We start from the raw sequence: 144,179 nt of genomic DNA on the forward strand, positions 1-144,179 counted from the left end.
AGCAATGGTGGGAAGTATGGTCAAAGGCGGTCCACATTGAACACTGGGTGCAGGACAAGTAATGGGGGAATGTTGAGCTCAAATGTATTATCTCCCATAGCCTTGGTAATGGTGTAAGGACCATATCAGAGTGGTCTGAGTTTCGAATAGACTCTGATAAGGCATTCCTTCTGCAAATGCAACCAGACTTTGTCGCCCACCTGAAACTTGTGTGGCACCCAATGTTGATCATGTTGTTGCTTGTACTTTGCATTTGATTTCTCCATAATGTCGTGGACCTGCTGGCAGATATGTTGGATGTGCTCAATGAAATTGTTTGCCTTATCGACTTCAGACTGGACACGAGCCGAATCTGCCTGAGTAGCTGCAAATGGTATGGCCACATCAATGGGACATGTTAGTGTCAGTCATTTCTGCTTATCACCAGTGATCAAATATTATTTTACCAAGTTTTGTTAGGGGTCTTAAGGTCAAATTTTATCATGTCACTAGGTTTTCTGAATAAAATTTGGTCATTGGTTAGTTTGTCTAGGATTATCTCTATTCTCTCAAAAATATCACATGTCAGTCGCTTACATCACTCACATGATTGTATCATCATAAAGAGAATATCATCATCATGTCAGTCATCACCATCGTGATTCCACTTAGTCTTGTAGAAAATTTGAATAATATGACACTTATTCACAGAGATTATCCCGATTATACACCATTGCGGAATGCATGCATAATACATAACCTCCTCTACGTTGATCATCAATTTTGCGGAATTAAAAACAATGAAACATCAATCGCATGCACACATTAACACAGTATGTAACCCGGGGAAAGCATACAGCTGAAAACCCCGCACTATCTGTATATTATAATGATTGAGAACATGTAACAATACATAGTACAATACTCCTCACAAGTACTCAGTACTATTTCCACCTGTTACACACAAACTAGCTCAGATCTGAATCAATCACAGGTTCAAATCTCCTCCACTGCTTGCCTGCCTCTACTGCGCAATCCTGCATGAGAATAGATGAGTATGGCTGATCCAGAACTCGTATTTCCTTGGCTCAACCACGCAATCCTCATTGGCAATACTCAATCCATTGATTGTGCAAATCTCATGCACAACTATAGTCACAACTGATAGCAATCTCAACCTCTAACACCTTGTTGGGAAGGTAAATCCCCCCTACGGATAGAGGCGATCCCTACTAGCCCAATAGGGGTCTAGCAACAATCACACAATGCTGCCACGCATGTTCCTAGTTACAATTAAACAAGAAGTAAAGAGCACCTACTTGGATTCCTGCGCTGTCGTTGGACGAAGAGATGTCTCCTTCGCCTCTTCGCTTCGGCTGGTCACAGTCCTCCGCGATCCCCGCGAACGGACACCTGCACACACGAAGAGAAGGCAAACGCAAGCGTGAAATCTAGTAAAAGTAACTATATGCCAGTCAGAAAAGACATAATTCACATTTATCCATTGCATAAACAAACGGGAATGGAACAATAATAGCAGTCATCTATTATTAATCAGAATAGAGAAGAGTACAACCAAATGTTCTGACGTCGGTAAACTCCTCAGGAGGGATCAGTCAGCATGTATCTCAAGCATTCACTTTTGAGGATGGTTCTCCCAAGACAAACAACTCTCTCTCTCTCTCACAAATGTCACAAACAAACTTCCCAAAGCAATCAATCACTTCCACTCCTAACACACCACACTTATAGCAGCAATCTGAGCACTACAAGCTCTGTACAATCCGAGCTAAGTCTAGCTAGTTTCTAACCAGCTGCTCATGGTAATGGTGGAAGTTTATATAGGAGAAGGAGTCTCCTAAAAAGGTGGAAGGATGAGCTTATCTTCAAGGGGAGTAGTTTCAAAGGGTCGAACAGACATGCCATAGAAGGGAGTCGACATTCACAAAGCTAACAACCAAGCCTGGAGAGATCTGGATCAGCGCGGATTATATGGAGACTGCCGCGCTGTCAGCACATGACAATAACTGAACAAGCCATGTCAGCGCGGAAGGACACGTGAAAGCCGCGCTGTGTGTCATCGCGGAAAAGTGATGTTCTTCCGCGATGGCAGCGCACGAAATAGACTGTGGGGCGCTGGTCATCGCGGTTATTTTAGGAACAGACGCGCTGATGCACAAAACTTTGGAAAAATGGGTTTTTAGCCAGTTCAGGGATCAAACACTTAGTGATTGTGACTTCTTGGACACAGCAGGGTGACTGACAGGAAGGCAGTGATAAATTACTGTGTAACACACCTGTCTCCACTGAACTGTCCATGCACTGAGTTAACTGATGTATTCTTTAGTTGATTTATGAGTTAATAATTAGTGAATTAGTTAACAATTAATTCACATCACTCATCACTAGTGTATTTGCAGTTAAACTAAATACAACTAGTTCAACCAAGTCAAACTGAACACAACTCCATCAACTCCTCAATCAACTCCACCAAACTCAATCACTTGAGTTATAACTGAAGTCCCTCATGCAATAGCTCAACCGACTCATAAGAAAAGCGTATTTCCTTCTGACAACTGCATGTGCCACATCTGTAGCTCAAACTGAAGTGCTCCAAGAGGATAAGATAATGTTTATAGTCCAAATATTATTATGAGCTAATAATATTCGACTATTCTATTTTTAGCCTGGCAGTCTAAAAACAGAAACCGCCCATATGTCTAAAAATAGAAGTCCATCTATTTTTACCAACATGACCAATCATCCACAAATAGCATCCTGCAACTCATAGACCATGATCCATATGTTTAAAAATAGACATAGTCTAAAAATAGACTTTGCGCCAAAAATAGCCTGCGGGCCCACTTAGTGAAGGCGACTTCTTTCCACTAAGCTCCATCATCTTGTTGCATTCTCAACAAGTCTAATGTCTTCATTAGGTCATTAGGGTTTCAAGGTCACCTACATTTTCATTTCATGCATAAAAATTCGGCATAGGATGAGTTGTGATAAGAAACTCTTTTCAATAAATTTTGATGTAATTTCACAAGTACTTCATGACTACAGTCTTAAGGTTCCAAAAGAAAGAAGGTTCAATGTTCAAAAAAGGTAAAACGAAGTTCAGGTTACAAATCTCCAAGGTGGTCAAGTTCAAAAAAGAGTGAAAGTCGTGTTTGAAAAAGACATGTGGGGCCCATTTTCACTCAAAAGAGAATCATATTATGCCTATAAAAGCCCAAAAGTCTCAAACACAGTTCATTTTCATCCTTACCTCCTTTGGTTATCAAGATTTTTCCTCCTTAGGTGAAAAAACACGGGTTTTTTAGCTCAAATTGGCAAAAATTCCTTGGCGTTGCGCTTCTGTGAACTACGCTGTGCTTCTATGAACTATGTTGCGCACAGGGCATAGTTTCCCAAAACTCACCAAAAATCGCCCAAATTCAAAATTTAAGGTTGCATTCCAGTTTTTTATTCCTCTAAGCCATCTATAAAGTAAGTACACTCATTTCACTCCCTCTTGTACTTTGGCAAAACAAATGAATGATGGTTAGTTTAGTCATCTAGGGTTTGTATGAATTTCATGTTTTAAATCTTGCTAATGGTGAGTTTAGTCAGTTGGAACATTCAAACCCTATAAATTGCCATCCCATACCTCTGTTTACCTACAAACTACCATTCCATTCACCAAACAAATTATTTCCCTTCAGTTTACTTCATCTTCTTACAATCGCTAGCTCTTACCTATCAAATTGAGCAGTTTCCCTAGCTAGGATTGTTTTTAAATTCTCTTACTCATTTCCCTCCATTCAACTTCCTAAAGACTTCTAAAACCCCTGCCCATCTCCCAAAATTTACCTATCACCATTTCCCTTCCCTAACTCTCTCATTTCACTCATTCCTCACTGTTTTTTCCATTTTCATATCATCTAGGGTTTTCAAAATGGAGGGAGATTCTTCACCGTCAAAAAAGAGAAAACATCATAAAGGAGGGAGGATTTTGAGGTATGAGCCCACAAACTGCAATGAAATCAACTCTTCATCATTAATCAGACAGTGCTTTGAAGATGTCAGCTGCCTAGGGTTTTGTCAAAGAGTGGGTGAATTAGGTTTTCATGAGCAGCTCACTAATTGGATTGCCACCAATCTGAAAGGGGAAAAAGCCACTATAGTAGGGATTGAATTTACATTCTCAGTAGCTGCCATCTCTCTTGCCATAGGGATACCTAATCATGGGGAGTATTGGTTCAAAGGCATGAGCCTAGACCTTGAGCAATATAAACCTTTCTTAAAATCACCCTATAGAGAGGCTCATTCACACATCATTCCATTCAGATACCTGTTGGAAAAGTATGCACCACTGATGAAGGTTGTAATGAATTTTTTCACCTGTGAGGGGAGATTTTCCAGATTGTATCAATATCACATTAGGCTACTAATGCATTTCACAGCTGTTAAGCCTCTCAACCTGTGTAACTACTTGTGTATAAGTCTTATCAAAATGTCTGAGAAGGTGCAAATGAAAAGTAAAGAGCATTACCCTATCCTTTTCCATCACAGTTTGATAAAGGTTGTAGTCCTCCATCAGTTGGCAGAAAAGAACATGGCATGGGATACCTTCATTGAAACAGCTCTGCAGTGGCATGAAACTAATTCATCAAGCCATCACCAAGACACATCAGTGTAGCCTATGGAGGTAGGGTCATAAAGTAAATTAGAGGAGGTTCCCAAGGAATCTAGACCTGAGGTGACCAAAATATATCAGAGAGGAAAAAATCTTGTGTTTACTTCTCAAGTTGAGAAAAGGGCCAAGCCTTCTACATCAGCACAACAGGAATCACATTTACAGGATGAGGAGATAATTGAGCATGATTTTGAACTAGTTGACTTGGAGGTAGCAGATGAGAATTCAAACTTGCAACAAATTATCAAGGAGAAGGATTCCCAAATCAGAGAGCTCATGGACAATTTGGCAAGGCCCATATTTATCATTTCTTTCCTTGAGCAAGAAAACAGTCAACTCAAGGCCAAACAACTAATCATGGAGAAAGAGAAATCCAAGATGTTGAAGCAAGAAGACAAAGGTAAAGCAGTGTTAGAGCACGATGAGCATTATGAACATGAAAGTAGGTTGGAAAGAAGAAGCCAAGGACAAAGGGTCTCAAAAGAGCATTGCAGAAAGAAAAAGACCAAAACCTACTGGATGAAGACTTGGACATTGAAGATAGAATTGCTTTGGAAATTAATGAAGAAAAAGAGTATTAGCTAGGTAAGGTCAATGGCCATATAGAGTAGCTTCTTGACAAGGCTAACAAGGACAACTAGCTATTGAGGCACATGGCCCATCATTACCAAACCAGAAACATGATTTGCAACATCAAGCTCAAGCAAATCCAAAACAAGTTAAAGGAAACCCCAAAAGACAAAAATGAGAGGGATAAGTTGGATATGATTGTTGAAGCATCCATGAGAGCATAGAATACCTCATTTGGCACTTCTGGACCAATTTTGGAGGTTTTTTGAGAATTTTTGGTTTTTGGTGAATTTTGGCGCAAAACTTGACAAGTATCATGCATTTTTGGAAAGTTGGTGACCTCCTCTCAAAACCCATTTCATAAGATTTCTTGGACACGGCTCATATTTTGAGAAAAATGATAAAAAGGGGTCAAAATCAACATTCTGCCCCTCTTTTTGACAAGCACTGCGCTTTTGGAGACAACTTGGGAGCATCAATTTTTAAAGGCCTTCCCATGGGTAATTTTAAAAAATTCAAGATGTTCTGGAAAATATACAAGAAAGGCTAGTTTACTGTTCTCTCATATTTCAAATTTGACTTCAGAAAGGTACCTAAAAGTGGCCTCAAAGTTGGCACTGTGCTTTTGCAATTTTCTGAGTTTTCAATTAAAAATTCCACTGTGTAATTTCTCATATTTTTAGTTTGACTTGGTCAAAAGTAACTTAATGATGTAACTTAAGTAGTTAGAAGTCTAGATGATGTAATCATGAATAAATTAGCATGATATGCTGTTTTTATGGTTAATTAGACCTCATAAATGAAGCAAAACTCAAATCAAAGTCTAAGAAAAGAGTTTGTTTTTGACCTTTGCACTCTCACTTGTTGGTTGAGATATTCTTGGAAACAGTTCCACCACTTAGGGATTCGACCCCTTAAGGTGGGGAAGCTGTTTGTTTGAGTCTATATGTATCATTTCTCCTTCAGAGAGAAGGGTTGGGCTTCAGAGGAGAGAACTTGTATCTTATGCTTTCACTCAGTTAATCACATGAGCATTTGCAATTATTTTTCAGGAATACATGTGTAGTGAGTTTGTGATGTTTTCTTTCTACGTCGGTTTCATATGAATGAATCCATATTTATTAACATGTTTGCTTTCCTCAATGATTTTCCTTACATTTATATAGGCAGAATTCTTTATATTCAAAGCTTTATTTATGTGGAAAATCATTTCTACGTATTTCTTCTTCTAGATTAATGAATTCATGGTAATACATACTCATTATGACCTTCTAAGCTTTTCAGACCTTGCACTACATTGACTAAATTCTCAGATTCATCACAAGACACTACTATCTTTCTCCTCTTCATGCCTGCTACTACAACCCTTTGAGACCTTGACCTAATTTCTTTTTCTCATCCCTGATCGAGCAACCCAAAAACCCTAAATTTCAAAAATTCAACTAAAACTACCATATCTAGCCTAAAATCCATTTCTTTTCTAGTCATTGACTGTGAAATCCTTAGAGAAACCCCTCTCTATTTTAATAGGTCTAGCTGCTGAACTGCAAGTGGTTTGAAGTTACCTCTTTCGATCTCCTCCTCGGCCTAGGACATTGTAGGGGATAACATGACATAGTGGCTGGAATCCCAAGCCCACCTGAAAAGGGTTGTGGCCAATCGAGCAGTGGAGAGCCCGGTTATAACTGTGTTGGACATAGGGGCGGCTCTCATTCCATGTGTGTGGATGTTTTGAGTTGTACATGCGCATAATGTGTACGATCATCTTGTTGACGACCTCTGTCTGGCCATCAGTTTGGGGATGAAAAGCTGTGGACTTAGTGAGCTTGGTGTCCAGCATCGACCAAAGAGTGGACCAAAATGTACTGAGGAACCTATTGTCCCAATCTAAGATGATATACTGTGGGATCCCAAAGTGTACCCACACTCATTCAAAGAAGAGTTTAGCAATGACTTCAATTGTGATATTCTTCTTATAGGGCACCATAATGGCCATCTTCGAGAATCCGTCGACAACCACAAAAATGCAGTTGTTTCCATGCTTAGTAGAAGGAAGGCCCGACACGTAATCCATGGATATGGATTCCCAAAGTCGACTAGGGGTAGGTAGCGGAGTATAGAGGCTTTGTTTCTTGATGGTCGGTTTGGCAATGGTGCAGGCAGTACAGGATCTAATGTACTTCTCGACATCTTGTCGCAGATTCGGCCAATAGAAATACTTCTGCAGTACTGCCATCATTTTATCGACCCCAAAATGCCCAGCAGCCCAATTATAGTGCGCTTCCCAAATCATCTTGGCACACTCGCTTCATTTGGGAAGCGCACTATAGTTGGGCTGCTGGGCATTTTGGGGTCGAGAAAGTGATGGCAGTACTGCAAAAGTATTTCTATTGGTTGAATCTTCGATAGGATGTCAGGAAGTACATCAGATCTTGTACTGCCTGCACCATTGCCAAACCGACCATCAAGAAACAAGGCCTCTATACTCCGCTACCTACCCCTAGTCGACTTTGGGAATCCATATCCATGGATTACATGTCAAGCCTTCCTTCTACTAAGCATGGAAACAACTGCGTTTTTGTGGTTGTCAACGGATTCTCGAAAATGGCCATTATGGTGCCTTGCAAGAAGAATATCACAGCTGAAGCCATTGCTAAACTCTTCTTTGAATGAGTGTGGGTATACTTTGGGATTCCACAATATATCATCTTAGATTGGGACAATAGGTTCCTCAGTACATTTTGGTCCACTCTTTGGTCGATGCTGGACACCAAGCTCACTAAGTCCACAGCTTTCCATCCCCAAACTGATGGCCAGACAGAGGTCGTCAACAGGATGATTGTACACATTCTACACATGTACAACTCAAAACATCCACGCACATGGAATGAGAGCCGCCCCTATGTCCAACACAGTTATAACCGGGCTCTCCACTGCTCAATTGGCCACAACCCTTTTCAGCCAAATGATTAGGTGAGAGAAACATTGCTGTAATTTTTAGCAGTCAAATCTGAAGTCAACGTTGGTCAACCTATCCCAAACTCCTCGATTTATGTGCCAACAAATGAGGCCTAGAAAAATCAGAATTCTGGCCCAAAAATCAAGGTCGACACTAGTGAAATCACCCCTAGTCAATGCCCTAAAACTTCGACCTATTTTACCCCAGAAAAAACTAGGCCTCCTACCACACGTGCGAAGAAGAAAAGCTGCCTGCAATAGTTGTACAAACCAAATAAAGAAGAGAGAAATGATGTGATGTATGATGAGTGAGTGTCCAAGTGATGTAAAGGTCACCTCTATTTATACACTTCGTTGAGGGTGAAGAGACACATCCATTGGGCTTCATGAGCCTACATTTGATTGAGGCTGACCTTGACAATTTGTCGATAATAAGAATAAATTCATAATTCCATTTATGCTTGTTAGAATGAGATGATATTTATAACAAAATTGTACCTCTCCGAAAGAGGAATCCGATGCAATAATCATCTTCATCATATGAGTTGTCCTAAGATGGAATTTTGCCATAGTTGCCAATTTTAACACTCCCTCTCAACTAGGGAGAATTCCACTTGCCAATCCATCATCATGCCAACCTGTGATCTTGAACTATCATGCCATCACTACTCTGCCCTGCTAAACCATGAAGAAATAATGAAGAAGAAGTGATCAAGAGTGTATCATGCCACTCTCCACTGACTAAAGTCAGTCCTTGATACCATATCAAGTTGTTGAACACCATGCATCCTAGTCATAGGGAGTATGACACTACGCGATGCGTCCATCAGTAGTGATATGGTCCCTAACCATCTTTTCCAAACTCATTGGCTAGATGAAAGGTACTTCCCATGAGTCGTAGACTCTATGGGGCATCAACAAGAGAAGGTGAACCACTCATCCTCCTCATATGCCATAAGAGAAGTTGTACCACTCATCCTATGCATATGTCAATCGTAGGGGAAGGTGAACCACTCACCCTACATACATGTGTCTGGGTAGGGGAAGGTGAACCACTCACCCTACACACATGTCAACCATAATGGGGTATCACAGGGGAAGGTGAACCGCTCACCCTGTATCTAGCGCACCACTAGGGGAAGGTGAACCGCTCACCCTATGGTCTCTCATAGCTAGCTCCAAGAAGTACCCCACGCCCCGAAGAGCTCCCAAAGCTTTGTGTCCAACTCATATGGGACCCTCATAAGAGGGTCGTTCCATGACTCAAAGTCTCTCTCGGAAGGTTAAGAATTTGACCTTCCCTAGAGGCTTCCTGAGAATGTCTGCAACTTGCTCATCTATCCTAATGTGTTGGAGCCTAACTACTCACCATTGTACCATATCCTGGATAAAGTGGTACCTGATATCAATGTGCTTGGAGCAGTCATGGAACACGGGATTCTCTGAAAGAAGAATTCCACTCTAGTTGTCGCAGAAGATCATAGTGGTATCTAGCACATGCTCAAATCTCTCACTGAAGAGCTTCCTCAACCAAATTGCTTCACAACAGGCCATACTCGTAGCAATGTATTTGGCCTCGATGGTGCTTAGTGCAACTAATTTATGCTTCCTTCTCATCCAAGATATAGAAGCATACCACAGAGAGAAGCAACCCCCATACATGCTCTTAAGATCCACCACACTACCAGCCTAATCAACATTTATATATCCATGAAGCGTCAAATCCCTGATAATGTATCTCTGTCCATATTGGATTGTGCCCCAAAGAGATTTCAAAAGATTATTGGCAACAATCTAATGAATGTGATGAGGCTCGACCATATATTGACTCAATGTGTTCACGACGAAGCATGTCAGGATGAGAGTTGACCAAGAACATCAGTGCTCCCACAAGTTGACGATACTCGGTAAGGTTCGCCAATTCGGGCCCAACAACACTTCCACATAACTTCTTGAAGTTGAGTTCCATTGGAGTAGTCACGGACTCGCAGTCCACCATCCCACATATCTCAAGTAGCTTCACAATATATCTTTCTTGATAAAGGAAAATCTCACCTGCCTTTTTCCAAACCTCCAACCCTAGGAAATAATGTATGAGTCCTAGTTCTTTCATCTCGAACTCGGAAGCCAACTCCCTCTCTCATTGATGAATGAGAGGGTCATCACTTGTTAGCGAGAGATCATCCACATAAAGGACTAGAATGAGAGGTATGTCCTTTTCAACCTTGAAGTATAGGTTTAGGTCAACATCGCTTCTTGTAAATCCCAGCTTCATAAGATACATATCAATTCTCTCATACCAAGCCCTAAGAGTTTGTTTCAACCCATAGAGGGCATTCTTCAACTTGCATACATGTGTCTCACGATCTTGAAGCTCGAACCCCTCGGGTTGTTCCACATATTCTTCCTCCTTGAGTGAACCATGCAAGAAGGCAGTTTTGACATCCCTCTAATGAAGGTTCCATCCTTGCGAGACAACAAGGGCTATGATCGAATAGATGGTGGTATATCGGGAAACTAGTGCAAATATATCATCGTAGTCTACTCCTTTTTTAGAGAAGCCTCTAGCTACAAATCTGGCCTTGAAATTCTCAACACTCCCATTAGCTCCATGTTTGATCTTGTAGAGCCATTTCAAAGTGACCGCGGACTTATCCTTGGGTCTAGAAACCACATCCCAGACATCATTCTTCATGATTGAGTCATACTCTTCGTTCATCACATCCTTCCAAACCTTTTGCTTCGCAGCTTCTTCAAATGCACAAGGCTCAAATTACACAACGATACTCATGGAAAATAAGTACCCTTGGTACCTATTCAGCTTTTTGGTTTCACGAAATGTCCCCCTCGGAACAATATGTTTCTCAACATCTTCAAGAGTATCTTTGAGCCACAAAGGCCTCTTCTTTGTAGTAGAGGGATCACTAGGAGGTGGATCGATAAGATCCATCAGACCTTCAACATCAACCATTGGTTCATCGGATGGAGGTTCATCCTGCTTTCCTACATCACCATCATCATTATAGGAAGATCTCAGATCTTTCTAAGTGCAGAATCTTCATCAAAAGTGACATCGTGACTTAATTCAACTTCCTTTTTACTAGGCACATAGATTCTATATGGCTTCAAATTTCACTCTAGCACACAAACGTTCCTTTCTTCCTAGAAGCATCTAGTTTGTTTGTTTTCTTTTTCGTCACATGAAATTATATGGGGACAACCAAAAATTCTAAAATGAGAAACATCATGTTTCTTACCGGTGAATACTACTTCGGGTGTCTTGAAGTCCAAAGCTTGATGTGGGCATCGGTTTTGGACATACACAACGGTGTTGGCAACTTCTCCCCATAAGAACTTCGGAAAGACCTTGATCATGAAGCATAGCCCATGTGGCTTCAATGATAGTACGATTCTTCCTTTCGGCAACACCATTTTGTTCAGGAGTATATGCAGTGGTGTTCTCCCTCTTAATGCCAACTTCTCTACAATAATCTTTGAATTCATTAGACTCATATTCGGTCCCATTATCAATGCTCAATATTTTGATCTTCTTCTCTATTTGATTCTCGACAAAGGCTTTGAAGGAGAGAAACCATTTGAATACTTCGTTCTTCTTCTTCTTTAAGAAATAGATCCATGTCTTGCGAGAGAAGTCATCCAAAAAAATAACATAATACAAATATCCACCCAAAGATGTCATGGGGAACATACCTGATAGGTTAGAATGGACCAATTGAAGAATATCAGTGGTTTGAGTCTCACTTGAGGGGAACGGTCCCCTTGTATGTTTTCTTGCTTCACATCCCTGACAAACACCTTCATGATTCAAGTTGAACTTGGGCATCCATGTGATCATCTTCCTTACATCGGGTAAGGCTTTAAAACGATGACAAGCAAATCTTTGGTGCCATAATTCATATTGAAGAGAGGTGTCACAAATCATTGCTCCCAACAGACTTCCTCCAACCTGATAGAGACCTTCAACCCTGAATCCTAGAGTGAATGCATCTCTTGGATTCCTTTGCCAAAGACAAACCTTCCCATCAATGAATGGCACCTTAAAACCTTTGCCTTCCATCGTAGAAATAGAAACCAAGCTCTTTTTCAAGTCAGGTACATATAACACTTCTTGTAGGTGAAGGGTTTGACCTGGATTTAAGTGAAGAGTAACAGTCCCGACTCCTTTCATGGGATAAGTGGCATTATCTCCAAGTATAATCTCCATACTAGTCTTCTTTTCAACCAAGTTAGAGAGGGCTTCCTTGTACCTAGTGAAGTGCCTTGAGGCACCACTATCAATCAACCAATGGTCCAATGTATCCAGAGGAGTGGCAGTGGAGAGGGCAGAAATAAGATAAAATTATTTTTGCTTTACACCAACATTAACTTCTTCATATCTGGAGTTTCTCGACTTCTTGGGAGGACGACCACCTCTATTTTGAGTAGCAGGAGCATTCCTCTTTCCTTTGTTATTGAACCTATTGTTCCTTTGATTGCCATTTCCCTTGAAGTTGTTGTTATATCGTCATCATCTCTTGGAGTATCCTTCTTGTGAGGACACCCTCTAGCGAAGTGGCCAAACCTGTTACAATTGAAGCACCTTCCTTTCCTTCCTTCTTTCAATCCCGACTTGAACCCTTGTCCTTGATTCCTTGGACCAACTTTGTTCCTTCTCTTAGAATGAGCGAAGAAGGTAATAAGATTGTTTCCATTAGAGGGCTTGTCTCTTTGCATCATCCTTATTTCTTCTTGATTGCATCTGACCAATAGTTCATCAATTCCCAAAATCCTGTCATTGTTGAGAATGGTAGTGTTGAACACATCCCAATTTTTTGTAAGGCCCCCAAGGGCAATAAGAGAGAGTTCCCGGTCACCAGTGATTTCACCAATAGATAGGAGATCATTCTTGATCTCGGTGATCCTCATGAAGTAGGATTGGATGGATTCTCTTCTATCCATCTTGATATCTTTCAACTTGTTCTTGAGAAAGAGAATTTGATTTGCATTGTTCACTTTGAACATCCCAACCAACTTTTCATACATCTCCTTAGATGTTTCCAAATCAGAAATATATGCAACCAAAGGCTTATGAATGGAATCAACAATAATCTTCTCAGCTTTTACCTCACCCTTCTTGTACTTTGTTTGAACAACAACAAATGCATTTGAAGGAGGCTCGGTTATTCTTCCTTTGACATAGTCCATGGCATCATTCTCTTCCAAACTCAAATCCAAAGTCATCTTCCATGCATGATAGTCAAATTTGTCCTTAAGATTGTCCTCGGTTTTGAAGAAAGATGTAGTCGTCATTGGGACTAGTTCCAAGTCCCTGTCCAACAACTTCCCTTAGTGATTCCTTTGTTTCACTCTTGCTTGGGCCTTTTTTTCACCTCAACGCTGATACCATGTTAATTTTAGATAACAATGGTATGTTCTATGCTTAAGACAATTTACTTCAATGTTCCTTTAGCAACCCAATGACATGTTCCAATTATATTCAGTAGCAATCACATTATCTTATAAACATTGACAGTAAATGCAGATAGAACATAAAATCATATGCAGAAGATAAGCCAAGACAAGAGGACACAAGATATGGCGGATACTAGGGACAAACCCCAATGTGGGGAAACCCTTTGATCAAATCTTCTTATTATTCTTCAATAGTTCAGCACAGAGAGAGTACAAATATCATAAATATAAGCCCAAAACAAGTTTGCCAAATCAACATTTAAATCAGCGCTAATAAAAAAGTCAATGGTGGTCAAAGTTGCCCAAAACATCCTTCAAACAACAGTCCAATTCGGCTTTCCAAGAGAGTCAAAATCAACCCAAAACAAGTCGGTCAAACCTAGTCGAAGGAGAGAGAAACACCACTGTAATTTTCAGCAGTCAAATTTGAAGTCAATGTTGGTAAACCTCATCCAAACTCCTTGATTTTTGTGCCAATAAATGCAGCCTAGAAAAATCAGAGTTTTGACCCAAAAATCGAAGTCAACATTGATCAAATCGCCCGTGATCAATGCCCTGAAACTTCAACTTGTTTTACCTCAGCAAAACTCAGCCTCTTGCCACACTTGCATAGAAGAGAAGCTGCCTTCAATAGCTGTATTAACCAAATAAGAGAAAAGAGGTGATATGATGTGTGATGAGTGAGTGTCCAAATGAGGAAAAGGTCACCTCTATTTATACGCTTCTTTAATGGTGAAAAAGATACATCCATTGGGCTTCATTGGGCTTCATGAGCCTACAATTGACCGAGGCAACATCCGCTCAACATGGAGGAAGACTTGGTCTTCGGTTTTCGGTGACTGGAAACGCGCGAGCAGAGCCACGATGAACTACGCGCGAGCAGAGGAGTTTCTCCGGTGATTAAGGCCGAGTGCTCTCATTGCTACGCGCGAGCAGAGGAGTTTCTCCAGTGATTGAGGCCGAGTGCTCTCATTGCTAGATCTGGTACTTTGCTTCTATTGTTCACAATATTTTCAAGCCTGATGTGGTACTTCGCTTCAACTCTCCGCTATTCCATTTTAAGGTCCCTGCATTTGAAGGAGGTTATAAACCCTAAACCCTTCATAAGATCTAAAAATAAAAATTAGTTAATTTAGTTCATCAGAAGCGCAACATGGTAGATATGATATGATACAAGAGAAATCGAACCTTCTGGAACGCCTTTCTTGATAATATAAACCGCGTATTGTTCTCCTTTCCTATTAAATCAGCAAAGTGCAGAGAGAGGAAGGGGTTTCTTTTTGTTCTCTGTTTTCTTCTGACCTCACGCTGCTTCGAGTTCCGGCATTGCCTAGAGAAGGGATTATATACAGACGGAAACCGATCCTGCAAAAGTTCTCGCGTACAGGCGTCGGGTATATAGCCAGTTTTCACCTCGACTGCGGGCATCCACTGTTCTTCCCGCGTAATCCAGCAGCAGGAACGTATACTAGCCCAGGTCGCATTTTCCGGTGGTATCTAGAAGACTTGAAATGCGATTTTGCGACTAGTCGCAAATATAGTGGAAAGGAACTGCGACTTGTGAAGGTCCCATAGTCGCATATTTGGCATATTTGGCCAGGCTGCATTGTCCGGTGGCATCTCTAACACTCTAGAATGCGATTTTGCGACCAGTCGCAAATACGGTGAAGAGAGATAATTGTCCACGGAGGAAATCCATGGTGGGAGTCTTTGCGAGGTGAATTGCATTGTATTGGTCTCATATATTCTCGCCCCATCCGTCCAGTACTACCACCGCTACTAGCTTATCCTTCGGGAGCTTAGGGTGGTCGGCCAATTTCCATGCTGTTTTGCCACTTTCCATATCGATACCAGCAACTTCAAAAACACTACGAAAGTTCTTGGTTGAATGCAAATGAGCAGATGAAATGAAGTGAAAATGGTCGTCGGCGATAAATCAAGGTGGTTCCGACAGTCCGGTTTAATCTAGAGGCTTCTCGAGGGCTCGAATCGCTGCGTTTATCAACTTTATGAAAAGGATATTGACTGGACTTTGTCTTCCAGAGATTTTACTGGATGTTAATAATTATTTACATATTCTAGAGAAAGTCTTAATATTGTTTGTATCATTTCATTTCTTCATCCCTTTGCTAGTGTTGTTTCCATATTACATGGAATGAATACTAACCTTGTCATAATGCTTCTCCTAAGAACCTTTCACAATGATGGTTCCTCCAGAATCATGATGATCCATCTATGCAAGATGACTGCCTCTAACATAATGTTAGATAATGCTTGGATGAACAATATGCAAAATGGTCTATCTATTTATTCTCAAAGACTAGATGATTTCTACAAAGCAATTTAACCAAGTAGACTCTACATATGCTACTAACACATGCTTTTCTCTATGATGTTATGCAAAGTCAAAATTCTTCTAAAGTAAGCAACAATGCATACTATTCTAAAGGAAAGATCAATCTTCATAGAGAACTTCACAGATATGGTGCTTTCTTCAATAGTAAAAATTCTTTACTGCTTCTTGGACTTCTCGAACTTTCCCTTCTTCAGTTTCTTGACTCGAGTTGGAAAGGCTTGAGACTACTCATCTGATCCAATGCCATATTTTACCTTGATCCTTGATTCTTCCAAAATGCATTGTGCCCACAACTCATCAAAGGGAGTTGAATCTCTCTTAGAGTAAATGCTTGTTGCAAAGTTGCTCCATTATGGTCGCAATGCATTTAATACACAAATGGTCATTTCTGAATCACAAATTCTCTCTCCAAGTTCTTGCAAGTGATCTCTTAGTTGAGAGATCTTCATCAGAAAGGATGCCATATCTTCATCTTTTGATTTCTTCATCTTGTATTGTTTATTCCGCAAAGACATCTTTTGTCTTGATTTACTCACAAAGTACAAGTTCACTAGCTTGTCATACATAGCCTTGGAAGTTTTCAAATTTGCAACAAATAGAACAAGATGATCTTTAATGGATTTAACTATGATCCTTCGTGCCCTAACTTCCCCTTTCTTGTACTTTGCTAGATCTTGAGTTTTGTCTTTGTTAGGTTCAATGATTTCATCAGTAACATACTCCATTACCTCATGTTCTGTAAGTGCCAGGTCAATCCTTTTCTTCTAGGCTAGGTAATTTGATGCTCTAATGAACTTATTGCTCTCCTTGCAGAAATAATCTATATGACTTGCAGATTCAGACATAGAGTAATAATATGACACTTACTTGATAACCGAGATAATGTCTTCAACCTTTCTTGATGCTCTCAAGACCCTTGAAGAAACCTCAATAATGTCCTTGAAAGATGTTTCTTAGGATTCCTCCAACAAAAAACTTTCAAGAGTGATGAAGGATATCGAGATCCTTTTGATGCTTCCTTCTTTCAATGAGCCTTTAGATAGATCTCTTTCTCTTCAATAAACATTATTTCTTGCAGTCTTCCTCTCAAGCCTTCTTTTAATGAGAGCTTGATGTAGTCTTAATCTTCTTCAATGTAGAAACCCTCCTTCCAAAACAATAGGTTTTCTACTTCCTTTCTTTCAAAAATGATTCCCCTCGACGAGCAAACCCTTCTTTGTGTCCATAAGATAATCCTTTCAGCTGCTTTCTTGTTCACCTTAGCTCTGATACCATGTTGGAAAATTCAAAATGGCATCTCATTTAATTCCAATTTTCCTTAACCTTAATATTTGCTTGTGAACTTTAGTTATTCTTCTTCAGTTCTTTAGTTAGATCTTTTCATCAAACAAATATCAAGAACGAAACAGTAACAATAGAAGACACAAAAATTAGGCTCTTAGCTAGGGCAAAACCCCTCCAAAGGGAAAACCTATTAAACTCTTCTTTTCTTATAGAATCTGCTTAAAAAATGAGACACAAAGATCCAAACCCTAGGCCAAGTCCTTCCTTGTTTCTACACCAACCTGCTTCAAACGACAACTTCGACTTGCTAGCTTCAATATTGCAACTCGTCCTTCAACTTTGACCCTGTAATTTCGGTCTTGTAGCTGGTATAGAAACCCTAATCCAGTTGCCTCTTGAGACCTTCCTAGAGCAAGACAACTCCTCCCAAGGTCAACGAGGTCAAGATAGTGTATTCTTCCTTCCAACTACAAGACACTGCACTTTGTCCTCCTGCAAATTAGACTCGCAATTTCGGCCTACCTTTGCAGCACCAGAAACTGTATAACTTCGCACGTGTCAGAGAGATAGTGCCCAAAAACAAAGATTTTTCTTCCTTCTTGGATTCTTCTTCTCTCTTAGACCTTCGCTCTTCTTTTCTCTTGCTTCCCAGCTAAATATTGAACTTCTTCTTGTGTGATCGATCTTGTGGATGAGTGAGTCCCAAATGAGGTCGAACTGCTCCTTTATATAACCTTTCCAAGCGGTCGAATTCCCTCCTTTAGGCTAACTTGAAGTTGCCAGGGCCGACTTGTACTTTTGGAGTTTCAAGGACTTTCTAGACTAAAAAATAACCCTTTTTCCAATTACATTTTGCCTGAAACGATCTTATAAACATGATGTTGACTCTTTTGACTCGTGACAATATATCCTAAGACCCAACAAACCCTACAAGCATGAAGAACACGCTTTTACGTAGAAGACCATCAATAAAAAACCATGAAACCCATGCTTTAATAATAATAACTTTTTCTTTTCTTCTTTTGTTTGTTACATAGGATACATATTGAGATGAGTACAACAACAAACTAGTTACATTTTCAACACGAGGAAACCCAAACTTGGGAGAAAACCCAACAACTTTTCTTCTGGGAGAAATTGTCTTTCAACAAGGTTCACAATTACAAATTATCTTAGAAATCTGTGCTAAAATCCAAGTCCAAAACTAGTCAAACTTGGTCAAAATTCTAGCTAGTCAATGTTTGTGAAACTGCCCAAAAATAGAGAAGTCAATGCTAGTCAACAGTCAAGCTTGGTCAAACCTTAAAAAACTTGGTCAGTTCGTCCTCTAATCAACTCCTTTTTTTTGCTGCTTCAAAAAATATGTTGTTGTGTGTGGGTGGTCGAAATGAGGTTGTCTCTCTGTGTATTTATACTTGTCAAATGGGTGGGTTGTGACTATTGGTCACACCCATTCATGATGGGGCTGACTTGACAGTTTGGATCCTACATGAACCTATAAAATTAAACTTTTATATTTTAATTTTCATAATTTTCCTAGGTCAACTTAAGAGGCCTCTTTCCATGCAATAATACCTCTCGATGCTACACAAAAATCAACACTCCCTTTTAGTGAGGGAGGTATTCTCCTTGGTTGCAACAAATTTCCCCTTTAGCTGAAATTTCTTCTTCTTTGAGAAGAGTTCATGAGCTTGTCATGATGATGCATGTATATAGATAATTCCAACCTGGAGTGGGCAATGTAACTCCTCACATGCACATGAGTATCCAGGGCCATTTACCTCTGGCCAAAGTCCATTATGGCTCCTTAGGTAAATATATCTATCTCCTCTGGTTAAAGTCCTTTATGACCCAACCAAGTCCATTTGGCTTCTCAAGAGAGAATCTGGCCTTAGACCATTCACCCTCCTGTTCAAAGTCCTTTATGACCTAGCCAAGTTCTTTTGGCTTTTCAGGTGAATTACATCTATCTCCTTTGGTCAAAATCCTTTATGACCTAGCCAAGTCCTTCTAGCTTCTCAGGAGAAGATTTGTCCAATCCCATAATTTACCCCTGTAATTGCCTTGGGCTATTCACTTTTCAGTCAAATTCCTTTTTGACCTAGCTAAGTCTTTTGGGTTTTTCAGGTTATTGTATCCATATCCCTTGGTCAAAGTCCTTTATGACCCAGTGAAAATCGCTAATGGCTTTAGCAGATGGTTTGCCCAATCCTGCAAAGACCTCATCACTCCTTAATGAGGGAGACATTTAACATCATACCAAGCTCGTCTCTGAAGTATGTCCATAATCTGGTCATTTGTGGATATGTACTGGAGCTCTATTGCTTCTCTCTGCACCATGTCTCAGATGAAGTGACCCGTCCATGTCCTTCTGGCTTTTGAAGCCACAATACTTCATGTCTTGTGATACTGGGTGCAGTATGCTCTGTGTTTGATTTATTGCTAAACCTGAACTTGTATATTCCTGCAACCTCACTTCATCTCCTAAGACATATCTCAAGCCATATCCAATTGTAAAACACAGGTACCACATGTTTTGCTGCAACCCATTGTACATACCTCTGTTTAACCATAAACTGGTTGAGGGTGCTCACTGCAAAGCAAGTATTAGGCTTGTGTAAATTAGGCACAAAGATTCAATGAATTGCTTGTACATTGTGAGATCCACCAAATTTTAATCTCCAATCCAAGAAAGTGTATCCGACCATAATTCTACATTTCAATCTCAGAGGTCAACTCCCTCTGACACTGAAGCAGGTCTTCTTGTGATAGTTTTGGTTGCTCTCTCTATCATGGAAGCAAGTCCTTCTGCCATTGTTGCTCCCTTTGTCATGTAAGTAAGTTCATCTGCTGTTGTTGCTCTTTCTGTCATGTATGCAAGTCCTTCCTCAAAGAAGGCACTCTGCTCCTAGAGACCTTCTGTCTCTGAGCATTTTTGACAATCTTAACCCATGACATCCTCTTGGAAGGCTGCCCCTTCCACTTTGCCTAACTGTCTGCTCCCTCGGAACTAGAAGCTCTTTTGGTCATCTAGCACAGTCCTGGATGTCCTAACAATCTATACAATCTTTCCTTTCAAACAACAAACATTCTTATTGATTCTAAGCTTGAGTCCAAGAATTTGACCATTTGGTGATTGGAGCAAAAATCTTCTCGTAGTCCAATCCCTCTTACTCGAAGAATCCTCTTGTCACAACCTTGCCTTGTCCTTCTTGATGTTGCCATCTATTGCGAAAATCATTGTCTTGACAACTTTCATGATGTACCTGTAAACCTTATTCAAGAGGCCATGGAAGAAATAATTATAACCAAGCAAAAAATACAAAGACAAGAGGTTGACCAAAGAATAAAAATAATAATAATAATCAAGGGAGAAAAATATGAAGTACTTATCTCTTGATTAAGGAAGAAATTGCTGAGTGTAGGAAATTATCAACTCCCTCTTGATCCTTTCCTCCTTAATGAAGTCCATATGCAATGTCATCAAGCTTAGATTCCTTTGTTTCTTCATCCTGATAGAAATCCTGATATTTAGAGGCGGAGATGGGTTAGCCTTGCAAAAGTACCACTGTGAAATAGTACCACTAGTAATGTACAACTGAACTTTTATCATTATTGTCATAGACCATAACATTGTGATGATAGCCCATGCATAGTAGGCCGTGTTAATTTGGCAACACAATGACAAATTCCAACCATGGGACGAGATTCCTCTTTTCGAGAGGACCAATTTTGACTATTGAAGCACTCAATTTGGACAAGGGAAAGTGAATTTTTGAATTAAAGCTCACATGTGCATATTTGATTAGGTCGGCCCTAAAGCAAACTGGACACCCTTGGAAGCCTATCAATACAAGTGACCTCAACCTCATTTGGACATCATCATTATGATCATTTATTCTTCTTTCTTTTGTTTTGTCTCACACAGGTCTGAGATGGTTTGTGGAAGTTTGCTCACACAAGTCTGAAATTGCGAGGTCCGAAGCTTGCACATGTATCTAGGGTTTTGGGTCACAATTGCAGGCTTGTCACAGGCATATTTCCACTGTAACTGCAGGCATACAGGTCTATGTGTGCGGTTGAAGGGTTTTAGCCGCACAAACCACTCTCTCTCCTTGCAGTTGAGACCTAGGGTTTGAATTTTGTCAGTTGATCGCAGATTTCAGTTGACCACAAACAGTGATAGTTGATTACAGGCTTTTGAATTAGGGTTTTGATTATTGACATTGTTGGGTTCATCTCATGAATGTTGTTTAACTGTTTTTGCTGGATAGTTATATGGATGAAGATATGGATCATTGTACTCTCTTTTGCTGAATCATTCAATGGCAATCTAATAAGAAGAATTTGAAAGGGTTTTCCCCATAGTGGGTTTTGCCTTGGTCTCCGACCAGTCCTGGTGTCTCTATGTGTGAATGCTTTTTTTCTATTGTTCCTTTGTGTTCCGCTGCATTGATGATGATATCATTCTTTCTATATAGTTGCATATGTTGCTGAATAGTGTTGTAAATCTGAATAATGATATGATTTTGTGGGGTAAATTTAATATGGAAATAATGAAATGCAATTATCAAAGCAAAGAACAATATAACCCTAAATAAAATTTAATATGGAATCAGAGCTGTGCTGAAGAAAAGTCATTGGAAATCACCCCTATGAAGACACCATTGATGGAAGCAAGAGAAGATGGAGGAGACCTAAAAGAATACTTGGGTTTGTAGGAAACCCCAGGCAATCTGGTTATTAGGGTTTAATGGATATTATAAGGTTAGGGTTTGAAAGAAACCCTGGATTATGACAAAGATTTGAGATATGCAATCTAGAAACCCTAGCATGATCAATGTGAAGATGTTCTAGCACTTGTGATAGGTTTGATGCAACCCTAGATGGGATAGTCTCAATAAGGCCTTGGTTATTGATAAAGTTGATGAATAGATTGAAGGCATTAATGTTATATGGACAATGGTCAGTCATGAATCTTGAAGGCTGATTCAAGAGGGAGATGATCACCTCTCATTCAAGATAAGTACCCTTTTCAATTTATGTTACTCCTTTATGTCTTTACTCTCTTAGATTTATTGATTTGATTATTGATTATACTTCCTGCATGTATATTTGAGTATTTGGATACTTCTAACCTCCTAATAAGATGTGATAAGTGGATCCTTCTTAAGGATCATCTTAGGTGCAGGAAAAGATGGCTAGTGCAGAAAAAAAGAGCTAGTGCGGAAAAAGGAAAAGAGGAACTTGATGAAAATTGACAAAGTGCTCTAGGTGCCTATGTCAAATAAGAAGGTGTACAAGTATTTGAATACTACAAGGTATAGATGGCGTATTGTTTCAATGTTATGTTTCAACTGCAATATTGGATGGCAAGGTAAACCCTTAGGTATGATGGATATATCCTCATCATGAATGGCTCATGCATGCATAAGTAAGTTTGATTCGTGGTACTCATGATGAGATGGTGCTCTTGGTATTGGACAAATATATTACATTCTATTAAGTCATAACAAAGTTACCTAGAAACATTGATTTTTGACATATTGGTATACTTGATATTTGGCAAAGCATCTTTCATTTTAGACATGATGGATTTTCTGATGATATGATGAAGGCTAGCACATTGATTCTTATATATGGTAGTTTGATACTAATGCTAATGCTTATGATAAGCATGATAAACATGATAATAGAAGTATAACAATAAGATTGATCTTCTTGTTGACCTTGATTAGCTTAGTAATTATGACATATGTTAAAATTTAATGTCTTGACTTAATAAATATAAAACAAGTAATGTAGTGATTATAATCTTTGAAGTATGATGATACACCTCTTAGCTGCCCTAATCATATGACTCTAACCCTTGATGAAAGTTTGATGTCATGATGAAGTAGTTGATGCTAACATGTTATGACCATAATGAATATATGTTTTAGAATATGAGATAGTTTGATGATCTAACAGTTTTGCTGATGCATGACAATATTATGATAGGCAGGTTGGTGTGTTTAATGATGTTGACTGAATTGGCTTCCGATTAAGAGGGAGAAACTCTCCACAAGATCTCTACAATGATTATCATTTGCGTTAAATGTATAGAAGATTCTTTATTGTTGAAGTAATATTTTTGACATGAATAGACAAATATCTGATGTTGTTGGTTTGCAACAAGTTCTGGTTTGAAAAGAGAGGGTTTCACAAAGTATAAGCCCCAACCGCATGGAAGCAAGCTTATCAGTGCAGTTATAGCCTCCCAACTGCACAAAAGAAGGCTTATGGGTGTGGTTGTGCCTGTAGGTCACAAAAACTGAACCCTTTTGCATGAGATTAGGAGTGCACTTGGTGTATGACAATTCTATAGATATGGAGCAGACAATAGAATGTTCTATGAGCATGAAAGTTTTAATGTTTGACTTACTATAGAGAATGTGAATGTGTTGACTAAACTTGTGTTTGCAAGGAACTGGAATATGCATATCAGTATGTTATTTTGATTTGATCATTGAAGCTAGTATATGACAGTATTTGATAACAATTGCAAGGGTTTGACAAGATTTGGCTTATTGGCTTGGAATTGATGATGCTTTAAAACTTTGACATGATGCTTGATAGTTCATAGATATGTTTTGGGTTATGGGCTAATTGAACTCACTATGATAACAAATTAGGGTTTTGACTTAGTAATTGATGATTTGCCTTGATGATAGTGTTATGTGGGCATAGTGACTTTCAGTGACTTATATTAGTATTCAATAGATATTCTGTATCGATTTCATTGGCTTTGGCACATTGGTTGAAGTATAAAACAATTGTCACTTATCCTTGATATATGCATTTGCATCTAGTGACAAAAATAATTCATGTTATGATTATATGAATGGCTTGATGGAATTTGATATTGCTTAAATAACAATTTGTTGACATGACAATAGATGAAGTCATGACTTGGTATTTAGATGTGAGCCCTACTTGACATTTGGTTTGAAGAGTTTGTCACAAGGATATTGGCAGAAACTTTTATGATTTTGATATTTGTTTTGATTTGGAATCTAAGGCTCGATAAGCTGACTTAGTTGATTTGATTGCACAACATTGATTTGTGTAAGGCTGAGCATATTGGTTTGCAAAAATAATTGTATGAAGCAAGCTCCCCGAGCTTGGTATGTCCGCATTGATAGTTTCCTCGTGAAGCCAGGAAGATGTGCAAATCCAAACCTCTACTTCAAAAGAAGTCCAAGGTATGACTTTGATTTGGTTTTATATGATGCTAGTTTGTTCTTGATAGATAATGGGCCTCTGATGATCAAAGTAAGAGGGAGATGGCCTTTGAAGTTCGAAATGAATAAATATGACATGATGAATTATGTTCTGAAGTTTGGAAAATAAAATCTATATTGTGAAGCTATTAAAGAAAGTGGAAATGCAAAACCTTGGAAACTCCGATTAAATTTCAAGAAGTTACAAAGAGATATTGTTGAAACTAACGTAGCAATCGACAATGGATTGAAGCATGATGTTCCGTGTGAACACCTGTCTGTATATATGTGTGTGTGTGTGTTTTGCATAGAACCTAAGTGAATTCATGATCGATCCACTTCATACAGATTGAGTTTCCACCAAGCACCCTTCGAGATATTTGCATTTGATGATCAATTTTTGGTTTGAGATATTCTTCCCATGATATGTGACTGCATGGATGTACTGATGCTGTTTGGGATCGTTATTGATGAGTACATTTGGGTGCTGCCTTAGTATGAGATCTGCCATGATGTTCTTGCATGAGAAATCCGTAGCTTTAAGCACGATCGAGGTTGAGTACGATGTTGCTGGCATGGCTAGCTGTGAGGCAGGTTGAAGAAGCTCTTTGAAGCGCTGTTTGAGTAGGTTTTGAATATGATAGGGATACATTGTGATGATAATGAGTGGGATCCGATTGGCGGAGAATCCCGTATATAGCTGGGATTGAGATATCTTCATATATTGAGACAGTGCTGCTGTACGAGACAAGCTTAAGCTTGTGGTTGCTACCTCCGTGAAAGGGAGGATAAATAAGGTATCCCTTTTGTGATATAAGTTTGTTCTAACATAATATTTGATTTGATGACCTGTCTGAACAAGAGACTGTTGCTATTGAGACATGATGATTGAACTCTTCAATGAGTTGTTCAAGCCGATACTAGAGATGAGCACAATGATATGTTTCTGATCTCTAGAGAGCTGGACCGATCGAGAACACTGAGCCAACTCTCCCCCCTGTTTGAGCTCCCAGGGTGAGGAATTGAGATGGAGGGCTCTTGGGGTTGAGGGATCTCTAGACAATAGGGTCATAGATGTTGCTCCCCTATTTGTCACCCATAGGGTCAGAGATGTTAGCTCCCCTATCTTGGTCTATGCAGAGTATACCCCAATTGGCATCATACCCACAAGCTAGGCTTGTTGGGAATACTGCTCCCCGTTTGGCCAACGGGTTGAGAGAGTGCTTGGTGGTGTACAACCCAAGCTGATTATGATGCAAGTGTTCTACCACATCACTATTGCGGGTCATTGTTGGGAAGATCAGTGGGCAATAGGATGGCTTGAGATGTGCTTCCCTATGCGATAACTCCTTTTGCTCGATATGGGTGGAAGATGTTTGCTCCCCGATGAGATTCTCGGTTGAGATGTGCTCCCTTATGCAATTCCGGGTTGAGACTAAGCTTCCCTACGTGGATTTAGGTTGAGATGTGCTTCCTGATGTTATTCTGGATTAAGCTAGGCTCTTCGATGTTGATGCAGGTCGTAGATTTGGCTCCCCGCCGATGTTTCTCGGGTAGTAGCATTGGGCTCCCCACTGGCAGTGATTCCGGGTGGTAGTAGTGGCTCCCCGATGGATAGAGGGTGGTAGGTTGGGCTCCCCTCCGATGTCAAATTCTTCTTCTTTTAGATTCAAGAATGTTCAACTTATGAGCAGAGACAATCAAGAGATAAACAGGGATGAGCAGAGATGAGCACTAACGACATTTGATGACAAGATATTTGAGATTGGATATGATTTGATGACATGATACTTGTGATGATTACATGATGCAGTTGGAATTTCTCCCTAGCTGAGAGGGAGTGTTAATTTGGCAGCTCAGTGACAAATTCCAACCATGGGACGAGATTCCTCTTTTTGAGAGGACCAATTTTGACTATTGAAGCACTCAATTTGGACAAGGGAAAGTGTATTTTTGAATTAAAGCCCACATGTGCATATTTGATCAGGTCGGCCCTAAAGTAAACTGGATACCATTGGAAGCCTATAAATACAAGTGACCTCAACCTCATTTGGACATCATCATTATGATCACTTCTTCTTCTTTCTTTTGGTTTGGCTCGCATAGGTTTGAGATGGTTTGTGGAAGTTTACTCGCACATGTCCGAAATTGCAGGGTCTGAAGCTCCCACACGTATCTAGGGTTTTGGGTCACAATCACAGGCTTGTCACAGGTAAATTTTGGCTGTAACCGCAGGCGTGCAGGCTTATGCGTGCGGTTGAAGGGTTTCAGCCGCACGCACGACTCTCTCTCCATGCTGTTGAGACCTAGGGTTTGAATTTCGTCAGTTGACCGCAAATTTTGCTGAGAAATCTATAGGGTTGCAATTAGGATGATTTCTCTTAAACTTGATAACTGCTTGAGATGTCTTTTTACTTTTCTTAATTATTAGCTTCTTCTCTTATTATTATATTGTTCTTATCATCAAACAACTACCAAAACAAGAAGATCAACAATACACAGGATATAGGTTGCAAGCCAGAGCCAAAACCTCTCCACTTGAGAGAAAAACCCACAAATCTCTTCTCTCCTTATAGAGTCTTCAAATGACGAATTCCAAGACCTCTAGACGAAGACCAATACCCTTCCAAGGCCAAGCCAAACCTTCTTGATGATGTGTTGCTTCTATTCAAGTCAAACCCAGTCAAATCTCTTCCAGTTGCACAACTTTGACCCCCAACTACAAAATTTTGGCCTCTACTGTAGGCCTCAAATTTTCGGCGTAGGTCTGAAATTTTCAGCGCATGCAACAACTACTGCTTCCACACGTGAGCAAATCTTTGGCTTCCGAAGCTTCCTTTGACTTTCGCTCGAGTTGCTTCTCCTTTTAGTGCTTCTAGGTGTCCTAATAGTCCCTTCTTCGACCTTCTTTCTGCAATTTCCTAAACTTCGACCTTGCAACGTCAAAACCTAACCTTCCTTCTTCTCACGTGTAAGAGAGAGAGAGAAATTACCCAACCCTTGGTCCTTGGTCCTTCTTCCTTTTTCGCTTCCCTTCTTCTGCTTCTCCTTCGCTTGGATGATGAGAAGATGAGTGAGTGTCCATAGGAGGTCGAGTTCCCTACTATATATAGGCTTCCAAGGAGGACGACATGCCCTAATGAGGCCGACTTCTTAGCTGCCATGTCGACGTGGACTTGGAGGGTATTTTGACTCTTTTAAATACAAAAATAATTCTTTTTACATGTTGCAATGTGCCCAATGGGCTCTTCTTCATATGAGGATGACTCTATTGGCTTTTTGACCCTAGAACAAACCCCAAAAGCACTCAATGGGTGCTTGACCTCTAAATAAAATGACCTTGAGCATGAAACTAATGCTACAAAATAACAAAAAATTTTTTCATTTTATAATATACAAGAATTAATAGTACATTTCATATTTATGAAGACCGAACTTAGTTACACATTTCAACACTTCCTCTTAACTAGGGAAGTATTCATAAATGGTATTTGGACATTCTCAAACAGAAGAGATCTCATAAGAATAGTTGGATTGGTAATCCATCTCATAAGCTATCAGTTCAACTTATCTCTTTGCATCATATCAACCAACATTGTCACATAGCAAGGCCTTGACTAACAACTCTATCTCTCCACAAGATTAGAGCACAATGTTGGCGAGACTAATGACTGATAGACACCATCATTATTGTCTCTCTAGGCACATACCCCACTCCGGTGTTCATTGGGTATGTCCTAGGACAATTCCTATCTTGGAATAACACATCAAATTTCTTCTTTGACTACTCTTACATCTTGGATGCTCTACCTCATCCTCAAAGAGTATCAAAAGCCAGATGCTTACCCAATCCTCTATTCTTTCTTCACCGTATGAAGATAAGAATGATGTGTTTATCTCTCCCTCTCAACCAGGGAGGATATATCAACCAATCCAAGCTTGTATCTCAAATACACAAGCTTCTTATTAGGAAGAGATTTTGTCAAAATGTCAACTACCCGCTCTTCGGTGGAGATATACTGTAGTTGCAACACTCCATCTTGCACCAAATTTCGTATGTAGTGATACTTGTTATTTATGTGCTTTGTCTTTCCATGGAACACTGGGTCTTCAGACAACCTTATACAACTGGTGTTATCACAATGTATCACCGTAGGGTCCATCGGTCCTTCAAACAAGTCAGACAACAACTTCCTCAACCAGACAACTTCTCTGCTTACTTCATAGGTTTCAATGTATTCAGCCTCAACACTACTCAAAGCAACTGATTCTTGCTTTCTACTCATCTAGGATATCATGGAGGATCCCAAACTAAAACATCCTCCATTAGTGCTTCTCCCATCCATCTCACTGCTTCCCTAGTCAGAATTTGTATATCGAATCAGGTGGACATTATTCTTCTTATCATACTTCAGGCATTAGTGGATTGTTCCTCACGGATATCTCAGTATATGCTTGGCTGCTATCCAATGATCATACTTGGGCTCTAGCTGGAACTGACTGAGAATATTCACTGCGAAACAAATGTCTGGTCGAGTATTCACCAGGTACATCAGAGAGCCAACCAATTGTCAATATCTGGTCGGATCCACAGGGCTTGAATAAAAAATTCTTAGCCTCTTCAAATTTGTGACCATGAGGGTTGTCATAAGTTTGCAATCCATCATGTCAAACCTTATCAACATCTCAATTACATATTTCCCTTGACCTAGATATATCTCATCAGGTCCTTGCCAGAAATCCAACCCCAAATAGTAGTGCATCAACCCTAGATCCTTCATATCGAATTTTGTTGTAGATGCTTCTTGCACTCTTGAATATGACCTTCCACACTTGTCATGAGCAGATCATCCACATATAGAAGAATTATTACTGGCTCATCCTTCACAACCTTGATATAAAGATTTGGATCAACATAACTCTTCAAGAAGCCTAATCTTTGCAAATATGTGCCCATTTTAGCATACCAAGCCCTTGGTGCTTGCTTAAGGCCATAAAGTGCCTTCTTCAGCCTGCAGACATGAGTCTCTCTATTCACTTCAAATCCCAAGGGTTGTTCTATATAGACTTCTTCATTGATAGTGCCATTCAGGAATGTTGTCTTGAAATCCATTTGATGGATGTTCCATCCGATTGATGATGCCAAAGAGACCAACAATCGTGTCGTTGTACACCTTACTGTAGGTGTGAATCTCTTTTCATAATCGATGCCTTCTTGTTGGGAAACACCCCTAGCCAGAAATCTTGCCTTATATTTATCAATACTTCCATCCACTGCATGTTTAATCTTGTAAAGCCACTTGGAAGTTACCACAGATTTGTCTTCAGACCTAGGAATGATTTCCCAAACTCCATTCTTCATTATCTATTGATATTTTGTATTCATAGCATCTTTCCACTCTTGATGTTTGACAACATCTTCAAAGGTGGATGGTTTTGCTTCGATTAACTTCGTCATATAGACTGCATACCCTGAATATCTTTTGGGCTTCTTGCTTTCCCTAAACGTGCGCTTGACTGCTCCATGTCCCTCTGCATATAGAAGAGTAGACTTTAACCACTTATGTCTCTTTCTACTCTCGGGATGATGACTTGTTGCATAGGTTCACTGGGACCTTCTTCTTCATGATTTGAATTCTCTTCCTCCCTAGTGCATTCTTCTTCGAATATTGGAAGTTCTTCATCATTAGAGTCAATCAGGAGTTCCTTTGATTTCTTGAATGAAATACTTTCATCAAAGATTACATCTCAGCTTACTTCTATTTAGGGTCTTTCCTTTATGTAGGTTCTATATGCCTTTGAAGTGTTACTATACCCAACAAATATTCCCTTCATGCTTGTACGATCCAATTTCTTCCTTTTATCTTTCAGAATGTGAATATAGACAGGACATCCAAATATTCAGAGATGGTCTACGCTTGGTTTCTTCCCATGAATGCTTCTTCAGGAGTCATGTTGTTTAGAGATTTGTGAGGACTTCGATTTTGAATGTAGACAACAATTTTTGTTGCTTCTCCCAACAGAAACTTCGACAAGTCTTGATCATGTAACATGGCTCTTACACTTTCCTCAATTGATCGATATTTTCGTTCAACAACTCCATTTTGATTAGGATTATATGGGATTATCAACTCCCTCTTAATCCTAGCCTCGTTATAGAAAGCTATGAGTTCCTTAGATGTGTACTCTACTCCAATTTCATATCTTAGTGCCTTTATCCTTCTTTCTATAAGGTTCTCTACTTCAGCTTTGAATTCTTGAAATTTGGCGAATACTTCATCCTTGAACTTTAGCAAATATATCCAAGTTTTCCTTGAGTGGTCATCAATGAATGTTACATAGTATAGATGACCTCCAAGAGACTTCGCAGGCATAGGACCACAAACATCAGAATGAATGAGATCCAAGATTTCTTTTGACCTTGAAGCACTACTTCCAAATGGTCTCTTGACATTTTTCCCTAATGCACATCCCTTGCACACTCCTTCATGATCTTCTTTGAGTTCAGGCATGCCATTCACCATTGAGTTTAGAGTTGGTAGGATTTTGTAGTAAAGGTGTCCAAACCTTTGAAGCCAAAGTTCACATAGACTTACTTCAATGTGAACCAATGCTTGAGAGAGACGTGTCAACAACCTGTAAAGTCTTCCTTCACAAATTCCAATGACTTTTGCATTATTGATGCTAGAGTATTTGCCCCATACTACAACTTTTCCATCTATGAAAGCGACTCTATCTCCCTTATCTTCTAAACATGAAATAGAAAGTAGATTCTTTTGCAAACCTGGTATGAACAATATGTTGTTGAGATAAATATTTCCTCCATTGTCTAGCTCTAGCGAAGTTGATCTAATTCTTCTTACATGATAACTCTTCTTGTCACCAAGCTCAACTAAGTAGGAAGATTTTCCTCTTGATAAGGTCTTTAGTTGCTTGTGCTCACCTGTCATATTTGAGGATGCTCCACTGTCAATTACCCATATGTTTTCATCTTGAAACGTAACTGTAAGTGCTGAGAATAACCCTTTGTCTTTTGTAGTGGAAGTCTTTGTCACATGATTCTTAATAGATAATAAGAGATTCCAAAAAGCTTTGATGCCGTGCTTGAGGTGGCTTGCCATAATGGAGAACTGCTTAAATGACTTCTTCAATGATGTAGTGATTTTCATCATGCCCTTAGTCAACCTCAACTTTGATACCATGTTGAGAAATATACAGGGATGCAATTAGGATGATTTCTCTTAAACTTGATAACTGCTTGAGATGTCTTTTTACTTTTCTTAATTATTAGCTTCTTCTCTTATTATTATATTGTTCTTATCATCAAACAACTACCAAAACAAGAAGATCAACAATACACTGGATATAGGCTACAAGCCAGGGCCAAAACCTCTCCACTTGAGAGGAAAACACACATATCTCTTCTCTTCTTATAGATTCTTCAAATGGCGAATTCCAAGACCTCTAGGCGAAGACCAATACCCTTCCAAGACCAAGCCAAACCTTCCTGATGATATGCTTCTTCTATTCAAGCCAAACCAGTCAAATCTCTTCCAGCTGCACAACTTCGACCCCCAACTATAGAATTTCAGCCTCTACTGCAGGTCTGGAATTTTCGGCCCTTGTAACAACAACTGCTTCCACACGTGTGAGCAAATCTAGGGCTTCCAAAGCTTCCTTTGACCTTCACTTGAGTTTCTTCTCCTTCTAGGGCTTGTAGGTTATAGGTGTCCTAATAGTCCCTTCTTTGACCTTCATTCTGCAATTTCCTTAACTTCGATCTTGTAGCATCAAAACCCTAGCCTTCCTTCTTCGCACGTGAGAGAGAGAGAGAGAGAGAGAGAGAGAGAGAGAGAGATTACCCAAACCTTCGTCCTTCGTCAAGAGAGAGAGAGATTACCCAAACCTTCGTCCTTCGTCCTTCTTCCTTCATCGCTAGCCTTCTTATGCTTCTACTTCGCTTAGATGATGAGAAGATGAGTGAGTGTCCATAAGAGGTCGAGTTCCCTCGTATATATAGGCTTCGAAGAAGGATGCATGCCCTAATGAGGCTGACTTCTTAGCTGCCAAGCCAACTTGGTCTTGGAGGGTATTTTGACTCTTTTAAATACAAAATTAATTCTTTTTACATGTTATAATGTGCCCAATAGGGTCTTCTTCATTTGACAATGACTCTATTGGCTTCTTGACCCTAGGAAAAACCCTAGAAGCACTCAATCGCTGCTTGACCTATAAATAAAATGACCTTGAGCATGAAACTGATGGTACAAAATAACAATAATAATTTTTCTTTCATTTTATAATATACAAGAATCAATAGTACATTTTGTATTTATGAAGACCAAACCTAGTTACACATTTCAATAGTTTTCAGTTGACTGTAGGGTTCGACAATTGACCGCAAATAGTGAAAGTTGATTACAGAGTTCTGAATCGGGGTTTTGATTATTGGCATTGTTGGGTTCATCTCATGAATGTTGTTTAGTTGTTTTTGCGGGATAGTTGTATGGTTGAAGATATGGATCATTGTACTCTCTTTTGCTAAATCATTCAATGAAAATCTAATAAGTAGAAGAATTTGAAAGGGTTTCCCTCGTAATGGGTTTTTCCCTGTTCTCCGACAAATCCTGGTGTCTCTATGTGTGAATGTTTTTTCTTGTATTGTTCCTTTATGTTTCGTTGCATTGATGATGATATTGTTCTTTCTATATAGTTGCATATGTTGCTGAATAATGTTGTGAATCTGAATAATGATATGATGTTGTGGGGTGAATTTAATATGGAAATAATGAAATGCAAATATCAAAGCAAAAAACAATATAGCCCTAAAGAAAATCTAACAGGCCAAACCCATCCGTCCTCTTTCAATAAGCAACACTCCACACCAATGCTACCTCCACATGCATACCTAGATTTTTCAACTTTGGGATTAGGTATGATCCCGCCATTTAGGTGTGGAAACACCAAAAGGACTATAATGGGTATATAATAGACAAAGAGGCCAACTATTAGGCCAGGCAAAACCAACATCAGTCTCGTGTTTCTCACAATACCTTCTGAAGCTGTGCCTATGATTCTGATTGTGAGTTCTATGTGATGCCAGTTTTGAATAATGATCCAAACAATTATCCCACATAGTACAAAGATAAAAAGAAGAATGAAAATCCTTAGTGCTAGACTTATTTCCTACCTGCAATCTTTACTCACAGTCAGGCCATGGACCATAAGACATTGATGAAAACAAGAATCAAAATAGAAAAGCGAAGGCAGGAACACACTACCTGTTTTGTATAATGCCTAAGGAGCTAGAAAAGATCAAAAAGAAGGGGACACTCGGAATCCGAGTTATTACAAGTTTCCAAATCATGTACTTCAAAAGATGCTTGCTGTTCCCAAGCACTACAAGATTTGGGTAATAACCTAATTGTATTACACGATATGGGTGATAATCCAAATGTTCATATGGTCCACAAAAACCTAATTCTTGATCCTTGGTGTTAACACTGAGTAAAGATTTTGTACAAGTGTTGGAATTTGTATCGTAGACATGAGAGGCGACGTTTTTGTAATTTTTGTTGTAGTGGACAATTGAAAATATTCAGATTGCAAATGTCGTCAATACCAGAATTACAAATACGATTAGAGGGGTATGCCTCGGAAATACCTGCGACCATTGTTATATCTGGTTGGATGGTAGTCTTCCTGCTGAGAAGAAGATATTTCCGTCTCTTGTAGGCCAGATTTATTCAACAAAGGCTCTTTCTGGAACGTTCGACCTTACTAAATTAACCCTCGGTTAGGTCTGTTTTCTCTGCCCAACTCCAGTCCTGGTCTTTTCTTCATTGTGGCCCAGACATAGACCAAAGTGTAGATCACTGCGACCAACCCCGTTCTTAGGCCCGCGGCCAATACTAAGCCACATATTCACTTCGACCTAGTCTAAGATGCCTCTCCGTTGCCTCTCCACTACATAATAGGCCTTTCGCTGCTTGAACAAATCACTTGGTAGCCTTAACCAAACCCTTTACTAGCCTCGGTTAGCCCTTACAAACCCTCTTCCAGTCTTCTTTGATAGCTCTACAACCCTCGACCTTGCTAGAAGTCCATGTTCAACCCTAACTAGGCCTTCCTAGCCATCAACCAGGCTTGACTTTCGTCAACTCCTCAGACTTGGTGCACAGATAGACAGATCAACCTTTGGCTAGGGTTCATTCCTCTCTAGATCTTGACCAAAACACATTTCCTAGCCTCGACACCTAGACTAGGCTTTGACCTTCCTTACAAAACTCTACTCTTTTCTAGACAGATAGAGGCCTCCTTCAGCTCAACCTCTCTCGGACAATTGCTTGACATAAATCCCAACTCGCCCTCTTCTAACAAACTTCCAAACTCGGTCCTTGACTTGGCTTTGTCCAAGGCAAATTTCCTCCACAAAAGAATTCCAGCTCACTTGTTTCTTAGGTTGCTCCTTAACAAGCTCTGGTACCATGTAGAATTTTCTACAATGGTTCACAAAGAAACCAATTTTCTGATCTAATAATTACTACCTAATGCTCTTTAACAATTTAATCTTTATGCCATTGATATTATTGATAAATAATACATAGAAAGTCTCAAAAATGATACAACGAAAGCAGTAAGATCATAAAGAGACAACCATGCACAATAGAGACAACAAATTTTCCTTGGGAAACCCAAACTTGGGGGAAAACTCAACAACTTTTCTTCTAGGAGAAATTGTCCTTTAGCAAGGTTCACTATTACAAATTATCTTAGAAATATGTGCCAAAATCCAAGTCCAAATACCAGTCAAACCTGGTCAAAATTCCATCTAGTCAATGCTAGTCAAACTGCCCAAAAACAAAGAAGTCAATGCTAGTTAACAATCAAGCTTGGTCAAACTTAAGGAAACTTGATCAATTCGTCCTCTAATCAACTCCTTTCTACAGCGGCTTCATAAGATATGTTATTGTGTGTGTGGTCGAAATGAGGATGTCTCTTTGTGTATTTATAGTTGTCAAATTGGTGGGTTTTCACCAAGGGTCACACCCTTTCATGGTGGGGCTAACTTGACATTTTGGAGCCTACATGAACCCAAAAAATTAAACATTTTTCTTTTAATTTTCATAATTTTCCTAGGCCAACTTAGGATGCTTCTTGGCATGTGGGAATACCTCCTAATGCTACATAAAAATCAACAATAGCCACATGAGATGTATGGGTCTCTCTTTAGCTTTCAAGAGTTAGGGCTTATAATATTCATCTACATGAGTTCTTTTTACAGTGGGCGTGTTTGGCATTGAGTTACCATTCCTCGAGACCTTTTTTCTCACTATCCCTTTTTCCTTTTTCTTTATTTGCTTTAAATAGATAAGCAGGGTGAAGAAAACACAGATAAATCCAACTAGTGTTGCAGGGGTCAAGAAGAGAGGAAGGGGGGGGAGCCACCTAGAGTTAAGATGCTAAATGTAGGAATTTACAGGGTAAGTTCCTTAGATAGAACACCAAAGGACATCGCTCACAAATAGATCACAGATCAATACATCAATATTCTTGACGTGGGGAAACAGTCCATGGCCTGAGCCTACGCGGCCACTTCAGGCAATTTATTAATAAAAGAAAGAAAATTTACATAAGCTTCTCTCATGAACGGTCACCTTACAAATGACCCTTCATGTTCTTTAATTAGAGATCATGGACCAATTGGGTGTTAAGCCACAGATCAAGTGTCAGTAATACCGAGGAGAGAATGAACCGTCGGATCACTTCATGTCTAGAACATATTGTGACCGTCGGATTGTAAGTTACAAAAGTACATAGCAAAGAAACACACTTTACTTAACTCTACACTAGACCAAGTTATACTTAACTATTTCCTATGTGTCGGAATATCCTAACACTAAAAGAGGAGGGATATCGTTAATATGTTGAGAGAGGAGGGATAAAGCAATGGGAGCGACCTTCCCCACTAGGGTGGAGACACCTTAAAAGAGAGCTTTGTTGCGAGCTAGCCATAACTTCTAACAAAACGAATTTGGAGAGAGCCATCCATACTTGTTTGAATAGAGGCTTTCTTGTGGAGGAGGCAAAATAAGATTTATGCCAAGAACAAATGAGTTGAGGGTAGGATGATGACCAATGAACTATGTGACTGATCCCCTGAAGAACATGTTGCCAAATTGCCTTAGAAAAGTGGCATTCAAGGAAAAGGTAAGGAATGGATTCACATGAGCAGGGAAAATAGTGTAGCAAGAGTGGTCTAAAATGCCTCTTTTATGGAGGTCTTCAACAGTGTGAATTTTGCCACGGGAGACCATCCAACAAAAGATGTTTACTTTGGGGAGGGCATCGGTATGTTAGATATTTTTTTCCAAATTCTTGTTTTTAAGGGGGAGCCCATTTTGGGAAAGGAGCAATTCATAACCTTGCTTTAATGTGTAGTTATTTATGTGCTAGTTGATTGAGTCTTTGGAATACAGATGACAAGATGCACAACCTTGAAGAAGATGGAGAAGGACGGGAATAAGTACCTGGGGTTTGTTATTTTCTCACAACAGTTATTTATTTCCAACAATTTATTTTATTAACGAAATAAATTCTGAATTGTTGAAAAATAAAATCATTGGTACTGTAACATCCAAAAATTTATATGCAGTCGAAATAAAATTAGAGAGAGATCAATCACACATTACAATAGATAAACACCCACAACAATTCACCTTTACTTATTAATCTCAGGAAAATCAGGGTTTTGACCCACAAAGAAATTATAGGGAACTATGCATTGACTGGAACCTGTAACTTTGCCCTACTAGAAGAATTCAGCCCAAGGAACTTTGGCCCACTGGAAATCAACCTCTGAAGAAATTCGGCCCACCTCTCACCAACAACTGGGCCCTACACCTTCCCTTCGAACAACCTCTACACCTCAAGAATTTATGCCTTGGCAAATCAACCTCTCTAACAATTCGACCTTCGTCTCACTGCAACAATTTTGCCCTGCAATCTCTAGTAATTTGACCTCCTGGAATTGCTCCCAAATCCACTTGCACTCTTCCTCCTTTACGTTGTAGTCTAGTTGAGCCTCTTGTTCTAGAGAAAGTTCCTTTCTCTCCTTGTGTTGTGTCTTCACCTCTCCATTAGGCTTATTTTATAATCTTCATCAAACCTAAATCCCTAACCCTAATCTCCCTTCTAGATCTAGGAGATGAATGATTAAGATCAGTGTGGAAAAAGTCTGCAAAAAATCCCGATTTAATCCTAAAAACGCGATTTTTTGAACTAAACGATTTAATCCCCCGACTTTTTGGTGACTTTTTCACAAAGGAAAAATTGCAATTTTTTCCTTATACTCCCGATTTAATCGGGAGTCGACCCAAAAAGTCTTCTTCCCTTCCCAGGCCGCGGATAAAGAGGCCGCAAAGGTGAAAAAACTGTAAATTGAAGCTTTCATCCATGCATTTTCAAGTTATTGCATTGTATTGTGTGTCATACTTCTTGCGAGCATAGCAGTCTCATTTGTAATCTGTTAGTTTTGAGGTTAAGATATGTTTTTGTTTTCCAAGGAAAAACAAATCTTTATACTTCATATTTCTAGCTAGAAAGCAAAGTATACATTGGCTAAGCCTCCAAGCTTTCAGTGATTCAGACTCTAACAGCCACTGCCCCTTCAAAAGATTACAAAAGTACCAAAAGGACAAGCATACAACAGTCTATCAAAAACATTGTTACAGTTGTTGAATGCTTCCAGAAGAAACAACAAAGAGGAGGTAATGAAGATCAAGTAGCAACAACCTGTCCAAAAAAAACAAAACCAGTGCCTCAAAAAAGAACCCATTTTTTAGACCAGAACAAAGTACTTGTGAAATCTTGTGACAGCAAAGATCCTTCCTGCAATGAGAGCACGTTTTGAAAGGGAATCTTGTTTAGTGGTGAATTCCCTGTAAATGTGGGGAAAGGTTATGTATCAGAAGTGGATTTTACCTCCAAGAGTTTTTGAATAATAGATGCCAAGGCTAGGTTATTAATTTGACATCTACTGTTTTCTTAGAAAATAAGTAGCTTGGATTCACCAATCGTTAATTTTCACATCTACTGTGATACTCACTGTTAATTTTCATTGGACCTACTACCTGACACCTTATTACCCAAGCAGATTACAATCTACTGAATAAATGCATGACTTATTTCTTAATACAATTAGCAGAAACAAAAATTAAAAGGGAAGAGGATCTCAGTGACTGATTACTTGATGACTTTTAGATGACTCATGATATACATTTATTATATTTTTTGTTGATATTTTGACTCTTGAGAGTTGAGACTCGGACAGGACTCAAAATTCAGGAGTTGGATTCACTATTTTGATATGTGATGTAGCATTAGATTTCATATACATATTATATATTAGTTTTCTTTACATGTTTATGTGGAAATGCATTTATTTGATGTTGTGGATACTTTAGATGTTAAAAAAAATGAATAATTTTGTGTTTTTTTAATTTTGCCGACTTTTTAAAAAAACTCCCGACTTTGACGAGTTTTTCAACTTTTGGACCCTTGCCGAATTAATCCCGACTTCGAATTTTTCCACATTGATTAAGATCATTTCTAAGTCAGTTAAATAATTTATTATTTATCCTTAGAGATTGACTTAAAACCCACAATATTTAATTGACTTTAATTATTGTATTTTTCCTAAGTTAGACTTAGGAAATGAGACAAATTATTTACTCCATCAAGCAAGCATCTCAAGAGGCAATAATCCTCCCATGTATTCTAGGACACCAAGCCTATGCAAAAGACCTGTAAAAATTTCTGTTTTCCCACCCCGGTTTTCAGTTTCACCTTATTTCTCCCATGTAGTTAAATGCCCTTTCCCATAGCCATACATTTAACAAGCTGAAAAATAAATATTGCTGAAAACACAAATTCTGGAAATTTTACAGAATGCTGGAAATTGCAGAAATAAAAATCAGCAGTAATAAACAGCGATTAAAACACATTTAAACACTGAGATTTTTGGTCAATGTGACCCTGGAAAAACCCCCTACAACTCTTGGGGAAAACCAATTCGAGAGCTCTTCTTTATTTCTGAAAATGCCTTTTTCACAGTGAGAAATGTTCAGCAAAAAAATCAGCAAGCAAATTTACAACTTATCTCTTTTCCCATGCCTCACAGCAAACTGGAAATTGGAGCAAACAGGACAACAATAAATGCTGTACGACCTCCTCGATTTTCGTGCCCACTTTCAGCATTAAATGCTGTTGTACGGCCATCATTAAATGCGCTGTACAGACTACAATAAATGCACTGTACGACCTGCAATAAATGCGTTGTACGACCCTCGTTTTGCATGCAGAAAAATCAACAAATTGCTCCTCGATTTTTGTGCAAACCACTCCTCGAAAATCGTGCCAAAATCTGCCTTTCACTGTGTGCTGAACCAGCTGTACAAATCTGCTCAATTGCTGCCTTGGAATGTGTGCCAAGCTGCTGTCTCCTTCTCCTCCCTGCTCAGAAATCTCTCTTGCTCTCTTGCTCTCATTCTCCCAATCTGCTCATGAAAGAATGAATGACCTTTTCCTCCTTTAATCTAACCCCAAGTGATTTTTGGGTGATCCAAGTGACTTTTGGGTGATCCCTAAATCCAATGGCTGAAATAGATTGAGATCTAAGACTGAGATTAAATGCTCATTTAAATCTCACTTTTTATTTTTTAATTCACCCCATTTTAATAAAGACCCACTTAGTCATTTATTTCCAAAGTCACTTTTCCTTTCTAATTTTTCATTGACTTTATAAAAGTCACTTTAAAATTAGACTTAGTAACTTTATCACTTAAAGTCACTTTTAAATTAGATTTAACTTTATAAAAATTATAAAGTTACTTTAGGAGAAAAATTAAATTCTTTTGGACACTTTTCCCTAGGCCAAAGATCAAAGCCTAAGGGAACCACCTGTCCTCCGGTACCAAATTTCAACAAGACCTTCCGAAGCTACCACAAGCTTCAACACTCCCTCCTAGCAAGGAAGGGATTCTCTACTACCCCCAACTTCTCTATACTTCACAAACTTCCTTTTCACTAGAGGCTTAATGATAATATCTGCCACCTGCTCCTCTGTGGAAATGTACTGCAATCTCACAACACCTCTTTGGACTATGTCATTGATAAATAATATCTGATCTTGATATGCTTGGACCTATCATGAAACACAAGAATCGTAGAGAGCTTGATGCAACTTTGATTGTCATAGTGAATCATTATTAGCCCTATCTCAAGATCAAATAATCTTGCAATCATCTTGCAAAGCCATATTGCCTCACAATTTTCCATACTCACTGCCATCTACTCTGCCTTTGCTGAACTAAGTACCACTGACTGCTGCTTCCTGCTGTACCACGAGATCGTGGCTGACAGGGAAGGCGAGGATGACGATTGTGCCATAAGTGCTCATGCGCCTCTGGAGAAGAGGTCGGGCGACATGGAGTTGTAGTCGAGAGGACTACATGAGGGGGCAGGATCCTTGAGGTGTCCAAACTCTTGGATCACATACGGCTACGGGAGCCCTCAATGACAGTAGCAAAATGACGGGTGTCGATTGGTGCGAGGTGTGATGGAGCAACAACGACAAAGCTAGAGTGCCAAAGTTTGAAGTAACGTAGTGGACGTTGTAGCAGTGTGAGAGGCACAAAGCAGATTGCAGTAGCGCAGTAGCAACAGAGGGTCAGCACAGATTAGCAACAAAAGTAGCTTCAGTATCACGAGGCATCCATACTAACCAGCATGTCAGTTTTTGGGTGAAGTTTCAGTTAATTACTTCTTAGTAACTGACTTGCAATGCAACAATTAGCAGTGGCAGTGCTATGGGCAACATGATGCAACATTTTGAGAGGGAGTTGTAGTACAGATGTAGCAGTGACAGTGGCAGAGTCATGGGCAAGAATACAGGATGCAGTGGATGAAGGGCAACAAGCCAAGCATCAACAATATAGAGGATCGATGCAGTGGATCAATGTAATAGTTCTATTGAGAAGTGTTGCTAGAGCACATTTCTCGCTAAGAGGGAGTGTTGATTTTGGGTAGCATTGGATGTGCTCTAGCTCCGAAATTTTGTGGAGGAGCTAGAACACATGAGATCTCCAAGACCCAAAAATTGTTTGGAGAAATTCCACCCAGATGAGGAGTTATTAAAATAATTAATATTTTTAATGGGGTTCTTAAGTCTAAACTTAGGAAAATAAAAATATTAATGGGTCATAATAAGAATATGGGTGAGAAACTTCTAAGTGACGAGGATCAAGTCTGTTTTAATCTTAGCCGTTGATTAGGGACTTAATCTCAGCAGTTGATTCATCAACAAGAAAAGTATAAGAGGAGGCTTGAGGGTCAGTTGGAGATACACTTGAGAGATCAGTCAGTTTGATTTTTTTGGGGCGAGGTTTGTTGAGAAAATCGAACAAGTGATCTATTGCAGTGAGAGGGGCAATAGCAGAGAGTTGGATTGGAAGGGAGTTTCGAGCCAACGAGTACCAGGCAGAGAGGCAGCAGTAGCATCAAAGAGGCAACACAGAGGCCTACACAGCCCAGGAAGGGGCTCACGCAGAGCTGACACAGGCCAAGAGGGTTCTTGCAGTGGCAGTGCGAGATAATTGAGGGAAGTTCAAGATTTTGCTAGGAGTTCGATGTTCTGAGCCGGGAGGGTTGAAGTCGAAGCTTCCAAGGGAAAATCGATCCAGCAGAGAAGCAACGCAGTCTCCCAGAGGCAAGACGCTAGCCCACACAAAGCAGATTGAGCTGGGATTTTAGCAGTTCTTGTCGGAGTCAGCCATTTAGTGGATCAGTTGAGACTTGGAGAACGAGGTAAACCCTCGTATGTATTTCTTGCTGCCTTAATATCTCTGAAAGGTTAGCGAGTGTGAGAGGCAACCTGTTGTACTTAGATTTTGCTTGATTAATAATACAAACCCTCTATATGTTGCACCGGTTTCTCCGAATTGGGTTTTTCCGGGAACGATTGTCCAAAAATAACAGTGTCCCTTGTGTATTTGTCTCGTTCTATTTCAGTTCATGATCTGCATGTATGTGTAGTTTGCAATAGTGTTTCATCGCTATTTAAATAATTAAATAACTTGTTGAATGCAAAAACAAGTAGGAGATGATAAACTAGTGATTGCAGTAGGATTTTTGATGTGTAGATTCAGAAATTTTCACAATCTCCACAATACCCATCAATCTCCTTTTATCATCTCTCATTGAGCAATCAACAACCACGATATATTTACAATCGATGGATAAGATCATCTTGACTTCATTCAATCACTTTTCTAAAAGTCACTAGAGAAAAATCAATTTGTCTCAATTAATACTGATTAATTAGCCACTTTTTTCAAGTTAGACTCATAAAATAATTAAACTAGCAATTTAAATCTAATTAAGACAATTTTCCTTAATTTTTTTTTCTTTGTTGGGTATTGGAGATAATTAATCCATCCGTCTTTCTAGCCTCATAGACACGACTTGAGGCTAGAACACCTATTCGAGCTACACAAACTAACACTCCGTCTTACCGAGGAAGGTGTTTTGCATGACAACCAACTTATCTCTGAAGAAGATGAATCTTTCCTTCCCTGAGGCCTTCGTTTGAATGTTTGTTACCTGCTGATTTGTAGGTATATACTGTAGCTGAACTATCTTACGCTGTACACAATCCCCGATGAAGTGATACTTGATGTCTATATGCTTAGACATGTCGTGAAACACCAAATTCTCAAAAAACCTGATGCAACTCTAATTGTTGTAGTGTATTATCACTGTTGTCTCAACCCTCTAACATGACAAGGCTACTAACAACTTTTGAAGCCAAATGGCCTCTTATGTCGCCATGCTAGCTGCTATATACTTTGTTTCTGCAGACGTCAGTGCCACGGGCTTCTGCTTCCTACTGTACCAAGAGACAACCCCTGATCCCATGCTGAAGCGGCACCCAAAAGTGCTTTTCTTGGCCTACTGTACTACCTGCCTAGTCTGTGTCAGTATAGCCCACCAATTTGATACCATCACCTTGAGCATATATTACCCCATACTCGATTTTACCACGCAAATACTGTAGTACATGCTTTGTCACTGTCCAATGCACTGTCTTCGACTCGACCATGAACTGACTCAGAGAGTTTGTTGTAGAGGATATATCTGGCATGGTGTCAACAAAATACATGAGAGAGCCAATCAACTACTTGTATAAGTTGGGGTCTATGTCCTTCTCCCCGGATGTGTCTATGTTCCTCCACTTCGTGATCATGGGTGTGGACATGGCTCTGCAATCCTCCATCCAAAACCTCCTTAGGATCTCGATGTAGTATTTCCCTTGCCCAAGGAAAATTTCCCCATTTGTCTGCTACACCTCCATGCCTAGAAATTAGTGCATAAGCCCCAAATCCTTCATCTCGAACTATGCTTCAAGGTCCCTCTTGCATTCCTCGATGAGCCTTAGTGAACTTGTTAGAAACAAGTCGTCCACATATAGAACGAGAATGAGAACCTCACTCCCAACCACCACATAGTAGAGATATGCATTCGCCTCACTCTTCATGAAGCCCATTCCCTCCAAGTATCTAACAATGCACTCATACCACGCCCTACGAGGCTGCTTTAGCCTGTACAAAGCTCTCTTCAATTTGAACACGTGGGTCTCATTGCTGTGTGCCACAAAGCCCTCTAGTTGTGCTATGTATACCTCCTCTTCCAACTCACCGTTAAGGAACGTTTTCTTGACATTGATGGAGCTGCCTTCTGATCTATTATGCGAGTGAGATCATGGCTTGTATAGAGGTATACTTGGCTGCAAGAGTGAATGTCTCCTGATAGTTTATTCCCTCCTTTCAAGAAAACTCATTGGCTACAAACCTTGCCTTCTATTTCTTGATGCTATTGTTTGCATCGTGCTTGATCTTAAAGATCCAGCGTGATTCAACCACCGCCCTATCTGTCGGTCTAGGAACAACGTCCCATACTTCGCTTTTGTGCGGCCTCCTGATTGTTAGAAGGCTCGCTATCTACCAATTGACTAACCAATGCCATGTAGCCAGTGTACTGTCTGGTTGTCTCTGCTATCTACTGCCTTTCCTAGGAGCTCCCACAAACTCTTGAACATCCCTAAGTGTTTGTTGAACATCACGCTTCCTCTTGTCAACTGTAGAGGGTGGAATGCCAACCTCCACGTCCTCCTGATGCATCTCTCATATTTACTACATTTGCTGCTCCATACTCTGCGAACTCTTAGGAACTCTTGCACATGTACTCGTATTGGTAATTTTACTGGTGCTTTGCTGCCCTTGATTCTGTTGCTCAATCCTTGGAGCTTCTGCTGGCTGCTCACTTTGATCAATTGGTAGCAAATCTCTGGACCTCATGTATGTCTTTATATTCCATGAACTTAACATCACATGTGACAATAATCCTCCTATCACTTGGAATAAATATGCGATATGCCTTTGAGGTCTTTTTGTACCCCACAAAGTACCACCTTTTTGCAATTTGATCCAACTTGGCGTTGAAAAGTGTAACTAGGTTTGGTGTTCATAATGCCATGTGTAATTATGATTTTATGTAATTGATGAAAGGAAGAAAAATAAAATTATTGTAATGCTTGTCTCATGGGTTTCACGAGCAAGGAACTTTATTTTAGTGATGGCTCCTGTTGTGAGCCTTAAGGATTTGTCATCTAGTCATAAAAGTCAAATTGAGTCTATGCCATATATGAAGGACCATTCTTGGGCATGTTACACTTTTGTATAAGTTATTAAATGTATAGGAAGGCCCTCCAGTACCAAGCAAAGTCTCCTCCTCAAGTCGACTTCAAGAGGGATAATTATATCTTCACTAAATGACACATCGGTCCAACTTGCAATCATGTCGGCCTATTATGGTGCAACCAACTATAAATAGTATAGTGGGTCTCCTCCCATCGGTGAAAGTCCATAAATAGAAGGTAGCCTTAGTTGAGGTGACAGTGGGCTATGTCTCTATTTGTTTCCCTTGGCCTAACATTTGCCCTTTAGGGATCCCCCTTAGGTCCCCTGCTAGTTTGAGTGGTAACAGTTCTTAAAGTAGGAAATGCATTAATAAATAATATAAGAGCAAAATCTAGCATTCTTGCACATTAAACCCTTCTCCTCAGGCTGATGTCATCACTTATTGTTATTTGTTGTTTATGCATTATTTTAGCCATAAAATTCCATGTATTTATATGAAGGTCTTGCATCCTTTGTTGATTATTCATTAAAAGATCTTTTCTTTGGGCTATTATTTGGGATCACATGCCTTATCATTGAAAATCTTCAAAACCCTAACTTATAACAACCCTTTAATTGGTCTAGGAATATAGTACTTGCACTTTGACATAGATTATTTAGGGCTTCTAGGCTGTGCTGGTACTATATCTTGCTTATTTGACCTCATATCATTCGCTTTGAGCCATTATGAATGAATATCCTTTAGTTGAGCTGTTAGGAAAGCCTCCTTTGTGGTCAAATACCACTAAAGTGTAGGAGAAAGGTTGTTGAGGTGACAATGGCAACCAATTTTCTTATTGTCCTAAGACCTTGTCTGCCTAGTGAGGCTTTGGACTTGGCCAACTAGATTTTGTGGTTGCAGGTTTTGAAGAATATGTAAAATTTTGAGATAAGCTTGGTGTAATTAGTAGATTGACCATTAAGGGAGGGTACTAAAGTAAATGTTAGCTTGATAGTGGTCAATTAGGCATTAATAAAGTCAATTGGACTTTAGTTTATTTTATGCTTTTTATGTCTTATTTCACTTTAGTGTGTATTGAGGTCTATCCCACATTCATAAAGTGGATTAGCTTGACTCCATTGTAAGCTATATAAGAAAGCTTTCTCTTTCTTACTATTCACTCAATACAAAAAACTCTTTCAAGTTTTATTGGTCACTTTATGTGCTTAATTTTTGTAATAGGATACTCTCAAGGATGATTGGCTATATAGGAAGGGGTAGAACTCAAGCTATATTTGGCTTTTGTTTGCTTTATATCCCTTGCCATTTGTTTGCATTTTGATATTTGGCTCATGGTTTTTATTTTCTCATGCATCAACATCAAGTTATTCCAACCCCTTCTCATAGGACAAGGTCAATAGGGAAGCAATATGAGTGATTGACAACAACCAATCAAAAGATGGGATAACATAATGAGGGCAATGATGATAAGTGTTAAGCATGAATAACATGGAACACTACCACCATTAGAGACTCCTATTTGTGCCCTTCCTAGATAGTGAAAGAAAGACCTTAAGGACGGTTGCTCTGTACTACAGGCAAATGATAACACGCAAGGTGAAATAAGGGAACAAATACACAACCAATAGTGGTCTATAATCCAATTTTAGCCTGTGTTACATACCAGAATGCCTTAAACATTAATTGAAAGAACTTGAATGCAAAATTAATTAATGTACCTCACAATAGTTGATCCACTTTCATTGGATAAGTAGGTTAGACCAGTGAATGCATTGGCTGGAGAATGGGTGAGATGCATCTCAGGTGGGCTATCCGTGGATCATAGCAGGGGCTGTTGGCTGGCAAGCTGCATCGAAGGAGAAAATTTTCTCCTAGCGTTACCCATGTGTGTGGATGGGTAACAGTTTTCATAGGGAGTTTTAGTTGATTGATTTCTCCCTCTTGATAATTAATTAGTTGTCTATTCTATGTTGAACATCTATTATGCAATTTCTTTCCATTATTTATATTTTTAGTACCATTGGCGACTACTTACATTACATTTGTGTACTTAATCATAGTAGGGCTTCGATTTCATGCCTGTGTAAGATTTATTTTTGGTGCATCAATATGGTTTGTTTTTGGTCATTTGTGGACACTATCTCTTTTTCATTTGAAATTTGCACATTTTTTGATATATTGTTCTTAGTTTATCAGTGTTAGAGTTTTGCTTGAAGTTGCATTTATCAAGTTGACCTTTTTATCTATTGCAGAGGTCTTAGATTGTGATTTTCATTTGCGTCATCAGAATGGCTAATTTGAAGGTATATGCCCATCCCTTCTATCTCATCGTTTAGATCTCCAACTTTTTTCAGGTTCATGATTGTTATGTTATTCATTTGAAGTTAATGTTTTCTTTTCTATATAGGACAAGAGGTGGCATTAGGGTTTTTTGTTTTCTGGTTAAACATGATTTATGGTTTTAGGGCTAAAATCATTAAGCAATTTGTGTAGCCACTTAAAGGGTTTGATGACTGAATTCCAACATTTTTCCTTCGTCTACCATGCTTAGTATGTGGCATCCATAGACTTTATTGTAGGAAAGACTATGTTTTCTAATTTTGTATTCTAGTAAGATTATTTATGGAGATAGACTGGCAAGGCTATGGACCAGATGATTACAATAATTCATGTCTTCAAGTGTATTTGTGTCAATTCTAGAATAATGACGTTGATACCAAGGATAATTTCAAGCTTTCAAAAGTGCATTATCCAATGTACATTTCTCAAGGGAAGAGTACTCGATCATTATGGTTATAATCACATTGTTGATGTAATGTTTTATGGATGGTCATTACTTTATTGTTTATATTAGTATATAAGTGAAAGCGATTTTGTATGAACCACATGGTTACAATAATACACGTCTTTGAGTTTAGGTGTGTCAATTCCAGAACGATGATGCAGGTGTTTTGAATTACAACATTTATTACCAAGGATAAATTCACGCTTTCTAAAGTGTATAATCCAGTGTACATTTCTTAAGGGAAGAATACTTGATCATTATGGTTATAATCATATTGTTGATTTCATGTTTTATGGATGGTCATTACTTTACTGTTTATGTTAGCATATTGGTGAAAGTGCTTTTATCATAGTTCATTAAGAAGTCATAATATTGTAGATAATAAAACAAGTTTAAAATGACATTAAGTAACTACACAAGCACATGTCTCTTGTTGAATGGTGTTGTCATTGATGTCAACCCTGGGGTTTGACTTTGATTAAACACATGCCTTTGATGTCAAACTATTAATGAACGCTCTTATATTTGTCTGGGTTAAGCTCCACTATTGGATGGTTGAAAACACTAGTTATTTTGGGTTCTTTGGACTGAGGACGTACCCAGATTGAAGTAGCCAAAGACTGAGTTTGCTTTGGAGATCCTCATCATTGGGTTCTCCTCGTTAAGATGTTTCTGGTAGTACGTGGCATGCCCTGAGAGGCCTCATGGATTGAGATATATTTGTGTTTGAAGTTGAGGACCCCAGTTTGTGGGCTAAAACCCCAGAGGGTGACCATATGGCCCCTTCACCTTGGTCAAGTCAAAAGTTTGTAGGATTTATCACCTTATATTTAAACAACTATTCTTATGGCAAAAGAACATGTATGAATTAATAATTAACTAATGATTAAGGGTTAACATTGTAAGTCAAAAATTAAGAGGAACCTTTATTAAAACACAAAAAATTTGTTTTAAAAAGAAGGGAGACAAATTAAATTCAATCCTAATATCTCTCTAAATAACAAATAAAAATTTAAATTAAGTCAAATAAATTAAATCCTAAGGTCACCTTATTTTCTTTGGCTTCAATTTCAAATGTTGAATTTAAATTTAATATATTCCGCTCTAAAACCTTCTAACAGTTTCACTATTGAAAATGAAGCCCTCCTCATTATTGGTCGAAATTCAACTTGAAACTAACATTTTCTCTCCTAAATCTAAGGTCGGCCTACCTTCCTTGAGCATCGCTCAACCATCTATAAAAGAAGTCATAAAAGATTGGCAAATTCGTTAGGGATTCTTTGATTGATAAATTTCAGGGATTCGTTTCTATCTCACAGAACAATGGACAACAACAGTTTTTGGAATTATTTATCAACCAATGAAAGTCATGATGGCTACTTCCAAAAGCTTGGACCTGTGGTCATTCATTCAGTAGAAAATTCGGACTTGTGATTCCTGTGCTATAGTGTCAATATCAGGACAACAAGGGTTTTTACTGCATTTTCTTTTTGGATTTTTTGGGATTCGCTTGGGTATCATTTTAATTGTAGGTGTAGGCTTTCATTACAGCTGTCGGCCCTCATTAGGGCACTTTCAGTCCTAAAAGAACAACAGTTTGTAGATTTACAAGGCTGTGGTTTTAACTAATGACTGGAAATTGATGGTATTTATACACTTACAGTTGCAGTTCTCAATCCTACAGGGACAATCTTGGAGCAGTAAGATTATATTTGCTTGATCCTAAGTAAAAGAACAATAGTATTGAGCCAATTATGTTGTGACCTTGATTAACATTGTTGGTTAACTTGACAAAAATCATCATCCTTAATATGAAAGACAGTGGTGGCCTGTAGACAATGTTTTAGAGGGATAGTGAAAACTGATTCTTGTTAACCATAAGACAATAACCTTATAACAGCGTTCTGTGAGATGACTTAATGAAGATTGTGCTATACTCAACACACTCATTGAACAACTTCAAGGATCAAATGCACAAAGCCAATGATTGATTTATGATTTTGCTGTGTTTTGGATTGACAGTATAACAGTAATTGCAGTATATGCTTGATATTGAAGTGTGTGTGAACATGACCACGACTTAACAGTGACCTTACAACAACAGTCAGTATATATATATATGTTGCACGAAACTTTAAAGAACCTGGCGTTTCGGGCCATACCCGTACCCGAAACTCCAAAACTTGGCCAAAACTCGACCATCATGTAATCATCTATTAAAGTTAATAAAGACTTGTTTTTCCTTTTAAATTGTCATCTATGGGTCATATTCCCTTTTTCTTGCAAGATAATGTGTTATTCACTTATTTATTTATATATATTCATTTATATATACATATATGACATTTCCATTTTTGGGAGGTGACGTTTCTAAACGTACCCATTTCGGAGACTCCGAAACATTTCAACGTTTTGTGCAACATATATATATATATATATATATATATATATATATATATATATATAAGTGACCTGTTGGTTACATAGCCAATGACTTTGACAATTTTTTTTATTACAAATCAGTAGTATATATTCTTAAAAAAGGTTCGACACTCCACTAAAGAAAGCCAGGAGCTTATGTATTACATGTTGGAATTTCTAAGTCTGACACGTTAGAAACCCTTAATGCAATTTACTGATTTATTCCTACCTACTTGTTCTGTTAATTAACAAGTTATTTACCATGTAAATACTGAAAATAAATACAAGTACATGCTCAACACATTACAGATCATCAACTGAAGGAAATAGAAACAAGCACACAAGTGACACCGTTGTTTTTGGACTACTGTCCCCGGAAAAACCCAATGCGGGAAAACCGGTGCAACTATCTGAGGATTTGATTTATTAAGCAGTTTTAGAATACAATCTGGGTGCCAAATCCGGCTCACCCAACAAAGAAAAATCTTGGCATTAGTACCCCTCTCCTTCGGAGACAGATGTTCTGGTTGAAACCCTGGATAAACACTCCGACAGCTTCGGCAACTCCTCAGCTCCAATCTGCCCCACGAAAAACTCCAGTGTCATCCTCTAGGGACTACGTCAGCCTCTTCTGCCCTCTACATCAGTTTCCCGGCAGTTCTCGACAGTTCTGGCAGTTCCGGCTTCTGCCCTCTGCGTCAGCTTTCCCGGCAGTTCCCTGCAGTTCCGGTTGTTCTCGACAGTTCCGGTTTTTGCCCTCTGCGTCAGCATTCCCGGTAGTTCCGGTTGTTCCCAACAGTTCCGATTTCTGCCCTCTGCGTCAACTTTCCTCGCTGTTCTGGCAGTTTCGGCAGTTCCCGGTAGTTCTGACTATTCCCGACAGTTCTGGCTTTTGCCCTTTTCGTCGGCTTTCCCGGCTGCTGCGCTGATCCTCTCGACACTATCTCTGCCTCTTTGCTTCTGTATTCACTGCCCCTTAGCTACAACTCCAGATCACTCTCTCAACTTTCTTAGCAAACCCAGCCCCAGAAAATCGAAATCTTGATCTCTTGGTGTGTTCTCCAAGTGACCCTCAAGTCTCCTCTTATACTTTTCTCGTTGACAAATCAATGGCCGAGATTAAGTCCTTAATCAACGGCTAAGATTAGATCTGGCTTGATCCATGACTTTTGGACCATTCTAACACAATTTTATATTAATTCACATTAATATTTTAATTTCCCTAAGTTTAGATGTAGGCACTCCATTAAAAATATTAATTATTTTAATATCTCCCAAGCTGTTTAGAATCTGCCCAAACCCTTTTTGGGTATTAGAGATCTCATGTGCCTTAGCCTCTCCACCAATTTTCGTGGCTAGAGCACATCCGATACTACCCCAAAAATCAACACTCCCTCTTAGTGAGGACTGTGCTCTAATAATACTCTTCACTGAGCATCACTCTGATTATCCGGCATCGGTCCCAGTGTTGATGCTAGGCTTGCTGCCCAACATCTTCTGCACTGCTGCATCTTGTACTGCTACCGATGGCCCTACCACTGCCATTGTTGCATCCGTACTGCAACTCCCTCTGCATCTGTGTTGCTGCCCATGGCTCTGCGACTGCCACTGCTGCATCTGCACCGCAACTCGTCTCATCATGCTGCATTGTGTTGCCTGTAGCACTACTACTGCTAACTGTTGCACTGCAACCCAGTTACTGAGAAGTAAGTAATTGATCTCCCAACTTTTTCATCTCCATCAGGTTAGAAACACTTCTGATGCTGAAGCTCCCTTTGTCACTGACAAGTGCTCCCTCTCTGACCTCTGCGTTGCTGCAACAACTCCATGCATCTCGTAATGTTGCACACCTCTGTGTGCCATCCTGCATTGGTGCAACACTCTCGTGCCTCTCGCACTGTTGCAGCCTGCTAGCCTCGCGTTGTCCTGGGAATCTTGCATTGTAGCTCCCTCTGTCGCTCCATCCGCATCCGTCTCTACTGACATCGCTAGTACTGCTACTCCTCTTCGGGGCTCCCGTAGCAAGGTCTAATCCAAGAGGCTGGGTACCTCAAGGATCCTGCCCCTCATCGCCTGTAGTCCTCCTGACTACAACTCGATGTCTCCCCACTTCTTCTGAAGTGGCACATGAGCACTCATGGCACAATCATCGTCTGTCTCCACTTCCTTCTCTACCCTTGTTGGTGCTGCCTTGGTCTCGGAGGCCTCTCCCTTACTCTTCTTCCTTGGACACTGGGTCGCATAATGACCCAACTCCCCACAATGGAAGCATTTGACCTTGGAGAGGTCCTTCTTCTTCCGTTTCTCTTGCTTTCCCTCAGATGCTAGGGCAACATCTTCCTCCTCCTCCTTCTTGATCTTGATCCCCTTGCCGCTGCTTTCCACCTTGCTCAGCCCACATTTCCTCCCAATCTGGAAGGGTCGCCCTGCCCAGTATGCTCTGGACAAACACCTTCTAGTCTTCTAAGACTGCATTTAGGGCTGTTCTCACCATCAATTCTGGATCCGGCGTTGCCCCTATGGAAGTCAGCTGATCCCAGATATCCTTCAATCGACCGAGGAATGGGTCGATCTGTTCTCCCTTCTTCATTTGGTATGACCGCAACTGATTTTCTAGTAGCATCTTCCTCTGCACGAAAATATGCTGATACAACTTGGTCATGGCCTCCCACATCTCCTGTGCCGTGTTCTTCTCGGCAATATGTGGTACTATATGATCCTTGACCCCATCAAGGATGATACTCTTAGCCCTCGCCATTGCATCCTCGTACCTGTCGTTATCAGCTGGGTTGACTAGGATAGCTATCGTCCTCAAGGCGAAGTGCTTAACACGATTTCTATCAAGTATGGATAAGATTCTGGCCTTCTAGACTACGAAGTTTGAGGCTTCGTCCAGTCTGTCCTGGTCTCTTACTCCGTGTAGTGCCATTCCGCTGCTCTTCTACTTCCCTTCTGGAAGTTCTCGATGTGACTCCCTCTGAGCCTCGATTTCCCTCCTGGAAATCCTTCTACCGATGTCGAGATGCCCCCTACTCTAATATTCTGTGCAACCGGACCACTGATTCGGATTTCTCGGCTAGAAACCCTCAGTAGCAACTCCCTCCTCTTTGGCCTTGCCCTGTTAGGTACTGTTTTGACAACAGTACCCCACCAGCTCCACTTGCAACTTATCCATAATCTCCTAAACCCCAGCAACTTGAAGGTGAGAGCTCCTAGGCTGTGCACAGTCCCAACACCGACAAACTAGCTCCCTAAGCCAATTGCGTCAAGCCTCTTGGCCTCTGCGTGGCTCTACATGAGCCTGTCTTTGCCTCCCTCAGTCTCTGCGCAACCTCTTCTTGGCCCAAACTTGATGAAGCAGGCACTGTGTCACCCCTTCCTTGCTGTTTTGCTGCTAGGAACAACTTTTGTCACTTGGGACAACTGTTTTTTGCTGTTGCTGCTTTGCTCGGCTGATGTCCTCAGTTCTCTTATGATCTGCAATCACGCTCTGATACCATGTTGGAATTTCTAAGTCTGACACGTTAGAAACCTTTCATGCACTTTACTGATTTATTCCTATCTACTTGTTCTGTTAATTAACAAGTTATTTACCATGTAAATACTGGAAATAAATACAAGTACATGCTCAACACATTACAAATCAACTAAAGAAAATAGAGACAAGCACACAAGTGACAACGTTGTTTTTGGACTAATGTCCTCGAAAAAACCCAATGCGGGAAAACTGGTGCAACTATCTGAGGGTTTGATTTATTAAGTAGTTTCAAAATACAATTTGGGTGCCAAATCCGGCTCACCCAACAGAGAAAAATCTCGACAGTAGTACCCCTCCTTCGGAGACAGATGCTTCGGCTGAAACCCTGGATAAACACTCCGACAGCTCCTCAGCTCCAGTCTGCCCCACGAAAAACCCCAGCGTCAGCCTCTAAGGACTACGTTAGCCTCTTCTGCCCTCTGCGTCAGCTTTCCTGGTAGTTCCGGCTCTTGCCCTCTGTGTCAGCGTTCCCAGCAGTTCTGACAGTTCCCGACTGTTCCGGTTGTTCTTGGCAGTTCCGGCTTCTGCCCTCTGTGTCAGCTTCCCCGGCAGTTCCGGCAGTTCTCGGCAGTTCTGGCTGTTCTCGGCAGTTCTGGCTTCTGCCCTCTGCGCCAACTTTCCCGGCTGTTCCAACAGTTCCGGCTATTCCCAGCAGTTCCGGCTTCTGCCCTTTGCATCAGCTTTCCCGGCTGCTGCGCTGATCCTCCCGGCACTATCTCTGCCTCTCTGCTTCTGTATTCACTGCCCCTCAGCTGCAACTCCAGATCACTCTCTCAACTTTCTCAGCAAACCCAGCCCCAGAAAGTCGAAATCTTGATCTCTTGGTGTGTTCTCCAAGTGACCTTCAAGCCTCCTCTTATACTTTTCTCGTTGACAAATCAACGGTCGAGATTAAGTCCCTAATCAATGGCTAAGATTAGATCTGGCTTGATCCATGACTTTTGGACCATTCTAACACAGTTTTATATTAATTCACATTAATATTTTAATTTCCCTAAGTTTAGACTTAGGGACTCCATTAAAAATATTAATTATTTTAATATCTCCCAAGTTATTTAGGATCTGCCCAAACCCTTTCTAGGTATTGGAAATCTCATGTGCCTTAGCATCTCCACCAATTTTCGCGGCTAGAGCACGTCCGATGCTACCCCAAATCAACATTACAATCTGAAATAAGAAATCTGTAAACAGTAATAGCAAACCCCTTATGGTGATAAATCTTCATCTCTAGAGTGTCGAAGTCTTCCACCTTTATCTACAGTATCTGCAAGAAACTTCACAAAGTCCCGATCTCATGAAGAATAGTAGACCAACAACACTCATAGCCAAAATAGTAACCTTGACATAGTTTCCAATGGAGCTTGACAGAGGCAGTGACAGTCTGACAGTCTGATAACCTTGATACATTTGATATTGAAGGGTTGTTGATAATTTTGATACAAACAGTAACCTACAATGACATGATCTTCCATGAGATTTAGTGTACAACATTACATGACAAGTTGTGGCAGTAGTCTTTGAGACTGTAGTGTAGACAACACTAAGACAGTGTTATACATGTCAACATTCCTGATGAACGGCAGTTTGACTACACAGTGAACCTTGTATAAGTCTGGAAACAGTTAGGGATTTCAATGTGCAAGATCTTCTTGGTTGAGGTCAGGTGCAGTCATAAGGTAAGAAGGCAATAAGGGTTTCTTATACAGCAGTGTGAACACAAGATTGTTTGTGAGACTGGTCCAGTAAACAAAGATATTATATGTAACAGTGACTTGACTTGACAGCTAGGCTTGCGACATATGACAGTGATCCTGCACTATGATATACATGATTGAAATCAGCTCTTGACATATAACAATGACACATGTTGCCTATAGTATATAGACATTCCAGTTCACTTGCAGGATTGTTCCAGGATTGATTTGAGAGCATTGGTTAGCTATTACAGTGAGGCAGGAGTTCTATGACAATGATATTGTGACTTGACATGAATTGATGATTGTACAACATCTAGGGTTTGATCTGTAGTGGACAAAGATAGCAGGATTGAGCAATGGTTATATTTGGCATTGTGATGACAGGGCATTTAGCAGACTTTGTCTTGACGTACAGTTTGTGCAGTGGCATTATGATTGAGCAGAGGCAGGTTTGGTGAATAGTGTTTGAAGTTTAGTGGTCAGGTTGAGCAGTGAGCCTGCCAGGACTTGACGCGATATACATACCAAGCAGAGCAGCAAAAGTTAAAACTTTCATTATAGTTTATTTATATTGATTCAGAGCACAGGGGGATCCAGTCTGAAAATTGTGAAATGTGGTCCGCCTGTTGATCAGGGTGGTAGGGTGGTGCAAGGCAGGTGATTGGAGTCACCTTTAGGTTGAAGTCTGAGAACACTTTAGGGCGGCAGGGTGGTGCTAGGGTAGGTTGGACCCTGCGAAGAAACACTGATTCACACCCCTCTCACTATTTCCAACATCGGTTTCTTACTATGTATTGAGAGATGGTTCCAATAGACCATGACAGTTTTATCCCATGTGTATCACAGATCCTAGATCCATTCTCTTTTTATATATATCACTGATTGACTCTCCATACTCCATACTCAGGTTTAGCCTTCTGGGATTTAGAGTAGATTCATACTTTTACTTTCTGCATCTTGAATTTTATAGAAGCCGCCCTAGTGCTCCTGCTTTGTATTGACATCATTGTACCCAAAAATCTTCTTGACCTACTTTTGTAGTTATTTCTTGGACATTTATTTATTATAAAAGTATCAGTATACTTTTTTATATTTGCAGTTTTTCCACTGTTTCCCGATCATGGCCTTTCAATAATCTGGTGGATACGTTTCTGTATTCATATTCTGGTAACTTAGAAGAAAGTCCCAACCAAAAGAACAAGACAACTAAAAGAAATGGTAGGAGAATGAACCCTATGCTAGTGGAGAACCAACTCCCCAGACACAGACGCCGTGCAGACACAAAAATGAATCTGCCATACTTGCAGTAGCAAAGAAGAGAAAACACATGCTGATAAATGCCTGAGCCCAATGTGTGTAGAGCATAGAAGCCTTGAATAAGAAAGACACAGACATGAGCATGACCATACATGCCAACATTGAGGCACATACAATACGTAACTCAAATGTGACCCTTATTTATGGACAAGCCTTAATAATCCATCCAGTATGTAAAGAGGGACCTGCAAATTTCAGGCGCAAAAATCATTTGTTTGAGGGATAATTTGAGAATCTTTGAGAAAAATCATGGATGTTGCAAACTGAATCAGACCTGAATGCGCAACAGAGAAATGTACAGGAATCAACAGAAAGATGTACAAGAGGAATCATGCCCTAACAGGAAGAAATGTTGCATGACAGTAGATGCAATTATCTGGTGGATTCTTTTTGCTTAAAAGGTTCTCTAACATGTAGTAAAAGTTAAAACCTGTTCTAGGGGACATGATTTCTGAATACATCCAAGTGCAAAAAAATTCTAGTGTTGTTTCCTGGACCAGTGTATACAAATTTCAAAAAGGCATCTAAAGACTGAAACCCAAAGCAAAAAATCCAGCAGCATTTGCCCTCGCAGAGACAGATACCCATTCCTCATTCTTGAAGATGCTTTTATGAATGAGAGGCATTTAACATATCACAGGAACTATACAAAAATCTAAAACTCTTAAAATATTGATCACAATGTTTGGAAATGAAATGGTTAGATTGTCTATCTAGCGCAAAACCACGATTTTTTCGCAGAATTTATTCATATTTATTTCCATAAGGTAAATTTCAGTGTGGACAATTGTAATTTCATTGCCTATTTTGATCAAAGTTGTTGGTTTACCCCTATACTTCGTAAAACAAAGGAGCATCAGTGCACAAAGAAGGTGATATTGAAACAATTATTAAAGATAACATCTTTTGAAGTAGCAATCCAGATAAATCTCCAATAGGGTGCATAAGTGGGATTACTCCACTTGTCGAAGTGAATTCAATCTTGACTTTAGTGAAAAGAGATGGTAATGACATTGCTTAGGTAACAAAATACTTCAGTTAGAGTAGATGGTAAGTTGATTGCTTAGGTGGATCTAGACAAATTCTGCCTTCAACATGGAGGATGTTAGTTTTTGTAGCATTGGACAGGTGTTCTAGTCTCGATTTGTGTCTAAGAGACTAACACATGGCTGCTTGGGAGCAGAAGTGAGAGCGGGGAGACATTTTCAAAAGCTCCTGGGTTGGGAGCGAATTTTATATAATAATATTTTTATATATTTTGATGCATATATGTCAACAAAAGCATGTAGAGTGATTAATTAGTGATAAAAAACATAAAAACATGGATTAATCCATATAACACGATTCATCTAGTAGTTATAATCTTCATCAACCACAGGTCCAAAAATTACAAGTTCTCATTTATATAGCATGTAAGGGTGCACATAGCCAAAATAACAGAGTGTAATCCATCTTTGAACCAAAAATACATCAACAAATAGGCTCTAGATGGCCTTTAGCATCCAAAAAAATCACGCTGCAACAAATACTTACATATCATCAAAATCATTGCCTATCTTGGGATATATCACCCTCTAAGCATTAATGTAAGATAGAAAAAACGTAGAATGTCAAGTCCAAATTTTGTTTGAGTGATGGGTGCATTTTTACTAGGGTCGTCATGGTAGAGGAGTTCGACAACCAAAGTCACTAACATCAAGGTACATAGAGGGCTTGGTGCTCTTGATTAAATACGAGTTCCATACCCTAGTACATGACAAAATCCAATGGAAACATTGCAATCCCCCCAATCCTGAAATCCTGAACATCTAGAATTCTACTTTCTCCATATGAAATTCAATGAGGTCAGAACCACTCTCAAACATCCTGAGTCATTTCATGGTAATGTTAAAAGTTTAAGTAAAAGGGTGAAAATGAAAGATAAGGAAGAATGTCACTTTTACTTTAAGAATTTAACATTACCATGGATTGCATATCAATACGAGGGCCATTGGCTTGAATATTAGGCTGCCGCACTAAAAACTTCTTAATTCTTTGCAAAAAAATTGCATTTAAAACATCTTTGCGAATTTTTTTGCAAAGAAAGCTAGGGAGCCATTTTTTTTGCGAGAGCGTGCACTCGATGCGCTGCCATTCAGAGTGTGCAGCGGGATCGGATTCGAAGGGGGGGGGCGCTCCCCTCAACCCTAGATTAAGGAACACGAGATCTTCAAAATCCAGAAAGGGTTTCACAAGATAAGGTTTTGAGATGCCTTAAGTAAATTAATTAGCCATCATTTAAATTTTTCCTAAGTCTAACTTATGAAAACTAGTTAATTAATAGGAATTAATTAAGCAAAGGTGAAAAAGCTCTAGAAACTCACACGGATTGAGTTTGTGATGATCTTAGCTGTTGATGATGATTTAATCATGGTTGGTGTTCCAACGAGAAATTATAAGGGCAGGTTGATGAGGATGAAGATGAAGTTCCTTGGCAGATTGAGCTATCCAGTTGCAGAGTTCGAGCTAGAAGGAAGCATAAGCAAGAGGGAGCAGAAACAATGATTTTTTGTGTTCCAGTGCTGGAGAGTCAGCAGCAAGAGGGCCGCATTATTTCCTCAATGTGACTGCGCAGGAGCTTTAGAGGGTAGATCGATTTAGTTGAAGAGGAGGTCGATTTAGGTGCTAGTGGTTGGGAAAATTTCAAGGAGGCCAAGCGAGTCATCTCCAGAGGCAGAGTCAGGAAAATCAACAATTTCTGGGCAGATCCACAGACAGTGCAAGTAGAGCTTGTGCAAGCACTACGTAGAGGCTGAAGCAGGGGCTTTCGAGTGGCCCACGTAGCCAAATTTTGGGGCAGGATCAGTTGTCGGGTTAGACAAATTGTCTTACAAATATTTTGGCCAGATTATTTAGCTGGAGAATTGCCAGTTTGGGCATCCAGATATTGTACTCAGATTTTGTTGTTGCATAATAAAAATAAACCCTCATCTGCTACACCGGTTTTCCCTTTAGGGTTTTTCTGGGGTTATTGTTCGAAAATATTGGTGTCGTTTTTATTTTGTGTGTGCATCTATTTCTCAGTTTCCAATTTATTTTCTGAAACGTAATTTTATTGTGAAGAATTGCAATGATTTATTCTTTATTTGCTGTAACAAATAAACTGCATAATTAACTAGTTAGAAGAATAAATTTCCAGTTCATGCAATTTCAATGAAATTTTCACAGAGGATATGGCAGTCAAATGTAGCATCAATACAGGTCCCTACATATAGAGATGACAAGGAGATGGAAGTAATGAATATGATAATTTTAAATATTTGTGATCATCTTTTAAATTTTGAATATTTGAATCAATGTTGCAAATATCTCCCATTTCTCCGGATATTTCCGGTTTCCCAAATTTTTTCAAGTTGCCAATTTTTCCAATATTTTCTATGTTTTGCAGATCCATGTCTACTCTTGCTGATATTTTTTGATAATTTCTGATATTTTCCTTGATATTTCTGATAAGTTTCTTTTCAAGCCCTTGTTAATATATTCCCTGAAACGATATTTGCAATATTGATTGAATTAAGGGTGGTAGATAATTTTAAAAGTATTATTTTCATGTTAAAGTGGGTGTTGAAGAATTAACACCCTTGTACTTGGAGTCCAAGTTTAAAACAGTCACTTCAATATGTAATGAAAGTTTTTACATCTTAGGGTCTCACTTGATGTAAAAGTCCAAAGGATAAATGTGAGACCCCAAAGGTAACTTAGATAAGCTTCCCATTGTCATCTTGGTAGGTTTATCTCTCTCTTTAGGCCATCTTTCCTCTAGATCAAGGGAGGTGGGGGCGCAGGGGGGTTCCTAAAGCAATCTATTTGCAACAATGTGTGATGGAACAAGGGCTATCAGAGGGCTTAGGGAAAATCTGGTTCAAGGTTTTGAATTCCAGATCTGTACTTATGGTTATTTAACCCAATCAAAGAGTACTCATAGGTTAATTAGCAAATCTAATGTGCAATATGGTGTTGGAAATTACGGATTTGCATGCTGAAAATTTATGTCTAATTTAGGATATTGAAATGAGGGTTTGTTTATATTACACTTGGGGAACAATCTAAAATACAGTATTTCTGCTGTTAATTTGCAGATTACAAAACAGAAAATTAAAGTGGATTTGTTTTTGAATTTTTGGTGGTTAAAAGGGGAAGATTAGTATCTTTATTTCAAGATTGGGCTATGGGGTCAAATGGGCCTCTTAGATGGCTGTCCTAACAAAGTTTTAGGAACAAACCTGGCTGCGAATTGCATGCTGCAGCAGCCTTAAGTTCGCTGGAAATTACTACAGAATTTGTAAAAGAAGGGCCTATGTTATGAATAAATATATAGGAAATAATGTAAATGATAATTAATAATGATTAGTTAATTAGTAATTAGGTTGAAGATTCATGTCTAAATGAGACATGACTCTCCATGAAGAGGCACCTGCTTGGTATATAAGCAAGCCTCTCACTCTCATTGTATCATCATTCTTATTCACACATTTAATATATAACATTTGTATCCTCATGGATATCTTTATATTCCAAGTCTTTCAGAGTAATTAATCTGAAGAAGGAACTTCGTTCGCTTTAGCCTCTAAGAGATTCACCTTCAAGATAAATTCAAGAGTGCACTGTCACTATAAAACTAACTAATGCAAGATCTCCAATGATATTAGATGCATGTAGATTCATTCCATAATAATATTGCAGAAAAACTGGGGAGAAGTAATCATCACACCTAGTTTACATCTATTGTAGCAAATATGTTTTGTTTGGTTCTTGAACTATTTTTACAAGTACAAATCAGCAAGAAAGATCCAACAATAGCACACCAATATAATCGCCTCTCATTAGCAAAATGTCACCATCCTTTCTACAAAAGCATTCACAAGACTCTAGAGAAAATTAATCTCGAAAAGTGATGAGCATTTTCAACAACTATTACAAGTGGAGGAGCTTCAAAGTTAATAGAGTTTAGACTCAACAAGTTTCACAATGAAATAATAATATCCTCTAACAAACCCTAGATCTATCCCAGGGAAACCTATTGTTATCCTCCAACTAGCTTGAGAGGAAAAGTCAAAGAAATAGTAAAATATGGTTGACTAATGCCACATGTACAATCTCCAAGCAAGATAACGCTCCATAAAGGAGGAAGCCTCCTCAATCTAGGTGAGGGACCAAGTCACAAATGAATAGATTCTCCTAAAGAGGAGCGCTGCACTATGTGAGTGAGCAAGCTTGCCGAAAACAGGAAAAACGATTAGGATTTTAACCACCCTAACCTCCACTTGTGTGGACAAGTCATGGAATATTAGGACTATGAGACTACACCTCCAAATTGTGCCAATAAGTGAGAATAAGTGGCATCTGTGGTCTCCAAGTTGCCCAACTCCATTAAGACAATAATGCATTAGAAGACCACCCTAGGTGTCACGTGTGGCCTCCAAGAGTGTACATACCTCTCCCATGTGTAACCAACTCCTAAAAATGGGCACCAAGAGATAGATCCATTGCAGCTCGGGTAGGTACTTCTGCACAAGGCTATGTGTCTAGGCATGTAGAAGTTGCCGACATTCTGTCATTTTTTCCACTGCTCTATGCTATGTCAATTACTTTAACCCAATTCACTTCTTCAATAAGCAATTTTTTCAACAATAATTATTTCTTCAAATGATTAATAGTAATTGAAGATAGAACAATAAATTCAATGACAATAAGAGACAATCAAGAACATCAACTAGAGACACCAATTTGGTCAAAGACCAGGGGCAAACCCCACAAGGGGGAAAACCCTTTGAAATTTCTTCTTCTATTAGATTGTTATAAAATGTGCAGCAAAGAGTACAATGAGCCCAAATCCATAAACAAGAGTCGAAGTCAAAGCCTTGACTTATCGACAAATCAACCAACCAAGTCTCAATGAGTCAATGATGAAAAAGTTAAATATGGTCAACTATCATAAAAGAAATTCTGTCCAAGACAACAACAGTCAAAGTGTGCCCCAACCAGTCAACAAAGTCAACGCTCAACCCTTCCAGACAACTCGGTCAAATCAACAATAAATGCAGCCTCAAGTGCTAGTGAAAGACAACTGAAAATAGTCCAAAAACACCTGGTCAAACTCAGTCAAAGTTTGCAATTTTCTAAGTAGTCAAACCTATGGTCAACCCTAAAGTCAATGCCAGTCAAAGAACTCAGATCACCTCGGTTTTTGTGCTAGTCAACTTGGCCTCAAGAAATCAATTTTTTCCTAGTCAAAGCAAGTCAAATAATGAAGTCAAACTCGGTCAAACTAAAGCCAAACCTCCCAGCAAAAAGTCAACGCAGAAAAATGCCTCCTTGGACCCTCGCACATGTGAAAAGAAAGCTGACTCAGACCTATAGGAATGAATCAAATTTCAGAGAGAAGAAGAGAAGTTGTGATGTGATAATCAAATGAGCTTGAGGTCACTTGAATTTATATGCGTTGGAGGAGGGTTCATTTGTCCTTAGGCCGAACTTGACAATTTGCGTCCCTGTGGGCTTATCTTCAAAAATGCACTTTCCCTTATCCAAATTTAGTTCTTCAAAGGTCAATTTTGGTCATCTCGGAAAGAGGAATGTAGTCCAATGATTGGAATTTGTCACTTAGCTGCGAAATTAACACTCCCTCTTATCTAGGGAGAAATTCCAGTTGCATCATGTGATCATCGCAAATATCTTGTCATCAAATCATGTCTCATCTTTGCTAGACTCTAATTGCCAAGTCATTCTCGAATCTAAAGAAGAAGAATCATAGGGGAGCTTCAGCTACCACCCTCTATATCGACCAATAGGTGAGATACGACTTATCGAGCAAGGATCACAAGCATCCCATTATGCAATCAATGGTTGAGATACCACTTGCTATAAGAGGTAAGGATCACATCCATCCTATTACCTACTAATCTTCCCAACAATGACCCTTAAGAGTTATGTGGTAGAACACCTACATCATAATCCGAGCTCGGTGAGATACCCGACTTACCAAAGGTAAGGATCACACGCCCTAAGCCTCCTCAGCTCGTTGGCCAGACTGGGAGGGACAATGCCAACAAGTTCGACTTGTGGGTATGATGCCAACTGGGGTACACTCTGCTAGACCAAGATAGGGGGAGATACTCAAATTTTCATAATGGATAAGGATCACGCAGACCCTATGGGTGACAATAGGGGAGATACCTGGCCTACTGCAATAATAGGGGTCACACACACCTATTGTCCAAAGATCCCTCAACCCTAGGAGCCCTCAACGCTCCATTCCCACCTTGGGAGCTCAACCAAGGGTGAAGAGTTATGCTCAGTGTTCTCGATCAACGAAACCCCTTATTCGGAGGGGTCACATCCATCAGTCCAAGCTATTCTCTGAAGACCAAGAACTTCCCTTTCGACAAAGCCTTGGTGATAATATCTGCTATTTGCTCATATGTCAATATGTGATGGAGTCTAATGGTTCCTCTCTGCATCGTGTCTCGAATATATTGATATCTGATCTCTATATGCTTGGAGTTGTCATGAAATATGAGATTCTCTACCAATCATATCCCACTCTTGTTATCGCAATATATCACAATAGTGTCCAGAACTTGCTCAAACAACTCTCCAAAGAGCTTCCTCAACCAAACTGCCTCATAGCTAGCCATGCTAGCGGCAATATACTCTGCTTCAGTGGTACTCAAAGCTACAAACTTTTGTTTCCTGCTCATCCAAGATATCATGGCAGATCCAAGGCTTAAAAAACATCCCGAAGTGATTTTCCTATCAACAACGTTTCCTGCCCAGTCAACATCGGTATATCCATGAAGTCTCACATCTCTGGCAGTGTATCTCAAACCAAGGGTAATCGTCCCATGCAAATATCTCATAATATGTTTGGCAGCAACCTAGTGTGCATGAAGAGGCTCGGTCATGAATTGACTCAAAGTGTTTACTGCAAAGCATTTGTCAGGATGGGTGTTCACTAAGTACATCAGAGCCCCAATCAACTGTCTATACTCTAATGGATTCGCCAAATTGGGTCCTGCAATTTCTCCACATAGCTTCTTGAAACTCATTTCCATTATTGTGTCCAGGGACTTACATTTTGCCAATCCAAATCTTTTCAACAACTTCAAGACATATTTTCCTTGTGAAGGGAAAATCTCACCGGGCCTTTGCCATACCTCAAGGCCTAGGAAGTAGTGCATGAGTCCAAGGTCCTTCATCTTGAATTCAGAGGCTAGCTCCCTCTTACACTTGATCATCAGGGGCTCACTACCTATCAAGAATAGATCGTCAACATATAAAACTAAAATCAAGGGCATACCTTAGACCACCTTGAAGTAGAGTTTGGGATCAACGCTGCTTCTTGTGAACCCAAGCTTCACTAGGTAACTATCTATACGGGCGTACCATGCTCTGGGGGCTTGGTTGAAGCCATATAATGCCTTCTTCAACCTGCAAACATGAATATTTCCGTCCTTCTCTTAAAATCCCGGTGGCTGCTCAACATAAACTTCTTTCTGTAACATGCCATGAAGGAATATTGTCTTCACATCCATTTGATGAAGGGTCCATCCTTGAGTTGCAACAAAGGCAACTATTGAGCGAATGGTGGTATATCGGGCCACAAGAGCAAAGATTTCATCGTAATCTTCTCCCTCTTTCTGGGAGGATCCTCTTGCCACGAATGTTGCCTTATATTTCTCAATACTTCCATTGGCCCCATGGTTGATCTTGAATAACCATTTTGAAGTCACCACTGATTTTCCCTTCGGTCTCAGAACAACATCCCATACATCATTCTTCATAATTGATTCATATTCTTCAACCATAGTGTAGGAATTTACAGGGTAAGTTCCTCAGACAGAACACCAAAGGACACCGCTCACAAACATATCACAAATCAATACACCAGTATTCTTGACATGGTTAAAACCCTCAAAGAGGGAAACAGTCCACGGCCTGAGCCAACGCGGCCACTTCAGGCAATTTATTAATAAAAGAATGAAAATTTACATAAGCTTCTCTCATGAACGGTTACCCTACAAATGACCCTCCATGCTCTTTAAATAGAGATCATGGACCAATCAGGTGTTAAGCCACAGATCAAGTGTCAGTAATACCGAGGAGAGAATGAACCGTCAGATCACTACATATTGTGACCATCGAATTGTAAGTTACAAAAGTACATAGTAAAGAAACACACTTTACCTAACTCTACACTAGACCAAGTTATACTTAACTATTTCCTATGTGTCGGAATATCCTAACATCCCCCCTTAAGGACAACTTGGGATAAGATTGAAGGATGTACAAATATTACACAATAGGAGAAGGAAGGAGGCATTAGAGCTTATCCCCCTTAGTGACAACTTCCTGAACTCCAACCATAAATCGAAGTTTAGTAAACTTCGCCTCTGTGAGAGCCTTTTTAAAGATGTCTGCAACTTGATCATTTGTTGAACAATATTGCACTTCAAGAACATGGTCATGAATGAGCTTTCTTATGAAGTGCATGTGCAGTTCAATGTGTTTGCTGCGCTGATGTTGGACTGGATCTTTGCATAGTTGAATGGCACTTTGATTATCACACGAAAGTGTAGTCGGATGCTACTGCTGAAAGCCAAACTTTGACAGGATCTGACGAAGCCACGGGCCTTCCTTACTAGCTTCTACGACACCACGATACTCTGCTTCTGCTGAAGAAAGAGAAATGGAACTTTGTTTCTTGCAAGCCCATGTAATAGGTCCTGAACCAAGAGTGAACACATAACCTGCAGTAGACTTCCGATGATTAGGGTCACCAGCTCAATCGGAATCAGTGAAACCAACCAATAGAGGAGATGCTTCTGCATTGTAATGAATCCCAAACTAAACTGTACCTCGAACATAACAAAGTATTCTTTTAGCTACTTTCCAATGAATTTCATGTGGGTTTTCCATAAACCGAGCAATAAGGCCAACAACAAAAGAAAGGTCAGGACAAGTATGGGTCAGATATAAAAGTTTTCCTACAAGTTGACGGTATAAGGTAGCATCAACTTCAGGGGAAGTACAAGTGACTGAAAGTTTGGCTCCAGACTGAAAGGGAGAAGGGGCTGGCTTACAGTCTTCCATGTGAAAATGGCGTAGAAGATCACGGGCATACTTGGACTGGGAAAGGGAAATACTTTCCTTGGATTGCAAGACTTGAAGACCAAGAAAATAATGCAAGTGTCCTAAGTCTGGCATTTCAAACTTCTTTTTAATGCTGGACTTCACATGGTTTATAAGGTTGGGATCACTACCAGTAAGGATAAGATCATCAACATAAAGAACAAGAATGGTAAGAGACTTGCCTACTTTCTTGGTGTAGACAGTATTGTCAGAATGACACCTAGAAAGGCCAGTTTCTAAAAAGAAAGCTATCCATTTTGGCATACCAAGCCCGAGGGGCTTGCTTGAGACCATAAAGGGATTTCTTAAGCCGACATACAAGGCTGGAGTCTGTTTGTATAAAGCCAGTAGGTTGTTCCATATAGATTTCTTCATGCCAGTCCCCATGCAAGAAGGCAGATTTAACATCCATCTGATGGACTTCCCATTTGAAAGAGGCAGCAAGGGAAAGAACAAGGCGGATAGAGTTCATTTTGGCAAGAGGGGAGAAGGTTTCAATATCGTTAATGCCTTCAACTTGTGAAAAACCCTTAGCAACAAGACGAGCTTTATGTTTATCAACTTTTCCATCTGGTCCATACTTGGTCCTGTAAACCCATTTGCTTCTAACAAGTTTTCATCCCTTTGGAAGAGGAACAAGATCCCATGTATCATTTGCCAATAATGAACGATATTCTTCATTCATAGTTGCGTCCCAATATGGATGGCCTGAAGCTTCTGCAAAGGTGTCAGGATCATAATTCGCTGAAGCTTGAGCCAGTAAAGAAGAGGCTCTATTGAACTGAGAACGTGTACGTCACTGATCTGTAGGATCACCGGCAAGAGCACCTGCTGCATCCCGAGTAGCACAGACCCATTTTGGAAGCTGAGGAGCTGAAGGAGGATCTTGAGAAGGTGGGGGAGGATTGTCATCCTCGCTGTCATCATCTGAAGAAGAAATATTTTTAGAAGGGATAGAGAGAGGTGGCACATCCGCCGAACTAGGCTTGTAGGCCGATATATTTTCAACAAACTTTACATCTCTTCTAATGATAACATTTTTGGACTTAAGTGGAATAAGTCTATATCCTTTGACATCTTCAGAATATCCAACAAAAATACTTTTTTCACTCTTAGGTTCTAAAGCTTTATGTTTCTCATTTGGAATATGGGCCCATGCTTCACTTCCAAAAACAAGAAAGTGACTTACATCTGGTTTAATTGAGCTCCATGCTTCTTCTGGAGTGATATTCTTTAAAACCTTAGTAGGAGTGCGTTTTACTATGTAATTTGCACAGTTAATTTCTTTTGCCCAAAAATTAAGACCAAGTCCTTTAGATTGAAGCATACAATTAGCCATTTCTTTTAAGGTGCGATTCTTCCTTTCAGCTACACCATTTTGTTGTGGAGTATATGGAACAATTTGTTGCATTTGAATTCCATTCTCAGTGCAAAAGTTGATGAATTTGTTGTTAACATATTCTCCGCCATTATCAGATCTTAGCTTAAGAATTTGATGTCCAAATTGTTTTTCAACAAAGGCCTTAAACGCTAAGAACATTTTAAATCCTTCACTCTTGAGTTTTAAGAAGTATACCCAAGTGCGTCTGGAGAAATCATCAATGAAAGTTAAGAAATACTTGTAGCCAGAGAATGAAACAACTGGAAGTGGACCACATAAATCACTATGCACAAGCTGTAAAGGGGCTGAGTCATGCCAAGAGGCACATTTTTCAAAACTATCTCGATGATGTTTTCCGAGTACACATCTGGAACAAACACCATCTTTGCAAAATACCATTGGAAGACTTGTCACCATATTTTCTTTACATAGATTCTGAAGCGAGCGATAGTTTAAGTGACCAAATCGGTCATGCCAAAGTTTGCTCACTTCATCATTATGAGCAACAAATACCGAGGGAAGACTTGATGACCCAAAGTTGTTAAACTTATACAACATTGTAGAATCATCAGCAATGCCAGTAGCTAAAATTTGTCTAGGATCTCTTAGGTCCTTAATTACAACATCCTGAGGTGAAAATTCAACGATTTTACCTTCACCTGAATGAGTTATCTGATATACAAATAGAAGGTTGCAGGATAAGGTTGGAACACATAATACATCATTAAATTGACCATTATCTAGATGAGCAGTTCCAGTCCCTACAACACTAAAAGATCTATCATCACCAACATATATATCTTTGGTGTTACAATCATTTAAAGAAGAAAACATGGCTTTTCTTTTGGCCATGTGATAAGAAGCTCTAGAATCAATGAGCCACTCATGAGAATGAGAAGAAGAAGATACATTTAGTGCATAACCAAATCGAGATGCTTGACAACCACATGCAGAAAGTGCTATTCCTGAAGATGAAGTTGAAGTTGAAGAGTGCTCCAAATGGATGTTATGCTTCTTCATTGCTGCTTCCAAGGCTTCCATCTTCTTAAAGCATTTGGATTCTAAGTGGCCATCTCGATTACAAAAGCGGCAATGTCTATCAGTGTTCTTCCCTTTGTTTTTATTTGCCTTATCATTTTGTTGAAATGATTTTTCATTTTGAGACTGAAATTGCTTAGGACCCTTGTTTGGTTTAGGACCATTCTTTTTAGGATACCGCCTCTTAGGATTCTTTGAATTTGGTTGCTGCTGGGCAGCTAAGGCTTTCTTAAAAGAGTTTCCAATATTAAGAAGACCAAGATATAAGAGCTTTTCTTGTTCTCTTATTAAAGAATCACAAAAGGCATCAAAAGAGGGGGACTTGTAGTCTTGTCCTTGAGATATAAAGGCTTCTCTAGTAGAATGGAAGGTGGAAACAAACACAGAGTAGGCTGGTCCCAACTTAGTAAGAATGGAATAGATAAGACTACCATCTTCTTTCTTAACTTTAACACCTTCCAAGAGAAGTCTAAGGGTTTTGAACTTGGACAAAAAATATTTAATGGAAGAAAAATCATTGGGGTCCAATGTAAGCAACTCATTTTCAAGTTGATGGGCTCTAATTTCATTTTTAATTCCAAAAACTTTAGTGAGTTGTTTCATTGTTTCATTAGGAGTATCAAGTTCTGCGATATGGAATCTAAGGTCTGGAGAAATAGACATCCCTATCAACCCACGTGTTTGATCTTGCCTATTTTCCCATTTGGCTACCTTATCTTCATCTTGAGGTTTGGTTTCTTGGCTTGAGGCTATTCTGTAAAGACCTTTGCTGCTAAGTAAATCCATAATGTAGGACCACCATTGGAAGTAGTTGGTGCTGTCAAGAATAACTTGGCATGGACTTTTCATTTTAACAGAAATTGAAGCTGTAGATGCTGAAACTAAGTGTTCCAATGAATAGATCTCGAAAAATTAGGCTGATTAAAAAAAAACGGCTCTGAAAACGACTTCTAGATGAAGAAGTTATGGCTTTTTGAAAAAAAGTTGTTGAAGATGCCAACGAGGTGCGTGAATGTGTGGAAATGAATGATAATGTTATATTTAAAAAAAATTCCCCCCCTTTCCAAACATAAATCTAATTAGCTCACTTTAAAAAAAATTATGTGACTCACTTTTATAAATAAGTGAAAGTCACTTTTACAATGGTACTTTATGAGCTACCCATTAAATTGTAACTTAAATAAAAGATAAAGAGACTTTAGAATTATAAGTGAATCACTTTTTATAATGGGTGAGAACACTTTTACATAAAGTAACTTTAAAACATAAGCTACATGTGCTTTTTGAAAAAGTAACTCAACAAAAAGAAAGACTTGAACTCAAGACCTCTATTCTCATAAAGCAACTTTGGACCAAGTGAGCTAGTTTAAAAGGTTAGTAATTTTTGGAAAAGAGGAAGGGGGTTTTTTTTTAGTCACTGAAGCTTTGGGGTGCGTGCTTACGTGAGAAAGCTGTTTTTTGCCTACAAAACAAAAACCACAAAACTCAACACAGACATACAAAAAAAACAAACCTTATGGTTTGAAGTTAGCTTTACCTAGAAACTAAATTTTTTTCTCAATGTTTTTGATTTTCCGAGATCACACTAAGGCATGACGGAAAAGAGCATACACATGAGAAAAAATCCTTCCTTTCTGTTTCTGATTTGCCCAGATCGCATAGAGTCGCGGGGCAAAGAGCATACGCAGAAATGAAAGGTATAGATCCGGTAATAGAAAACAAAGAGATAAATAAACAGAGAGAAAATAACTAAAAACTGCAAATAAACACTGTATACCTCCAGATCTTAAAAATGACGTAGCTAGGGCTACCAGAAACCTTTTCACGTGAAACAAAAGGGGTTCCTCACTGGAACAGATGCTCCTAACACAATAGAGCAGTCCTCTCGGCCCGAAAGCAGTCAGAAACAATAGATCTAGGAAACGACAGTCGGATGCAGTTCTACCGGCTTCAAATTTGGATCACCAACGGATGTGGCCCTCAAATAGCTTTGATACCATGTAAGAATTTACAGGGTAAGTTCCTCTGATAGAACACTAAAGGACATCGCTCACAAGCAGATCACAGAGCAATACACTAGTATTCTTGACGTGGTTAAAACCAGTGTTGCGAAAATCGTGATATTATCGGCGAATCGCGATTTTTTGAGTTTGGCGATATTATCGCCCAATTTTTATGCTAATTTTTTTTTTTTTTCAAAAAATCGCGAAAAAATCATGATAAATTGAAAAAAATCGCGACTTTTTGGGAAAAAATAATTTTTTTTCTCCGATTTTTTTACGAGGAGGAGGAGGTGACACAAACTACCCAGGCTACCCCTGTCACCAGTAGAGGACGTGGTCTACCTCCTGTAGCTCCTAGTTCTTCAGCTTCTAGAGCACAGTAGAGTCCACTGCCAACTCCACCGACATCTACATCTAGAGGGAAAGGGAAAACTATTGCATTTTCTCGCAAGAGGGGCAGAGGAAATCAGTAGTATTAGACTTTAGTTATTTGGTTCATTTCATTATATATGACATTATGGCTCATGATATGAGATACATTATTATATTTTTTGTTGATATTTTGAGGCTGAGTTGAGACTCAAGAGTCGGGACTTACTGTTCAGGACATGATTCATTGTTATGTGTGATGTAGCACTAGAAATGATATTAAACATCTTATATATTAGTTCTTTTATCATATTTATGTGTCAATGTATTTATTTTATGTTTTAGATGCTTTAGATATTAAAAAAATTGAAAAAAATGAATATTTTTGTATTTTACGATTTTTTCCCCTCGCCGATAATATCCTGATAACGATAACTGCAACATTGGTTAAAACCCTCAAAGAGGGAAACAGTCCACGCCCTGAGCCAACGTTGCCACTTCAGGCAATTTATTAATAAAATAATGAAAATTTACATAAGCTTCTCTCATGAATAGTTACCCTACAAATGACCCTCCATGCTCTTTAAATAGAGATCATGGACCAATCGGGTGTTAAGCCACGGATCAAGTGTCGGTAATATCAAGGAGAGAATGAACCGTCGGATCACTACATATCGTGACCGTCGGATTGTAAGTTACAAAAGTACATAGTAAAGAAACACACTTTACCTAACTCTACACTAGACCAAGTTATACTTAACTATTTCCTATGTGTCGGAATCAATGTTACCAGACTCGGAATCGGCAATAAATCGGCGAGGCAAAAGAGCGAAGAGTTTTAATCGGATCGGGAAAAAATCGGGAAAAAATCGGCAAATTCATTAAATAAAAATATACACATATATTGAATTAAAAAAACCATTTTTCATTAATATTGGGTAAAGGTATGTCCAAACAATGCATAATATATTAATATCAATAGATGTCCAAAATATCATGAATAAATAAGTATCTCATATATGTTATGAGTCCACACATGATCCAAAGCACTGAGTCTTGAGTCCTTAGAAGCATATGCTTCTAAAAGTTTACAAAAAAGTTAAAAACTGCATACTAATCAGAAAAAAATCAGCAACTAAGAGTCTAAGACTCTTAAGAGTGAGAACTAGAAGCGATTCCTCCCACTCCTTAGCTTGCTTGACTCTCAAAGTTCTCCAAGTCATGAAGGCTGAAAAGAGGAGGCTCATCTAATTGAACCCATTCTGCCGCATTTGTAGCTTGCAAATCTAACTCTTCAAGGTCGATTGGTGAATGATCAATACCTGTCATTATCATGAGACATTGAAATGTGAATTAAAATTTCACTTTGAAGTTTGAACTTTAAACTTTTAAGGTATGAACTAGATTATGAAACCTTCAAATTCAAGCTCTCGAATCTCACCTTGTATTTGTTTGTTGCGAAGTCGTAGATTGTAATGGACAAATACAAGGTCATTCAAGCGCTTTTGTGTCAATCGGTTGCGCTTCTTAGAATGTATTTTCTCAAACATGCTCCAGTTGCGTTCACAACCTGAAGCACTGCATGCTTGGTTTAAGATTCGAATGGCAAATCTCTTCAAATCTGGCGTATCACTACCAAAGTTTTGCCACCAAAGACCTAGCAAGTGGTAAGGGTTTGTGAGTAGAAGACTAGAAGTACCAAATTAGTAAATAGTAAAAACTTAAAAAGAAAAGAAAATTTAATAAAACATTTAACATACAAAATAAAGTTTAAACAAATTTAATGAATTGATGAAGCCTTCAAGCTGGGTACCTGGCAACATCTTTGACCTTTGTCTTATAGCACTGGTATAGGCAAACAATTTAGATGGTGCCCTATAATCTTGTAGTTGGGAAAAGACACGACTTTGTTGTTCTGGATCAGGGAAGCACCTTTCCAAGCATGTCATAAGTCCTCTGCCAACCTCCCCATCCTCATTAAATTTGCTCTTATCATAAAAATATTGTGGGTTTAAGAAGTACCTAGCAGCATGTAAGGGGGAATGCAATTGCCTATCCCAACGTGCATCTATAATGTCCCAAAGAGGCATATACTGTGTCTCATCATCCCCATATCTTCTTTTGATGGCCTCCTTTGCGAGATCCATCGCCTCATAAATGTAACCCATAGCGGGTTTGTCACCATCAACCATCCTGAAAGTTCAAGCATTCAAATTTAAAGAAATATGAAACATTGTAAATAAAAAGAAGCTTGAAATGAAATTTAAAAAATGAAAAAGCTAAAAGACTAAAAGTACCTGAGAACTCTAACAAGGGACTCTGTCACAGCAATAATCTCTTCAGCATCTTTCCAGAAGCCATCATTAAACACAAGTGCAGCAATTTCGATGCCTTCAGGGGTCTTGGAATGTTTAGATCCCATCCACTCAGGTCCCAAGAACATCCTCTTCAGATTTATCTTTTGCTCAACCACAGATTGCAAAGATATGAAATTTGTTGCAAATCTAGTCACTGTAGGTCGAACAATTTCTTTACCTTCAGTGTATATTCTCATAGTGTTTAGGACAATAGTGTGGTTGTATAGGTATTTGGTTATGGATTTTGCCTTCTCCACAACCTCATGTATCCAATGAAGCTTACCAATGTCCTCAAGCATTAAATCTATGCAATGGGCAGCACAAGAGGTCCAAAAAATAGTGGGGTGCCTCATCTCAAAAAGTCTACCAGCAGCCATATAATTCGCTGCATTATCGGTGACAATTTGTACAACATTTTCTTCTCCCACTTCTTGAACGACTTCCTCCATCATTTCACAGATAAGTTGGGCAGTCTTAACCTTATCTGAAGCATCCACTGACTTGAGAAACATTGTGCCTGCGGGACAAGATACAAGGAAATTTATTAAAGTTCTATTCCTTTGATCTGTCCATCCATCACTCATGATGGTGCACCCTGTTTCTACCCATGATGAACGAAACTCAGCTAGCACAAGCATGACATCTTCAACACTCTCTAACAACATATCTGTCCTAAGGCTCTCTGATGTAGGGGCTTTGAACCCTGGACCTGCAGCAGCAATTGCATCAATCATAGCTTGCCAATAAGGACTTCTGGCACAGTGGAAAGGTATGTCAGAATAGTACCAAAAGTTAGCAATGACCTTCCTTGCTTGACTATGGATATTTTTTTTCCAACCAGTGCCATCCAAGGTAGGTTGGGAACCGGGTTTTGTGCGGGGAGCAAAAAAGGTGTTTATGTTTCCACCTCCACTGTTGAAGGAAGGAGTTGCTGTTGAAGGACTGCCATGGCTTTGAGTTTGACTTGGCCTTGGAGGCATGTGTGGAAAACTTGGGAACGGCATTGAGGATTCAACAGATTGAGGTGACATGTGGCTAGTGGCAGAAAAAGTATCAACTCCAACATTTCCTATTTCAGCATTTTGCTTTGCTTCTACAGCATTTTGATAATCCTATAGTATAATCCATGATATAGTATAATCCTATTGCTCATTGCTACAACATATCCCTGATACCTGCACGACTTCTTGCTTTCTCTAAAGGTTCCACAGGCAACAACATGTCTTTAAAAATTTTGTAATGTGTCATGGAGCCAAAGTGGCCTCTTTGTGGCAGGGTGATCACATGGATCCAAAGGGTCCATGGTCTCCACGGGATCATCAACAATGTTTCTCTTAGATTCTAGTATGGAAGGACCTTCTAGAATATCCATATCTTCAGTTTCCTTCTTAGGAGGAGGAGGCAGAGGAAGGCCCCTTGCTTTTCCAAGGGAAACATCTTCATTGAATGTTACATCCCTGCTAATTTCAACCTTCCTTTGACCAAGAATATATATTCTAAATGCTTTGGAATCTTCACAATATCCAACAAACGTACTTTTTCTTCTAGTGGCTTCCAACTTGTTTCCTTTGTCTTTCTGCACATGGGCAACTAGATATCCAAAGATGACAAATGTTGGATTTGACACCCGTGAATACTTCTTCGGGATTCTTATTGTCCAATGCTTGATGAAAAACCATGTTTTGAACATATACTGTTGTATTCGGTGCTTCACCCCAAAGAAACTTTGACAACTTTTGATCATGGAGCATAGCACAGGCAACTTCCACAATAGACTTGTTCTTTCTCTCAACCACTCCATTTTGTTCAGGATTATAGGGCACAATAGTCTCCTTCTTGATACCTTCTTGCAAAAATCCATGAAGTCTTTTGAAATGTACTCTCCACCATTGTTAGACCTGAAGACCTTAATTTTCTTCCCTATTTTATTTTCGATCAAAGCCTTGAAATCCTTTAACATATCGAAGGTCTCCTCCTTATGCTTCAAGTGATATATCCATGTCTTCCTTGAGAAATCATCAATGAAGGTTATGTAGTAGAGATGGGCACTAAGAGAATGTGTAGACATTGGTCCACATATGTTAGAATGAACGAGTTGGAGGATGTCATTAGTCTTATTTTTGCTAGAGGGGAATGGTCCCATTGTCTTCTTTCCGGTGACACATCCTGGACATACTCCATCATGTTGGGCTTGAACATTAGGGATCCCAAAGACTAACTTCTTCAATTTTGGAAGAGCTTCATAATGTAGATGAGCGAATCCCCGGTGCGACAACTCACTTTGATGATTAGTATCATGGACCATTGCTAGAAGAGGTCTTCCATAACTCTATGGAGTCCTTTAAATCTAGATCCCAATGTGAAAGCATCTCTCATAGGAGATCCCATAGGTGAGGTAAGTATTTTTCCTTTGATGAAGGCTACCCTCATTCCTTTGTCGTCCAAGGCAGATATAGATACTAAATTCTTCTTCAACCTCGACACATGCATTACATCATGAAGCAAAACAGATTCCCTAGAGTCTAGATGAAATTTTACAAAACCAAAGCCCTTAACAAGATGAGTGGAGTTGTCTCCAAGAATAATCTTCAAATTGGATTCCCTCTCTACCAAATTAGAGAGAACCTCCTTATAACCAGAGAGATGATGAGAGGATCCACTATCAACCAACCGTCCCAAGTATCAGGGGGAGAGGAACTAGAAAGAGCAGAAATAAGGATATATTCAGATTGACTAGTAGTAGCATTCCTTTCATACCTAAAATTTCTTGAGGACGATCGCTGTCTTCACGATCATTTGAAGCATCTCTTCTTCTTCTTCCATCTCTTCCATTACGATCATTAAGGCTCTATTTGGGTCATTTTAATGGCATTCATTGGCATCATTTATTGAAGTTTCTAGGCTTGGATTTTATTATTTTTTGTGGATACTTGTGATAGCATGAGGCCATCTTCTGAGACTCGGCCCTAAGATAATTTCAGGTCTTTGATATTAGGGTAGTGTTGGGCCTTTTGGACCTGCTAGGTAATTTTTTTGAGGCACGGATCTGTGATGCGGAGGCTTACTTCAGATGAACTGAGACCATTTTGAATCTACCATTGAATGCTCCTCTTGGACCTGTATTAGTCTCCTTTTCGAGACTAAAATTTGAGGCATAATTGATTGTACATCAGGGTGTGTCATCTGAGTTATGTTGCATACCTGTTTAAGAAACTATCTTTGCATTTATTCAAGGTTTGACTTAGGATTTAGCGCATCAAATTCCTTTTGAGAGGACAATTTGATAAGATTTGTATGGTTAGGGCTTGATCTGTTACAAAAGGTGTATAAGATTCTTGATTGACTAGTCTCAAGAGCAGAGTAAGGAGCAACGTGTTAACTGGATCATCTTAAGGAAAGGCCAAAGACTATTCATAAAGGAAAGAAAATATTAAAAGTATCTTTAGGATTGATTCCATAGGTGCAGTTTGTCTTGGATCTATTTATTAATGTCATCAATAACATCTTCAATTGTTGCATCAAATTTTGAATAAATGCTTCTCAAATTTAAGGGGTGATTTGTTCACAATTTGAAGTATTATTAGATCGAAAGGCTAACGTGAGAACTGGAAGCAATCAGTGGCAGAAAGGGCATCTTCAAGTGCAGAACTCTTAGCAAAGTCCGAAGTAGATCAGTGACATCTTTAGGCATATTCTTGGCAGTTAGTGGCACAAGCAGACTTGAGATCACTCAAGGATATCTTCAGGCACAATAGTGGCACTCTCTACATTAGTAGCCTGAGGTATGAAATATGATTTGATTGAAAGGCATCATCAAGTATTACAATCTGAGAAGTGAAAATTGACAGTCTACAAGGGGCAGTTCTGTAATTAAGCATCTGAAGTATACATCAATAGTAAAGGGGCTTATTGAATACCTTTGTAAGTGGGTCATTGCCCATGGTATGGGAGCCCATATCTATTTCTCTATTTTTTTTTATTCAGTGTGGTTGTGTGGTGCAAGGTAGGAGAGTGAAGTCTCCTTCAGGTTGGAGCCTGAAAATACTTCAGGGTGGCAGGGTGATGCTAGGGCAAGTAGGAGCTCGCAAGGTGTTGTAGCATCATTTCAATTGAAATTGATAAATCTAGGGCGTTGGAGCGTCTTTCCAGTTGGCGCTGGTAAACTAGGGTGTTGGAGCTTCTTGATAAATTGAATGCTTTTCTAGAGTACTAGGAAGTTGGAGCTTCCCCTTCAGTTGGAGTTGAGATATATTGTATATTGTTCAATGGTTTTTCTCCCAAAAGGGTTTCCACCTAAAATTTCTTGTGCACTGCTCTTGTGATGTGTTGATGATTTATGTTTTAATTTATTGTTAATACTTTGAAATTTAGTAATTGTAAGAGAAATAGTGATTCACCCCCTCTTAGTATTTTCAACAGGGTGCCCACATAAGTTTGGATCAATAATGAAAAACTTTGTTGGGAAGAATCTGTTTGTTGAAAATAGTTGCGAGAAAGGTTCCTTGATTTGTGCCTTAATCAAAGGGACCTCAACGAGTTCTTCCTTAGCATGCTCGAATTCCTATAAGTTAGGAGCTAATTCCTATAAGTTAGGACAAAATTCATATAATTTAGGATTTGTTCCTAAAAGTTAGGACAAGTTATGAAGTAGATAACTAATGTACAAAAGTGGAAGGCCAAGTTTGTTGTCTTCTAGTGAGAGTTAATTTGGGAAAAGGACAAGTGACTGAATCTCAAGTTCTAGAATTGAGATGAGACGAGTTGCATGAGTTAGTTCAACTCAGTTAACTCATCAATCACAAAATCAATTCCTAAAATATAGTTTGCTAGATTTAGCCATTCAAATTACTTATGAGGAGTGAAGGCACAATTGTATTCATTCTTGAGCATGATTTTTTGAGCTTGTGAGGGAAAGAACATGCAAGAGGAGCTTGTGCAAGTTTTGAAGAAGGAAGAATTGCCTTGGGAATATGCTAGGAAATAGGGGCTAATTCCTAAGAAATAGGAGTAGGCCATGCACTAGGAAATAGGGGCTTATTTCCTAGGATTTGCGCAAGGATTTCATGCTCATTCAGGCAAGGTAAGAAGGCAAGCAGATCAGGGGTCTTGTAGATTGTTTCAAGCTTAGTTCAAGTAGGGAGATCATTGTATTCTCTATTGTATTGTAAGAGATCTATTGCCCATTCTTCTTCAATAAGACTCTCAATCAAGTAGAGGGTTTTCCCAATTGGGTTCCCTAGAAAAATTGTGTTGTTGAATTGTGTGATTATGTATTTAATTCTGTTCCTATTGTGCTGCAAAATAAGTAGAGAAATTCTGTGTCTATATGAAAAGAAACTAGTTTTCAGATTGTTCATATTAGCAGTTGCTAAATTTCCTGGATTTTCTACACTGTTTGTGTCATTTTATGAGATTGGTTGTTATATTTTTGCTTCTGCTGAATGTTAAGAACTTAGCCATTTTTGAACAGGCCATTTTCAACAGCTTCTTATCAGTGGAAAGACATAAGAATTTACACCTGAGATTATGTTCACACGAAAGTCTTGGTGAGAATTCACATTTGATAATGCTTCAGAAAAGTCTAAAAAATATATTGTTGAGATGATCATCTGATCAACCTTGAGGAATGGGCCAATCCCTTGACCCAATCCTAATGCTAATTGGATCACCTGTTAAAATTCCTATAGTGGACTTGGGAATTGATATTTATTCCTAGATAAGACTGCCCATTAATCAACCAGAAGGTGATTAATGTGATGAAGATACACCATGAGTCAATTAGGTAAAATTAAATCCACGCAGCTAATACAAGTTTTGATTCACTGTATGGATATGGTCCTTCATCATTTTGCGTGCTGTAGGTTGAACTTAGTAGATGTATATCATCCTCATCTTGTGCACATTTATTACTTGGTGCAAGCTTCCCATGTCCTTACGATCAGGATTTCATCTGCAAATCATGAAAGTTTGGATTCACTGTATGGATATGGTCCTTTATCATTTTGCGTGCTGTAGGTTGAACTTAGTAGAGGAATATCCTCCTAATATTGTGCACATTTATTACTTGGTGCAAGCTTACCATGTCCTTATGATCAGGATTTCATCTGCAAATCATATTTGTCTGTATAGTTTTAATTTTAATAAGCAGACTTATTTGGGTTGCTTGAAAGTTGTTGCATTCTTACAAACCCTTGCATACAAGAATTGATTTTTGAACCTTCTTCAGATGCTCCTTTTTTATAATTCTAACAGTGTTGTGATTTGTCATCATGATATCTTCCCTCTTGCCACATGCAGAGGGCTCTGGCTGGTATAAATCGCATAAACTTGGAAGGCCTCAGGTGGAGGGTTTTTGATTGTAAAGGACAGGTTTGACTGTGTTATTGGAACATTGTAGATCCTTTTGTCTTTACACATTTAATTTTTAAATGGATGCTTTATGATTTTCTCTGTTTAGTTGACAATTCACAATATGGCAGGTTCTCGGGAGGTTGGCATCACGGATTTCTGTCGTGTTACAAGGCAAAGATAAGCTAACTTATACACCAAATCGTGAAGATGGAGATATGTGCATTGTGATTAATGCAAAAGATATTTGTGTAACAGGAAAGAAATTGACTGATAAAGTTTATCGATGGCATACAGGGTATGTTAGTTGTTTGTGTAGTCAGTCATCTTAATCTGGAATTTATGTTACAGAAAGGTAACTTTACTGCATAATAGGGAGGAAATTGACTGGTACAGTTTATTGATGGCATACAAAGTAGGTTAGTTATTTGTGTAGACAGTCACAATACTCTAGAATTTATATTACAGATAGGGAAGTTCATGAATCTGGCAAAGTACATCTGATATATCGGGATATTTTTAATGATTGTGTTCTTTCTTGTGCATGCAGGTATATCGGTCACCTTAAAGAGAGGACTTTGAAGGATCAGATGGCAAAGGATCCAACGGAAGTGATTCGCAAGGCTGTATTCCGCATGTTACCAAAGAATAAGTTGCAAGATGTGAGATATCCTCTCGATGTGCTTCAATTCTAGCTTTTGACAAATTATAAGTTCTAAGAATCACCATCAATATTTGAGAGGTCAGAATGTTTTGATGCTTTAACATTACAAGTGTTTTTGTGTTAAGATATATATATATATATATATATGCATTTTTTGTCTAACCCACAGGGATTTGAACTTTGAATCTCATGCTTTACATATTACTTCATAACAAGGCAATTGCCAATTGAGCTACACCGTGTGGGCCTTTGTGTGTTAAGACATTGAATTTAAAATTATTTTTCTATTTTTCTTGAGGTAGTAGAGAATGTGCTTATAGGCTTGAACCAGATTTTTGACTATATGTCCTTGTTAGACATGCAACCTTGATGAACGCGGGGTAGTAGCTTCTGGGGTTTTATTTTAACTCTATACCTCTAATACCGTGGTTATGGTGGTTACTGGTCTGCTTATAACCCATTACAAATTTGTTGCAACCAGTACTTCTAAAAGTTTATCTTACATTACTTTGACATGGCATTACTTTTAAATACATTAAGAGATGGGAATGCAGTACCTAATTGGACCTGTTGACCACTACGTGTCAACTACCCATAGCAGTACACCCCCTTTTTCGCAAAAAGGGAAAGCGCTAGATCGACATGTCCATGCCATTCGACTGTCATCATCAGCCCGATCATGTTATGTTGTAAACCCAGTTTGCACGTGTAAATTGTAAATAATCTTAGCAGATTTGAGTCATGTATGTAAATTGCCTAGGCAAACCTAATTTTCTAGTGATAATCTACGTTCCGGAAGGTTTTTCATCTCACCGATCCATGATCGGCAGAGTTTTCCTTCAGCCTAACCCCAAAGCCGGAATGAATTTGGAAATAATTCTAACTATTTGGTTAGGTTATTACAAATTGCTTGATCTGCTAGATTATATTTGTGTCGCAGAACTGGGTGGTTTATGAGAGTCTATGTCAAATGGGTTTTCCCCTTTGAGATGTAAAATTGTAAAAGTCATGATGTAAAGTGTCTTGAGGTTAGAAAATGTTTTAATCCCCTCATAAGTCCTAAGTCCTAGGTCCTAGATGATTTTTTCAAAGGCTAAGTTCGAGGATCCAATAAAAATAATAAAAAATAATAAAAATTAAAAATTAAAATATATATATATATATATATATATATATATATATATATATAAATAATAAATAAATAATAATAAAAAATTAAAAATAATAATAAATTTAAAAATTAAAAAGTAAATTAAAAATAAATAAAAATTTGAAAAATAAAATAAAATAATAAAATAAGTCAAAATTTTGAGAAAATAAATGCAAAATTTAAATTTTTAATATATTAAAATGCATTTAAAAATTTTGACGGATGAGATTAAAAGGGATTTTGATCCTCATCGACGGTCGAGATCATTTTGACATGGATCATTCGAACTAGCCGTTGGGAAATTTTCTTTTAAATAGAGTGTCAGGAGTCATTTGAGATGAGATTCGATCTTAGAGTCGTGTGCTAAAGAAAGCTCTCTTGTAGTCATTTTTTGTGCAATAAAGAAAGACTTTGGGGTTGAAAATCTTGCTGGTGTTATTCTTCTGGAAATGCTGTAAGATGTTTTATTTTTCTGCATAATTTTATTTTCAGCCATTGATAATAGCTCGATGAAGATTGATTTAGGCACAGGTATCTTGTCTGATCTCTGGGGTTTGAATGATAGTTTAGATTATGAAATATAATGGCAGGTATCTCCATTTGATCTGAATTTCACTGTTGTTTTCTCCCTCTATGTTAATGGTTGATTTAAGCTGTGCAGGATATCTTTAATTTTGAGTTTACCGGGCGTTAGGGGAAGTTCTCGGCTGAACCAACCAACTCCCGGATTGCGTTTTCTGAAAGAGCCCAGCCAGTTTTAATCCCGGGCTTATCATTAGAATTTTTGTTGCAGATGCATGAAGGGTTTTCTGAAGCACCTCACATTAAATTTAAAATTCTGAAAATATTTCTGTGGCATAATGGCAAATCTGGCTATTTAGAGCCTTTAATTTGTAATTACTGTAATTATTTAGCTGGCTTTTGTTAGGGTTTTAGGTTTCTTCCTTTCACATGTTGTTTCTGGGTGTTAGGTTTTTTGTTATTGCAGGTTACAGGTCTGAGAAGAAATTTTTGTTTGAAGCCAAATCTAGGCCTTGGAGGGTAAGATCTGGCCTCAGGATCAGTTCTTGCAGGGTTCTTCTGAAGAAATTCGAGGCTCTCCAAGCTATCTATCTGCTGGGGTTTTAGTTCTGGCTGTAAAATTTACTTCAAATCTAAATGCAGGGTGATTTAAAATTTACTGGAGAATTTGGAGGGTTTTTTGATCTATCTTTCTGTTGCTGCCTGGGGTTTATTTTACATGAGAATTTTCAAATTTTTTTTAGAGGGAAAAATCAGGCGGCAGGATTGCTTCCTCACCTCCACCCAACTTTCTCCCAATAACCAGTATTATGCTGTTGCCACACCTGTCCTATTTCTTCCAAATTAAAACCCTAGCTTCCATCAATCTCCACGCAGCTATGTTGCAGGAAACGTGGTATAGAGGTTCGTTTCCGTACGGAAATGGGTACGAAACGCAGAAACGCGTTTGGTACGGCCGTGAAACGCGTTTCCGGCTGTACTGCCATGTTTCCCGAAACGGAAACGTGGCCAGTACGGCCGTAAATGTGTTTCAGGGCTGTACGACCCACGTTTCCTCATTAACTTGTGTTTTTATTTTTTATTTTTTTAATTTACTTTTAGGGTATGTTAGTGACTTCTTGTTACTTCTAGATGCGTGTCTAAAGTTATAAAAGTGAATTTTTTTCCCTAGTGTTGATATGCAGTTCATCAGGAAGTTTGAGGGATATGCAGTTCATGGTAATGTTAAATTCTTAAAGTAAAAGTGATATTCTCCTTTATTTTTCATTTTCATCCTTTTACTTAAATTTTTAACATTACCATGAAATGACTCGGGATGTTTGAGAGTGGTTTCGCCCTCATTGGATTTCATATGGAGAAAGTAGAATTTTAGATCTCACTCAAAATCCAGCAGACTTATTTGTTTTTCAAGATTTGAGGATTGGAGGGATTGCAATGTTTCCATTGGATTTTATCATGTACTAGGGTATGGAACTTGTATTTAATCAAGAGAACCAAGCCCTCTATGCAGGGGAAACTCCCAATAATCAAGATCATGTAGGGCACTAGGGTATGAAACGTGTATTTAATCAAGAACACTAAGGTCGTTCGACTATGTAGGAGGAGACTCCCAATACAACAGTGGTCCTTCTAAAGAATGGGATGTGGATGCAGAAAATCCTGATTTGGATCTCTCTCTTGTAGCCTTATAGTCTTTATTGTACTTGCAGCCTCATATATTAATATAAATAAAGGTTGATTTTGAGATTTGGATATATAATAAAGGTTGCTTTTGGATATTCTGATATTTTTATTTTCATTATGTGATCATTCATGAGTAAATGTGATGTAAATTAAATCTTAATGTTTAAGTGTAATAGATTATAATGTATCATTTATGCTTTATGATTGCACACACACACACACACATATATATATATATATATATATATTTGTGTTTCCTCGTTTCCAAAATTTGGGGAGGTCGCGTTTCGTATCGCTTCCCGTTTCGGAAACTCCTACCCGTTTCCCTGTTTCGTGCAACTTAGCCACGCAGTCTCAGCCTTCACGCAGCTGCATTCTTCCATCTCTCCCATAGTCCATACCCTGTCGCTGTCTTGCCCATCTATCCGTCGTTTCTCTCTCAGCTCTCCATCAAACTTGCAGTACCCTCTCTCTGCTGCGTTTTCTTCCTCACGCTGCCACTCAATCTGCTCCAACGTTCTCTACCTTTCTTTGCTGCCATCCCTGCAAAAAATCTGCGTTATCCATCTGCCAAAACCTCAGCTTCATCCAGCTCATTCCCTCATCCCCGTGGCTCCCTCGCTGTTGTCCAAAACCAAACCTGCGTCAATCCTTTTCTCCACAGTGTATTACTCATTCACTGCAATCATACCCACGCCCATCCTCCATCGAAACCCTCTCGCTGCCCGCTGACTTCCCTTTCAGGCAGCTGTTGCTTCACGCCGCCTCATCCCCTCCGTCGTCTAGTTGCTCAGTCTCTTCACGCAACTGTTGTCACCTTCACACAACAAAACAAATAAAGAGTTTTTTCTATGCGTGGGTAAGTTTTAGGGTAAGCATTTGATTTTATGTTTATTTTATGCATTAAGTTAGATTTTATTTTTAGCATATATTTACTTTTTTTTTATATAAATTGTGTTTTAATATATGAACAATAAAAAACGTAAAATTTCCGATTTTCATTTTTACTATTAGGTGTTAGCTTTAGATCAGGTTTTAATTTTTATTTAGCTTATAGTTTTAGTTTAGATTTTAATTTTAGTTTTGTTTTATTTAAAAAAAAAATCATAAATGGCTTAAAAATAAAAAAGGTTCCTTTTCATTTTTTTTGATCTTAGTTTAAAATTTCATAAAATAAAAAAAAGTTAAGGGTTAGTCTTTAGGATTTATTTAGATTTAAATTTTATTTATTTAGATTTTAGTCTTGTTTTATTTTAATCTTAGAATTTTATAAAAATATAAAAATATATAATTTTTTTTTTTTTTTGAAAAGGCTTAACAAAAAATTGAAAATTCATTTTTGGCGTCTTTCGTGGTATCTATGTTCCACTCTTCTATAGTTAAATGAACTTAAATGTTTATTTGAAGTTAGCTATGTGAAAGTGGTAACTGGTCAGCATTTAAATTTTATGATCATTTAAAGAATTTGATTTTTCTTGAAGTTTAATTGCTGGAACATTGTTAAAGCATTGTGCATTTATCGAACATCTTGCATCGCTTGGGTTATTTGATGATAAATGATTGTTTTACATGGTTTATATTTCTGCAACATTTAATAAATAATCATTCACTCCGTAAGGCACTGGTACATTAATTCCTAAAATCAATCAAGTTCTGGTATCACCTTGCTGTGTCTCCCAACCCAATTGGTCCACAGTTGGTCTTCCTTCATCCCATAGGGTCTACCCCCCTTATCCTCGGGAGACGGCTTAAACGGAGAGATCGGGGATCAGGGTGACAACCCTCGGTCTGAGCGTTGTCGTGACAATTTGTGCGACAACAGGACCCATAGACATCTACAGTGTTGTCAACTAATTGAAGGTTTGATCTTCTAGCTACGTAGAACAACATATTTCTCCAATTTTGACTTGGAGTTACGGTATCTGCAGGCTTGATTGAAGAGTGAGGATGCATGGGAGATAGCCTTTATTACTCAAAAGGGTGGTATGAATGGATGGTGATGCTATTCAAACCTGCCAACCTATTGACTAAATTTAGGAGGTTGATGTATGGTATGCTCAAGCCTTATATGGATGTCTTTCATTGTCTATCTTGATGTCATATTGATATACAAAAAGACATGGACAAAGCCATCTATAACAGGTTCGAATTTGTGATGATGGAATCAAGGAAACATGAGCTTCAAGTGATATTGACGAAGAGTTCATTTTCCACAAATCGGATTCTCTATCTGGGCTACATAATCAAAGAATATGGGGTTCACATTGATGTAGAGAATATGTGGTTCATAGTTAATGGCATACACCAGCCTCTCCAACATGGTTGCTAAGTTACCTATGGATGATCAATTTTCCTTCAGAATTGCAATACTTGACATCATGCTTGTTGAAAATGTAACTAGTTTCGGTCTTCATAATTGTTGTTGTACTCATTTCAATATGTATCCTATGTAACAAACAAAAGAAGAAAAGGAAAAGGTTATTATTTTAAAGCATGGGTTTCACGCTCTTTATTGATGGTCTTCTAGGTAAAAGCATGTTCTTCATGCTTCTAGGGTTTGTTAGGTCTTAGGATTTATTGTCATGAGTCAAAGGAGTCAACATCATGTTTATAAGACCCTTCCGGGCAAAATGTAACTGGAAAAAGAATTATTTTTGAGTCTAGAAAGTCCTGGAAACTCCAAAAGTACAAGTTGTCCCCAATAGCTTCAAGTCAGCCTAAAGGAGGGAATTCGACCCCTTGGAAACGCTATATAAAGGAGAAGTTTGACCTCATTTGTGACTCACTCACCAAGAAGTTCAATCTCACAAGAAGTTCAATCTGTAGTTGGGAGAAGTAGTAAAGGAAGAGAGAAGGTATAAAAGGCTAGAGAAGTCCAAGAAGGAAGCAAATTCTTTGTTTTTGGGCTCTATCTCTTTCACACATGCGAAATCTAGGGTTTTTGCAGCTTCCTAGAAAGGCCGAAATTATGGATTCAAGTTGCAAGTGCAACATCAAGTTGCAGGAAGAGCGAGTATTCTGTTTGGACTTTGTTGACCTTGGGAGGAATCACTTTCATCAAAGGAGGATTGTTGGAAGAGCTGTCTTAGGGTTTTCATGCAACTGCTGCAGGATCGAAGTTGCAGTTTGAAGCTGGTTGGTGCTAGATCAAGGAAGGACTTGTTGGAAGGGCTGACCTGGTACTTGGAGAAGGACTTGGTCTAGGGTTTGGGTCTTTGTTGTCTCACTGAAAGCAGATTCTATAAGAAGAGAAGAGTTTCCTAGGTTTTCCCCTTGGAGGGGTTTTGCCCTAGCTGAGAGCCTAATTTCTGTGCTCTTTGTTGTTGCTATTTCTGTTTGTGATATTTGTTTGATGAAAATATCTAAGCAAATAACACGAAAAGACTAACTAAGTTCACAAGCAAGTAGTAAGGTTAAGGAAAATTGATTTAATAAGCTGCCACCTTAAATTTTCCAACAATGCTACTCTTGAACACCTTAAAAAAAGGAAATAAAGAATTTAATTGGACCAATAGATAGTAGCAATTCTTTGACACATTAAATAGGCGAATGTGCAATGCATCGGTGCGAGCACTATGTGACGTCAACCTACCATTCAAAGTAGACTCATTGCATTGAGATATGCCATGGAAGCCCTGGTCACCCAACAATGCATACAATTGTTATTTTACTTGGAGATATATTTTGATGCATTGATCAAGTCCCCAAGATATGATAAAGAGATGCAAAAGATTATAAAGGTGGTAAAGCACCAATGACTCTGCTTGTCGGCCATGCTAACTACAAGCAAGAACATTGATGTGCCTCCAATTGGTCATCGACTTCTAGTTATTTTAATTTAGTGATCAAGTATAAGAAAGGAACACAAAATCAAGTAGTTGATTTCCTATTTGGATCGCTGATTACAACACTTAAAACCTTGATTGAACTTGAAGAGTTCAGTACTCTGTGCCTTGTTGACAAGGACTCCAACAACATCATCGAATCCTTGAGGAAGTCAAATGGATGTGGAATCAATGGAATACAAAGATTGTCTACTTGAGGGTGATTTTATGTAGAAACTTGACACACTGCAAGCGAGCTTTTTATTTTAGAGTGCTAAAGACATTAGTCATTTCACAAAGACACTCTTGTTGGCGTAAGATAGGACAAGATGTATAAAGATATATCCAAGGGTGTACATCATTCTACATGTTGATGTTAAATTTTTGTAAACCTAGCATCCAACATTTAAATTCCTAGTAGAAAAGTTGATCTAGTGATTTAAATGCACAACTAGATTCCTAACACAACAAAGTAGCAGAAAGAAAAGAGTACCAATCTCAATCAACAAAATGGTACAAATTTTGTCCAATCCGAGTTCTTAATTAAGCTCTGAAGTTATTTGGCCTACCTTCCTGGGAAAATGGCCCAAATGAGGAATTACTTACAACACTTGATGTGATCCGGCTGATCAAGCCTCCTTGGATCTCCTTGTTGCCCCTTCCTCCGAGCCAACACACTCACTAAGAAGCCCTTGTATCGGTTCTCTATGGTTTTGATCCTTGGTTTGAGTACGAGCTTGCCTATAAAAAGGAAAGGAGATCATTTGGCTAAACACTTTTGAATATTGAATATCTTAAGATCTGAAATTTTAAGTGATCGATTTGATAACGCTAGATCTAAATCAAGGTGAATACTGTAAATTGGAAGGCGGATCTATCATGATCTCATTGGTGCATGATCAGATCTGTGGATCTAACAGTCTGTGGCACATTGGAGGACTGATAAATTGGCTCTATTCGGAGGTCCGCAGGCGATCCACAGCGCAGGTGTAGAGGTACGCAACTCAGCAGAAGGTGAAGGTGCGGAGGTACGCAACGCAGCAGAAGGCGCTGGTGCGGAGGTACGCAGCGCAGCAGAAGGCACAGTGCGGAGGTACGCAGAGGAACAGAAGGACCAGGTGCGGAGGTACGCTGTCAGGCAGACAGTGCAGGTGCGGATCTGCGCAAAGGTACGCAATGCAGCAGAAGGAGTAGGTGCGGAGGTACGCAGAGAAGAAGAAGGATCAGGTGCGGATCTGCGCAGTTTAGACACAGAAGAGCTGCGAATATTCGCAGGTTTCTATTGGTGAAGTTGCAGACTTTTCTTGAAATATTTGTTGGCTGCCTTTTATCTATTGCTGAAGAGTTCTGGGTTTAAATTACTGGTATTGCTTTTCTGGTTACTGCATTCTGAGAAGTTATTGGTTGATTCATTGGGTGAGATTGGTTGATTCACATGTACTTGATGATTATTTGATGTTCATGGATCCAGTTTGAAAATTTATGAAAAGTGGTCCTTGGAAGAAAAGAAGTAGGTCAACACCTACGTATTAGTAGTTCAGCTAGTACAAGAGCTAAGGGGGTTGTAGCTCCCTTCCAGGAGAGACTGGAAAACGAGAGAGGGTTGTAGCTCTCAGCAGGTTGCAGCCTGCGTACTGGTAAAGGATTGCACCAGTACAAAATCATTGTAAAAGAAGTTTCTAATTGAAAGAAGATAGAGACATATTGCAGCAGGTGGTTTTCACCCACATTGGGTTTCCACCTTATATCTGGTGTTCTTTGGTGTGACTATCTGTTTTTCTTGTTCTTGCTCATTATTATATGGTACTGACATACAAATTAATGATCAATATTTGAAGAATAAATTAAGTTTAAATCTGGAAGATATATTGAAAATAATTTAATAATACTGATTCACCCCCCCTCTATTTCCAACAGAGGGAGCCTATAAACAAGTTTTTTACTTGGTATAAACTTGGAAGCAAAATTCCTAAGCCGAGAGGGATCTTAGGTACATTCCTTCCGTAGGTATGAGTACATTCCTTTATTGGAATAGATGCGTCCTCCCTAATTAAGAGGGAGAGATAGACACATCATTCTTGTCTTCACTTGGGAAGACAAAATGGAGGATTGGGTAAACATCTGTGGCATCCAATGCTCTTTGAGGATGTGTTAGGGCATTCAAGATAAGAGTAGTCGTAGAGGACCGATATTCTTTGAGGATTGTGAATCCAAGATAATAATAGTCCTGGTGGAACACACCCTAAGAACTCGGGTGGGGTATGTTCCGAGAGAGACAATGATGATGGTGTCTATACATCATTGGTCTCATCGGCATTGTGCTCAGATCTCGTGGAGAGATAAAGCTGTTAGTCAAGGCCTTGCTATGTGACAATGCTGGTTGATACGATGCTAAACAAATGGATTACCAATCCGGGTCTTCTTATGAGAAATTCTTTAGATTGAGAATTACCAAGTACCATTATGAATACCTCCCTAGTTAAGAGAGTGTTGAAAAGTGTAACTAGGTTCGGTCTTCATAATGACGTGTAATTGTAATGTTATGAATATAATTCATAACAAGTAAATAAATAAAATAAATGTAAATATTAAATAATCAAAAATTGATTATGTTAAATAGTCATTAAGTTAGGTGAAAAGGCATGTCTAAAAGACATGCCTAATCATGAAAGGACATCTGCTGAGGTATAAAAGCAGGGTCCTCATTGTAACATTCATATCACTTGTATAATTTTATATATAATAAATTATTATTTTAAAATACCTCGTGTATTTTTACATTCAAGCCTACAAGCTATCAATTTTTATGCTTCATGTGATTTTATGTAATTGATGAAATGAAGAAAAATAAAATTATTATCGTAATGCTTGTCTCGTGGGTTTCATGAGCAAGGAATTTTATTTTTATTTTTGGCTTCCATTGTGAGCCTTTAGGATTTGTCATCTAGTCATAAAAGTCAATTTGAGTCTATGTCATGTGTGGTCCTTCTTGGGCACGTTACATTTTGTATGAGTCATTAGATAGGTATAAATAGCCCTCCAAGACAAGCACAAGTATCTCCCTTCAATTCGACTTCAAAAGGAATAATAATATCTCTTCTAAGGACACGTCGACTCATCTTCCTATCAAGTCGGCTTATTATCATGGCAAACAACTATAAATAGGCCACTCGGCCTCATTTCAGAGCAAAGATTTTCGGTTGATTTATGAAGTTAGTAAGTGGTGCGAAGGTCAGCGAAATGAAGCCTACTCGCTAGCGTGAAGAAAGAAAGAAGAGCAAAGTTTTCTTGGGTATCGTTTGGATCTGTTTTGGGTTTGTTTTAGGACACACATGTGAAGAAGGAAGAGGACACTTGCTGCAGATGGTGTTCTAAAAACTGACCTGTTTGAACTGGAAACTAGTCAAACCGACCGGTTCATTAGCCGACCAGGTCAAACTGGTAGGAAAACCAGGTTCGACCCCCCACTTTGCCCAGAAACCACAAAAAATCGTGCTAATCCGCTGGTTTAGGACAGAACGGAGCGGTTTATGGTCAAATCGGTCGGTTCCATCCTAAATCGGCCAGTTAGCTGTCAAGGCCACAAAGGACCCATGCAATGCAATTTAGGAAGCTTCTAGGGTGTTTTGGAGGGAAAATAAGGGTTGTTTCCCTCCAAAAACACCCTCTCCAAGCCTTTAAAAGGAGCTTGCCCCTCTCATTTGTCTCACACATCTCATTTGGAGTTATTGTGTGTTTGATTTGGAGCTTGGAGAGTGTTGAGTTTTTTTTGTAATAGTCATATTGGAGGCTTGGAGTTGGAGATATTTTGGAAATAGTTTGGAGCTGTCAGTGGAGTTGGCATCTTCAAGAGGAGGCTAAGGAAGCGAGTTTGCATTTCCAGGTAAGGATTTTCACTTGAAAAATTCCACATTTGACTGCCATCCATGTATTAAAAATTCCTCATTTGACTGCTATCCATGTATTAATTTTTTTTATGTGTTCTATGCTATCAAATCTCTAGTTCTATGCTATCAAATCTCTAGTTCTATGCTATCAAATTTTGTAGGCTACATGTGCATTTTCTTTCCTAAATTTAGCTTTGGTTTTCCATGTTTCTTAGCTGCAATTTATTTTTAAATGGCAGATTTCTTTGCAAATTTTAATTATTTCAAGTCAACATGGCTCCAAAAGCCAAGGGCAGTGCATTGGCTCATTGTGATTTGATTGATGGAAAAATGATATGCAAATTTTGCCATAAACCTATTGGAGGCGGGGGTATTCTCAGATTGAAACAACAGTTGGCTAGGATAAGAGGCCAAGTAAAGCCATGTGAAGCACCTGAAGTGTTAGGTCCTATTAGAGTAGAATACCTTTCCAAGTTTGAAAAGTTTGAGGAGAATAAGGCTAGGGAGAAGGCCATCCAAAATGACATTGCAAGGAAGAGGGAATTATTAGAAGGCATGAAAGAGAGTGGGTATGATGATTATGAGATTCAAGACTCCTCTTCTATCCCTTCCACCAATGACCCCTTTCACTATGTTCCTCCTTGTTTTGGCCAACAATCAAAAGGAACAAAGAGAACAAACATTCAGAGTTATTTCTCATCCTATGCCAACACTGCCTATTCTAATCCCACTTCCTCCTAGCCAAGTCGTCAACCCACTTAGGATCAACATTGGAAAAAACAATGCGAATAAACTACTTATCAATACATTTCTAGATGGTGGTATGATGCAGATATCCCATTTAACGCTGCTCGCTCACCTTATTACCAAGCTATGTGGGACTCTGTTATAGCTACAGGAAAGGGCTTCAAAAGGAACAAAGAGAACAAACATTCAGAGTTATTTCTCATCTTATGCCAACATTGCCTCTTCTAATCCCACTTCCTCCTAGCCAAGTCGTCAACCCACTTAGGATCAACATTGGAAAAAACAATGCGAATAAACTACTTATCAATACATTTCTAGATGGTGGTATGATGCAGATATCCCATTTAATGCTGCTCGCTTACCTTATTACCAAGCTATGTGGGACTCTGTTATAGCTACAGGAAAGGGCTTCAAAGTCCCTAGTATGCATGACTTGAGGGGAGCTCTTTTGCAAAAAGAGATTTCTTCCATTGATGAGTATTTGGTTGAGTATAGATATTCATGGCTCAAAACAGGTTGTTCCATCATTTCAGATGGATGGACCAAAGGAAAGAACCGCACTATCATTAATTTCCTTATTTCTTGCCCTCAAGGAGCGATGTTTTTGAGATCAGTTGATGCATATGATAAGGTGAAGGATGCAACCCTTCTATTTGAGCTTTTGGATGACATTATTCAGGAAGTGGGGGAGCAGAGTGTTGTGTAGGTCATCACCGATAATGCCTCAAACTATGTTCTTGCTAGAAAGATGCTTGAGTCCAAATATAGGACCATATTTCGGACTCCATGTGTTTTACATTGCATAGACCTCATGCTTGAGGACATAAGCAAAGTGGAGTGGGTAAAAAACACTGTAGAGCATGCCAAGTGCATTACAAAATACATTTACAAACACTCGTGGGTATTGAGCCTAATGAGGAAAAACACTGGGGGCAAAGAGCTTGTTAGGCCTGGAATTATGAGATTTGCAACTCACTTCCTCACGTTGCAATGTCTCAATGCTCAACAGAAAATCCTGCAGAAAATGTTTTCTTCTGATGATTGGACTGAATCTCGGTGGGCTCGTAGACAAGATGGCAAAGACACCAAAAAGAAAGTGTTTGACAATTATTTTTGGAAAAGCTCTGTAGAGCTTGTGAAAATTACCAAGCCCCTTGTTAAGGTGCTAGGGATGGTGGATGGGGAAAAATTGGCCATGGGCTACATTTACGAGGCTATGGATCAAGCAAAGGAGCAGATATGGGCAACTTACAAGGACAGGTTAGCTAAATATGGCTATATATGGGAGATCATTGATAACAAATGGAACAATCAACTCTATCATCCTATACATGCAGCTGCGTATTTTTTGAACCCAAAGTATCATTATAAAGCTGACTAGGAGATCTGCACCATGGGGAGGTTAGAGCTGGATTGATTGATTGCTTGGAGCGCATGGTCCCTATCCATGTAGACCAGTTGGAAATACATAAACAACTTACTCTTTTCAGTATGGCAATTGGTACCTTTGGCAAAAACTTGGCAAAGATGGAAAGAGATGTGGATCAACCAGGTAAGCAATTCCAATTTCCAATTTGTTTTTCTTTTCAAGTTAAATTGTTTACAAATTTACAATTCAAATTATCTATAAATACTTGTAATTTGTAAATAAGTAATGAAATGAACTAAGTTACTAATTAATGTCTTTTTCTTTGCAGCACATTAGTGGGAGTCATTTGGCGGCCAATATCCTCAATTGCAAAAGTTTGCAATTAGAGTCCACAACCAAACTTGTAGTGCTTCAAGTTGTGAGCGCAATTGGTCTGTTTTTGAGCACATACACACGAAGAAGAGAAACCGTATGGAACAAAAATGGTTAAATGATACTGTCTTTGTGCAATACAACCATCGACTAAGGCAGAACCAAATGATGAACAAAACACCTGATCTAGATCCCATTGTGTTGGACGATATTGATACAACATCAGAATGGGTGGAAGAGACTGAAGATTCTGTGTTTGATGCTGATTTTGATATTGACATGGCATTAGCTGGGGATGAAGCAGATTTGGTGGTGCCATTAGAACCAGGATCAATAGCCTCATTAAGGAAAGGCAAACAACCAATGGAAGGCACTAGTCGTGCAGCTCGACCAACTCGTGCTTCCATTAGGTCCACTTCTATTGTTACTGGTGGCAATGCTACTTAGGTTGCAGATGAGGCTGAGGCATCTTTAGACTCTAAACCAGATGATGTCTATGTAGCTCCTGTTGATGATGATGATCATTTGTCTAGTAGTGGTGATGAATTTGATGATTGATCATGTGTAGTCTCTAGGGTCTAGACTTGTAGTAGGCCAATGGGCTCATAGCTTGGAGCATTGTTTTTGGACTTTATAGGCCATTTAGGGCCTCATTGCTTATGTATTTTGTGGATGATATGTATTGAACTCGGTGCCATTTTGATATATTCACCTTTACATGGTGTATAAATGAGTAAACTTTGCATATTTTGTTTCTATTGGCTTGGAATCATGGTTTTAAATCTTAAAAATAGTTTTTTTCATTAAAAATTAATTATTTAATGTATTTTTTTTTTAAAACCGGTTCATTGAGATCTGACCAGTCCTGATTTGACCGGTTTCGGTTTATTAGGTGGACTGGTTTGGTCACCTATTTCGGTTTTTAAAACTATGGCTGCAGAAAGAACCGAGAAGAATAACAATCCTCATTGGGTAGCCGAGTTGGAAGAAGGTCAAGATAAGAAGGGAGCTGAGTCAAGCTAGAAGAAGATCTTATGCAAAGCGAAGAAAGCGAAAGCATAAGATAAGGTCTTGTGCATAAGCTAGGGTTTTTGAATTAGGATTGGGGACTTAATTCAAGGAGGCCGAAGGTTGAAGTAGAAGGAGGTCGAAGTGGAAGAGGAGCCGAGAAAAGGGAAGGAGCAAAATGTTGACTATCGTTGTCTAAGGATCTCATCAAGGGAACTTGTGTCTTGGTCTTGGTATTCGTTAATTGGAATCTCTATAAGAAGAAGAATTTGTTCAGGTTTTCCTCTCAAGTGCGAGAGGTTTTGGCCCTAGCTGATAGCCTATATTCTATGTCTCTTGTCTCTTTATGGTTTATGCATTGGTAGATGTTTGATGAAGAAGAACACTAATAACCTAAGTAAAAGAATATCTTAATCTAAAGTAGTAAAAAACACTCACAAAAAGTTACTAATAGAATAGAAATCACTTAATTGCTATGTCCTAGATTTCTCAACACGTGATACAATATGATCCAAATATTCCACCTCTTGTACTCCAAAGAAACATTTTGAGGTTTTTGCATATAATTGTTTCTTCTCCAATAGTTTGAGCACACTGTCAACATGTTGAACATGAACCTTCTAAGACTTGTAGATTAGTATATCATCAAAAAATAGTAACACAAATTATTAAAGGAAGGGTTTGAAAATGGAATTCGTCAAACCTTGAAATGTGGAAGGTGCGTTAGTAAGGCGAAAAGGCATGAGCAAAAATTCATAACGACCCTCATGAGTTCTATATGCAGTTTTCAGAATGCTGATAGTTTTCATTCTAATTTAATGATATCGTGAACGAAGATCTAGCTTGGTGAAGTAAATTTCTCCATTTAATTCATCCAACAATTCATCAATGACAGGAATGAGAAATTTATCTTTAATAGTGAGCTTGTTGAGAGCTCCCTATAATCCGAACACGTATGCCATGATCCATACTTCTTGTGGACCAATACTACTGGACCAAAGAAAGAACTTTGACTAGGTTGAATTATACCAACCTCTAGCATTTCTGCAACCGTATGTTCAATTCACTCTTTTGGGCATAGGGATATTTGTAAGGTCTGATGTATGGAGGAACACTTCATGGAACCAAATGAATGTGTTAATTTTAGGTATGTTCTATGCTTAGAGCAATTTATTTCAATTTTCACAGTTAGCTCGATATCTTTTCCAGATTAGCAATCATATCAGCATTAAAGTAAACTGTAGATAGAACATAAACATAAATCACAGAAGACAAGCCAAGACAAGAGGACACAAGATGTGGCGCTAGCCAGGGACAAACCCCAATGTGGGGAAACCCTTGATCAATTCTTCTTATATGTTCTTCAATAGTTCAATAGAGAGAGAGAGAGAGAGAGAGAGAGAGAGAGTATGTTTACAACATAAGTCAACACTTTGACTTATCTAGATAAGAGCATAGATCATCTCTAAGAAGATGATACATGAGATTAGTTGAAGACATGCTGCTTCAACTGATTCTCCACGGTGACTCCACCTATCGTTGTGCTGCATTTCGTCATCATGCTGCACCTCACCGCGCTGCACCATGTTGCAACCATCATCACTATGATGCATCTCATCACGCTTCATTAATCATCACTGTACCCATCACAGTACTACATTATGTGCCATTGCTACACCATGTTGCCATACTGACCTATGCTCTGGCTGCGCCTTGCTTGCTTGTTGTCCCTAGCATGCTTATTGTCCCTTGTTTGCTTGTTGTCCCTAGCATGCTTGTTGTCCTTAGCATGCTTGCTGTTGCATGCTAACTGTCCCTTGCATGCTAGATGTGACATTGCATGCTTGGTGTATATGCTGCTAAGTACCATACAACTGTGTCAATGTTAGTTAGCTATCCCTTGCATGTTGCTCTCCTTCGGAGACAGATGCTCCGACAGTTCCCGGCAGTTCCGGCTGTTCCCGGTAGTTCTGACAATTCCCAGCAGTACTGGCAGTTCTGACAGTTCTCGACAGTTCCGGCAGTTCCCGCTAGTTCCAGCAGTTCCCGATAGTTCCTGGAAATTTTGGCAGTTCTGACTATTCCCGGCAGTTCTGACAGTTCCAGCTTTTCCCGACAGTTCCATCTTTTCCCGACAGTTACAGCTTTTCTCGACAGTTCTGGCTTTACTCGGCAGTTCCGACAGTTCTGGCTTTACTCGGCAGTTCCGACAGTTCCGGCTTTTCCCGGCAGTTCCCAACAGTTTCGGCAATTCCGGCTATTCCTGACAGTTCCCAACAGTGTCAGCAATTTCGGCTATTCCCGGCAGTTTCGGCTTTTTCTCGACAGTTCCGACTTTTCCTGGCAGTTCCAGCAGTTCCCAGCAGTTCCGACTTCTGCCCTCTAGATTAGGGCACCGTTATCCCTTAGGATCTCTCCTCCTACTAAAACCCAAAGACAAGTAGAGAGGAAGAGATCCCAAGTGTGTTGAAATGACTTGAAGGCCACCTCTATTTATACTAAAACGTCGAGCACAAGTGGGGTTTATTTGGTTGCTGGCTGACCTTGACGAATTGTCCCATAACACAAATAAATTCATATTTCTGTGAATACTTATCGGAATCAGATGATCTTTAGATCAATCTTACACCTCATGATGAGAGGGATCCAAGAAAAATATCAGCTTCCATCAATAAGATGACCCACATGGTGTTTGGCCCTAGTTGCCAATTTTAACACTCCCTCTCAACTAGGGAGAACTCCATCCGCTGATCCATATGTCCAACTATACTATCTCTGCCATCAGTGCCCTACACTGCTCTGCTGAACGATGAAGAAGAAGAATTGATCGAGAATGTCTCATACCATTCTCTACTGACCCGAAGTTAGTTTCATCTGAAGAGAGTGTGTCACATCACTCTTACTGACCCGAAGTCAGTTTTATTGATCCCAGATCAATATCTCAAGAGAGTGTCTCAAACCACTCATACTGATCCCATATCAGTTTCATTGATCCCAAATCAATGGAGGTCATCCTAGCATAGGGAGTATGGTAGATACAACGATGCGTCCATCGATAGTACTACTGTGGTCCCTAACCCCATTTCCCTGCTCATTGATTAGATGAGAGGTACTTCCCATGAGTCCCAGACTGCATGGGTAGGATGCCTCGACAGGAGAACTAATCATCCTGTCCACAGGAGAACGAATCATCCTGCCCCACAGTCGCCACGGGAGAACTAATCATCCCGGCCCACAGGAGAACTAATCATCCTGTTTCACAGTTGCCACGGGAGAACTAATCATCCCGGCCCACAGGAGAACTAATCATCCTGTTCCACAGTTGCCACAGGAGAACTAATCATCCCGTTTCACAGTTGCCACGAGAGAACTAATCATCCCGACCCATAGGAGAACTAATCATCCTGTTCCACAGTTGCCACGGGAGAACTAATCATCCCGGCCCACAAGAGAACTAATCATCTTGTTCCACAGTTGCCATGGGAGAACTAATCATCCCGGCCCACAAGAGAACTAATCATCTTGTTCCACAGTTGCCACGGGAGAACTAATCATCCCGGCCCACAGGAGAACTAATCATCCTGTTCCACAGTTGCCACGGGAGAACTAATCATCCCGGCCCACAGGAGAACTAATCATCCTGTTCCATAGTTGCCATGGGAGAACTAATCATCCTGACCCACAGGAGAACTAATCATCCTGTTCCACAGTCGCCACGGGGTATCACAGGGGAAGGTTGAACCTGTCATCCTGTACATGGCTATTAGCGCACCACCAGGGGAGGGTGAGTCGCCCTGTGGTCGTTTGTTGCTCCAGTAAGTACCCCAAGCCCCCAGAGCTCCTAGAGCTCAATGCATGCAACATGCAGGACCCTTATAAGAAGGTCTCTCAACAACTCCCAAGGCTTTGACAAAATGTCTGCGACATGTACATCAGTGTCAATGAGATGGAGCCTGCTTGCTCATCGACTTACCATATCCCAGATAAGGCAGTATTTGATGTCTATCTGCTGGAGCAATCATCGAATACGAGATTCCTCAATAATCAAATCCCCCCTCTGGTTGTCACAGAGAATCACAGTGGTATTCATCATGTGTACAAACAACTCACTTAAGAGCTTCTACAACCATGCAGCTTCACACGAGATCATACTCGTAGCTATGTATTCGGTCTCAGCGGTGCTTATAGCAACTGACTTCTGCTTCCTTCTCATCCATGATATCGAAGCAGAATCTAAAGAGAACCAGCACTGAGAAGTGCTCTAGTGATCCTCCACATTGCCTGCCCAGTTAGCATTCGAATAATCATGCAGTTTCATATTTTCGGCAGTGTATCTCAATCCATGAGAGATTGTACCCCGAAGATATCTTAGAAGATTCTTGGCACCAATCCAGTGAGGCTCAACCAAAGATGAGCTCACCATGCTAACTGCAAAACATATGTCCGGACGGAAGTTCACCAAGAACATCAACACGAATGAGTTTATGAAACTCAGAGACATTTCCCAAATCTGGTCCGACATCACTACCATATAACTTCTGAAAGTTAAGATCCTCGAGGTAGTCACAGGCTTGTAGTTTATCATTCCACATCCGGAATCCAACTCCCTCTTACTTCTGCAAATGAGAGGGTCTGCACTTGTCAGAAATAGGTCGTCCTCATAAGGTGCCGGTATGAGAGGTCTATCATCCACAACCTTCGGGTAATGGTTTGGATCGGTTTCACTCCTAGTGAATCTCAGCTTCATCAGACAACTATCAATCCTCTCATACTACGCCCGGGGTGTTTTGCTTCAAGCCATAGAGGGCTTTCTTCCACCTGTATACATGAGATTCCCGATCATGAATCTCAAACTCCTCGGGTTGTTCCAAACCTGTGGACCTGCTGCATGAGGGGAATGGTCCCCTTGTAAGATTTTCCTTCGGTACATCTCAGACATGTACCTTCATGCTCTTCTTGAATTCAGGCATCCCTATCACCATCTGACTCACATCGGGTAGGGCCCCATAGGTAGGCCTCCGGTGCTATGTGTCAATAGACATGGTCCTCAGTGGACTTCCTGCAATTTGATACAACCTTGAACTCAAAAACATCTTTGAAAATTCTATTTTCAAACACGTACCTTTCCATCGATGAATGCCACCTTGAAACCTTTGACTTTCATTGCCGAAATGGACACCAGGTTCTTCTTGCGATCAGGTACATAAAAGAGATTCTGTAGATGAATCAAGTTACCCTCATTCAATTGAGGGGTAACACCCTTTCCGGAATAGGTGGCATCGGCTCCAAGTATAATCCCACGAATGTTTCCATCTCTATCAAATTAGAGAGAGAGCACCCTTCTATTCGATGGAGTGCCTTGAAGCACTACAAATTACAATCAATAAGCCAGATTCCCAAAGAATCTGAAGGAGAGGGCCAATACATGATAACACTTCTTTATCTTAACCGAAGCAACATTTGATTCTTCGTACCTAGGGTTCCTTGCTTTCTTTGAAGAGTCGGCCATTTCCTTGATGACCTGCATTACTTGTCATTCCTTTGATCATTGAAGATGCCCCTGGAATGATTGTTATTTTCATCAAGAGATGTGTCTCTGCCATTCAGACACTTCTTCGCATAATGGCCGAACTTATTGCAACCAAGGCATCTGCCTTTCCTTCCACCCTTAGATCTGGACTTCACAATGAAGTGATCTTTAGGTAGGCCATCAGAAACTTCCTCTGCGCCATTATGATAATATTCTCTGCTTCGTCTTCACCCATGGCAAATTTGAAGAGGGATGAGGAATCCACTGATCCTTTTTTCCTTTCCCAATTGTCTTCGGTGATTGCTCTTTCACATTTGCTTGGGCATTGTCTTCACCTCAGCGCCGATACCATGTTAATTTTAGGTATGTTCTATGCTTAGAGCAATTTATTTCAATTTTCACAGTTAGCTCAATATCTTTTCCAAATAAGCAATCACATCAGCATTAAAGTAAATTGCAGATAGAACATAAACATAAGTCGTAGAAGACAAGCCAAGACAAGAGGACACAAGATGTGGCGCTAGCCAGGGACAAGCCCCAATGTGGGGAAACCCTTGATCAATTCTTCTTATATGTTCTTCAATAGTTCAACAAAGAGAGAGAGAGAGAGAGAGAGAGAGAGAGAGAGAGAGATAGTACGTTTACAACAGAAGTCAACACTTTGACTTATCTAGATAAGGGCATAGATCATCTCTAAGAAGATGATACATGAGATTAGTTGAAGACATGCTGCTTCAACTGATTCTCCAAGGTGACTCCTTCACCTATCGTTGTGCTGCATTTCGTCATCATGCTGCACCTCACCGCGCTGCACCATGCTGTACCCATCATCACTATGTTGCATCTCATCACGCTTCATTAATCATGATTGTACCCATCACAATACTACATTATGTGCCATTGCTACACCATGTTGCCGTACTGACCTATGCTCTGGCTGCACCTTGCTTGCTTGTTGTCCCTAGCATGCTTGTTGTCCTTAGCATGCTTGCTGTTGCATGCTAGCTGTCCCTTGCATGCTAGATGTGACATTGCATGCTTGGTGTATATGCTGCTAAGTACCATACAACTGTCCCAATGTTAGTTAGCTATCCCTTGCATGTTGCTCTCCTTCGAAGACAGATGCTCCGACAGTTCTCGGCAGTTCCGACTGTTCCTGGCAGTTCCGATAGTTCCCAGCAGTTCCGGCAGTTCCGACAGTTCCCGACAGTTCCGACAATTCCCGGCAGTTCTGGCAGTTCTGACTATTCCCGACAGTTCCGACAGTTCCGGCTTTTCTCGGTAGTTCCGGCTTTTCTTGGCAGTTCTGGCTTTTCCCTGCAGTTCTGGTAGTTCCGGCTTTTCCCGGTAGTTCTGGCTTTTCCCGGCAGTTCTCAGCAGTTCCGACAATTCCGACAATTCCAACTATTCCCGGCAGTTCCCGGCAGTTTCGGCTATTCTTGGCAGTTCCGACTTTTCCCGGCAGTTCCGACTTTTCTTGGCAGTTCCAGCAGTTTCGGCAGTTTCGGCTTCTGCCCTCTAGATTAGGGCAGCATTATCCCTTAGGATCTCTCCTCCTACTAAACCCCAAAGACAAGTAGAGAGGAAGAGATCCCAAGTGCGTTGAAATGACTTGAAGGCCGCCTCTATTTATACTAAAATGTCGAGCACAAGTGACGTTTATTTGGTTTCTGGCTGACCTTGACGAATTGTCTCATAACACAAATAAATTCATATCTCCATGAATACTTATCGGAATCTGATGATCTTTAGATCAATCCTACACCTCTCGATGAGAGGGATCCAAGAAAAATATCAGCTTCCATCAATAAGATGACCCACATGGAGTTTGGCCCTAGTTGCCAATTGTAGCAGAATGGGATGATCATGATCACGAATAGTTGGAAGTCTTTTGAAGTCTCAAATACTTTGGAATGATTGTCCAAAACTTTTTAGAGACCCGGAGAAATAGATGATTTCGATGTTTGAACCTCTAGTGAGCATAATTGTGCTATTACGCCCCATTGTTCTTTCTTCATAAGCTTATCAAAAAACTGATTAGAGCTGATTATCTTTCCTGGTTTTGCGATAGCCCCTAATTCAACTTCCTTTCCTTACCAAAAGAAATTCAAGAAAAGTTCTTGAAAATTAAAAGTTATCGTCCCTAAAGATTGTAACCATTGGACTTCTAGTACAACATCAACATCACCCATTAGAATGGAAATCATTGGACTATTCAATACATATTCCCCCATGGTTAGCTTGATATTATGGCACTTTCTAGAGCAATTTATAGTTCCTCCATTTGCAACCATCACTTGACACTTTGGTGCTGGATATAGGAAGCAATTCAATTCCTTGGCTATCTTACAATGAATAAAATTATGGGTACTACCTGAATCAATCAACATCATTACCTTTTTCTTCTTAATATATTCTTCTATCTTGAGAGTTTGAGGAGTGGTAATTCCTGCCAATGCATTACAAGATATGGTCGGATTCATTTCTTCTTTCTCTGGGGTTGGTTCTTGGTGTATATCCTCCTATTTTGATGTTTCTTATTCCTTTTCTTCCTCATTTTCACAATCTATTTAGAATAATTTCTTTTTAGCACACTTTAGTGTATTTTCTATCACAACTGTAACAAAGTCCTTTTGCTCTTTTTGCCTCCAATTGTTGTGGCGTCAACCTTGTAAGTTGTGGAAGACTAGGAGCAACAACACTTCCATCTTTATAGTTGTGAGTGGTAGACTTCCTTGTTGCCATAATTTTGCTTTCAACTTTTCTTGCCACCTTGAATTATTTTTCCAATGAATTAGGTTCCCAAGGTGAATCTCATGTTGGATGTTATCCTTCAAAGTCCCTATGAAGACATCAACCCTATGCTCCTTTGGAATATCAGTTACTCTAATATTTAATTTTTGGAAGTCCTCAATGTGCTCCTCCATTGAACCCTTTTGTTTGAGATTTATGAATTGGCTAAAGAAGGTGTTGCTTTTTGTATCCTCAAAATGTGCTATCATTTCCTCTGTAAAAATTGACCAAGTGACAAGTGGTTTACGAGAACAAAGCCATCGATACCATACAATCTGGTTGGGTTCTAAATATAAAGATGCAATGCGTACCTTTTGTGTGTGTTGCACATCATGGAGATCAAAATATTGCTCTATTCGTAGTATCCATGTTACCAGATCCGCCATCAAACTTCCTCATTTTGATCTTTGGAATGTGGTGGCTCTTAAACACAATATTGGAGTTTCTTAAATTATGATTCATATTCCTTTTGTCCTCATAATGAGTTTCATGGAATACCTTTTCTCCATTAGGAAGCATTTCTTGTAGCAACTTTGTCAAACCTTTCATGTCTTCTTTTAAACCATTCCTCAAACCATCCATCATAGCTTCCATTTTGTTTTTGGTTAATCTTTGTGAGAGCGAAATTTATTGCAGTTGGTCAAGTAATTTTGATATATCATGTTGCATTTCTTCAGTTTTTCATGCGTCATAGAAGATATTTTTGGTTGCTTACTAGGTGTGTCCATTTTTTTTGTTTTGAGACATTTTGGAATCAAAAAATGATATCTACGCTTTACTATGCCCTTTGAATCACTTCAAACTGATTTTTCAAACAAAGGTCATGCAAAACTTAAAACAAATACACACCTTTTCCTTGATTTTTTTGGAGCTCGATAATGAAACTGTTGTATCTCTGTAATTTCGAATTTCCAAGGTCTGAAATTTCCTTATATGGTAGCCCTACGAGTCTTCTTTCCAACCCCAAAATTCAGACTGAGATTGGATTCTTCAAGAAAAATTTATGTCCAATCTCCCACGATGTCTTGATTATAGACTGGTTCAGTAGATCGAACTTGTACAAAGAACCACATGTCACTGTTCTCACCTTCGGCCCTGAAAATGATACATGAAAAACTACATTTCGTGCACTTTCAATGACCTTTTACGAAATTCAAATCCGATGATCATAGAGAAAATTATGACGATTTTCCCAAGGTCACCTGTTTGAGATTGGATTCTGGAGCCTGCAAAAACCCTAACTTTCTCGCATCATATCTCGAAAAATATAGGGAACCAAGATCTGAAATTTGTACACGAAGGCCACCAATATTTTAGTGCCACGTTGTTGCAATTTCAGCTTTTGAAAGTAGAAAAAAATTTATAGCTAAAATTCCAAGATGACTTGTTTGAAGAAGCAAAACCCTAGAATCCAAAGCTCTGATACCGAATGTTATGCAACCAATTCACAAAATAGAAGAAAAGATAGATGAATGACTTGAGAAATAGCCTCTTCGAGGATGCAACTTCTTTTACATCACATAAATGAACAATTATTGTATGATACAAATGATAAGACCTCCTTGGTATATATAAGAATCTAAGGGATGATTCCTTCCTTTTCTTCAAAGTCCACGGAGGTTCCCAAGAGCTATATTCTTCATGTTTGTCTGCCATGGGTTTTGTCCTTCATGATTCCCATGGTGATGTCACGAGCTCTTGTTTCTAATGCTTCCATGATGCCATGATGCATCTTATTATCTTGGTCATATCTATAACACAAGATTTAGGAGCTTATGATAGGACCCTTTTGTGAGGGATAACATCTTACTCATAGGAGAGATTTGTTACTCCCTCTTTCCTTGGTCCCTTTCTTCAACTTCCTCCATCTTTCCAGTGATATGAGCTTCTTTCTATAAACTTTCCATAGCATTGAATCTTAGTTATACTTATTCGGTCTGCTTGAGGACCAAACTTGTCTTTCCTTTCTGCACATGTTTGAGTTCTTTTAACCTTCAATATTTTTGCCATCAACTTGCCTTTCTCTATCTAGCATAGAGACCACAAATTGTTGAATGAGGTAACCTTCTTGTTCATGGACAATTGTTACCTTGCTTATCAGTTAGAACGATGATGATTATCTTCCTTCCTAGATCTTGTAGATGGGATCTTATGAAGATATCCTACATCCTTTGATACCTTTACTTTCATGAAGATTAGATTTCATGTGACCTTCTTTATTGCACCTTCAAAGAATGAGTTTATTATCTACATCACTTTGATGTCTCCAATATTGCTATGTGAGGGGATTTTTCATAATCATCCCTTTCCATAAATTCAGAGGAGACCTATTGATATGTTTAATGACTTCAACTTCTTAGAGGACTATGACTATCCTCCTTATTCATGCAAGGAATCTTGATGACCCATCCAACCTGTAGATGTCTTTGCAATCATGAAATCATTTAACCAAACTTAATTATAGAATGAAAAAATACTTACTTGTCATGTGAAGATGAATCCTTCACCTTGATCATGTTGGAAGTGGTTGAAGCAGATGCATTGTTGGAAAATACTAAGAGGGGGGGTGAATCAATATTCCTTAGCAATTAACACTTTTAAATCTTTTCAGAGCATTAGTTAATCTTCAATTATTATTAATGTTTATGCAGTAATAACAGTAAATAAAAGAACACAGTAGACACAAAAATTTTAGGTGGAAAACCCCCTCTGGGTCAAAAACCACCGAACACTTTTCTAATAAATTCTTTAATCTTCAGCGTCAACTGAAATGAAAGCAACAACTTCCTAGAATTCTAGAAAAGCATTCTTCTCCAGCTCCCACTGGAAGGATGCCCCAACGCCCTGGTTTCTTCAGTAATCAATCGAATGGATGCCCCAACGCCCTAGACCAACCTACCACCCTGAAGTGTTCATAGGCTCCAACCTGTAGGTGACTTCATGCACCTGCCTAGCACCTCCCTGCCACCCTATAATGACTGAAATGAGACAAGAGTGTGGATTTCCGTACCGGGGACAATGATCCACGATACAATATGATTTACAATGATTTTGATCGAATACCCAATCACACTATTATGACCTGCAACCCAACCATGACATCATCCCAACAACGACTCCTATACCTCCCAACAATGCCTTTTCGACTCTAGGCAGATTGATTCTTTTACAATAATGACTCTTCCAATGATGACACTTTTACAAATGACTCTTTTACAACTTTACAATGATGACTCTTGGCCTTTACACTTCTTCACAATATACAGATGGCTGTCATGTCTTTAAAGGATGTCCCGTTGGAATGCTTCCTTTGATTTGATACTTCTGCTCTTGAATTCTTGCTTGAAGTTGTACTTGAATCTTCTACTACTTGCATGCAAAATTTGCCTGGCGAAACCAATCCCAAAACAAAGCAAATTACCCTTCAACTTACCTCTGCCTGCAAAACACATGTAAGTGCATAATAATGAATAAATACAAATTAAAATTACAATGCATACCTGAAGTGTGCTTGTCACTTTTGTTGTTGACTTGTTGCAGCAGTAAACAAAGACTCCCACTCTTGATATAGGTCCGGACTCTATGCAAGACTATATCCAAAACTGATCTAAATATATATACAATAAAAACTGATGACATACCCTAGACTTGTGATGGACCAAGTTCTAAGTACAACAACAGAGACCATTCTATCAACTATGATAAGACAAGTAACATGGACATACAACATCATATATATTTAGCAGACTTGGTGTAGCATCAAATGTGTAGTATCAAGAATAGGACATCCGAAATGTGGTATCAAAACTAACTGTGACATATAGAGACATAGAGATATAACCGAGACCTTGTATATACTTACGTTGTCCTGCAAAAACATATGTCAGAGATGATACTCAAAATTCAAATGTAAACACTTAATCATACATACCTTGTTGTAGGAGACTTACCCTTGACTATTGATGTGTGGTCCTTACTGCAGTGATCCTTGAATGCATGCTTTTTCTTGCCTTCTAGGAGCTCGATATTGAATTTTTTGTATCTATGTAATTTCAGATCTCCAGGGTCTGAAATTTCGTCCTGTGGTAGCCCTCTGAGTCCTCTTTGCAACCCCACAGGTTTGATCAAGATTGGATTCTTCAAGAAAGAGTTATGCCCAATCTCCCACGATGACCTGATTATAGCTTGGTTCAGTAGAGCTAACTTGTACGAAGTGCCACGTGTCATTGTTGCGACCTTTGGCCCTGAAAATGCTACTCAAAAAACTACAATCCGTCCTCTTTCTGTAACTATTTACGAAATTTGAATCCAATGCTCATAGAGAAAGTTATGATGATTTTCCGAACGTCACTTGTTTGACATGGAATTCGGGAGCCTGCAAAAACCCTAACTTCCTTAGATCATATCTCCAAAAATATAGCGAACCAAGATCTAAAATTCGGTCACGAGGTTCATCAAGATTTTGGCTCAAATGGGTTTTAATTTCAGCTTCTGAAGCTTCGCAGAAAAAAAGAAGTTATAGCGAAAATGCCACAATGACCTGTTTGAAGCCACAAAATCCCTACAAGAGGAGGATATGAGGATCATTATTTATATGAATGTCTTGAGTTGAGAGGGTCCTCAACAAGTGAACATTGGAGGGATTTTAGGAGCAAAAAAAATATTATTAATTATTGACTATTCAATGACCACAACCAATTATGACTACCATGCCACAACCCCATAGGGTTTTAGCCCACTAACTGGGGTTACTAACTTCAAACGAAAATAACTCTCAAATCGTGAAGAACTGGGAGGCGTACCATATATCAACGGAAACATCTCGACGAGTAGAATCCATCGAGAAGATCTTTGACACAAAATAATATGAGTTGTCAAGCCAAAATTCCCTTGCAAGGTCGGGGTAGCCCGTGGTGCTGCTTGGGTTGACATCAATGACAACCACTGATCAACAACCTATTGATATGTTTAATGACTTCAACTTCTTAGAGGACTATGACTATCCTCCTTATTCATGCAAGGAATCTTGATGACCAATCCAACCTATAAATGTCCTTGCAATCATGAAATCATTTAACCAAACTTAATTATAGAATGAAAAGGTACTTACTTGTCATGTGAAGATGAATCCTTCACCTTGATCATGTTGGAAGTGGTTGAAGCAGATGCATTGATGCTTCCTTTGGATGAGATCCTTGTTGTACTGATAGGAAGATTGCCTTCTTTGCCTTCGAGTTACTTCGACTTATACATCTGACAAACTGTTGATGTACTTGGGATGGCACTGCATTGCTATCACATAAGTAGACCATGGAACCTTGTAGTATGCAACATTGTGTAGAATCATAGAGTATTGAGGTCGCTTGCCATGATGTATAGAGACCCATTAGTTAGAATTGCTGTATCATAGGACTTCATTTTATATTGAGTACTGTTTATACAAACTTCTATATATATGCCCTTGAATATATATCATCAAGCTCTGAGAATTCGAGATGTCAAGACTGTTCCTTTTATAGAAAGGATTCAATCCGAGGTTGACATCTTCATATAGTGGCACCGAGACTGTGGGTAGAATGGGACTTGTAAAATAAATGTCATCTGGCTGTGTATATCCGAACTGAACTGTTGTATGAGCTCTCCTAATTAGTGTTTTAAGATTCGGCCGGCTCAGAACCGATTTGGCCGAGTTGGTCCAAGTCAAGGCCTCATTGGGTCGACTCGGCCAGTGAACTGGTTTAGCTAGCCGTGTTGGATGACAACGGCCTGTGAATTAGAAAACAATGATTTTTTTAAATTTTTTTGCTTTTGGAGGACTCCAAGGTTTTCATGATGATACTTTAATGGTTTTTTGTCCCTAAATAAGTTTATCTCGCTTGATCTTGAGAGGTTCGTTTAGTTGGTATCACATATGTAATAGAGATTCCTTAAGGGATAGCTTCATTCTTGTTCAAAACCTTCCAATAGGTTCTTTGCCCCTTTCTTAAAGCAAACCTAACTTTGTGGCCCCAACCTTGGCCCTCCAAAGATGAGCATCGAGCCTTGAGTTGATTCCACGTGATGCTACACCCCTTGATGAGCCTCCAAATGCTAAAACACTAAACTTAAAAGCTTGGACGTTGGACTATTTGATGATATGCCCAAATGGACTGAAGATGCCCCCTGGTTGGCCTTGAACCTATTTTGGTGGATGGTGCCTTCATCCAAAACACAGATGAGGATGGTTATCATTGAGATGACTTAGTAGGGCTAGCACATCTCTCTTTGATGCCAATGCTTACCCTTAGGGGTGCCATGTCACTTACATGCTTGAAAAGGGTGACATAGGGTCTCTCCTAGATGACATCATGGTGGAGGATGCACCTTTTGAAGATGTACACATGCACTTTGGGACTTTCCTAAAGTGAGGAACACTCTTGGACCTTTGTATTAGTTCCTTGATGACTTACAATCTATTTTGGAGGATAACACCATTTCTAGCCTCCTTGGTTATGTGTTTTTGATTTGATCTCTATATCATCATCGTGTATGTATTGGACAGTGCACTAGGTGCCATTTTGATATAATGGATATGTTCATGAGCCTACTTTGATCATATGTTGTCTTCTATCTATATTCTAATGTTGTGTGTTTGGAAACATGAATGAAAATCTTTAAAATTATGTTTTTTTTTATAAAAAAATATATATTTAATGTATTTTTTACAACGACCGAGTCATTGAAATCGAGCCGACCGAGTCGATACCGAGTCGGAGTCGACCCTTAGCCGAGTCGGAGTCGGAGTCGGAGTCGACCCTTGGCCGAGTCGGAGTCGGAGTAAGAGTTTTAAAACATTGCTCCTAATCGAATCTTCTGCCTGTGATCATTTGCATCTTTTGTCTGAGTTTTCTGAGGCCGAGAATGTGGGAAGAATCCGAGTATAGGTCATCAAGTTGAGAGAGACTGTAATTCAAAATTGTGACATTGTATACCGCTGTTGTAGGCTGATCCTTGAATGTCTCTCTTAGCTGCCCTTCCTTTGACTTTAGCACCTTAGCTCTGATACCATGTTGAAGAATCTAGGGCACATGTAGTTAATGAGATTCTTCTTTGACTTGATAACTATTTGTGAGGCATTTTACTTTCTTATTAGCACAATCTTCTCTTTGACATTATTAGAGTGTGAGTTTCTTATTTCATCAAATAGCTACCAAAACAAAGAGACAAGAACACAAGAAGTTGGCATTCTGCCAGGGCCAAAACCTCTCCCTCTTGGAGAGGAAAACCCACACAATTCTTCTTATAGAGATTCCAATTGACGAACACCAAGACCATGACACTTGACCTTCTATGCCACTCCAAGAGCAAGACACCAATCTTCTTGTTTATCACTATTGAGATCATCTTCACTGTACTGCTAAGATCTTCATTACTGAGAACATCACTGCTGTATCTTCATAGACCTTCACCATATCAATGAGGTCATCATATCGTTCTTCATTATGACCTTATCTTCGGTAGGATATTGTGCCGAGATCATGACTGTGTATATTATGTTGAGAGAGCATTATTGTGGGATCACAATTATGTCGAGACAGTGATCAATGTCTTATAGAGTGTATCATCTTCATCTTTAACATGCCTAGACAGTGATCAACACTGAGGTCTTCATCATCATATCTATACTGAGATTGTGACTGTCTTCCTTGCACCCTAGACTGTCACCACCGAGAAGGAGAAGACTGTAACTTTCTTCCTAAAATTATACACGAGATTGCAGGGGTATTCGAGAGGTGTCTTCCTGTAATGCGAGTTTCAGACTTCTGTACTTATTCGAGAGAATCTGAGGTCTCGTAATTTATCCGAAGTTTCAAAGATCCAAGATTCTTGTTTTCTCCTTTTCTACACAAACCCTGACTGGGTATATATAGTGGTTTGCCCCTGTATTGGAGCAGACATGTCCATCGGAAAGATGTGTTTCCATATGTGAGCCGACTTGATGTTAATATCCATTTTGAGGTCGACTTAACTATTCTCTTCATCGTTTTGCTTGCAATCTTCTTCTTTGGAGGATGGTGCTTGTCTTGGAGGGCTACTTGACACTAGGTTGACCCATATTCATGCTCAAGAAGAGCTCTTTAACATGACTTTGATCCTTTGACTTTCCTAGACCTATGAATGAGCAAGAAACTCATTCGAATAATTTACAAAAATAATATTTCTTTTTCTTGACAAGTACAAAGATCAAAATTACATTTACAAATACCGAACCTAGTTACACTTTTCTTCAACATGCAATTCAATGATGAAGGTTGTGGAGCATTTTCCACCTTGTTAGACTAAGATCCCACACCTCATTCTTGGTTTCCCTATTGATTTTGGTGTAATATATATATATATATATATATATAATCAATGAAGAGACAAATTTTAATGAAAGGACATGTCTCTATTGAAGGACATGACATTTAATGAAAGGGAACTCCCACCCAAGTATTTATATGGATCCTAATACCCACCAAAATTAGGTAACCCTAAGGAGAATTTTTATCCCCATTGTCCAACCAACCAACCAACGAATATCCCTATGATGACCCATGTATAGCTTTACATCAAAGCTCTTCACCTATGCTTTGATCAATGTTCTCTCTCATCTAGCATGCTTCTTGAAGGAAGGTGGGTCATTTATCAGAAGGTGCACTAACCATTTTTATAACCATGTGCTTTCATATAATGTTTTGGGGCTTACTAAAATGGATCACAGACCAAATTAGATGATTGACTACTCTTGATTGTGTTAGTTTTTGTAGCATCAATGATGTTCTAACCTCGAAACTTTGTGGAGAGGCTAAAACACATGAGTTCTCCATAAGCCAGAAATCGTTTATGGAAATTCCACCTATAAGTGTCTCAATTAGATTATTAGCTTATTTTTTAATATTTCCTAAGTCTAAATTTAGGAAATCTGGTTAATTAATCAATATTAATTGATATATGATGTGAATCATCTAGAAACTCACACGGATCGACAGGGAATTAATCTGGGCCCTTGATTAAGTTTTAATCTTGGCCGTTGGAGGTCCAATAGAGGATTATAAGAAGAAGTCGATGGGTAGATGGAGAACACACTTGATACACTTGTGAGAACCACAAAGAGTTTGATTTCCTTGGAGAGTTCGATTTTCCAGAGAGCCAACGATGGTGGGAGAGTTCGAGCTTCAGTAAGGAAGCAAAGATAGAGAGAGGTAGAGACAGTGAGGCTGGAGGAAGCTTTCCAGACCTGGCGAGTGCATTTGCAAAGAGGTAGAGACAACCACAGTGAGGCTGACACAAAGGTTGCGTAGAGGCCTCTAGAGGCAGTTCAATTTTGTTGGAGAGAAGCTAAGTTTCAATTCCAGAGGCCACAGAAGGGTTCCAAAAGGTCGGAGAGATAGTTTTCTCAGTCAGTGGCAGACAAGACGACTACAGGAGCAACATATTCACACTGTGCGTGGGAAGAGACTGCGCAAGGGTGACACAGGCCTATGTAGACCAGTTTGGATGACTCACTTGGAGCTGCAGTTAGACCCTAGATTTGCTTGTGGGATGAGGAAAATTCCTCGCTAGATTTTTGCCGGTATTTTTCTCTGTAGGATTGCCAGATTTCATTATCCAGTTGTTCTCAAATTTTCTCTCATTGCTACATAATAATAAAAACACTCAGCTGCTGCACCAGTTTTCCCAAGTTGGGTTTTTTCGGGGACTTTTGTCCAAAAATAAGTGTCAATTTTTATGTGTGCGCTAGTATTTTCTCAGTTTCCAACTCTATTTTCTTCCGTAGTTTATTTGTGAAGGTTGCAATGTGAATTATTTGGTATTTGCGGTAGCAGATAAATTGTTAAATAATTAACAATTAAAAAAATAATTTCCAGCTGTTGCAATAGGATTTTAGTGGTGAAATTTTCACATGGTATCAGAGCGTGATTGATCAACTGGGAGGCTTTGAAGCAGAAAAAGGAAAATTTCGTTGTTTAAATGGAGTAGCAGGCCGAAATTTTCTGGTGTTGCGCAATACCTAGCTAGGTAGTTCGAATTGCTGGGCAAGGGTTTGATTTTCAGTTGTAGGGTGGCAGAAAATTCGATTTGCCCAAAATAATGATCCTAGCAGGGAGAGGGAGCAACAACAACTCATATTTTTCGTTGACTAGTTTCCTTGGTTGGATACAGTGGATTTTACCGTAGCATAACAAACATCGGGTGGAAGAAAAAAACGCACACATAGAGGGAAAATTTCTGTTAGGGGACTTCGAGTTTCAGAGGTCCGATTTTTCCAAGGCAGATTGGCAGTAGCTGAGTGCAAATTTCTTCACTCCAGAAGGGAGTGCGTATAGCAGAATCAACAACCGAGGAGAGGGAAAGAGACAGTTTTTGACAAGTTTGTTGAGATGGCCACAACTGGGCTTAGAGATCAAGATAGGCTGGAGGGAGTCTCCAACTATGTCATCTGGAAGGCTATGATGTCCTTCCTTCTAGATGAACATGGCCTGACAACCTATATGGACAATGTTGTAGCAGTACCCCAAGATGCAAATCAGCTGAAGGAGTACAAAAGAGAAATGGCGAAGGCGAAGTGAATGATCTTGGATGGAGTCCGAGATCATATAGTCTCACATGTAGTTGGCCAAGGGATGACCAAGGAAATGTGGGATGCTCTCTCCATGCTATATCAGGGTTCTTCCGAGTAGCGGAAGATGTTTCTCTAGGAGAAGTTGAGAAGCGTTAGAATGCAGAAGGGTGAGAGCATAGATGGCTTCCTCACTAGGATTCATGAGGTCCATGATCAACTAGTAGCCACTGGGGAGGTGCCCCAACATACAGAGCTTGTACGATTGGCACTGAACAGTGTCTCGGAGGATTGGCAGGTGTTTGTCCAAAGCACTTTGTGCAGAGACACTTTGCCAAGATGGGACAAGATGTGGTCCAATCTATAGCAAGAGGAGTTGAGGTCCGCTCGATTGAAGAGTACCATTAGCAGAAGCAACAACAAGGCCATGAAGAGTGAGAAGGAAGAAGAAAATATGGCCCTAGCATCTAAGGGTGCCAGTTAGGGGCAGGGGGAAAGAAGAAGAAGAAGGACTTGTCAAAGGTCAAGTGCTTCAGATGCGGTGAGTTTGGTCACTACAATATGTAGTGTCCTCTTAAAAAGGACAAGCAGGAGAAGCAGGACCAGTGGGCAACGTCAGCCGAGATAGACAGGTTGTCCTCCAAGTTGGAGGAAGAATTCGCTATGATGGCAACCATACCTTTAGGAGTTAGGTGGGGGCAACATGGAGCTGTAGTTTAGAATTGCAGAGATTGGGCAGGATCCTTGAGGCGTCTTCCTCATGGATCATTACCTTGCCATAGGGGCCCACAGTATTCAGTAGCAAGATGGATCGGTGTCAGAGATGCAGTGAAATACAAGATTGACAATTGCAGACAGGTGCTGAGGAGCATAGTGCAGGTTTGGTAGCAGTGCAGAGTCGACAACAACACAGATTCCTTGGTGTAAAGTGCAGTAGCTAGTAGTAGTCAGGACTCGGGAGATAGACGTATCACACTGAACATAGTTGATTTAGTATATAGGATGCTTCTCAGTTGTAGTGGTTACAGTAGCAGTAGCAACAGTTGAGAGGGAGTTGCAGTGCAGATGCAAAGTTGGCAGTAGTGTAGTAGTGTCAACAACAACATGAATGCAACATCAAAGTTGTAGTGGTTGGTGGGCAGTGTAGCCAGACGTCAACAACGTGACAACGGGTGGTACAGGGACAGGGTGTTGTGGTGGGATGTGCAACACTAGAGTTGGAGAGAACACCTTCCTCGGTAAGAGGGAGTGTTAGTTTTTGTAGCATCGGAGGTGTTCTAGTCTCGAAACTTTGTGGAGAGGCTAAAACACATGAGTTCTCCATAACCCAGTAATCGTTTTTGGAAATTCCACCTAGAAGTGTCTCAATTAGTTTATTAGCCTATTTTTTAATATTTCCCAAGTCTAAACTTAAGAAATCTGGTTAATTAATCAGTTTTAATTGAGATAAGGTGTGAATCATCTAGAAACTCACATGGATCAACAGGGAATTAATCTGGGCCCTTGATTAAGTTTTAATCTTGGTTGTTGGAGGTCCAACAAAGGATTATAAGAAGAAGTTGATGGGTAGATGGAGAATACACTTGATACACTTGTGAGAACCACAAAGAGTTTGATTTCCTTGGAGAGTTCGATTTTCCAAAGAGCCATCAGTGCTGGGAGAGTTCAAGCTTTAGTAAGGAAGCAGAGATAGAGAGGGGCAAAGACAGTGAGGCCAGAGCAAGCTTTCGAGATCTGGCGAGTGCATTTGCAAAGAGGCAGAGATAGCCACAATGAGGTTGACGTAGAGGTTGCACAAAAGCCTCTAGAGGCTGTTTGATTTTGTTGGAGAGAAGCCGAGTTTCAGTTCCAGAGGCCAGGAAAGGGTTCTAGAAAGCCAGAGAGATAGTTTCTCAGCCAATGGCAGATGGAATGACTACAGGAGCAACAGATTCAGGTTGTGCGTGGGAAGAGACTACGCAAGGGTAACACAGGCCTGTGCAGACCAGATTGGACGCCTCACTTGGCGCTGCAACGAGAGCTCGGATTTGCCTGTGGGGTGTGGAAAATTCTTTACTAGATTTTTGCCAGTATTTTTCTCTGTAGGATTGCCAGATTTTAACATCCAGTTGTACTCAGATTTTCTCTCATTGCTGCATAATAATAATAAAAACCCTTAGCTGCTGCGCCAGTTTTCCCAAGTTGGGGTTTTCATGGACTTTTGTCCAAAAATAATTGTGTCAATTGTTATGTGTGTGCTAGTATTTTCTCAGTTTCCAACGTTATTTTCTTCCGCAATTTATTTGTGAAAGTTGTAGTGTGAATTATTTGGGATTTGCGTAGTAGATAAATTGTTAAATTAATTAACAATTAGAAAAATAATTTCCAATTGTTGCAATAAGATTTCAGTAGTGAAATTTTCATAGATTGTACCCTTGTTCACTTGAGAGATTATCTTTTGCTCATAGTCCATTGTGGCCTCTCTTGAGGTCCTTTAGGAGGGGCACTAATAGGAGGCATTTATTGATATGGCATGCCCAAGGTAATCAATATTTGGCACCTTCCATTTTTTCCTTATTATCGACATCCATTTTTTGGGTTGATTGTCATCGGCCATTGCCATTAGCACCCTATATCCTCATCTTTGAGTCAAAGTCTATACATTTTCCCTAAGAGGTTGGTGTGACTAAAAGAAATATTAAAGCATATGAAGCCACAAATAAGAAAATTGAAAATGAAAAATATGGTTGGGAGATAATAAGCACATGGGCAAAAGCCTAGCATTAGCTCTACCTGCCTCATTAGCCATAACTCAGTGCCACAACATTTCATGCTCTATCTAAACAAAAGAACACTTGAATGTCCCAACGTCAATGAACAATAAACTACTACATCTTTAAGGGGTATTAGAAAAGCATAAAGCAAGCTAAGTCTCCTAAGCTATTGAAGAAGGAAGATAATCATTGAAGTAAAAGGTGCACCAAAGGGTTGGAAACGAGAAGCCGGGGAAAGGGGTAAATTTGCCTCCACGATTGCTCCCTCTTTTGATTATAGCACTTAGAGAGGTTGTACTCCCTTCAGCTGGTACCATGGCTATGGCCATCTTCCTTGAAATCGTGCCCATTTTGTTACCACCTTTATCACATCCATCTATGGATTGATAGGTCCACCTGTGAAATGTCCTTCCTCTTGGGGGCTAGAAGCACGTAATAGGGCTAATGACATAATCATCTCTAACATAAATGTGGTAACTTGGTTACAAATCCTATGCTAGAAAGACATTTGAAGGCAAGGTTTATGTGAACTATTTTGGTGCCCATGACATTGGATATGGTCCACTATGATACTTTGATAGCTTTTTCCCCTAATGATTTTGATCTCACTTGATCTTGAGGGTATGTTTCAAGTGGTTCATTACACATGCAACATAAATTCCTTGAGGGATGGCTTCACACCTCTTCAATGCCATTCATAGGATGTCTAGCCCAATTTTGAGAGCACTTTTGACATTGTAGCCCCAACGTAGCCCTCCTGAAATAAATGATGGGGTTTGACGAGCCTGGACATGGTTGTGTGCCCCTTGCTACACCTGTAGATGCTAAAATATTGAGAATCCTAGGCGTTGGATTGATTGGTGATGTGCTTGGATGGAGGACCCAGGATGCCCCGAGGCTGGCCTTGATCCTATTTGATGGACGTTGCCTTGTTCCCGAGTCAGATGATGATGGAGACCACTGAGATGGTTTGGGAGGGCTAGTACACCATGCTTAGATGCTGATGCTTGTAAATGACCACTACGACTAAGGTTGTAAATGATCTTGAGGAGTTTGAGGACTCTGAGTCAGATGATGTTTTTGTAGCTCCTGCTAATTATCCCATGTCTAGTAGTGGTGAATCGGGTGATGAATTTGATGAGTGGTCATGTTGATCAACCATTTATAGTAGGCTAATAGTTTGTAGCATGGTTTTTTGACTCTAGAGGCCATTTAGAGCCTCATTGGTTATGTATTTTGTAATTGATATGTAGTGCACTCATGCCATTTTGATATATTCACTGATACATGGTATATAGAGAGCAAACTTCTGATATTTTGTCTAATGGTTTGGAATCATTTCTTTTTAAATAAAACTTTATTTTATGTATTGTTTTGAAAATAGAATCGTTGAGTTTGAGTTTATCCGAGTTCTAATCAAAACATGAGTTGATAGGTGCTAGAGAAGAAGTCCAAGTCCGAATTTTAAAACTATGGTCTAGCAAAGAATGTATATTAGAACATCACATGATCAAGTGCAATGCTATCTCTCTCTTGATAAGCAAGTGTATCGAGTGAAACACTATCAAAGCCTCTTGCCCATCGTCATCCATGCCATCAACTATCCAAGTAACCAATTGAGGACCCACAAATCCTAGCCGTCAGAGGCTCGTTGTGATGCGAACCACAAGGGTGGTGAAAAAATTGACTAGTGTAAGCTCCATGCATGATGATGGGTAATACTACGTATTGTGGGAGAGGCATGGCAGAAGTGTATTTGAAATTGTCTTTTTGTATCAGATGTAACATATGAGCAGCCACTTTTTCAACTTGGATTGTAATAACATTAATAAGATTTTGTGCTTGTTCTTGTTTGTCATTTGAGTTCCAAGATTGTGCTGTATCTCTAGAAAAAATATTTGAAGGCATGAGTTGATGACTACATTTAGTATAATTAGCTGATATATTTTGATAGTGAAAATTTGTACCTTTGTTTTGCATTGCAACTTAGCATAATGATAATTTTATGGTGGTCATTTTGCAGTGGGAATAGGACAGGATTTACACTTGTATCTGGTTCTTTTGATGTACATAAAATTATATAGAAGTTGGCAAGCGTTTCTGCTCTTATATATTGTGATATTGTGTTTGTGCATTACATGGGGTTTAATTGGAGGAAGGTAGAATTATACTGTGTTATTTAAAATTGAAATTATACTGTGTTATTTGGGGGAGTTGTTGCTCGATCTTTTATTCAGATTGAGTGGGTCTCATGTTCTAGAATTGCGGATATGCTTTTCCATGCTGTCCCATCCTGCATTTTAGTACAATATTTTATTTACATGCTTAACTATAGTTTTTCCCTTCAACCAAAAGAGGTAGTGGAGTGAAAATGAAAGAGGGAAATGGTGTGGTAAGGGAGGGAAATATATAGGAAAATGTTGCATATGTACAACTTACTTCTGATTATGTACTTTGTGAGTTCGGAAGAGCCACAGAAATGCAGGTATGATATGTTCCTTGAAATTTGGGAAATACTGTTGCATAAATAAAAATATGAGAATGCGAAATTTCCTACTGAATTATTTTATTGCTGCAGGATCGAGACAGAAAGCTTAGGATTTTTGCTGGCAGTGAACACCCCTTCACGGACAGACCTTTAGAGGGTTTTGTTATGCCACCTCGTAAAGTGAGAGAGATGCGGCCCCGTTTAAGACGTGCAATGATTCGAGCTCAGAAAAAGGCTGAACAAAGTGATGCCATTAAACAAGCAGTAAAGGACAAAAAAAATTGAGATGTCACAGTTCAGTTCAAGTAATACAACATGCTATGGATTTAGATTCTGTTTCACAGATTATGTTATCGTATGGGATTTAATGTCTCAAATTCACATAGAGGTACATGGGCATCAGAAAACAGGGGTTTGTCATATACCAGTTTCATTGATCATGGAGAAATTCGTTATTCACAATAATAACTGATGTATTGAGTCAAGTTTCTAATATCTATCTATATTCTTTTGTTAGTAACAGCTTCTTAGATATTTTGGTCTCATTGCAAACCCACTTCTCTGATAAGCTGATGTCTAAATGGATTGACCAAAACATAGTGCCTATCCAACTTGGCTTTTGCTTTTTTGGTTAATGGTTTGGAAATCCATGGGGCCATTTATTGACAGAGTTAAGAAAGATGGCAGAGAAATTTTTTGAGTAATGATGTTTTTCCTTAATACATATCACTTGTTTTTTCAGAACCCAATTAACTATTAAGTTGTCATGAGTAGTTCCATTACAAATTCAGTCGGAAAAAATAGTAGCTGGTATGCGAACTCCTTTAGAAACCACACTATTTACAGAACATAACACATTGAATAACCACACTATTACAGAACAGAACACATTGAATGACATTGCAATGAGAAATGCTTACATCTTTAGGTTGTTTTATCTCATCTCTATGGAAACACTTTGTCTTGTCTTGTCTTCTTCTTCCTTTTTCTTTTAATAAAGAAAATGTATCTTATATTTACATTGAATATACAATAGGTTACATAAATGTTACAAAAAGGTTCAACAGTTTTCAGTAGGGTTCCCTCTCCCTACTGTAGCAGAGTTTATAAATTACTTATATTAAAAAAATTGATAACAGTTACGATCTAATATGTTTGAAGAAGGATGAAGCCCTAGGGTGATCACTCTTTATGTTGAGCCAAACCATGTTCATGACACCAAGGTTAATATGACTGCAAACTAGATTTGGGACACCTTCCATTATTTATATGGCATACTGAACACCGCTTGAAACTCTCTCCAAACTGCAAAATGACAGATTTTTTTATTTGTCGAGGAGTATATTGCCACGTTAAAAAACCTGAAAGATGAGATTGTTACATCTGATGGCTAAGGTAAGTATGATACTAAATATATTAGTATGTTGCTTAAAAACTATTCTTATATTTGGAAGATTTTCTATTGTCTTTTATAGCATTCTTTTGTTTTCAAGGCCCTTGCTTCTCATGCTTTAGAGGATATGTTTCTAACCTTATCATATGTCAAGTCACCTTTGTTCAAAAGTGTAATTAGGTTCGGTCTTCATAATGACATGTAATTATGATTTTATGTAATAAGAAGTAAAGAAGAAAAATATAATTATTGTATTGCTTGCTTCATGGGTTTCATGAGCAAGAGATTTTATTTTTGTCAAGACTCCCATTGAGAGTCTTTAGAACTTATTTGTCATCTAGTCATAAAAATATAGTCATTGTCAGGTAATGAAGTCATGTTACACTTTGTAAAAGGTCAATCTTGTCTATGTAAGATATCCTCCCAGACCTTGTCACTTATCCTCTTCAAGTCGGCCTAAGGGACATGTGATGAGGTGTATAAATAGCCACCCTCGACCTCACTTGGAGCCAAGCAACTCAACAAGCATTCGATGAAGAAGAAGTGCGAAGAAATGATACAGAGGAATTCTTCTGGGCATAGCGAAGGAGAGTTTCTTTTGGGCATATCGAAGGAGAATTTAATCTAGGGTTAGCAAAGGAGAGTTTCTTTTGAGGTCAACGAAGGAAGGATTCTTCTGGGGTACTTGTTCTGGGTGATCGAGGTAGAGATCATAGAGATCAAGATTCTCTAGGAGAAGCTGAGAAGAAGCAGTGTGAAGGATAGAGACCGAGTTTCTCTAGAGGAAACCAAGAAAGAGCAGGGTGAAGGATAGAGACCGAGTCTCTCTAGGTGCCGAGGAGAGTAGTTCGAGACCAGGAAGAAGTCGAGAAAGGGAAGAGGCAGAGCATCAAGGTTAGTGACAATGTTTTTGGGAGGATACTAGAGTCAAGGGTCTTTGTCATGGTCTTGGTATTCATCAATTGAAGATTTAGAAGTAGAATGTTGATCGGGTTTTCCCCTCAAGAGGTGAGAGTTTTTGGCCTTGGTTGACAAGCCTACATACTGTGTCACTTGTCTTTTATTGTGCATATTGGTAATTGTCTTGATGAAAAGAACACAATAATAACATAACGAAGAAAAGACTATAAGATAAGTAAAAGTATATCACAAGCAATTATCAAGTAAATAAATCTTTTAACTATTCATGCTCTGTATTTCTCAACATGGTATCGAAGCTACGGTGCTAAAGTCAAGAAGGGGCATTCAAGCAAGTAGACACACGAGAATCGAGCTTCAAAGAAGGATCAAAGCAAGTCAAAGAACACCAAGCAAGAAATCAAGATCTTCATCGTACTACAACCCTAGATCGAAGAAATATACTCTAGCAAGAGTCTTGCAATTATCTTCAAGAAGGAAGCAGGAAGAAACACTAAAACCCTATAAGCACTTCTGAGATCATCACTCATACATCAAAAAAGAAGTGGAAGCTCTTCAAAACTAAGGCTAGATCGAAAGGCAATCTTCTCTTTATTGAAGCAAGGATCTCATTTGGAAGAAGATCATCCTAAAGAAGGTAGTCTTCCCTCGTCGAAGTAAGAACCTTCTTAAAAGGATTATCTGAAGCATCAAGTTTGTCATCATTATCAAGTTGAAGATTCTATCTTCACAAGTAAGTACCTTTTTCTTATATTCTAATCTAGTAAAGAAATGACTTCATTTTTCAAGGAGAACCATACGCTGGTTGGGATAGCAAACTTCCTTGAATGGAAAAGAAGGATTGACATAGTCCTCGAAGTAAATGAGGTCATTGATCATGTCCATGGAAAGGTCTTCAAGTCATATGAAGAACAAGCATTATATGAATACATGGAAAGGGAACTAAAGGCTCAAAAGATTCTTAAAGAATCTATCAAAGATCCTCTCATTTCTTATGTAGTCTAGCTAGAGACATTTGAAGAGATATATGATGAGCTGGTAGAACTCTTCTCTGAAAGCATGATAAAAAATACCATATCACTTGGATATGATATATATAAATTGAAGGTGTCAGAGGATGAAGGGATATCTTCATGCCTTTCAAAAGCATCTCAAATAAAAACTCAATTACAAGATCTAGGAGAGATGGTATTTGATAAATAAATGATCTTTGTTATTCTAAATGCATTGATTGATGAACAAGGTAACCTCATATATACTAAGGAAGAGGAAGCTTTCCCATTCATCAAATTATGGTCTCTATGCAAAGCAAAAGAAGACAGGTTGAAGAAAGAAAGTGACAAAAGATCAGATGAAAGGGATCAATTAGTGACAAAAAGAAAATGGAAGTTTGGTAAATTTGTCCCTCAAAAGAAAAAGAACATGGCTAAGGTAAGATGCTATGGTTGTTAGGAACTTGGACACTATAGAAGACATTGTCCTAAACAAAATAATGATAAGAGGGATAGGGAAGAAACCCATATTACTGAGGAAGTAAAAGAACCCGAGACAAAGAAGCTTAAGAAGGAAGAAGTAAAAGATGTCTACTATGAGTGAGATGATCTTCTTCACTAGAAGGTACTTTCCACTTGTAATTTATAGATAGGAAGCAATGTAAATAATATAGACTGCATCAGATTAAGAAATAACATCATGATAGAAGCATTAGAAGTAAGAGCTCTTGACATGAAAAACAAAAAGACTGTCTAGAATAAATTCTATTCATTACAAAGAATAAGGGCTCTTGGAAACCTCATTGAAATCTCAAGTGATACTTATAGAAAGAAGTAGAGGTCATCATCAACTAGGATCATCATACAATAGTCAATAAGGAAATATCTACTGGGTGAGGATATGTAAGATCCTTAAGTTTCTCTGATGGAATTCTTATCAGAGGATTCACCAATCTAGAAAGAAAGCAAGTATTTCATTAGGAATTCCAACTTATGGGATCCTAGGAATGACGGTATGATGACATAACAATGAAGCAGGGTAAAACTCTTTTGTTCAAAGGACGCTGCTACAAGAAGTCTGGATGACCCTAAGGAAAGATGAGATATATATGGTTACATAGGCTATCATGAAAGTCATGTCATATGGTTGTAGATAATATGGATCACTATTTCCATCTCAAATAAAAACTCAATTACAAGATCTAGGAGAGATGGTATTTGATAAATAAATGATCTTTGTTATTCTAAATGCATTAATTGATGAACAAGGTAACCTCATATCTACTAAGGAAGAGGAAGCTTTCCCATTCATCAAATTATGGTCTCTATGCAAAGCAAAAGAAGACAGGTTGAAGAAAGAAAGTGACAAAAGATCAGATGAAAGGGATCAATTAGTGACAAAAAGAAAATGGAAGTTTGGTAAATTTGTCCCTCAAAAGAAAAAGAACATGGCTAAGGTAAGATGCTATGGTTGTTAGGAACTTGGACACTATAGAAGACATTGTCCTAAACAAAATAATGATAAGAGGGATAGGGAAGAAACCCATATTACTGAGGAAGTAAAAGAACCCGAGACAAAGAAGCTTAAGAAGGAAGAAGTAAAAGATGTCTACTATGAGTGAGATGATCTTCTTCACTAGAAGGTACTTTCCACTTGTAATTTATAGATAGGAAGCAATGTAAATAATATAGACTGCATCAGATTAAGAAATAACATCATGATAGAAGCATTAGAAGTAAGAGCTCTTGACATGAAAAACAAAAAGACTGTCTAGAATAAATTCTATTCATTACAAAGAATAAGGGCTCTTGGAAACCTCATTGAAATCTCAAGTGATACTTATAGAAAGAAGTAGAGGTCATCATCAACTGGGATCATCATACAATAGTCAATAAGGAAATATCTACTGGGTGAGGATATGTAAGATCCTTAAGTTTCTCTGATGGAATTCTTATCAGAGGATTCACCAATCTAGAAAGAAAGCAAGTATTTCATTAGGAATTCCAACTTATGGGATTCTAGGAAGCAGGGTAAAACTCTTTTGTTCAAAGGAAGCTGCTACAAGAAGTCTGGATGACCCAAAGGAAAGATGAGATATATATGGTTACATAGGCTATCATGAAAGTCATGTCATATGGTTGTAGATAATATGGATCACTATTTCCATCTTGGAAAACATGATCAAAAGAAGGGATCTCCTCTTTCGAAAGATTGCAGAAAGGCATAAGTCACACTAGATGAAACCAACATAATATGTTATCATATGAAACATGAGGAAGCTAACTAAAAATTGAGGAACTCTGATTGGAAGCTCTTGGGAATGAAGTGTGTGAAAAGAGAGGAAGAGACCGTGAAAATATACAAAGGTAGAAGGCATTCAACATCCGGGACCAAGAAGAGTTGACTAGGATATCTCCTAGAAAGATATGAAGACTTTGATGGAAATAGGAAAAAGATGGAGACCCTTGACAATGAATATCTCTAGGAGATGTGTCAACATGCATGTAGGACGCTGATACCTACAAGAAGATATCATGATGAAAGATCATCGCAAAGGTAATTTTGATCTAAGTGTTCATTTCTTATTTTTGAACTAATATCTAGATGGGCTTATGTAGCACTGCCAAAGGGAAGATCTATGAATGACTTCCAGGAAGACCATAATGAATTACTTTCGAAAATATGGCATGGAGAAAACAACATGACATGAAACAAAAGCTAGATGGAAAACTAATGGATAACTTTATGATAAAATAAGGAGATGGCTGACTCATATATGAAAGTGATGGATGGTTTGTACCTTATGAAGAAGTCCCAAAGACAAAGACTCCACGACAAAATAAATTCATGACATCGAAGAAGAGAGGAGTTCTTCAAACAACTGGTTGTCCCATCATCTCCACCTGAGAAGTCTCTGTAGGTCCCCAATTGAGAGGGAGCCTAGAAAGTTTCGTACTTGTAAGAAACTTGGAATTCCTAAGCCAAGAGGGAGCTTAGGTACATTCCTTGTGTAGGAATGAGTAAATTCCTTTAATGGAATAGATATGTCCTCCCCAATTGAGAGGAAGAGATAGATACATCATTCTGGTCTACACCTAGGAAGACTAAATGAGAGGATTGGGTAATCATTTGACATCCACTACTCTTTGAGGATGGGATAGGGAATCCAATAGAAGAGTAGTCGTGGATGACTGATATTCTTTGAGGGCTAGGGAGTCCAAGATAAGAATAGTCCTCATGGAACACACTCTGAGTACTTGGGTAGGGTATGTTCTGAAAGAGACAATGATGAGAGTGTATAGATATCGTTGGTCTCACCAACGTTGAACTCAGATCTTGTGGAGAGATAGAGCTGTTAGTCAAGGCCTTGCAATGTAACAATGCTCATTGATATGATGCTATACAAATGAGTTACCAATCCAAATTCTTCTTTTGAGAAATTCTTCAGATTGAGAATGTCCAAGTACCATTATGAATACCTCCCTAGTTAAGAGGAAGTGTTGAAAAGTGTAACTAGGTTCAATCTTCATAATGACATGTAATTATGATTTTATGTAATAAGATGTAAAGAAAAAAATAAAATTATTGTATTGCTTGCTTTGTGGGTTTCATGAGTGGGAGATTTTATCTTTGAGTCAAGACTCCCATTGAGAGTCTTTAGGAAGTATTTGTCATCTAGTCATAAAAAGATAAGAGTCATTGTCATGTAATGAAGTCATGTTACACTTTGTAAAAGGTCAATCTTATCTATGTAAAGTATCCTTCAAGACCTTGTCACTTATCCTCTTCAAGTCGGCCTACAACGATGGAAGAACTTGCTTGAAGTAGTCGGCTTAACTACTTGTGATCATGTTGGCCTAAGGGACATGTGATGAGGTGTATAAATAGCCACCCTCGACCTCAATTGGATCTAAGCAACTCGACAAGCATTCAGTGAAGAAGAAGTACGAAGAAGAGGCTACAAAGAAAGGATAAGGAGGAATTCTTCTAGGCATAGCGAAGGAGAGTTTCTTCTGGGGCCAACGAAGGAAGGATTCTTCTGGGGTACTTGTTCTGGGTGACCGAGCTAGAGATCATAGAGACCAAGATTCTCTAGGAGAAGCCGAGAAGAAGCAGTGTGAAGAATAGAGAATGAATTTCTCTAGAGGAATCCGAGAAGGAGCAATGTGAATGATAGAGATTGAGTTTCTCTAGGAGCCGAGGAGAGGGGTTCGAGATCAAGAAGAAAGTCAAGAAAAGGAAGAGGCAGAGCATCAAGGTTACTGACAAGGTTCTTGGGAGGATACTAGAGTCAAGGGTCTTTGTCATGGTCTTGGTACTCATCAATTGAAGATTTAGAAGAACAATTTTGATCGGGTTTTCCTCTCAAGAGGTGAGAAGTTTTGGCCCTGGATGACAAGCCTACATACTGCGTCACTTGTCTTTTATTGTGCATATTGGTAATTGTTTTGATGAAAAGAACACAATAATAACATAACGAAGAAAATACTATAAGCTAAGTAAAAGTATATCACAAGCAATTATCAAGCAGAGAAATTTTTTAACTATTCATGCCCTAGATTTCTCAACAACCTTGAGGAGTTTTACTGAACTACTTGTTACCCCTATGCCAATGGACACTGGGGGTACATAGAATTTTTTAGTATATCATTCACCACCATTGTAAGCCCAAGGTCATGAGTCAAAGCTTTGTAAAAACCACGTGAGGCCTTATATTAGGTCTCGTAGACTTGTGTCTTTTCAGTTTGAGTTTGTATTTATTGCAGTGTTTTAAAATTCGGTTGAGCTAGACCCCTTCCCAGCCCATCTCAGCACAAAACTTGGTCCAAAGGCCGGTCTGTTACCGAACCGGCTGAGCCGGTCATCGACTTGGCCGATTCGGTAATAGACCGGCTGACTTGGTAGAGTCCGACTTAAACCAGCTGAGCCAATCAAACCTGGTCAACGACAGAATTTGGAGGGAAAGCGAACTCCAAACTTGGTTATTTTTTGGTTTTAGGTTTTTTGCTTGTCTATCTAACCTCTCCCAAGCCTATAAAAGCTACCCAACCCCCTCACAACTATCTCATTCCATGTGTGTGAGCATTTGTGAGGAGTTTGTGAAGAGTTGTGGAGTTGGTTTTTGGAGCAGTAGTGAGGAGTCTTGGGAAATCATTGGAGGTTCAGTGAGCAGCTTCTTGGGTAGTCATTGGTGCAGCATTGGGGAGTTGGTTTGTTGGAGCAACATTGAGGAGGCTAGAGCTTAGAGGTATTTTTTTTTTCACTTTCAAATTGGCCTTTTCTTGTGTTTTTTTCGCAAATATGGAAATTGAAAAGAGTATTTTTTGTAAAAGAAATGAGTTTTGAAGAGTTGTTTTTTTTTTTCTTTTCATTTTCAGATTTGTTTCCTTTCATTTTCAAGTTCAAATATCAGAAAATGGCTCCTAGAATGAAAGATGCCATTTGGGCATATGCTGAGATGATTGATAATCAAATGCATTGCAAATTTTGTCATAGAAAAATTAAGGGAGGTGTAGGGGGCATTCATAGGATGAAACAACACTTGGTTGGTATTAGAGGCCAAATTGCTCCATGTGCAGCACCAACAAAACAAATTGGGAATATTAGTAAGGAGTTGGTTGAAAAAGTTGAGAAGTTTGAGGAAAAAAAAACTACGCAAAAAGAAATAGAGGCTGAAATTGGGAGGAAGAGGAAGAGCTTCAAAGGCCCTACTATGCATGAGTTAAGGGGATCTCTTTTGCAAAAGGAGGTTTTGTCCACTGATGAATATTTAAAGGATTTCAAAAGCTCATGGGAAAAAACAAGATGTACCATCATGTCAGGTGGATGGACTGATCAAAGGAACTGTACCATCGTAAACTTTCTATCTTTTTCCCACAGGGAACCATGTTTCTAAAATCTGTTGATGCATCTGATAGGGTGAAAGATGCACACTTGTTGTTTCAGCTTTTGGATGTGGTTGTTGAAGAGGTGGGGGGGTGGCTACTGTTCAATAATCATAGATAATGCCTATAACTATTTTCTTGCTAGTAAAATGTTAGAGGAAAAACACAAAACCATCTTTTGGACTCCATGCGCTGCACATTGCATAAACCACATGCTTGATGATATTAGTAAAATAGATTGAATCAAGAACACTGTAGAGCATGCCAAAAGCATAACAAAATATATCTACAATCACTCATGGATTTTGAACCTGATGAGGAAACACACAGGGGGGCAAGGATATTGTTAGGCTTGCCATCACTAGATTTGCAACTCATTTTTCGACATTGCGATCTATGGTTTCCCAACATAGAAACTTGAAAAGGTTGTTTTCCAGTGGTGAATGGAATGAATGCCAATGGTCTAGCAAACAGGATGGCAAAGATGTGAGAAATAAATTTAATGAAGAAATATTTTGGAAAAAGGCAACAGAGATTGTAAAGGTTGCTGAGCCACTGGTTAAGGTGTTGCGGTTGGTGGATGGGGAAAGATTGGCTATGGGCTTCATTTATGAGGTTATGGATCAAGAAACGAGAAAATAAATGCAACATACAAGGATAAAGTGGCTAAGTATGGGCCCATTTGGGAAATCATTGATCAAAGATGGAACAATCAACTCCATCGCCCTATACATGTAGCTGGGTATTTTTTGAACCCAAGGTATCATTATAGAGCTCTGGAGGTAGAAGCTTTGATTGGGGAGGTTAGAGATGGAATGATTCATTGCATTGACCGTATGGTCCCTAAGGAGAGTGACCAACTGGAGATACATCGACATATCACTTGTTTCAGCAGAGCCACATGTACCTTTGGCAAGAACCTAACAAGGATTGCAAGGGAAGCAGATGAGCTATGTAAACAAACAATTTCAATTTTCAAATTCTTATTTTGTTAAATTGTTTATAATTTGAAAGTTGGATATAATTTGTTGAGCTAGTTCATTACACAACTATGTATTTTGCAACATAATGGTGGGAGGCATTTGGTAGCCATTTTCCTCAATTGCAGAATTTTGCAATTTGTATTTCGAGTCAAACTTGTAATGCTACTGGGTGTGAGCGCAATTGGTCTATCTTTGAGAGGATTCACATGAAGAAGAGAAACCGTTTAGAAAAAAACAATTAAATGATCTAGTCTATGTCCAATACGACCTTCGGCTAAGACACAACCAATTGCTGAAAAAAAGACCTGATACAGATCCCATTGTCTTGGAAGATATTGATCCAACATCAAATTCGGTAGTGGAGAGTCATTCAACAGAGTTTCATTATGATGAGGATGTTGGTATTGATTTGGATTTATAGATGGAGGCAATAGTTGAACATCATGTTCAGTTAAATGTAAATCCACTAGTACCAGGCCCAACCCCAAGTCCTCCAGTTGCATGCACTTCCTCTACTCAGCCACGACGCAAGCACATAACTCGTCTATCTCAGCGTGCAGCTACTGCGCTTGCTAGTAGTGCTACTTCTACAATTGCAGTTGGAGATCGTGATGAGGAGGAGGAGCCATGGGTTTCCCTGTCCGAATCTGATTTAGAGTCTGAGCCAGATGATGTTGGATTCTCTAGCAGTAGCCAATAGTGACTAGTGACTAGTGATGTTTTAATTTTGTTGTAGTGGCCATTTAGAGCCTCCTTGGTTATGTATTTTTGTTATGATCTCTATGTCATGTATGTATTGGACAATGCATTAGGTGCCATTTTGATATAATGGATATATTCATGAGCATACTTTGATCATATGTTGTCTTCTCTCTATATTCTAATGCTTTGTGTTTGGAAACATGAATGAAATTCTTTAAAATTATGTTTTTCCATAAAAAATAAATATTTAATGTATTTTTTACAGCGACCGAGTCATTGAAATCAAACCGGCCGAGTTGATATCGAGTCGGAGTCGGAGTCGGAGTCAACCCTCGACTGGTTCCGAACCTGAGTCATAGTTTTAAAACATTGATTCATTGTGATTGGTTGGATTGTGCCTTGTCCCTTGAAGGCTTCATCTTTGCGATTTTGTCCGTGATGAGATTGGAGGACATAGGGAGGCTTCTCATGAGGACTCATGGTTTTATGAGAGCCTTACTTTTGTAGTGGATGATCACTAGTGTCTGGGCCAATCCAATGTGTGTCAAGGTGCACCTCTGTTATTCCACATGGTTAGAGTCTATAGAGTTTGTAGGGGACCTTGACCTTGGTGTAGCATTACTCCTGACAACTCTCACACCATAGCAGTGTCTTGTGACAATATTCACGCTTCCCAAGGTAGTTCATTCTTCTCAATGCAAAATGGCCTAGGTGGGCAAAAGGTCAACCTAGGCTCAAATTGAAGAGCAAGACTAAAGGATGCAATGCACATGTGGAAGTTTTCCAATTAGGGGATTTAGTGAAAAGTCTGGCACAATCAAACTTGGTCAACAATATAAGGATTATTCCAGGTGGATTTTCAGGAAGAGGGTTGAAGTGCTTAGATGCATTACATCATAAGTGATCAACATGATGAGACGAAAGAAACCTAGGTATCAAAATTTTGAGATCATGTAGGACGTTGGAGGTCAGGCACAACGGAAAGATGACGTGTTAGTCTACTGATGTAGCAACACCCTAGAGGCTGAGAAAAAAAATAGATAGAACCATTAGATATTAGGATCAGAGCAATGAAACCCACGTCTCAATTGTTGAAAACACTGATAGGGGGTGAATCAATAGTTCATTTCTTTTCAGTTTTTCACTTGAAACCAAATTCACATCACATTAAAAAATATTCACAAGGTATTAACACATAGATCAAGTGCAAGTTAAAACTTGAATAAGAAACACTTGTAGACAATATTCAGTTTATTACAATCATTTACAAGAACATAAATCCTTTGTAAGAACCAACTGGCGACAATTGCAGGCTCCAACCTTTCAAGAAGATGAGGACACCAATCCTTAGTGATCACCAACTTTCAACTTTCGTAGGCAACCTACAAGAGACTCCAATCTCCTCAAATGAGAACCAACTCAACAATATTTAGATTTCCCTAGGGCATAGGCTATAAGGACTAATGGGGAATAATCCATATCACATAAGCTAGTGTGAGAAATGAGAAGTTTCCATCCTTCACCCCTTCCTTGCTGCCTTCCTGCTTCGATCTTTACTGCTGCCTTACTTCCGATGAAGACCGTGGCATAACGCTTCGCTCGACAAACCCACCTAACAGACCATCTTTACGCATGGAGACAACCCTACCTGGACACATCACACCCACCAACTTGATTGAGGTTATGATATAAGTATAATAGGTGAAACATAGTCCTAAAAGCTTGAGTTAGGTCGAGCGTGCTAACGCACCCTAAGAAAATAGAGGACGGGAACGAGCCAGAGATAAGGCTAGGTTAGCCGGTGCTTATGAGTTTGAACCTGGCCTACCTATTGAAATTCCCACCTCTCATAAGTCAGTCCTTCTATCCTCTTCCCGTATTAGGATGGGACCCTCGACGGAACATAGTTTCCCTACAGAGCTGCATCACTCATAAGCACCTGCTAGCAGAGACAGCTAGCTCAACATGAAGAAGGTGAATAATTAGGATGTAAGGAGCGTAATATCTAATTATTCCAACGTATTCAATTACATCTTTGCCTGTCAATTAGCACGCTCGACTAAAAGGCCGCCATCGATTTCGGGTGCGTTAGCACGTTCGACTTAAAAAAAGAGGAAACGAGATCTTCTAATCCTTCCATTCGTTCATGAACAATACCTTTGCAATTTATGGACCAAGTCAGATATAATTTTTGATGAAAAATATCATTTTTCTACTAAAACCAACGCAAATACGCACCCTTCCCATCTTGAGCAATTAGTTATGAATCACAAGGGGTGGGATGGAAGTGATGATAGAACGCGCTAAAAGGGCAATTGAAACGGTTTTCATGCTTGGGGATGGGTTTAGTGCTTATATTGGGAGTTATGATGCTACATGCTTTGATATCTTGATGAGGGAATTCTCACGGTTAGGTGCCTCACTACACACCATAGAGACCCATTACTACTTCTTACTCGAGGACTGTTTCCAGCCATGAGTTTTCATATTACATAAGTGCCCATTGCATTCAATCATCATTCGTTCCAAACCCTCGTGTGGAGGGGGTCCGAATATGATTCATTGTTATGTAAAAATTAGTTAGTTTAGGTTTATTATTTAATTTTCAGTTAAATTAGACGAAAGGGCACGATCATAAGATCATGCCCTTTCCCAAAGGGTGCCCATGGCGATATATAAGCCAGGAAACCCCATTGTAAACATCATCATCTGTAATTCATCTTTTTAATAAAATATTTTTATATCTATTTCTGCGTATCAGAAGATTTTTGTTTCATTGGTATCAGAGCAAGTTCGTTCCTCGAGCTCTGTTGATCTTCCGCTATTTCTGCCATCCGTCTCTGCTCCATTGCCATTCTCTGTCCACACGTCGTCTGCTACAATTACCCCGCTAACGTCTCTGCACTCAATCCGCTGCTGCGCATTCCATTTCCGCTGCAATCCGCTACTTATTCTTGGCCGACCCCACCTCGTCCGTGCACTGTTCACCGCATCCATTCCCAACGCCTGTGCACTCCCTCACATTGCGGTCACGCTGTTTGGTTTCCGCTGCCAAGTCCCTCGCTGCAATCTTCGTCCCAAACCCTCCGCTCCGTCGCTACGGTAACCGCGTTTCCGCTCCATTGCACACCAGTCATTCGACCCACACCGTGCCACGTTCTGCCAGTCGTTTTGTTGCTGCCGTAATTAAGATCGAACTCTGGGCAAGTTCCGTGTGACCTGCGGTTGCGTGGAAAACAATTGCGGTGATAACGCTGAAGGGGACTGATAATAACGCAAAAAAAAATCGAAGGGTTTGAATAGTCAATGGTTGACATTTCCATTGGGACGAGACTGTCCATTACGTGACTGTCCATTCGGTCATTGAAATAATTATCGAGTAATACGTGACTGTTCATAGAAAACACACACACACACACACACACACACATATATATATATATATTATAATTTATTATAAATTATATAATATATAACTTTAATTTAGTTATGAGTTATATATAAATATATAAAAGTTAATTTAATTAACTAAATTATTTTAATTAATTAAAAAGTATATATATAAAAGTTAATTTAATTAATTAAATTTATTTTAATTAATTAAAAGTTATATATATATATATATATATATATATATATATATATATATATATATATATCTATGTTAATTTAATTAATTAAATTTATTTTAATTAATTAAAATTTATATGTATAAAATTTATTTTAGCTAATTAAAAAAAAAGGAGGAAAAATATTTTAGCTGGCAAATAAATACACGCCCCCGCAAACCCGCTCAATGTCGACAATGACAATGGCGGATTTCGAAAAAAAATTGTTGGATGCGGAGCATAAGATAAATAGCAACCACGATGAGGTCAGTAAAAGATTAAATGAATTCCAAATCAAGCTTGGGAGCAAGCTGATGAAATAAAAAATATTCACGATACGAAAAATCAAATAGAAATAAAAATGGAAAATTACCATGTCCAGACAGAAGCAGGCATCAGAGAGGTCTTAACAATGCTGAAAATTCTGTGTAAAAGGTCGAATTGTACACCCGAACAACTACTAAAAGAAGGTGAAGAGAATCAAGAATACATCTTGTCAGATTCAACAAAGTCAACAGACTCTCATGACAAAGTTGAATCCCCAAAAAAATCAGCGACACCCCACTAAGAAGTGAGTAACATAGCCTTTACGAACAAGCAACTCTTAGATAACTTTCCCAATCAACACCCTTTTTTCGCTCAACCATTAGCAACATACCAGCGAAGGGCAAAAGTCGAGATGCCTAAATTCGATGGAAACGAAAAAAACAATGTTGCATGGATAAATAAAACAGAAGAATACTTTGAGATATATGACATCAATGACGATGACGAAAAGCTCAGGCATGCATTCATGAAAACGGAAGGAGAAGCATATAACTGGTATATGTGGTGGAAAAAAAAACACACGTCATTAGCTGAGAAAATTTAAAGATACCTTCTTTAAAAGATTCTAAGGTGTAAGAGAAGAAGAGTTCTTTTCAAAACTCATCAAGTTACGACAAAAAGGAAGTGTGGATGAATACACTCAAGAATGGGAGACCTTAGTAACACGAGTACCTGGATTATCAGAATCTCGTCTAATTCAGTCATACATCTCGGGACTCAAAACCCATTTACAAGCAGAACTTGAGATGCATGACATTACATCTATACAAGTAGCAAGACGAAAAGCAAAAACAGCCGAAAAGAAATCCGAACCAATATTTTGGTCAAAAGCAGAAAAAACATATGCAAGACGAAGGATACCCCGGTATGTGGACTCAAATAATACAAGATATGTTCCACCACATCGTCGTGAAGATGAAAAATCTAATGTGGAAATGCAAAGGATAAAAGAGGGTAAATGTAAACGCCGTGGTGAGAAGTGGGACCCCAAACATAGATGTGCTAAAGGAAAAGAACCAAAGAACCTATATAATTGTGAAGCAACCAATGATTCAAACAGTGAAGATTATGACATAGAAGACACAGAGGACACCCTAGAATTCTCACCAGAATTAGATGACGGAAGCATTCCGCAAGTGTCATTATTAGCTATGACAGGTATATCACAACCTCAGACTTTAAAGTTAAAAGGACACATAAAGAAGAACAACGTAGTGGTTCTCATCTACTTGGGTAGCACACACAATTTTTTAGAGGTAACCGTGGCAAAGAGACTCAATATTTTTTCATTTCCCTTACCAAACATGAAAGTGATGGTAGCTAATGGTAAGAAGATTGAAAAGGTAGGGAAATGCCATAAGGTCAATTTGCAGATTCAAGACTTTAATCTAGAGTCTCCGTTCTTCACGGTACCGTTAGGAGGAGTAGATGTAGTCTTAGGTATCCAATGGCTACGAACCTTAGGTACTTATGCCGCCAACCATCAAGTACAATTTATAAAATTCAAATGGGGGGGTCAAAAGTACAAGATACACAGATTCCAAGCACCAGAAAATCAAGTTGTATCATCATCTCAGATGATGAAGTTGAGTCGAAAAGGATCACTTGCTTATGTAGTACAATGTCACCAATTAGAAATGTTATCTGCAAATATGACCAGAGAAGAATCACGAGAGATACAAGATTTGATTCGGAAGCATGAAAAAGTATTTCAAGACCTACCTATGAAGATGCTGCCTAATAGGGAAATTGAGCATACAATAGAAGTCAAGGCAAGATCAGACCCTGTCAACATCAAGCCATACCGATATTCATATCGCCAAAAAACGGAAATTGAGAGGTTAATCCAAGATCTTTAAAGTGTGGGACCTTGATCATCTTGGAATATCTAATCAAGTGGAAGAACTTACCGAAGAAGATGCTTCTTGGTAGAATGAAGCATTTTGTCATCAACATCCATCGTTACGTATGCTTTGAGGACAAAGCATTCTTTCGAGAGGAAGGCAATGTTATGTAAATATTAGTTAGTTTAGGTTTATTATTTAATTTTCAGTTAAATTAGACGAAAGGGCACGATCATAAGATCATGCCCTTTCCCAAAGGGTGCCCATGGCCATATATAAGCCAAGAAACCCCATTGTAAACATCATCATCTGTAATTCATCTTTTTAATAAAATATTTATATATCTATTTCTGCGTATCAGAAGATTTTTTTTTCATTCATCCATCGGGGCTGAAACTTTTTTTTTTTTTTGTATAGGGAAATTAATGAATTAGTCATGTTCCCTCCAGCTTGGAGTTGGTGTTCAATCCCCTCAGCCTCACAAGGAGCAAGGCGATATGAGGGGGCATTGGGTAAAGATGCACCTTCAATATTGATTACAACCACCTGACCTGTGAACTTTAACTTTCTTCTCTTCAACTTGTCTTAGTTCATTAGATTTTTCTTAGCACTTCAACTGGGCTTAACTTGGCTCAACACAGTCAATTCCAACTTTCTCATGGCGTAACCTATGAAGATATTTCAAACCAAGAAGAACAATCTCTATACCCACAATAGACAAGGAGAACCACCCCAAAGACAAACACATAACCCTCCATAAAAAAGGCAACAAACACAACCCTGTGTCATAAGTTGCAATGAACAAGCTGAAGTTGTTCAAGGGTGGGACATAAACCGAAATTCTTGTCTAGACCAGGATTAGAGTCTATTCTCTTGCAATTTTCTAGCCTAAGGTCTTCAAATTGCTGTAATATGACAGAGCTCGATCCACTCAAAATCTTGATTCACTAGTGTCAATTCTTCAAGCATAAAACAACATTGTCCGATTGCAATAAGTCCATCATAGTTACCACAGGGCTATTGTCTAGAACTGCAAACCTCTATCTCTATTAACCACAAGATTGTTTCACCTCAAACCTTAGAGCACATTTGTTTATATCGCAGGGCTCATCCTCTCTAATCTGTAGGGTCTCTCTCTCAATCGTAGAGCTTCATTTCCCAAAACCACCGAGCTAATTACTCTCCAAATGACCTCACACATGGGCATTGTATAGTAGTTTTGACTTGATTTATTGGGGGATCGACTTGTCTATTAGGTTGGGCCGACTTGTCACGGTAAGATCACAATATTTCAATTGTTCCTATAATGTGGGAAGTTGATCTGTCATCTTTTTTCTGAGGGAATTTTGTATTTATTAAAGTTTTTGGGCATAGAAGTTTTCGCAATTCCTTTTCCCTACACAGAAGGGCCTTCTATAATATATTTGACATTATTATCGCCATGTTGATCCATGCCTAAGAAGGGTTCTTGAAACAAGATAAATAGTGACTCCATCAAATCCTTTCCTCCTTTGATGATTCTCACTTTGGAAACCCTTGAAAGGACTTCACTATATGGAGGGATATCATTACTAGAATTGTCATTAAGAGAAAGCATATTACTGCAGAAGGTTCGTTTAATGGAGAACTACCTTCCTCATTCGTTACACACCATTGGGCCTATTGCTACATGTGACTATCATTCTGCGTTGCTTCAGGGTTACACCTCGAAGTTTCTTCATATAATTTTCCAATATACCTTTGTGAATTTGCTGCAGAAGAAGCTTTATGAGTTCTTTTGCAGCGAGCTTATCCCTGAAGGTGTGGCTTTTTTGGTAGACTCCCCCTTGCATTCACATATTCTATAATTCCTCTAGCTTTGACATCAATGACAACACTATCCAACAATATCCCCCTTTGTCATTGATGGCAAACATCATACTCCCTATGTGATCATGCTCCCCACTTCGTGCCTCTTGATCTCTCCCCCCCTTTGACATCAATGGCAAAGGGTAACTCCCCTTGATTGCATCTTCTTCATATGACTTGTCTGCTACTCCCCTTGTCTTTTTTGCCATGAAGAAAATCTCCCCTTGAGCTTGTGATTTCGATCTTTATTCATATCAAAATTAACATCCATAATGGAATTCTTGTGCAAGAAATTCATTGTTGGAAATACTTGGGGGGGTGAATAAGTTTTTCTTAGCAATTAACACATTTTTTTTATTTTTATTTTTATTTTATTTTTTTTCCCCAGAGCATTAGTTAATATTTAGTTATTATTATTGTTCTTCTTCAGCTAATCATAAACAATAATCCACAGTAGACAACACCATACAACAATGCAACAAGATAAAACAATGGACACAAATTTTTAGGTGGAAAACCCCCCCCGGTTCAAAAAACACCGAATGGTTCTTAGTAATTGTATTCTTCTCACTTCAAAAGAAAAATTAATTACATCAAGATTTCAACTACAACTGCGGGAGGTGTCAATCCCCTAATTTACAGGATAGAACCTGTAGTGTGCTACTAAATCCTAATACCTTGCTGCAATCAGAAAGATGCCCCAACACCCAGTAAGTCCGGCCATAACCTGACGAGTACCCCAACACTTTGTTTACCAGCTGCTGTCAGAAAGGATACTTCAACCCCAACTGAAAGGACACCCTGACGCCCTGTGCAAGTTACGACCTACCCTAATGATGCAGGAGCATCCAGTTAGGGTACCATGACCGGGTGTTGGTCTCTGCCAGGGTGAAGAGTTGTATTAGCATATTGGTTTTATTTATGTTTAGTTTTTCAAAGTAGGATGTAGGACTTTGTTTTTATTTTTAATCTCAGTATTAGTTAAGGGTAGTTTGGTCAGTTAGGGTCATTTATGTGTTTGTCTTTAATCAACAGTTGATTAATAATTGTCCAATCATTTTAAAGGAAAAAGACAGATGTGTCCAATGTAAAATCTTGCCGCATAGGCAGAACCGAAATCTGGAATAGTTATGTAACTAAAGACTTATAACTGAAAAAGTAACTACACAGTTCAATTAACTGTAGACAGAGAACATAAATGTAACATCGAAAATCATTGACAAGGTTCAGCATTTTCGGATACAAATAATAAAAAAAGACAAAGAACAAATTTAACATTCATCCATCTGTACTATCGTCTTCATACTGTGTAATTGTATTTCTCTATTATTAAACGATTCAGAAATGATAAATAAAGTGCACACATATAGTTTTATGTTTTTCCTCTCTTAAGAAACAGAGCACTGTCGAACGCATACAAGTTTCCAAGACCAGAATAGATAAATAGTGGACAAGCTCGAGGCCATAAGAAAGTCAACACAACAAACCAAATGAACGGGAAAATCAGCGCCTGAATATCGATTGGATAAACCCCAAAACAAAGGTAATTCATTACAATTTGTCATACACCATTTCTTTTCCTTTCCAAACGAAACAGAGACAAAAAAAAAATATAACTGTTATTACTTAAGAGTCCAGTATTACATTGTCGAAATAAATAGAGGAAACGACGACCAAGAGACAGGGCAGACCCTAGTCAAGGGTTTGTCATTGTGTAACCCTCATGCCCAACTAAAAAGTTCAACCAACACGAATTACAAAATGGAACTGTAAACAGAGGTGTGCCCAGGTCATATAACGACTTAAACAAGAGGCAAGCAAACGAACGCCGAGGCGCGGCCACCAGGAAACTATAAACCCTAGCTACAACCCTACAAGTCTGAGGTGATAGAACCTACCAGAAAAGCACCGAAGGGTTTGGGAACCGAAGTGTTGAAACCATCCACACCCGAGGTCGAGACTTTGACCTGCGCAGCTAGAACAGGTCACTGTCAATCAAACTACGCATAAAATAAACACGAGCAGAGATATAGTTCAGGCAAGGGAAGAACAAAACCTTACCTGGGAGTGTGTTTGACCAAGAAACCACATGCCAAGAGCCAGAGAACATAGAAATTTCCTGAGACAGAAGGGACGGACATTGTTAGAAATTGAACCAGGAGAAGGTAGAAGTAAATCTCGGAAAGACAAATTACCTGAGAATACATAACAGAGCGAGCCATCGTGCCTGTAACCTGAGCACATGGGAACAGTAACAATTTTTTTTTTTAGCAGTAGAGCCGTTGCAAAGTAACCAATAGCAGGAAAGAACGGTTGGAAATCAGACAGAACCGACCAATAATCGATTCCATGCTCAAGCAGAAGAAATAACCAGTTGTGTGAAGGAAAACGAACAAACCAACCTCCAGAATGCGAACAGGACCATATATCAAAGAATATAGTCGCCAACAGCACAGGCAAGCCTGTGGTTCAACATTCATTCGCAGACGGAACCAGAACAGACCACCACCAGAGAAACCCTCGCGGAGCTCTCACAGCAGAACAAAAATGTTGAAATGACCAAAATGCCAAAGGGTTTTGCGTAATGACAAGCAGGAAACGAGGATCGAGGAAGGACAGGTCAGTTGTCACAATTACACTCCATAATAAATGATTGCAACCACCACAGAAAATATCCATTGATCATAACAGTGATTAAAAGCCAAATCATCAACCAAATCCGAATTAATCAATAGCGCCGGACAAACATTGTTTCAAGTTATACATTGGAGTGTGGGTTGGGTCCCATCATAGTGGTATTAGAGCAGAATTTTTTTAAAGGTCAGTTAGAGAAATGGAGGTAGGAAGGCGAGGTCGTGGCAGAGGTGTTCGAAGGATAGCAGAGGAAGGACTGAGAGAGGAGATCAAGATTCTTACTGCCCGTTTGGAGGCAGTTGAGGCAGGGAGAAGAAGAGATCTAGAGGTAGGCGATGATAGCGAAGAGGAAGCTGAAGCGACAACAGATGGATCAGATGGAGAGGGCCCAGAAATGAGACTGTTGAGATCGGTCTTAGTGGCAAGCAGTAAACCCAAACCAGAACTCCCAAATTATGATGGCAGCCTGTCCATAGAGGTTCTATTGGACTGGATCAACGAGCTGGATAAGTATTTCGAGTGTGAGGAGGTCAGTGAAGACCGCAAAGTTAAGTTCGCTGCGACGAAGTTGAAGGGACACGCAGCCCTGTGGTGGGACAGTGTCCAAACAGAGAGAAGGAGATTGAACAAGTTGTCGATCAAAACCTGGTCAAGGATGGTGGCCAAGTTGAAGGGAAGATTTCTGCCAAAAGACTATCAAATTACACTACACAGGCAAGTGCAGAATCTGAAACAGAAAGGAATGACAGTAAGGGAGTACACTGAGGAGTTTTATCGAGTGAACCTAAGGGCCGGTTATACAGAGGATACCTCGGAGAAGACAACCAGGTACGTAAATGGTTTAAGACTAGAAATTTTAGATGAAATTAGTATTTTGTCTCCAAAGAACATTGAAGAAGCATATCAGAGTGCTATGAAAGCTGAAGAGAAAATTACTAGAAAGAAAAATGCCAGGAGAGGACGAGGAACCGACAGAGGAAGAGGCCAGTCATATGGCAGAGGGCGGACTGCTAGTAGTAATGAGGAAGGCAACAGTTCTAAAGCTTCCGGATTAGCAGACAAAGGTGATAATGCGAGAGGTGGTAGGCCATATCAGCGAGGCAGGGGAAATGGCCGAGGTAGAGGAGCTGGTTACCAATGTTACAGGTGTCATAAGTGGGGACACAGATCATTTGAGTGTCTTGAGGCAGACCAAGCTGGATAGAGGGGTGCGCATGTCGCACAACCAGAAGAAGTAGAGGCACCTCCCCAAGAAGCAAAGAATGCTCTAGAAACAAGGTAAGCACTGGTGTTGAATAAGGTGTTGTTAAAACTAGCAAAAGAAACCACCGAACAAACTCAACGGAAGGCTTTGTTTCGAACGGTTTGTAAGTCACACGGTAAGTGCTGTAAGCTAATTATTGACAGCGGTAGTACAGATAACTTAGTGGCCACAGAGATGGTGGAAAAGTTGGAATTGAAGCGATTGAAACATCCCACCCCTTACAAAGTTTCATGGCTGCAAAAAGGCCATCAGTTGTTGGTGGATGAGCAATGCGAGGTGGAGTTTCAAATAGGCAGATATAAGGACAAGGTCATTTGCGACATCATGCCGATGGATGTATGTCACATACTGCTAGGCAGGCCATGGTAGTACGATAGAAAGGTGGTACATGATGGACTGGAAAACTGCTATAAGTTTGTCAAGGATGGAATCAAGCACACGCTTATGCCCATCAAGGAAGAAGGAACAACAGGGACAAGTGAGCCAAGAGCATTGTTGGTCAACGGAAAACAGTTTCTGAAACAAGTTGAGGATAGCAAGGTGAGTTATGCAGTTGTAAGAAGAGCAAAAACAGTACTGTTGCATATAGAGGTGTCAGATTTACCCCCAGAAATTCAGCAGATGTTGCAGGAAATTACAGATATAGTGGTAGATGACTTGCCAGATAAACTGCCCCCCAAAAGAAGCATAAGTCACCATATTGACTTCATACCCGCAACAAGTTTTCCGAATAAGGCAGCATATCGGATGAGCCCCAAGGACAATGAGGAGATTAGAAATTAGGTGCAGGAACTGCTATACAAATGATTGATAAGGGAGAGTTTGAGCCCTTGCACAGTTCCAACGGTTCTCGCTCCCAAGAAAGGAGGAGAGTGGTGGATGTGCACAGACTCGAGGGCCATCAACAAAATCACCATCCGGTACAGGTTTACATTGCCACGAATGGACGACATGATGGATTGCCTAAGTGGGGCAGCATATTTTTCTAAGATAGACTTGAAGAGTAGGTATCATCAGATCCAAATTCGAGAGGGGGATGAGTGGAAGACAACCTTCAAGACTAACGAGGGACTGTATGAGTGGCTGGTTATGCCATTCGGACTGAGCAATGCGCCCAGTACATTTATGTGGTTAATGAATGAAATGCTGAAAGAATACATTGGAAAATTTGTGATAGTTTACTTGGACGATATACTAATTTTCAGCAGGACAAGGGAGGAGCACCTTCGACATGTTCGGAAAGTGCTGGAAAAATTGCAGCAAAACAAGCTGCTGATAAATCTAAAAAAGTGTACTTTTCTACAAAAAGAGTTGATTTATTTGGGCTTCATAATAGCAGAAAACGAGTTGAAGATGGATCCAGAAAAGATTGCAGTGATAGTCAATTGGCCATCCCTGAAAAGCTTATTTGAGGTACGTAGTTTTCATGGGCTGGCGAGTTTTTACCGGAAATTCATAAGAAATTTTAGCGAAATTTGTGCACCTATGTTGGACACTATTAAAATGGCCATTTAGCCTTTTCGATGCACTGATGCAATAGAAAGGAGTTTTCAGCTACTAAAGAAGAAGATCATAGAGAGACCGATCCTGAGATTGCCAGATTTTAAAAAGCTCTTTCAGGTTCGCTGTGATGCTAGCGGTACGACTATTGGAGCTGTACTCAGC

General features: G+C 39.2%; 1 protein-coding gene and 1 long non-coding RNA gene across 7 annotated transcripts; one reads left to right on the forward strand and one right to left on the reverse strand.

Moving 5' to 3' along the window:
• The first annotated feature begins 14,402 nt into the window (after positions 1 to 14,402).
• Positions 14,403 to 120,635, forward strand: LOC149256228 (uncharacterized). 6 transcript variants are annotated; one of them, XM_089460696.1, is made up of 6 exons: positions 14,404 to 14,742; positions 47,572 to 47,622; positions 80,693 to 80,764; positions 80,875 to 81,041; positions 81,294 to 81,405; positions 120,206 to 120,635. In XM_089460696.1, the coding sequence occupies exons 2-6, from the start codon at positions 47,608 to 47,610 to the stop codon at positions 120,398 to 120,400; spliced, it is 561 nt and encodes a 186-aa protein (XP_089316822.1). In that variant the 5' UTR covers positions 14,404 to 14,742; positions 47,572 to 47,607; the 3' UTR covers positions 120,401 to 120,635. The 6 variants fall into 6 exon arrangements, with proteins under 6 accessions (XP_089316820.1, XP_089316822.1, XP_089316823.1 ...); XM_089460697.1 differs by having other exon boundaries at positions 14,404 to 14,687; XM_089460695.1 differs by having other exon boundaries at positions 14,405 to 14,644.
• Positions 73,061 to 74,054, reverse strand: LOC149256229 (uncharacterized). The gene is made up of 2 exons (XR_016266452.1): positions 73,480 to 74,054; positions 73,061 to 73,360 (listed from the first exon to the last, which is right to left on the reverse strand). It is a non-coding gene; the product is annotated as an uncharacterized LOC149256229 (long non-coding RNA).
• Positions 120,636 to 144,179: the final 23,544 nt, after the last annotated feature.

This window comes from Pinus tabuliformis, chromosome 7, assembly GCF_031772625.1.
Source record: "Pinus tabuliformis cultivar Carrire ecotype Pingquan chromosome 7, CPIR1, whole genome shotgun sequence".
Taxonomy (NCBI): domain Eukaryota; kingdom Viridiplantae; phylum Streptophyta; class Pinopsida; order Pinales; family Pinaceae; genus Pinus; species Pinus tabuliformis.

Coding starts and splice junctions, on each gene's coding strand:
- LOC149256228 (XM_089460694.1), top strand. CDS start 14,683: ATGTGGTACTTCGCTTCAACTCTCCGCTATTCCATTTTAAGGTCCCTG. Junction 81,042..81,293: donor GTTTATCGATGGCATACAGG/GTATGTTAGTTG, acceptor TTGTGCATGCAG/GTATATCGGTCACCTTAAAG. Junction 81,406..120,205: donor CAAAGAATAAGTTGCAAGAT/GTGAGATATCCT, acceptor TTATTGCTGCAG/GATCGAGACAGAAAGCTTAG.